This window comes from Apostichopus japonicus, chromosome 7 (genome assembly GCF_037975245.1).
Source record: "Apostichopus japonicus isolate 1M-3 chromosome 7, ASM3797524v1, whole genome shotgun sequence".
Classification (NCBI taxonomy): Eukaryota; Metazoa; Echinodermata; class Holothuroidea; order Aspidochirotida; family Stichopodidae; genus Apostichopus; species Apostichopus japonicus.
The window spans coordinates 26,314,765-26,458,943 of NC_092567.1; the positions used below are offsets into that span (position 1 = coordinate 26,314,765).

General features: G+C 38.2%; 4 protein-coding genes, 5 long non-coding RNA genes and 1 pseudogene across 13 annotated transcripts in view; 6 read left to right on the plus strand and 4 right to left on the minus strand.

Annotated features, from left to right (window-relative positions):
• Positions 1-33,391: 33,391 nt before the first annotated feature.
• Positions 33,392-108,250, plus strand: LOC139969931 (snake venom 5'-nucleotidase-like). Of its 4 annotated transcripts, none has more exons than XM_071975348.1 (9): positions 33,392-33,519; positions 44,808-45,175; positions 45,630-45,843; positions 46,371-46,559; positions 47,099-47,302; positions 47,666-47,917; positions 49,015-49,170; positions 49,446-49,646; positions 50,063-51,685. In XM_071975348.1, the coding sequence occupies exons 2-9, from the start codon at positions 44,837-44,839 to the stop codon at positions 50,224-50,226; spliced, it is 1,719 nt and encodes a 572-aa protein (XP_071831449.1). In that variant the 5' UTR covers positions 33,392-33,519; positions 44,808-44,836; the 3' UTR covers positions 50,227-51,685. The 4 variants fall into 4 exon arrangements, with proteins under 4 accessions (XP_071831449.1, XP_071831452.1, XP_071831447.1 ...); XM_071975346.1 differs by having other exon boundaries at positions 33,420-33,641; XM_071975347.1 differs by lacking the exon at positions 33,392-33,519 and adding an exon at positions 34,575-34,734.
• Positions 53,631-56,063, plus strand: LOC139969927 (uncharacterized). The gene is made up of 2 exons (XR_011793828.1): positions 53,631-54,273; positions 55,146-56,063. It is a non-coding gene; the product is annotated as an uncharacterized lncRNA (long non-coding RNA).
• Positions 55,962-58,830, minus strand: LOC139969926 (uncharacterized). The gene is made up of 3 exons (XR_011793827.1): positions 58,425-58,830; positions 57,523-57,682; positions 55,962-57,095 (listed from the first exon to the last, which is right to left on the minus strand). It is a non-coding gene; the product is annotated as an uncharacterized lncRNA (long non-coding RNA).
• LOC139970191 (uncharacterized) lies at positions 64,582-68,425 on the minus strand. The gene is made up of 3 exons (XM_071975831.1): positions 68,405-68,425; positions 66,786-66,912; positions 64,582-65,603 (listed from the first exon to the last, which is right to left on the minus strand). Exons 1-3 carry the CDS (start codon positions 68,408-68,410, stop codon positions 64,582-64,584), a joined length of 1,155 nt encoding a protein of 384 aa, XP_071831932.1. The 5' UTR covers positions 68,411-68,425.
• Positions 71,388-76,162, plus strand: LOC139969928 (uncharacterized). Its single transcript, XM_071975343.1, has 3 exons — positions 71,388-71,982; positions 74,673-74,773; positions 75,643-76,162. The coding sequence occupies exons 1-3, from the start codon at positions 71,705-71,707 to the stop codon at positions 75,843-75,845; spliced, it is 582 nt and encodes a 193-aa protein (XP_071831444.1). The 5' UTR covers positions 71,388-71,704; the 3' UTR covers positions 75,846-76,162.
• Positions 78,307-82,201, minus strand: LOC139970192 (snake venom 5'-nucleotidase-like; annotated as a pseudogene).
• LOC139969929 (uncharacterized) lies at positions 97,025-106,464 on the plus strand. 2 transcript variants are annotated; one of them, XM_071975345.1, is made up of 3 exons: positions 97,025-97,493; positions 98,264-98,918; positions 103,834-106,464. In XM_071975345.1, exons 2-3 carry the CDS (start codon positions 98,387-98,389, stop codon positions 104,496-104,498), a joined length of 1,197 nt encoding a protein of 398 aa, XP_071831446.1. In that variant the 5' UTR covers positions 97,025-97,493; positions 98,264-98,386; the 3' UTR covers positions 104,499-106,464. The 2 variants fall into 2 exon arrangements, with proteins under 2 accessions (XP_071831446.1, XP_071831445.1); XM_071975344.1 differs by having other exon boundaries at positions 97,025-98,918.
• A 1,167-nt stretch (positions 108,251-109,417) lies between the features above and the next one.
• Positions 109,418-113,784, plus strand: LOC139969948 (uncharacterized). The gene is made up of 2 exons (XR_011793839.1): positions 109,418-109,658; positions 110,457-113,784. It is a non-coding gene; the product is annotated as an uncharacterized lncRNA (long non-coding RNA).
• A 16,826-nt stretch (positions 113,785-130,610) lies between these two features.
• Positions 130,611-134,835, plus strand: LOC139969950 (uncharacterized). Its single transcript, XR_011793840.1, has 2 exons — positions 130,611-131,556; positions 132,685-134,835. It is a non-coding gene; the product is annotated as an uncharacterized lncRNA (long non-coding RNA).
• The window catches only part of LOC139969951 (uncharacterized), an 11,305-nt gene continuing 458 nt past the window's right edge, over positions 133,333-144,179 (minus strand). Inside the window, exon 2 of the long non-coding RNA XR_011793841.1 lies at positions 133,333-133,417. This is a non-coding gene — a long non-coding RNA (uncharacterized lncRNA). The remainder of the gene's footprint in view (positions 133,418-144,179) is intronic.

Genomic DNA, 144,179 nt, shown 5'->3' on the forward strand with positions numbered 1-144,179 from the left:
TTTTGTCAGTTTGCTGTTATTCACAAAAGTTATGAAAATACAGATTCATCACTCAATCGAGAGCATACATACAAGAGCAGAAAACCAGCCTTATAGCCTGATAAGATTGATACTCGTTACCATACTGCATCAGTAGACATAGCATAAAGGAAAACATAATAGCATATACTGCATATCCTACACTAGAACAGCATACTACACCAGCTACAACCAACCGAACTTTAACATTGAAAAGCATAATGCTCCACCATACATAGTATAAAGATGAGCATTCAAAACCACCTGAACAGTAACATTGAAATGCATACTCGAACACGTTTAGTTATATTTAAAAGCATGCTCTAAACCAGATAACCACTACCGAACGGTAACATTGAACAGCAGACTGGAACACCACCGTACCTCATGACGTCACAATTTGACAATCACAAGATTAGATAACAATAAGAAGTCCTGGTGAGGTAAGACACCATTCTTTACAAAGAAGTCCTGTTAGTTTTGCTTGACAACACAGTTCACAGCCTACGTTTGTCTTGAAATGCGACGATATTTCTCAAGCTATGAAAGATCTGTTATGCACAAAATTCCATCTTTAATAAAAGGACATATCTTGTTATAGTGGGAGACACACATGTGCACACATCTAGCACTAATAGGGCTGAGAATCTAGAACACCAAAATGTGATGGCGCTATATTGATCACACGTAGTAATTCACACACATTTCACCTCAAACGTGTTAAATGTTGTAGGCCCAGAAGTAACTTTGGTGTTTCAGACTATTAAAATCCACTGCTAATATTCCATTTTTATTTTCTAGAGATCAATCTTCAAACATACGAGGCTGATAGTATCATTTCAAAACTGGCAGGATCGTGAATCGACTATGACACAGGCCTTGAATAATAGGTTTACTATGCGTTACATATTATGTTCATTACATGTTTTGGTTAAGTGATTAGAATTGATAACACAATGGAATTAACATTTAGGCCTTCAATGAAGAGACAACATGAGCATTTGAGACATTTGGTATAGTTTAAAGGGGAATATCGTGAAAACCAAAACAGCGATAGAAGCATGATACTAGCGATCATATGTTTTGTTTGTTTGATAATTTAAAACATTAAGACAAAGATGATACCTAATCATCCTTTAACTATAAAATGAGTACAACTCATGGAGCGACTATCGTGAGTACACACATTGTACTCAATGAAATTTAGTACAAATACTATGAAACTGTCAATGGCTTGAGAGAATTTGTTTCTATTTGATGATTAAGTTTGCTGTTTCATTGAACTGATGTATTTAGCTATAACAGCTGACTGTTAATGTCATTTCCTTGTTTCATTGCCATTCTTTCCGTTGTTTACATGTCTGCCATACCGTTGTATTCGATCGCATGGATTTGCTTTATTATTAATTTCCTTTACGAATTATCAAATATTTACATATCGAAAACACTATATTCGAAAGTGTGTGCAATCTTATATAGTACATTCACTGGTAATTCGTCTTATTCGTGTATATGATTCCACGAGCAGTACATCCATTTATGTGACATATAGTATAAATGAGTTTTTATGGTTTATTCATTTCTTTGATTTTTGATAAAATGAAAGAAAACAAAAATTACAAAAAAGGGATAAAAAAGTAAAACTATATTTATTTTTTAACATAGCGGAGCACATAGGTAAGACACGTTCATAACAACGATATCCATATACGTGATGAATGCAGAAGGGCCAGGGAATCAGAAAAGTTTAGTAACCAACTAAACTATTGTGTTAAACTTTTTATTTGATGTTTTTCAGATTTTAAGCAATTACTTGTATAGATTTGGTAAATTTTGCGAGTATATTTGATATTGAAATCCCATGTCAATCATTGTAATCTCCATTGGCATAAACATTATTTATGAAGCATTGAAGCAAAAGGAAGTAAGTTTGACTATTCTGAATTTGTCATGTTATTTTATGAAAAAAATATATGTCTTGTTGACGAAATTGAAGAATTGTCATGGTGTAATTATTTACTGCCCAGTAAATCTTCAATTGGTGAAGACATTTAGAGAGATGAGTTTAATGTACAATTATAAATAAACTAATTAACTGACTAACGGTAGACTATATGAAAGAACTGATATTGTCCAGGCACATAATAAAACATTATTGGGTTCGATCATAACTAATCATTCTTAGAGATTCAGAAAATAAATGACGTTTCAATCCAGAAAAAAATCTTCTTAAGATCCATCCAGTTATTTAAGTTGGATGTTGTAAAGTATATCTCGATGAAAATGTATTTCTTAACACTTCAAACCTTTGAATATTTTGTATTTTAGTGCTTACATCCTTTGCCTAAATTGCCCCCCCCCCCTCTCCCACATTGCTTCCAAATTATTATTATTTTTTTTTTTTTTTATCATTTCATTAAATTGTCTTATATAGTCACATGGTGATAAAATGCCATAGGTAAAAGCTTAACTGGCAGTGAAACTACGAAGATGCCTGTTTACATCAAAATTGTTTGTGTATTGTCCGTGCTATAAATGTCAAGGTAACTGATATTGATAAAGAAATCAAAGGAAATTGACCAGAGGGATTTAGAGGTGATGGAGCCAGCGAATTGACGCAAACTGTCAAACGTTATCAACGTAAAGACCGCAGTTTCGTTATGATTTTCTTGCCGACACGTATAAAACGTAAATTGTTTAAAGTAATATGAGCAGGCTTGACGAGAAGGGGTTCAGGAGGGGTCCCTGGGACCAGAGTCTCTTTTATTGCACTGGAAAATATGGAGATGGCGAGAAATTGTGGGTATATAAATGGTGCGAAAGGGGGGGGGGGGACTCGTTGATTTAACTGTCCCCGGGCCCGACCTGCCTCGCGACGCCTACTCATAGTGATGAGCCTAGGGGGGAGGGGTTGTCCAAGGTTCTTGTAGATGTCAAGTAATTGCTAAATATTTTAATCTAGGACTGAACTGAATTGTAAATTGTACACACGTTCCTGCGTGAGAAATTTGTGACGGATTGCTGAAGGTAAACTATTACCATTTTAGTGATCGTTAACTGATCGTTTGATCAGTTTGTACTGTGAATAAGACACAACTGTTAATCAGTATAAACTAGGATGTGTTATAACACCGTAACACAAGTTAGACCTGTCAGCAGATGCTACTGTGTACCCGATGTACATGGCTTGATCAGTTTGTACTGTGAATAAAAGACAACTGTTAATCAGTATAAACTGAAATGTGTTACAACACCGTAACACATGTTACACCTATCAGCAGATACTAATGTGCACCCGATGTACATGGCTTGATCAGTTTGTACTGTGAATAAGAGACAACTGTTAATCAGTATAAACTGAAGTGTGTTGTAACACCGTAATACATGTTAGACCTGTCAGCAGATGCTACTGGTCATAAATGTAACACATGCATGTTAAGAAATTATAACACACGTCAGTTTAACTGATTAACTGGTACACACCTTGACCACTTTTTTAACTGATTAAGCCATGAGAATCGGCTGGTTCGTTTCATGAGAAGGAAGAAAGGGAAAAATTATTCGCCTTTGGGGAAAGTTACAGATAGCCGATCTGTACGCACCCGACTCTTGCTGTTGTGCGTACTCCTGCACTCCACATTGTAAAGTATAGAATACATATCGTTAAGTTCCTATTCCGTTACTCGATCATGTGCAAAGACCAAACACCTCTGAAAATTTATTCAGAATAAATCAAACGATAGTCATGTGACCTCGACGGTCAATATTTTATTACCTAGTAATTTCAAGAATTTATGACATTGGATATTAGTAATTAAAACTGACGTACAACGCATTGTGTTAAAATTACCGGCCTTAGAAATGAAATCAATTATACTTTTATATCGTTAATCTTGATGTCCAGTCACGTGATATCGGGAAATAGGTCAACTTAATTAAGCGATCTTAAAGCTTGCAAATGTCAATTAAACCAATTAAAGAATTAGCCGTGGTATTAATTTCAATTACAAACTTACCCAAAAGGTCCTTTCTCATAAACCCCAGTGCTTGGGTACAAGTATAGGCCTAATGCGTTTAGACGTTTGTATAAGAACAGGTTAAACCCATAGCATGTAGAGGGCTTTAGTACTAGTCGAACAAAGAGATTAGGTAAGTGCAGATAATACGTCAACAAAATACATATTGGAGTCTTTTGTTTTATATAATGCTCTGTAATGTAAAGTACGTTATAATTTTATAAAGTTTGAGGAATAGAGAATACATATCTTCTTGCATACAACAGTAAGAATAAAGCGAGGCCTACGTTTTTAGCTACTTGATTTCAAACTGCCATACCAAATTTGAAAGACAAGAATAAGAATAAGAGACAGAGAGAGAAAAAAATTTAAAAATATGAAAGCTTTCCATTTAAAGCCTTTAGGCAAATACAGTGATTGTCAGACAACGTGTTTCAATGCGAACTTGTTTGCAGAATGTTGTTCGATATTTATTGAAATCTTCAAGTTACAAAATAAATAAATAGGCTACACAAATAAATAAATAGATGGAGATATATTCGATGGGACTGAATGTATTTATTCTTACATTCGCTGTTTATAAGAATTAATCATAAAATCAGCAACTTATATCTTCATCCACATCGTCCGTTCTTTTAATCTTCTTGCTAAGCTCGGATTTACTGCCATTGTATATTTCCAAATGTATAATGAACCTAATGTCACGTGCGCGAACACAGTAACGCCACGTGACACGTCACGTGACGTCATATGTATAGTCTCGCGTGTCATTTACCCAGGCTAGCACAAAGTGAATGTTATATAAGATCAAAACTTAAACTCTGTCAGTACTTTCGTTGCTTTCAGTTGGCGGATGCTGAAGTTTCATTATGTTTGAAGTGTACCTGTATATACACCAGATATAGAAACTTAAAAGAAAATCGGGTTTGCACGGATTTTGTATTACTCATTTCACATATACTGATGTACTACGTATTCAAGACGATTAAAACGGATTTGGTATTGTATTTTTTCAAGTTTGGTTATTTGGTTGAAGAAGCCAAGAAGTTGAAGTTATATAGATTCTTTCGCAAACAACACTTTAAAGCTTTATATGTTGACAAAATCGTACACATGAGACTTGGATTTCTATCCTTCAGCCATTCGTGGTATGTAACTCCTGTCCCGCAATCAGAGTCTGCTAGCCTTTGTTTAGTATGCAAACTTTAAATGTATCTTTTGTAAATGTTGCATAGTATGCATACTTTAGATGTCTCTTTTGTATCTGTCAATTTTATGCATACTTTAGATGTCTCTTTTGTATCTGTTGTATTTTATGCATGCTTTAAATGTCTCTTTTTGTATCTTTGATATCTATTGTATTGTATGCATACTTTAAATGTTTATTTGGATATCTGTTGTATTTTATGCATGCTTTAGATGTCTCTTTTGTATCTGTTGCATAGTATGCATACTTTAGATGTCTCTTTTGCATCTGTTGTATTTTATGCATGCTTTAGATGTCTCTTTTGTATCTGTTGTATAGTATGCATGCTTTAGATGTCTCTTTTGTATCTGTTGTATAGTATGCATACTTTAGATGTCTCTTTTGTATCTGTTGTATTTTATGCATACTTTAGATGTCTCTTTTGCATCTGTTGTATTTTATGCATGCTTTAGATGTCTCTTTTGTATCTGTTGTATAGTATGCATACTTTAGATGTCTCTTTTGTATCTGTTGTATTTTATGCATACTTTAAATGTCTCTTTTTGTATCTTTGATATCTATTGTATTGTATGCATACTTTAAATGTCTTTTTGGATATCTGTTGTATTGTATTCATACTTTAAATGTCTCATATGTATATTTGCCATATGTTGTATTATATGCTTTAAATGTCTCTAATGTATCTTTGTTATATCTGTTTTGTATAGGCAGGCAGAGAGGGAGAGGCGGTGGCTGGAAGCGGACACACAATACGGAATGCAATGATCATGGAGTAACCCTCAGTTCGAGCGTTTTTCTTCGTGTATGTACTTCGTATATATCCCCGTAGGTGTAACATATGGTGAAAGGTGCTGAATACGTATATTCAGTAAGATGTTAAAACCAGCATCCTGTGAATGATATAGATGCCGTGGAAGATTATCAGGATAACATATACAGGTCTAGTACCTGATAAGTTATAACGTATGTATTAAAAAAATCCATTTAAAATGCATTACAAATGTGCATGATCGAGAATATTTTATAGGTTGAGTTCTTAAAACGTTTAAACAATAAACTAATTAATGTATGTATGTCTTCTGTAACCCATTAACGTATCCAGGGTAATGCTGCCATATCCATATATATTCTTTTAACTGAGATCATTCGCTTACATCACCGGTTCATCGAGCAATCGGTACTATACCGGATACCATACCTCCATTGTGATAAGGTATTTGTAACTTTATAACCGCTCTGCACCATATTTTGTCTATGTTGTATGTTCTGTTCTAGAATTTAAAGACCTCGAAGAATTTTAAACGGTCGAACTAGGTCGAATCAATGTTTTCGCACTTCGTATGCTAATTATGAACCCGCAGGTGACGAGAATAGTTTTTCAGAGCCTCCGGGGAAAATTTGTCTGCAATTACAGAACGAGTTTTCGTGGGCTGAATTTCTGATAAGTTTTTATGTCATCCGACAGAAAAATATTCCCCCACCACGCTGATCGCATCTTAATTAAGCTTTGGAAAACACGACAGGCGCGCCATTAGGAAGAAACCCGATTCATTACAGACTTGCCATCGTAACGTAGCATAGGCCTATGTGTTTGTACAAAGCAAACCTACCAGTCTCTCTGTGCTTGTTTTGCTTACTTTACCGGGTGCCAATCAACTTCTTTGAAACCGAAACCGATTAGCGACGATACAACTAGACTAATCAAGAGTTCGGTTAACCAGAAGCTTGACTAAGGAAGATCTTGACTGGTAAAAACTCGAACAAGAGGGCAATCAATGGAGTTGCATTATTTCATAGCCAGCAATCGAGATTCACTAAATTTGACCTTTGACCTTTTGTTGGGGGGGGGGTGGGGGTGTCTGCGAGACACGGGTTCACCCTTGAGTACCTTCCCACCAAGTTTGAGGAAAACAAGCACAGCCGCTTATGAATCGTTTTTGACACAAATTGGGCTAGAAATGTACATTTGAACTTTAACCATGTGACCTTTGACCTCGGTTCCCATGGCAACCACATATTTAGATAGTACTTGGCATTTCCATTGTAAGTGTGAAAGTTTCCTGAAACAAAGGTTCACCCTTTGGTTCCTTCCTACCAAGTTTGACGAAAATTGGCCTTTAGCCTGGAGGAGTTTTTGACACAAAATTGAAAACACACACACCAGGGATATGTTATAACACATACCTGCACACACACGGACACCTCCCTCAGTCATGCACTTCCGGTCACCCTCGGGTACCCCGCCATAGATGACACCCCGAGAGTAGCTAATCATGAAAATTAACCATTACCATGGCAACTGTTGCTATGGCATCTGACATAGCAGTATATGGCCCAATTGGCAAAGGAACTACAATATCTCATCCTCCTTATGGGAGCGATGAGAAAATAACCAACAGCTGGACCAACCAAGAGCTCGTAAAATTAAGAACTTATATAAAATAAAAACTCGACTAATCAGGAGACTGAGTAATCAAGAGTTTGACTAAATAAGAACGTGACTTATCAAAGGTTCGAATAATTAAAAGCTTGAATAATCAGATCTCAAATTCCAACAAATATCAAGATATCATCTAACTAAAGACTTGACTAATCAAAAACTATAGTAATCATAGCTCGAATCATAATTAAGAAATCCACTTGTTAAAAGCTCGACTAATCAATCGCTCGACTAATCAATTGCTCGACTAATCAAAAGCTTGATTCACCAAGAGCTTGCTTATTAAGAGCTTGCTTATCAAGAGCTCGACTCATCAAGAGCTCGACTTATCGTGATCTCGACTTATCAAGAGCTTGCTTATCAAGAGCTCGACTAATAAAAAGCTCGCTCGACTAATAAAGAGCTTGATTCACCAAGAGCTTGCTTATCAAGAGCTTGCTTATCAAGAGCTCGACTAATCAAGAGCTTGACTAATCAAGAGCTCGAATAACCAAGAACTCGACTTATCAAGAGCGTCTCATCAAGAGCGTGACTCATCAAGTGCTTGACTCGTCAAGAGCGTGACTCATCAAGAGCTTGACTTATCAAGAGCTCGACTTATCGAGAGCGTCTCATCAAGAGCGTGACTCATCAAGTGCTTGACTCGTCAAGAGCGTGACTCATCAAGAGCTTGACATATCTAGAGCTCGACTAATAAAAAGCTTGACTTATCAAGACTCGACTAATAAAGAGCTTGACTTATCAAGAGCTCGACTTATCAAGACTCGACTAATAAAGAGCTTGACTCATCAAGAGCTTGACTAATCAAGAGCTCGACTAATCAAAAGCTCGCTCGACTAATAAAGAGCTTGATTCACCAAGAGCTTGCTTATCAAGAGCTCGACTAATCAAGAGCTTGACTAATCAAGAGCTCGTATAATCAAGAGCTCGACTTATCAAGAGCGTCTCATCAAGAGCGTGACTCATCAAGTGCTTGACTCGTCAAGAGCGTGACTCATCAAGAGCGTGACTCATCAAGAGCTTGACTTATCAAGAGCTCGACTAATCAAGAGATCGTCTTACCAAGAGCTCGAGTTCAGATTGGTTGATGGTCGCACTCTGGTCGACAACCTAAAGGATGGTGTTGGTTTCCCGACAAGAAATGTAGGCCGAGTCTCCAGAACACGTACACTTACCGTTCATTCTGTTGTACGACTATACTTGAAAGAATCCAAAGTTATATCTAGTTTTGTCACTTATACATTGAAGTCAAAATAATGACACTATTTTTGGGATCGGTTCTGTACTCAAAGCTTGACATTAAATTTAATTCATAACTGACTGAACAAGCAATATTTGATAGCTGGACATATACCCATCCAGTTATAATCATTGTGTTGCCAATCTAACCGTACTTTTATGACAAATTGGATAGATTTCTGTATGCATTGAGGAAAATAATGGTGATATTTACAAGCTATATGGATTGTCATACCCCTTTAACGAACCAGCAAAGTAAACAACATTGACCATTTGAATTGATTTGACAGCTAATTGACAATTTTGCTCTCAAATTCTCTGAGATTTTGTCAATGTTTATTCGATTCGTGTAATTCGATCGATAAATGTCTTGAACCGTCCTGAATGTTCTTTCGTATATAGTTTCTATTTTCAACTTGATCGTTTATCGTCCCTAGCGGGAGATTTAAAAGGAGATCTTTTCAACTTCAGATTAAAATAATTCGTTCCGCTATAAACTTGAAACTTATATAAGCTTGAATAAGCCCTTCAGACCTGAAGTATATTTATGTTCATTTCACATGTTTTTTTTTTCCGACGTAAAGTTGATGCCAAATCGCATGGCAATGTAGGTCAGTTGCTTGAGTAGTCAAATTGTCATGTCAATAATGAACTTCACGTCGAAAAATTCAAAAATCCAAAATTTGCTCTTTACGAAATATTGTACCCCGACATTTTGTAATAGCTCGCACCTACTCGCCCGATAGCCGTCTAAATAAGTCGTACTGCCCTCGTTATTTCTCCCAGTGTTGTTTCCTAATTCCCCCATGCGGCTGGACAAATATCGAATTGCCTTTTCGTCAAACAGTTCCGATAGAATGATTAACCTGTCATTTATACCTACATAATAAGAGCTACTTTGGTAGAGGTGGTTAAGTTGAAATGGCACCTACATGAGACGATTCTCATCACTGTAATGTTTTGAATTGTTTATGTTGTTGATATTATATTCTCCCAGAAAGATGCAACTTAGTTTCATTGGTTGGATTCCCTGTTACCCGACGGTTTTACAAATGTAATATGATCGCGTTAATTTAACCATGGCGCTATAAACAGAGCTCCATGATTTAACCCACCCTATCTGCATGACAATCATCAACAAGTGGGCAAATTTCTTTATTTTACACCTACTAAGCTCTGCAATCTGATTGGTTAATTAACTGCTGAACATATATGGTGGTGTAATAACCGACGCATTGTTTTAATAACAATTGCGGTATTCTGTAATAACGTATGCAACTCGTAATACATGTTGCATTACAACATATATCAAGTAGACATAAATAATATATGTGTTTGTTAGCTATAATAATCAATTCCTAGTATTGACTACTTTGCTTCCCACTCAGTGATCATAGTAATCAGGTTAATAGTGTCGAGAGCTAGGTCAAGCAGCCCAGACAATTGTGTCTCCGGGTTCCCATTTTAAAGTCTTCACTTTTCCTTTAGTACAGAATGATAATGAGAATGCACGATTCATTATCCTATAATTCCAGTACCCCTATTATTAAGCCTGACCGCCATGCTGTGCCCCTGCCCCCACCCCCTTTCACTCGACCTGAGTACTACAATAAATTATAACTTAAAAGTACATATTCTTCTATCCTGTTAGCTATAATAATCTTCTTGTTAACTCTTCTTGTAGCAATATATTTTACAGATTGACAAACATCTGTACTGTTTGCTAAGATGGCCTCGGCTATAGTCATTATAGGATAGAGGTACCAATGTTAATGCCTCCATGTTTTGAGTAACACAACTTATCCCATTCATAGGAGTCAGTCGGCCCCCTATTTTTGCCGTTAGCTAGATAAATTTATTCCACCCACTCTGCTTTTAACTTTTGAGACACAATGATCACTACAACCTTTTCTCTCTTGTTTTGCTTCGAATGTCCACTTCCTTTTGTGATGTAACTTTGCTTCTCTTCGCCATATTGGGAATGAGGAGTAACAAACACATATCGATTTAATGTCAACGTTGTCCGTAGATAAGAAAAGAATACCGCCCAGACGCGGGTTTGGTTTTGAAATGACGTTCGTTTAATTGATATATATATATAAATATATATATATATATATTTATATATATATATTTATATATATATATTTATATAAATATATATTTATATATATATATTTATAAATATATATTTATATATATATATAAATATATATATATAAATATATATATATATATATATATATATATATATATATATATATATATATATATATATATAAAGATATGCAGATATTTCTTATATTATCCTTATATTATATAGAAATAGATATTTAAACAACAAATAAATAAACGCAACAAATAACTTTTTCTCACTGAATATTTTCATTCTTATATGCTCTAAAAGTGGTTAATGCAATATTAACCGAATTTGACAATGCCATGTCACGTGATACAGCCCATAGCATAATTCATAGACACTCGCTATTCGTACATCTAAATACTTTGAAGTTATCTCGGTTCTAGCATTATGTAGACCTAATTGCAAACTCGTTCTAATATCATCTGACTGATTTCCCTCAAGTATCTCTCTATCCAATTATTTGAACCACTGGAAGCCAACGGCCTCTCGTGAACAACTTTTTTTTCAATTAATCAAAGCTACCACTTCTCCCGGTGCGTATGTAGACGGAATTTTAAACAGGTCGGCCGAAATTTCAAGCGAACGTTTCCTTGTCTTTCTGTATCAAATATATTAGCGTCCTGTACCCCGCGAGGTTTAAAAGGCGCTTACTTTGTAAGGTACACCCTCAAGCAATATTGATAATACTGTAAACATGTTTTTTTGAGTATAATATGAGTCTGTTATTCGTTGTTGGTTTTTTTTAAGGCTGTCAAATCTGGATTGCAACAAGTCTTTACCGGTGTGACGGTGTCCATAAAAAGAACTAAATCTAAGCAAAAAAAAAATCATTTAAGTACAACGAATCATGTAATAAATTGGAGCAAGTATGCAACAATAAATCCCCTTAGGACCAGTTACAATTATTTGCATATGATATGTAGTAACTTATATGTGAAAACTAAACTATCTCGTAAATATGCCAACATTATACTATTAACTGAATATATATATATATATATTTGACGTCATCACCTCATACGTTTGACTGACATATAGCTATGCATTGTCCCCTTATTGCAGAGCAAGTTAACTTATCATAATGTTTAAGAAGTGTCCTGCGTGAAACATTTGGTGACCAGTCTTCCAATCAAGTATAATATAATATTGTATTATGACATCATCAAATTTCAGTCATATTAGAGGCCAATTTAAATATCATCACAGAAACGCCATAAAAACAGGGGTGCTATTTGACGAACATTGTCATTCATAAATTATAATATATTCATCAATATTCCTCTAGTGAGCAACTTTTATATTGTTTTCAACAATTAAAAGTTCTTGAAGTAGGCCTACATATTATAAACCTCCACGGGCGAAGTGTTACACACCATCTTAGATACATATGTTGATGATTAATTAGATAACGAAATGGAATGAAACTATTTCGTTCCATTCTAAACCTACTGTCATTTTTTATGTTATTGTATTAATGAATGCAAACAGGTTATTCAAATGACCTGTACTTTTTTTTATAGGTGGGGTCTATTGACCTCATGTCGGTGTTTCAATAAAAATCCCCGGATGGACACGAGATAAAAGAGCTGCGCGGAATAACAACCCTCTGGTAAGGAAACAATTTTACGATCTTGTTTTCGACTAGGTCTCGCCACTAATTTAGATCGGAAATATCTCTATGTCCTCACATTAACTCCACTTATTAATACACCTTTTGAAGCCACAATATGTCCACATGAGTTTCAAGTTAAACCACAAAAATGCCCCCGTGGCAGTTTATTTTCCGCTGATCATACATGTCGGCGAAGGCAAAGGCAAATGCAACAGTGTAACTATATATTGTGCATTGCTTGATATTAAATGCTAATGATGTGATAGTCAATATGGTTATGTATGCATGCAGTCATTGCTTAAATATATACTGAAATGTCACGTGACACTGTTCTGTGATAGCAGAGTTTTTCTATTCATTAACCATAGAGTCCATTTTGTGTGCCTTTGTCGAGAAATCAAGGAAACAAAAACCAGTGTTTGTTAATATAAGCCGTTTTTGTTGATAAACATACAAAGCTGTGCAACAGAATAAGTCACATGTCCCCCGGCCCCTCGACGTTTGTTTCCCCTCCAGGATTGGATCCCTGGCCCCTCGACGTTTGTTCCCCTCCCAGGATTGGACCCCTGGCCCCTCGACGTTTGTTCCCCCTCCCAGGATTGGACCCCTGGCCCCTCGACGTTTGTGCCCCTCCCAGGATTGGACCCCTGGCCCCTCGACGTTTGTTCCCCCTCCCAGGATTGGACCCGGCCCCTCGATGTTTGTTCCCCTCCCAGGATTGGACCCCTGGCCCCTCGACATTTATCCCCCCCCCCCATGATTGGACCCCCTTTCGCCTCCTCTGGATGTATTCTTAATAGATACCTGTCTTAGTGTCCATTGTCAGTCTCAATTAATAACAAGATTTTCACATAAATGAAACGAGCCGGGAATAATCTTTCTGGTATCACATAGCAAAGTCTAAGCAAAATTGGCAGATCGCTATCCACAAATGCAACTTTGTATAGCAATTTTAGTACTAGGAACCTGCATTGTGTTTCACAAGAGAAAAAATCACAGCTTTCAAAACTGCTATGCAAAATTTGAACACTTAATAATACCCTGACGAGTCCAGGTATGACAGCTATAACAGTATACTATATTACATGAGAGCAAATAAGTAATTCGGAATTTAAAATAACCACCCAAGATTATATATAACCTATAGTACGGTTTAATGATATACAGTTACAGCCAGCTGGTTATGTCGGTGTTACTTTAAATAGCTCCATTCATTAGTCTAGGCATGGAGGTAAAACTGTTTTTACCTCCATGGTCTAAGTAATTTATCCCCCAAAAAAACAACTTTTCAAGCCGAGGTTCAATTTGGTGATCAATGAGCAACCGTCAAGACCGTGTCACGTGATATTAGATAGGACAGTGATCTCGATATAGCGGTTTGGATTCATACCACATTACTGCACTCTGCACATAGACACAACATATAATATGTAGGAATGTTGTCGCTAGTTAATCTTGCAGCTTCACGTTTCATCAGATATTTCCGGGCCCTCGTCGAGTCTTCTTCAATATTTCTCTTCTTGTTAATGAAGAGTAAATTTGACAGCTGCTTTGATAGGAGATCGATTATTTCTTGGTCGATAGGGCCGTACTTGACCACAGAAACACGCTATAAGGATGTCCAGGGTGGAGGACGTACTATAAAAAGAAAGAAAGAAAACAAAAATAGCTAAAAAGAAGATTTTTTTTTAATGTGACTTTTACTACAGACAATTACTACAGAAACGTTCACTGCTGTATGCATATGTTACCCAACAGCTACCTATATGTGTGAACAAACAGAGAGAGAGGTAGTGGGACCATGCAAACAAAAATTACTGTAAAAATAATTACAAGCAACTCCTTTCTCTTCTACCTTCCATCAGCTCTATTGATGAACAAATGCTCTTCACCAGCCCATCTCCCCCTCCCTCACATCTCCTCCCTTATCCTCAGTCAGAAAATGTCAGTCAGAGAGATATCAAATATTAAAGCTGTAGGGCTGTTTTGTCTGAAATAAACAGATATAATTGAATAAATTTCAATATTTTATATTTCAGCAACGAAACAAGATATGAAGCAGGGGTTGTCCCTTGTTTTGTTTCGCTTTTAGACTTATCTTTTCTAAATCTGTGACTTCGTAATCCCTTTAAAAATGTGGCGTGTAATACCGTGCCGGCAAGCTCTGCGTGCAGGTAAGTTGTATTCTATCAAAACCAGGTGGGGATTTTGCACAGTCTAACGTATAGTCAAAACAGAATGTTTTCAGGAAGTCTGCGCCACTCACAGAGGGGAGTAACTACATGACATTCTCTTACTTCCATGTATGGAAGTACATTGCCCTTGTACATTCATGTTTCATTATTGTTACACCTTTAGCAAATTTGCTAGTCAAGACAAAATAATTATCAAGTATGCTCAAACTTCAACAAGAATTTTACTGAAAACCTCATGAAAAACATTTCATATAAATTCTAATATATCTAATAGAACATTTCTAAATGTTTGTGAATAATTAGATATCGTCAGACCCTGCCGGAAACAAACTTGAAGTACGTTTGAAAACTTTGAGCACAATTACATTTAAAGATCTACTTTATTGGCTCCAATTATAGCACGATATAAATAGAAAAGTTTTGTGATTACGCAATTGACCTGCCACGGTCGTAAATCGACCACAAGCTTTACAATTAGCCTGCATAGCTTCCTAACACCATTAGGCTCTTTGTGTAAACACTGTGTGGAAATATCTTCAAGTCTACAGTGTAGTTAATCATACAGCGTTCACACAAAGACCCTCATACAAGAAAAAATAGGTGGCAGGCGATGCAGACTAATTGGTAAAAAGAGGTCATTTTACGACCAAGGCAGGTCGATTACGTAATCCCCTGAAACTTTTCCAAGATAGCGTGTTATAGTTGGGGTCTATACAGCAGACCTTTAAGGCCAATACTGATGACTTTTAAGATTTTGATTTTGATGACTTGCACAATCCAGTCTATAAATATAGGTTAGGTTCAGTATCCACCATTATAAAATGTCATAGTTACCGTAGCCTACTTTAATTATTTTAATGAAAGAAATACGATACCATTCCACATATCAGACACTAGGTTAATTCATAATCAGGCGAATTCCGCTTCACTCTTCGATTAAATAGGAAATTTAGTTCAACTTGATATAACGAATGTAATGAAACCAATAGACTAAGACCGGAAATGACGTAAATGACACGAACTGCCAAATTTGCACCGAAATCAACTTTAATAACTTCAACACAATTGGTAATGGGGATAAAATTCGTTCATACAAAATTGCTTTTCTTGCCAATATATATATATATATATATTCGTCTGAGTTCGAAGGTTGCATAGATGGGTGGCATTGACATCGTATATTTGGAATACCGTGTATCATGATAATCTTATCTTTTTGCAATGTTTCTTTGATTTGTTGGAAAAGAAAGAGATAACACCTATTCAGAAGAGAGATGACATAAATGAAATATGCCGAGTTAGTGAGATGTCAGTGGGTTCCGACTACAATCAGTTTTAAGCCCCGAAATATGCTAGAAAATCAATTAAATTGTCAGTTATATCAACACCTCAAAGAACCACCTTCCAGGTATTCCCCTTGATTGAGATCTTTAATTGTCTAATTTGAAAATCCTATTGGGAATAATTGAAGGGTATTGTCAAATCTGCCGTGTAAAAGTTATTCATTTTTTTAAGCAATTTATAGCACCACTTTTGAAAACTTTTGCAATCTTTTAGCATAATTTGACTGTTAGAAACAACACATGTGATTTAATGTGTATCGGTGATGAGAGAGTGGGTGCTGGTGGGTTGTCTTTCAGTACAAATACGTACAGAAACTCTTTCCCCAATCGACAGTTATGAGGGTTGTTCTACTGCATGACGATTTATTTTAATTTAGGTCAAAAATATCCTTTTTAAGTGACTATAGATTTTTTTTTCTTTAGCCGATCAGGATTTTTCACTGATCAACAAGACTTTGACATGTTACCACACCTTTTCTTCTTTGTGCGTCACATCTGTAAAGTAACTGTTTTCGCGTTACGTTTATTATTTCTCGTGCCGAGTATTAGACGAAATAGTGTGGAACTGACTAAACTAAAACACTTATATAGTTCTGCTTAACAAGTATACCCCTGTGAGGCAACTAAATTTAAGACGCTCAATCGCACTACTTTGTCAGTATTGCTATCCGGTTTACCGGTTTCGATCATTTTGGAATTGTTAAGACAATCTGGATAACCATTTCAGAAAGGAATAAATGTAGATTCTCCCAGTGGGATAAATCCACTCTATCAATAGCTGCAACCATATTCCTTCAACGCAATGTGTCAGGTGGGAATTATTGAGCACGCTTCGTGCGCAGGCGTTTCTGACTGTTTTTTTTTTTTTTTACGTAACGCTATTGTTAGGTATACCGTAGTATATACTCCCGTGCGTCGCTTATGAAAAATCCCACATCCGAAATTTCAGAAAATTCATATTTTGGTTTGTTTACACATGAGCTGACTTTTAGTGATTATGCAGTTTTATATAACATTGTTATATATTATGCAAAGGGAAAACACTCCCGTGAAGAACATATCTACTGTATCTTCACTCAGCTTGAAGCCAATATGTAGGTTTTGATTTGGCAATAAGATTATCGGAATTCGAGCAGAGAAGTAATATTTTCGGCACTTTAATTTTTTTTGTATTTCATGACACCGCTATGGTCGTTCACGGCACCATATAAATATATTTTATAAAGGTGGCCTTTATCTGAAATATACTTATATCATATATATATATATATATATTATCCAGATCCGTATAGATACTTTATGCAATTGAATGCAATCACTTTTATCATTGACGTAAGTGTGTGCCTGTAGCTTTATACATTCCGATGCGCACCACGCTATAACGTCTCAGGTTACACAGTAGGCGGCTAAAACCGACTAGAACGAGTCATGCATGAAAATATTGAATTTCGCGAAAGATAAAACGTATGTTGGCAAAGAAAGCGAATCTCCCACAATAGTTTAAATTTAACAGAAATATGATGGTACTCAAGTAGTTGAATGAGGTTATTTTAAAAATGTCCATTTTAGGAGCAAATATTCGGTTTCACTGAATTACATAATTATGATGTCATGAATTATCTTAAATAGACATTTCACCATCGCAACTATTCTGGTGGTAATTTCACCCTTTTTGAACACTATACTAACTTACATGATGCACTCAGAATGTAACAATGGGCAGTACTGAATTAACTGTACCCTCCATACTCTACGGCAACATTTGTTTGTCCCCCCCCCCTTCTCCCCACACACCCAATGCACTACTCGAAAATGGAAACTTGATGCCCTGAATATATGTTAACTGAAGCCAATTGGCTTTGACGGGCCCTAGTCACCTATCACATCTACTCTCCGATTATCCGACTCTGTCCATGGAAATGCTTCACCCTGAAGTGTCATTAGGTGAACTCACTGCGTTCTGTTTGGAGGGGTGATGTGGAAGGGGAAAACAATGAATCACCTTAAAGCTGCAAAGCATTCCTTGCATTGTTTCGTGGTATACTCTATGGGGAGACAGCAGTTCTTCCAACTCCCCCCTTTCCGACGCCCCCTCCCCCCAGAATGAAAAGAATTTTGACCCTCTTATTCTCGGATACAACCATCTTGAAATCGCAAGATTGAAACACTACTTCAAAGGGCGGCCTAGCCATTCATGATATGCCCATATCTGTTGCTTGTTTATCATGATTCTAGTAGTATATCTTTGTTATCTGATAATTGATTAACTAGTACAATTCTGTAGCCAGGAATTTTGAGCAGGATGGGCAACTAACATCCAGAGGGGCACCAACAATGAGGGGCACAATACCCAAACCAAAACCTGTGAAATTTTTATACACATGATAGTGGGTACAATTGCTTACACGGGCCGGGGAGGGGAGGGGGGTTGGTGATGGCTCCATTCCGGTCTGGCCACGGGCCTGTTTATATGTTGTTTATATGCTGCCCTTGTCTTCCTTGTAGGTAACTTCAAAGGTTAAAAACGTAAATGGCAAATCGCAATAGTATATAATTTATATACAATACGCAATTCCTTTTTTTTTTGTATATATTCTGCTTTAGTTAATTGTACTATTTGGGGGAGGGGAGTGGGGTAGTGGGGAAGGGGAGGGTGTAAAGGGTGGGTGATAATAATCCACATTTATTGGCAAGGGGGATTATTTATAAGCTGTGTAGGTGGGTGGCTTGATGTGAGAATTAGGTGGACCTCCACCCCCTCCCGCCCCACCCACGCACTGCCTAAAATGTCAACAGCCTGAGATTTGACTGTCTTCGGTACCCGAGAGTTTAGAAGGGTACTTATAATGATATTAGCATGATTTCCTTCACTCGTCCTGATGCAGTTGTACTAGTATTCGTCTGTACTCTATCTAGAATAAATACGAGAGGAATCGCGGTGAGAGCCCTGTACTCTTATTCGTAGAGAGGTGAGTTCTACTTAGGTACTCGCACCATAGCACACATACCACGCAGTACCTATATTACATATATACGACAATTGGCTTGTTATATTCCCTTAGACTACGACTTCACGGTCGCAGATGAAGTTTTAAGCACTTCAAGAAGGAAAGAAGCCCATCCCTGTAAGTTGAAAGCAGGTTAAATTCATGTTCGCTAAAGCATGGACGCTCTGTGATTTCTACGACAGTAAGAGGGTAGCGTGCGAATTTTCTGGACTTCCTTGGAAAACAAATAGACAAAAGTAAGAGAAGCCCATCTTTGTTTGCGGACAGCAGGTTAACTTCATGTTGGCTATTAGAGCACGTGTACCTTACACACCACTAATAACAATTCCCCCTGGTAGAGAAGTAGGATTACTTTTAAGTCAAAAAGAGAACCAGACGACTTCTCTGAAACCAACCTAAGCGGAACTAATACCTACACAACTTGGATTTATGCGAGATCATTGCATCTACTTATATCGACCATTATCGTCACGTATTTATAGTTCTTCACTTGTTTAAGTTTGTCCCTATTATTGCACTCTCAAGGTTTACCGGTAAATGAGATGTCCAACAGCGAATTAAAGGTTGCCTTATATCGGTTTTTGAGATGGACTGGATCTAGAGGGATGTAGCGTAAGTGCAAACAAGAAGCACTCGATGATTACAGGGTGCGGGTGGAGGGGGGGGGGGTGGGAGGGGAGGTTGAAGACGTTTCATAAGCAAGTGGCAATTGGGTGGGGTCGGGTAGGGGTGGTGGTGGGGAGGATGAGGTAAGGGATCGATGTTACTCATGTGCAATCATTTCCTCTTGGTGTAAAAAAGAATCTAATAGGGGAGGGGAGGGGGGGGGGTAATGGTATCAGTTAGTGGCTGAGTATGAGGTCATTCATCCCGTATATCTCTTTAACGCAGGACTACTAAGGATAAATTATTTTATGGAATTAAATGAAACCTTCAAAGTTCTTCTTGAGACCGGTGCGTCTAATCAGGTGTGTCTAATATACCAGTGTTCCATTTAGTCTCTTTGTAATGCCACGTGATGATACACTACCCTCCGATACCATCAAATACAATTAAAGATAAAGGAAGAAGTCTACTTATCTGAAAATTATACAAAACGAGGAGACAGAGATTAAAGAAAGCAAAATGAGATGGGGGAAGGGCCATTAAGAAATTCTGTTTTCAGAACAGTTTGTTTTTGGTCCAATTTATAATTTATGAGAAATGATCATTTTCTGTTCCCCGAGCAAACTCGGTATAGTTTCGCCCCTCCACCAATAGACATAGCCAGTAATAACACAATAAGGGGTTACTACCCCCGCCCCGCCTCCCCTTCACCCTTCCTGATCAATACGCTCGTTGTCATCGCTGACAGGCCTAAAAGTGCCTATAATCTTAGTGACTAAAAGTCTCAAGTTTTACCCCAAAATATGCTAGTAAGTCAGATACAGTGGTCACTGATCTCAAACTTTAACCAGGATTTTATTGTCAACCATGTACGAAACACTTTCACTGCCCAGCTCTTAGATAAGAACATTATTTACAGTCATTGATGTCTGGGAAAACTTATAGGGGGAAAATCTTCAGGAAAATACTTGTGCAAACTTCGAAACTTCGTTAAATGCTAGAGTGTGGGGTTATATGTACGGATGGTATTTAAACCCGCCAAATAAATATTGTCCTGACCCAACACAGGGAGACGAACAAAGATAGAAAATAATTGACAAAATGTATTATTGTGATGAAAGCGCTAAAATTAGATTCAATACTATACGTGAAAACGGTTGAACAAACAAACGATAGATTGAGCCGCTTAAAAAGTCTAAAAATAGCAAACATGCTTAACTTCAAACAGATTGAACTACTTTCAGATGTCATCGTTAAAGGATTATCTATTGAAAACGAACAAAATTAACGAAATCCTAAAAATACGAGCTCTTAAATGAAACCTGCTTAAATCGTTAGCCACAGATAAAGTAAATACAAAAGAGCTGTTTATTTGACTATTAATAACAGGCTTTTGGCAGCAGTTACAAAAGAGACTTCTGCTAGGTTCGGCTGTCATTCCGATTTTCTATAAATAGCCTGTAATATTCTGACTGTTCAGTGCATATCACAGGGTTAATTCGAAACTCTATCTTTATTCAAGTTGAGTTCATGAGACGCAGGTTCTTACAGCTGGTACACACGGTTCCGCAAGCGCGATTCCCGGTGCGGGGACTGTACAACCCTCTTTTCGACCTCACACGACATGTCAAAAGTAGTTAATGGCACAGCCGTATGTTAAGATCTAGTTATAGACCTAATTTAGAGTCTAAATATGACTCAGCGGAATGCACCGTGCCTATTTGAAATAACGTCTATGTTCTTCTGGGAAGGGGATATGGGGGTAGGGGGGGTAGGGTAGGGGGGGTAGGGGTGGAGTTCCGGATGATGCCTCTACATAGGAGTCAGCTTCACCGACCATAACGCTAACCCCATCCTTTATGATATATGAATTCGTCCCTGGCGAACCTACCCCCTACCCCATGTCAAGTGAAATGTATCTGATGGCGCCATTGTTAATTTGATGGTATGAACGTTTTGCCAGGTGACATCATAATTAGGATATTTAATCTCATACCCCACCCTTCCTTCTCCAACGGCCAAACAAATTATTAGAAGTTGCAAACAATCTATTGTTGCATTACTAGTCATGCCATGGTCACGTGACGTGAATTTTTGTTTGTCGATCAATCTTTTGACTTGGTCTAAGAAGCTAGTTTTCGTCTACGTCTTTCAGCATTTTATTTTGATAGTTTTTGGTTCCATTTCAAACCTTGTTACTTCAAGCCTATACACTGTCAAAACTATTTAAACACGGTTCTTAACTTTAAATAATTTGTCTAGTAGTTATTGCTCACTTTCAGTGTACATCCTTTGTATACTATAGGCCATGATTAGGCTTCATATTATGTAGACACAAAGTACACAATCTTTTGAAGTGTAGGCTCATTGTTAAAGCCTAACGTGATACGATAAGCGAGCAAGGATGTGACAGATAGCAGTACCCCCAAGAGTGCGTATCAAATGGTTAAATGAGTCGGAACGGTATTCCGTTCTTAAGAAAATGTTTTGTCAACTTTGCGATCACTCTTTAAATGTAAAATAATCCTTTCCATGTCCTCTAATTAATGGTTACATTGAGTCTCACACACAAAGGTTCTCTAACGTTTGAACGCCTTTTGAGCCATGAAACTGTTCACTCGTCGATCGACTGAATCAGACACGCAAAATCAATCAGAAGAAAACAAGTATAAAAAGGAAAGATAAGGCAAGCACCATCTTAATACATCTGTATTTTCATGCCACCTCCCAGGGGAAGCCACCTCCCAGGGAAGCCCCCTCCCAGGGAAGCCACCTCCCAGGGGAAGCCATCTCCCAGGGAAGCCCCCTCCCAGGGAAGCCACCTCCCAGGGAATCCCCCTCCCAGGGAAGCCATCTCCCAGGGGAAGCCATCTCCCAGGGAAGCCCCCTCCCAGGGAAGCCACCTCCCAGGGAAGCCACCACCAAGGGGATTCCCGCATATTTCAAGCAGCTATGATTACCAAACGAGGGTATACAGTACCGCCATCATTTCATGCAGAAACAGTCGAACGCGTTTATATTCGGTCTCAGAGACAAAAATATACGCTACCGTTGAACGCCCTTTGAGCCGTAAAACTGTTGACCCGTCAATCGACTTGAGCAAGAACAAAAAAGGAAGAGAAAAGAAAGAAAAGAGAAAACCTAAATCACTACCTAGACCATATATCTGTATATTAAGAATATCTTACACCTATTAGGCTATGAACCATCAGCTAACATAGCAGAATTTATGGCTTGGTACAATGGTTAATACATACAGTATGCCCGTCCGCACGATAATGTACCTGATACCGCCGTTACAAATGAACTATTGAGAAGAACAATCATATTGTCAGTCTTGTCAAAAGGGTTGGGGAGCACACATGTTTGTATGAAGTAGGGGAGGGGGGGGGGTGGGGAGAGGAGCGGTGTCTCCCCGTGTCCCCAGCCTGACCACGGATGTGGGTATAGCTTCCTGCTTAAAGTAAATCGTAACTTATTTTATGTGGATATTAAACAGCTTGGTTATAGGATGATGCAAATTAATCGAAAACAAAGCAAATGTAACTTCAAGGTAACACGTTGTCAACGTGATAAACATCTTTTACCTTAAACGTATCCTATGCGTTTTTAATTTGTGGACAAAATATAACATATTGCAAGATAGCATAGACATGTGGTATTCAATCGCATACAGCATTTATTTCTGTTCAGTTTTCATTGTAATGAGTCACCATAGGGGTAGGAGGCGGGGGGGGGGGCTGGGGCTTGGGCTGCAGCGCCCCAACGAAATATTATTTTGTGAAAATTCGGGCAATATGCTGAGAATTTTTCGGGCACCTACTGAAAGAAAAATAATTTGCAATGTGTTTTTAACAATGTTTAAACTTATATAATTATTATCATTATTATTGTAACGACTTCCCCAATAATTATAACCAATATGGAAGGGTAATAACACGGCACATGGTTGTATGTTATTGGCATGCGATGTAATAACCGATGCATGCCTATATGATATGTACATTAAAATGTTGAAACGCGCACGGAGCGCGCGAAAAATTGTGGGTATATTTTTCCGACTGGTCGTTACAGCCCCCCCCCCCCCCCAATTAAATTGGGCTCCTACGCCTATGGTAGTGACCTAGCAGTTATTATTCATTTGATGTTTGCATCACCTCGGAGATAAAGAGTAATTATTCCTGGAACGCGACACGTTTTAGGTAATGTAACAGAATCAAAAATAAATCAAAAATAGATGAGAAATAGGTCATAAATATTAGCCCAGCTTAGGTCGTACTGTAGGACATCTACCTTGTATGAAAATATCTGTAACATATAACGAATGACTATACAAATCAACAGCCTTTTACATTAAACAAACTTTGAGCTCCATGTGATGTATCTAACCCAGAATGATAAATCAAAAATGTGAAGACATGAAGGTAATGGTAGAGACCAATCATCTGCTATCGTAATTAGCCGCAATCTGCTAGATATACCTTCAGTTATTCATGTAATGTGGACAAAATATGTATAATTTGTTGATATACTTTGCAATCTTCGTGATTTGATACAACAATAAAGACAATCATGCCCCTGATTATATTTCGTTTCAAATGTTTTCATTTTATTGGGTTTTTTTTAATATTGGTTTTTTAATATTGTTTTTTATGTTTTATTTTTCTGTTGCTGTGTTGTAAGTTCGATCATTTTTACTTAGGTCATCGAGTAAGTATTAATAACCAAAATGCAGTCTCAGTGGACGTCTGGAGACTCGGTGAACTTTGAATGAACCGATTGTTGTTCGTAAGGGACGCCTAACAGGCAATTATTGCATCGCGTGGGTGATTACAATATAAATTGTAACTGGATAATATATATGTCGGGTTGGAATATATGTAAGTTCAATGAAGATCAATAAACTAGATAAGAAAGAAGGCAACCGAATAAATAGATCAAGATTGTGGTGCTCAACATTCTTAAAATATTTCATGGCTGGGACAGGAATGGTGCTCTTATTTTCATGGAGGGGGGGGGGGGAGGGGGTTCAAATGAGATCAGTTCTATAAAATATCATCTGGATACTCGTGCACAAGTTCTACCTTGGGTGAACTCTTAAAGAATTGACAGGTTTTGTAAAGACTAAAATAAAATGTAGAAGAAAATAAAGTTGTTGCTTTCTCGTCTAGGAAACCTGTAGCTACCATCCATTCTTCTGCAACGAGGGCGATTTTATGGGGAAACCAAGAGCTTCTGACGAAATGACAAAATACGGTACCACAAATTCAAGTATTGGTATGATTTTCTCTGCTCATCTCTATCGAATAAAGAATAATACTTTTGTTGCTGATACTTTGATAATGAAAGCAGGAAAATTTATAACTGAATTCAATCAAATTTATTATTAAAAAATAAATAAACCCCAACAACATCGTGACGAGAATTGCCATCAATTACAGTTCATGTTTATAAAATCAACATATCTGGTACTTTTAAACAGCTACGTCCTACGTACATATCTACATGCGGTTGTACAGCTTGAACATGTACAGTAATCGTCCAACTTGTGCTAACGTGTCGAACGCTTTAATGATAGATGTAAATTCACACAATACATATCCTTGACGAACGGCATAGATATTATCTCCAAAATTTATACTGAGGGAACACTGGTATATAACGTGCACCGCCCCTCACCCATTCCACTTTGTATACTGAGGGAACACTGGTAAATTACGACCCCCACCCCCTCACCCATTCCACTTTATATACTGAAGGAACACTGGTACAATACGTCCCTCGCCCCCTCACCCATTCCACTTTGTATACTGAGGGAACACTGGTACATTACGTCCCCACCCCCTCACCCATTCCATGTTGTGTAATGAGGGAACACTGGTACTTTACGTCCCCACCCCCTCACCCATTCCACTTTATATACTGAAGGAACACTGGTACATTACGACCCCACCCCCTCACCCATTCCACTTTATATACTGAGGGAACACTGGTACATTACGTCCCCACCCCCTCACCCATTCCACTTTGTATACTGAGGGAACACTGGTACATTACGACCCCACCCCCTCACCCATTCCACTTTATATACTGAAGGAACACTGGTACAATACGTCCCTCGCCCCCTCACCCATTCCACTTTGTATACTGAGAGAACACTGGTACATTACGTCCCCACCCCCTCACCCATTCCATGTTGTGTAATGAGGGAACACTGGTACTTTACGTCCCCACCCCCTCACCCATTCCACTTTATATACTGAAGGAACACTGGTACATTACGACCCCACCCCCTCACCCATTCCACTTTATATACTGAGGGAACACTGGTACATTACGTCCCCACCCCCTCACCCATTCCACTTTGTATACTGAGGGAACACTGGTACATTACGTCCCCACCCCCTCACCCATTCCATGTTGTGTAATGAGGGAACACTGGTACTTTACGTCCCCACCCCCTCACCCATTCCACTTTATATACTGAAGGAACACTGGTACATTACGACCCCACCCCCTCACCCATTCCACTTTATATACTGAGGGAACACTGGTACATTACGTCCCCACCCCCTCACCCATTCCACTTTATATACTGAGGGAACACTGGTACATTACGATCCCACCCCCTCACCCATTCCACTTTATATACTGAACGAACACTGGTACAATACGTCCCTCGCCCCCTCACCCATTCCACTTTGTATACTGAGGGAACACTGGTACATCACGTCCCCCGCCCCTCACCCATTCCATGTTGTGTAATGAGGGAACACTGGTACATCACGTCCCCCGCCCCTCACCATTTCCATTTTGTATAATGAGGGAACACTGGTAAATCACGTCCCCCGCCTCTCTCCCATTTCCATTTTGTATACTAAGGGAACAATGGTACATTACGTCCCTAGCCCCCTCACCCATTCCACTTGGTATACTGAGGGAACACTGGTACATTACGTCCCCCGCCCCCTCAACCATTTCTCTTTGTATACTGAGGGAACACTGGTACATTACGTCCCCCGCCCCCTCACCCATTTGACTTTGAATACCTAAGGGAACACTGGTACATTACATCCCCCGCCCCTCTCACCCATTTGACTTTGAATACCTAAGGGAACACTGATACATAACGTCTCCAGCCCCCTCACCCATTTGACTTTGAATACCTAAGGGAACACTGGTACATTACGTCCCCGCCCCTCACCCATTTGACTTTGAATACTAAGGGAACACTGGTACATTACGTCCCCCGCCCCTCTCACCCATTTGACTTTGAATACTAAGGGAACACTGGTACATTACGTCCCCTGCCCCCTCACCCATTTGACTTTGAATACCTAAGGGAACACTGGTACATTACGTCCCCCGCCCCTTTCACCCATATCCACTTTTGGTGATTGGAAGAGCTAACGTGAAGATCAATTAAGGTCTTGCCTACATCTCATTTAGTCGGGTCAATATATATTATTAATAATGATAATAATAATAATGATAATAATATACATCCGCACACAAACTATGAAATCAAATTGACGCCCTTGCCTAAATAATTGTTAGACATGAGACACTCACCCTGTAAGAGATCAGCCATCCTGACCTTCAATTATTGAACTATTACTGATAATTGATATTAATGGCAATGACATCGCCTTGACCAAAGCTAGGATGACCAATTTACTTTCTTTCTATACAAGTGGTAAAGAAAACATCCCTTCCATATTGGAAATATAGAGACAACTTCACCTCTGTACGAACCGTGTGTTTACCCCGAAGGCAATGTATCAGGGAAAGTGTAACCGACATTTGACCCTTGAAATAAGTAGGGTATAGGTAGGTTAGGTTGCAGCTCTGTATCAAGCAATGATCTACATATTAACATCTGGAAACTGGGTAGAAGTAGAACAAGTCTCAAAGGGGATGATAGGTGGAGGGAGGATAGGGTGGTTGAAGGGAGGTGATGAAGGTGCAGGGAGAGGGAGGCGAAGTGACGGAGATGAAAATGAGAGGTGCGAGGTGCCACTGGGTCATGCGTGAATAATTATTATTTATATAGATGGTGACTGCGAGAACTAAACATGCAAAGATTAGAAATTGAAAATCATCCCGTCCCCTCGCACCATCAAATATCCCCTACGTTGCCCTGATCACCGTTCACGGAAATATTAACTGTTGGTACAGACTTATATGAAATAAACGATATAATAAGGTATAATAATTCACAGAATATATATATATATATATATATATATATATATATATATATATATATATATATATATATATATATATATATATAATTGAAAGTCGAATCACAGATATTTCATTCAGTTAATCTGCACATCCCAAAAGTACAGCATTTGACATATTCAATGGGAGGGCGGAGAAGAGTTAGAGGGTGAGCGGGGGGGGGGGGAGTGAAAGTTGTGGTATTCTGAATTCGCAATATATATATATATATATATATATATATATATATATATATATATATATATATTAGATAATAAATTTGCTCTGCGCTTCTCTCGGGAATGCTATTTCTTTTCATATCGTGTGGTGGGGCTATTTCGGTCTGGCTTTTAGACATACTAAATATTCCAGTATCCCAGTCACAATTACGTCATTTAAGGACATGTATAGATATGAGATACGTATGTAACCTTATAACTAAAATATAACTAAACCTTATAATTAAAATTTTAAAAGCGCTATAAATGCAAAATGGAAAATGCGTTGTAATAATGTGACAATATAAATAGTATAGAAAGCACGGTTAATGGAATACAGATCTAAATAGAAAGGTTTTGACTAGTTTTTTAAATTCATCTTTATTTTTGGCACACTTAGCTTCCTCCGATAAACTGTTCCATAATGTCGCAGATGAGTAATCGAAACGCCTGTTTCCGTATGTATATAGAAGTTTTAATGACAGGTTTGGTAAGTAAGGACTTGGATTCTGAGCGTATAGAGATCGAGTAGGCTTGTATTTATGTATTCATTCAGAGAGGTAAATAGGGGCTAAACCATTAAGTGATTCATATGTATATAACAGAATCTTATAGTTGAACCTGCAATGAATAGGCAACCAATGTAAGTCTCGTAATACAGGCGTAATATGCTCATGTCTACGAGTGCGACTTACAAGCCGTGCAGCGCGATTCTGAACTTGCTGAAGGCGATCGGTCAGCTTGTGAGGCAGGCCATATTGCAGGGCATTGCAGTAATCCAGTTTTGATGTCACAAGGGCATGGATTAAAGTCTTACACGCATCATCTGAGATATACCTTCTAATTTTGCCAATATTTCGGATCTGCAATAACAGGACTTACAGATAGAGTCAACTTGATTATCCATGGTAAGATTGTGATCAAGATATACACCTAAATTCTTTACTTTAGGAACTGAACATATGGTGTTAGGTCCAATATTTATATACAAGTCTTGAATAGCATTACCCTGAAATTTTGGTGAAAATACAATGAACTCAGTTTTGTCCTGATTAAGTTTCAAACAATTAACCCGCATCCACCTGACTAGTATCTAAAAGGCATGCATGCTTGGAGCTTTAATGATACATCATTTCAGGACTCAAGGGCACCAAAATTCAAATACAATTGCGTATCATCAGCATAACAGTGATGGTTGATGTTATGGCGCTGAATTATTTCTCCAACTGGACGTGTAAACATACACTATCTCAAAGGACCAAGTACATATCCCTGTGGCACCCCAAACCTTAGCTGTTACTCATCAGATATAACATTATCAGTTTGTATACATTGCACTCTGTACCTAAAATAGGACTTAAACCATTTTAATGAGTTTGACGCGATTCCAAAGTATGTTGGAGACGATTAAATAAGATCTCATAAGATCTCATGTTTGAAGGAGTCTGAGCTGAGTATAACGGAATGCAACCTCCAGCACTTCTTTGAGAGCGCCCTCAGTTTCCTTAAGCCACTAAATCAATAAACAAGAGCAGCAACGCTGCAAAAGCTCAGCTAAACTTCTGTTTGAAAAAAATACTTTGATTGGCAGTATTTCTGAGTAGTTTCTCCATAGTTTTTGTGCGAAAATATAAGAAACAGGTGGGATAACGGTGTCATTTCCTTTCCTCCCATCTATTTCTTCCTTGCATTTTGATACTTCATATCAGATAAATAGTTTGTTACAATGTTAGAAAGTTGTAAACATAAAAAAAAAATGTGAAAAGGTAAATGTGCTTTTACTTATTGAAATAAACAGTGCAAAAGTTTGAAAATAAATTTGAGAAGTCAAAAGTCTATAATTACCGCGAAGTTGTGTTCTTGAATACTTAACATGCAGAGCTGTATTTGTAGTATCTGTAACCAGAATGCTTAACTGTATTGAGGTTTGATGAATGGCTTCATAGTAAGAGGGTATTAGCCAATTTTATCATTTTAAGATATCATGAAAATGTTTGGTAACATATTTCTGAAATGGACTGATTCCAGCCGTAGTACTTTTTAAGAAAAAGTCGCCCAAGGAAAGAACCTGGGCACGAAAACCAAACTACCGAACGACTGATCCGCTCTCAACCCCAGTCCCCTTGCATCGGGACTGACTGTGTGATCATCGTCGGGTGTGCATCACCATTCCCCTCGAAAGGGAACACATACTACACATGATCTTAGCCAAAAGGCCGAGAAGCGATTCCAGCCGTAGTAACACTTATTACTGTAGTGTGCATACGAGCCGACTCATGGTCCCCGAAAATTTCCCGATCTTGACATACTCCTGGAACTTTCCTTCCTAGTGGAAACACTCTCATGGACTTACTTTATGCACTAGATCGTTGTACTAATTACCAGGGAGTTGTTATGGAAACTCCCTGTTATTACTAGCTAGGGATAAACTTTGTCCCATTGTAAAAACAAAGAACCAACAGTTTATGCACTTCGTAGTTTTCATGGAAGCATATAATAGAACGGAAACGTAAAAAAAGTATTTCTCTGCTAAATCTGCTAAAATGTCGTGGATATCACGTTTGAATTGTGCTGTATTAAAATCGCCTCACGAAATTTGCAACAATATGATTATAATGAGACCTGCAACTGATAATAATGGACGTTCCACAGAGAAACGTTAAAGAGCGGAAATCTGAATCGGCTCCAACAACATAGATCATTCTCACATATCGTATTCCACACAGATTGTGGAAAAGTTCAAATTGCAAATCTGCCAAGTAGTCCTTTAACAGAGAATGACATCGAACTAGATAGCAAGATTGATAATAAGTAACTAGATGACTTGATCCTGTCTCCCACGGGTGGAATTATTTCCCAACGACGGGAAAAATTCAGATCAAAGACAAATTGCTGCTCACACCAAAAACGCATACTGGTCATGAATACTAAAAAGTTGGAAACAAATTTCATGATCATTAATTACATATGATCTGTGGTCTACATTTCATAAATAACTGAAAACTCTGTGTTTGGATCTCATTTTTTTTTTCCTGAACAGCTTTCGTTCACCATCTTTCAAACGTTATATCTACAACATTTCAGCAGTTTTGGACAAACGCTCTATAGGCATTTTAGCATTTTTTACTCTTTTTTTCAGCAAATGACCTCACCTGACCGCAAATGTATAGTATGATCACATGTATATAAACTTAACTCACACAAATCACTGACGAAATTTCAGCCAAATCGAATGACAAATGACGAAATGGCAGCGATTCAAACACGGTGACATAAAATGACAGAATTTCGGCTGAAAGCATTCAGATGAGCTAACAATTGCAGGATAATCTGTAAATCAAATTTGAACACTTATCACTTATTTGACTAAACCATTAACCTCGGTAGCTTTGTTATAAGACCATCCATTAAAATATGGTGATGTGGTGATAAGGATCGAGTCACAGAGTCTTGACTAAAGCATACACTGGTGTGAACTTCATTCCATGTAAAGGTGATCCAGCCGCTGATCCAGGATTTCTGGAGAGAAGGATCACGTGATGGAAGAATATAAGTATTATGTTCAGCCACTTCTTACACCGAAATAGCAGTACATCACATACAAAGGTACAAAGCATGGAATATCCGCACTGTCAGCCCATCCCAGGGAGTTGTCATGGAAACAACTCCCTGGTCAGCCTTTGTGCTAGAATTGTCTCCACTTTTTTTTAAATTGATGTTGTTTGCTAAAAAAAAAAGAGACAAAAATAAAATAGTTGCAAGTGAGCTCCGTGTCCCTTGCATTCGCCCCTCCCTTATGTAAATATAAACAAAACAGCTGCAGTTGCTATGGTATCACACCTTGAACGTGTCACTGATCTCGGTGTTCATAAAGCTTATCTACGATTAATGCATGCAGTCACCGTGGATCTTTCTTACGGTAATCCCTCCACTTGTGCTGTAGCAGGCACGTATATAGGCCTACTGGCTTCTTTATGCGAAAACAAACAGTTCGATAAAACTTTAACGTTCTACCAGTTATCAATATAAAGAAGGTGCTTATACTCTATGTGAGTTGTTTACACTGTACACACCACGTTTTGAACCTAGTTATAAGGGATGGCTAATATCAGGGGTGCATGGTACCGTATAGTTGCCGATTGCGGTATTTGTCAGGAGTTCGAATCTAGCTTTGGAAATGTGCCTAATTTGTATATAATTGGTGTTGCCGGGTCCAAGCAGATACTGGATAGGCCGCTACAGCAACGTAGAAAACTTCCATCTTATATATTTGTCATTAAGCCTCTGAAGAAGATCCTGCTAGGATCGAAACTTCAGGCCAACTTACTTTTACCATTCTCTTACACAGACCCTCTAGTGGATGAGCAGTTTTCTAACAGTTTTATTTTATTTTATTTTGATCTTATATATTTCGTAAATAGAAATTAAACTTAAATTGATCATACTGAAAAGATAATAATTTGGTAATGCCAAAACCGATGCCTTCTCTCAGTTTGAAGAGTCAAGCATAATTATTATGAGAAGGTAAAAATATAAATTTTAGGCTGAATTTTAGTTATATGTGTGTGCGTGCATATGTGTGTGTAGCGGCGTAATTTGATACCACTACTGTTTTCGTCAATTGATAGCGCCCTCAATTACCCTTGTAGTATCGCTAGTTCGGACTTTACACCACTTCAACTTTCGAATTCGATCGCTCAACACGACGAGCTACCAACTACGTTAATCGCCTATACATTAATCGCCTTATTATTACTTTCGATCGGATAATTCTTATCGAGTTAGTAGGAAACGTTCCTTTCCGATCGCTATCGATTTATTTTAATGGAACCGCATTCCTTTATTTCGTTGTACAAACTTTTCGTATTTTGTGAAGAATATCAATATACTTTAATCATATTATAGATGGATCCTGAATTTTCTATTAAGTTTATTCACAACGGGCCGACGCAGTGGACTGGAGTTTATTATTGCTGTGCTAGACGAACTGGTGACTGATAATTTCGTTTTAAATTTGTAAATTATGTGTAATCTTATGGATCTGCATGAGTGATCCCTGACGGTCTGCTAGTTATCAGTTACCGTACATTTATAAGACAACTTACGTCATATCCATTTGCCTGGGTAAAGGTCAAAGTCCGTGTCTTTTAGTAGCTATACTTCACGGCTTCAACTTGTCACTGCAACTTTATACTTTGTTATAGCGCTCGCGGAATCCTTATGAATGCGGAAAATTTGGTCAAAAAGGGTTAGTAAACAATTTGACTGCTTCTCATATCACTTTTAGAGATTACATCCTATAATTTATATAGAGGCAGACCCACCAACAGCAAGGTAAAAGAATCTAACGGTGGATGTACACATTTAACGGTAAGTAGTAGAGCACGAATGTACAGGCCCATATCGTGGTACTGTTTTGATTGTATTAACTTGTACTCATTGCTTATATTGATGATAACAGAACACTTTTTACTACACACTGTACTCTGCTATAGGGCCTGAATGTGATTATTATAGATACTCTGAACTTCATCAGTAATGTCCCAAGATGATGTAGATAAAGTGAAATAATGGTAACTTTGTAATAACCGACGCAATTTGTAATAACTGTTGTGGCACTTTGTAATAACTGACGCATTGGTAATAAACAGAATAATTTGGAATAAACAGAAAAAGGTTGCGGCATTATGTAATAAGATTTTGGCATTTTGCATTTTTAATAACTGACGCATTGGTAATAAAGGTTCTGGTTATAACTGAGGGAATTTGTAAGAATGAATTCTACATCAGAATCATTCCAGAATAACAAAACCGCATGTGTACGTTATTGAAAGGTGCATCATTTTGTAATACTAGACGCATTTTAATAGGTCGCAATAATTGAGGCAATGTTTCGGAAAGACTTTGCATGCAGGCTCAACATTGAAGATATGATAAATTATTGTAATGGCTTTGGTTTGTGTTTGAGTTACAGCTAGCTAACACAAAAAAGCTTGAACATTCATAGATCTGAATAGTTATAAACTTTAGTGGGGATGGGGGAGGGGGTCACAATTTGTTCATAATCTGGCTCAAACAAGCCACCGTATTAATTGCCATTGTCAAAGGGTGGGACGAACATTGTAAAAGCCAGGAACCACTAAACAGATTCCCTTGTAAAATGGGCTCCGACATCCTGGAAACGAGCTTTATCAGAACATAATATAAATTTCTAGTGTTGCCCTTCTTGGATAGCTTTTTAAGCACTGAATATTATCCGGTGACCGGATGCTTACTCACAGTGTGTAACAGTTATGTTATATATGTTTAGTAAGCGATGACTGATGAATAAAAGTGAACGTTGCATTGTTGCGGAGGTGCACGCACGGGGTGATACTTGGCTCAAAATTAGATGAATATTCCTATACCACACGGACAGACAGCACCGTGCCATATGTTACTGAATAAAGCTGACAAAATAAACGTAAGTGAGAAGTTCTCTTTTACTGTACTTGACATTGAGATGGAGACTCAATAAAACAAGATTCTAATGCCTTAAATAATATCAGAGATGAACAAAATATATTACACAAGTCATTATAAAGCAAAGGAGACAAGGTATAGTGTAAGCAAACGATCGCTTCTCAATGTTTGATCGAGACCGTGTATTTAGTATCTATTCCAATCTGAAGTAACTTAGGATACTTCCCGTGACGTAACACCGACAAGGTGACACGATAACACTTATAACATAAGCGTTTGATGCCAAGCTGAGCTGTCGTGAACAGCTAGAGATATCCAAAAATACGCGATGAACACGAATCAGGTTAACATCGCACTGTCAACGATATTTTATATATATCCCGAAATGTTATTTAAGTATTGGACTGAATCATTGAATAATAATATGCCAATTGTGACGTCACTGTATGGCTTCTGTTCATGCTCATTCAAGGCAGCTATCTTGATACACAAAATGCTTTTTAAAATGTCCATCAAGTACTTTGATTACTATAGGATTTGGATTTATCAGTTCCTGATGACGTCATGGCTCATTTCGATAAGATTCTCGGATGCCAATGTTTCTTTCCTTCCCAGTCTTCATATGACTTGCTGGAAGTTACAGTAGTCAGTAACTTAGCAGATATGCTAGTGAACATTTGTTTGGGGGGATTACTAGCACGCTCCATCATCTACATGACTGGTTGGTGAATGCCAGCTGAACATACACTCTTCATAGCAATTTCAAATTCACAGGCTGGCTACGCAGGAAAAAAATCATACTCAGATTTGCAAAGAATTATTGCGGCGAACAGTTAATTCTGCACACGTAAATAAAATAGATCTCCTTGAGTAGCATTCTTCTTCAAAACAATACGTAAAATTCTCTACTTTGGCTTGTTTTTCTAGAATTGAACAAGTCAGGTAACATTTGAATGCATTTGAGTTAACAACATCCTGCAAAAAGTTGCAAGCAACAAATGTTAATCGTATTTATCCGCAACGATCCGGCGTTATCTGTACTACTTCAGCTCTTGTAAACATATGCACTTGTAACGTTATTATTGTGGCATGGCATTATATAGTATGGCCGTGTATGGCATATATATTACGTGTGTTGGATGATGATAAACCAGGGCCAGGAAATCGACCAAGCGGTGTTTAATAGACCGGAGGGGCTTATATTTGCAATGGCAGACTCATGATAGGCCTACATGTATTCGTTAGATTAATCGTCCATTAGGCATTCGGTGCAAACCACCGTATATTCGTAAAATTTCGCTAACTATAGGACGACGATACAGAAACGTTAACATGTTCTTCAATTTGACCAATCAGCGTTCGAAACAGGCGTAAATTTGACTTACACACTAAATCAAAAAAGTAATGTGGTCTCCATAGGCGTAGAGCCTGCTTTGATTTGGGGGGGGGGGGGCTGTAACGACTTGCCCGAAAAATATAACCAAAATTTTTCTCGCGCTACGCGCGCGTTCAACATCTTAAAGCAGCATTTTGCGTTTGGCCGCCGTTTTCTACTTTTTTTGACATGTCCATCGAGTTTTTTACATATATCAATCACAAAACAGCAAACTAAGATATTAGCCAAGAAAATATCTTGGAGAAAACAAAGTTGAAAGTTGCAAATTTTTCGACTTTTATGCCACCATTTGAAGTAAGATATAAATAGATAAGCTAGTTATGTATGTCGTTATGGCATAGTGGAGTCAGTGCGGTTAAGAAAAATCATAGAAAAGGACGCAAAATGCTGCTTTAATGTGCTATCATATAGGCATTCATCGGTTATTACATCACATGCCGATAACCGATGAATGCCTATATGACATGCACAATAAGATGTTAAATGCGCGCTAAGCGCGCAAAAATTTTGGTTTTATGTTCCCTGTTATTACCCTTCCATATTGGTTATAATTATTGGGGAAGTCGTTACAAAAATAACGATAATAATAATATCAGTTTAACCATTGAAAAACACATTGCAAATTATTCTTCTTTCAGTAGGTGCCCGAAAAATTCTCAGCATATTGCCCGAATTTTCACCCCCCAAAAAATGAAAAACACATTGCAAGTTATTCTTCTTTCAGTAGGTGCCCGAAAAATTCTCAGCATATTGCCCGAATTTAACCCCCCAAAAAATGAAAAACACATTGCAAATTATTCTTCTTTCAGTAGGTGCCCGAAAAATTCTCAGCATATTGCCCGAATTTTCACCCCCCAAAAAATGAAAAACACATTGCAAATTATTCTTCTTTCAGTAGGTGCCCGAAAAATTCTCGGCATATTGCCCGAATTTTCACCCCCCCCCCCAAAAAAAAAATTGAAAAACACATTGCAAACTTTTCTTCTTTCAGTAGGTGCCAGAAAAATTCTCAGCATATTGCCCGAATTTTCACCAAAAGTTTTGGTTGGGGGGCTGCAGCCCCCCAGCCCCCCCGCCTCCTACGCCTATGGTGGTCTCTAATTCTAGATAGAAGTTCTCACTAGCTAAACGCTACCCATCACTGGAGAGCTGACAAGTTGGCCATTCATGGCACCATCAATTTTCCGTATCATGACCGTGCAGATTTTTTTGCTATCCGAGCCTTAAATTTTCGTCACCTGTATACAAACTTTTTTAATCAGTAAACACCTTTTGGACGCTGCTCCCGGGAGGCCTAAAGTAAATGGGTATAAAATTGCCTCAATTGACCCAATGTTTGCACCACAATGCTCTTCAGCATGCTAGCCACAAAAAACCAGATCACGTATAAAAAACCAGATCACGTATAAAAAAGATGTTTTCCTACAGCATTTTGGCACTTTTCCTGAATGATATAGACTCTAATAGGAGTATTCCACCGTGATTTACAGCTTGGTTCTAATGGTTTTGGTCATCATTTCTTCGTTTGTATTGCAGGCACATGCTAGCTAGAGTACAGTTTTATAAACATTACACAATATAGCATAGCTTTGGTCTATGTTAAAGGACCAAACGCAGAACTGGCTTCTCCATGACCGAAATAACTTCAAAAGGGTTGCAGTAACAAAGACCCCTCCATTGAATATGAACAACTAACTTTATCCTCCATAACGCACTACAATGACACGTGTTTGTACACAAGTACAGTTGACCTAGTTGCTATGCGGGGGTGTGTCCATTCTTTGGTACAAAACGTCCAGATGTAAGGTTATTACACTTTTCCAGAATTGTTTCGTACAGAGTGGCGTGTATGGCGGGCCATCAGTCTCAAATCATGGGAGATCGACTTATACCGATTTAAATCGACATATACCAGTTTCCTTCGACTTATACCAGTTTCCAGCAGCTGAAATTGACTTCTACCGATTTAAATCGACATATACCTGTTTCATTCTACATATCGTAAATCGATGATATGTAGAATAAAACTGGTATATGTCGATTTAAATCGATGATATGTAGAATGAAACTGGTATATGTCAATTTAAATCGACATATACCAGTTTCATCTCATATCATCGATTTAGCTCATTAACATATTCCAAATCCCGATTTCGGTGATGATTGACATGTGGAGGTACATCACGTGTAGTCACCTGACAAGGCGGGGGAATAATTCAATAGTTCCAAAATTACGAAGCTAGCAAGGGTGTTCATCATGGTTATGTCAATGGTAATTATGAATAATTACTTGCAAAAAGATTTCGGTGTAACAATAATGCCGAAAAAACTGATATGTCAATGACAGTGGCGGCGGAACCGGGGGGGCTTGGGGGGCTCAGCCCCCCAATAAAAAAGTTGAGGGGGCAAATGCTTGATTAGCCCCCCCAATATTTACCAAGGCTCCGAAACGTACATCTGCCCATTTTTCAATGCATACTTGTCGATCTGTCCGATGCACACGTATACTCTATAGGTGTAATCATTTTAGTAATTGCTGGGGGACCCTCGGCCCGTCGCTTGGCTATAGACCACATTGTCACCCCAACCGCGTCTTCACGCCCCGTGAAAAGTGGAAGCAGTGAGTGTGAGTACCGGTAAGCGTAACACAACTTCGTCTTAGGCCAATCACTTGCCTCATTTCAGCCAGTTCTCCAACATCCCCTTACTTAGTGGCGGATCGAGCGTCCATATATACAGTCAGGGGCGGATGCCCCCCCCCCCCCCTGACGGACTCAAATGGACTGCTGGCGCCCTTTTCAGCTTTTCACTACTTTTTACTTATTCGCGATTTTTGACTATTTTATTGCGCTCTCATATACCTATTGACATTTGTCATATTCTGTTGGTGTATTTTCCGACAAAATGGCGACGACACCTATTTATTCTCCGTTTATCTGCAAATTAGCAAGGCCCCGGAAAGGGTCATTTCCTGCAATCTCGGGAGTATCTTTACTCAAAAATGTTCTGTACGCTCCGCGCCAACCTGTGGTGGCGCTCCGCTTAGATAGTGTCGAAAGCGCCCCTACAGACCATTCTTGCCCCCCCGACAATACCCCTAGCCCCGCCACTGCCCTTACTACACTCAAAAACGTCTTTGCGAGTACACTACGAGTAATAGCTACTCTCTTAAAACACCATCGAATATACAAATTACAATGTTTTTACAGACTTTACGTGCAATCTGAGAAATTGCAGGCTTGAGACCCATATTTTAGGGTCAGGTATTCGCAGCATAAAACACTCGGGAAGTGCCGTTTCCGGCCATCTGGGGGTTTGAAAAAAACCCAAAATTTTCTTGTAAGCTCCGCGCCAACCGATGGTGGCGCTCCGCTTAGATAGTCTCCACACATTAGCCCCCCCAATAATTTTTCCGTTCCGCCGCGCCTGGTCAATGACGTGCAATTATCTCAAAGCAAACTGGGCTTGTCTACTCAAACACGTGGCGCTATAGTATAGGAATACACATGCAACTGAATAGGCCCACAGTACGTACACAGATGCAATTACCTACTCCAGTTACACCATAAACAAAGATGATATTGTTCTGCAGTGAAGCCTACTGTAAGGTTACGATTTAATGTAGCTAAATATATACCCATGGGGTTTAACAATTACATTATTCAAGCTCAAATCATGCATTCCACTGTGCTCGTGTTTCAATTATTCGCCGCCTTGTCAGGTGACTACACGTGATGTATCTCCACATGTCAATCATCACCTAAATCGGGATTTGGAATATGTTAATGAGCTAAATCGATGTCGATTTAAATAGGTATTTGTCAATTTGAGACGCTAGAAACTGGTATAAGTCCACGGAAATTGACTTCTACCGATTTAATTCGACATATCATCGATTTAAACTGGTAGATGTCGATTTAAATGGACATATCATCGTTTATTTTACACATCATCGATTTAAATCGATGATAAGTAAAATAAATCGATGATATGTAGAATGAAACTGGTATATGTAGATTTAAATTGACATATACCAGTTTCATTCTACTTATCATCGATTTAAATCGATGATAAGTAAAATAAATCGACGATATGTAGAATGAAACAGGTATATGTCGATTTAAAACGGTAAAAGTCAATTCCAGCTGCTGGAAACTGGTATATGTCGATTTAAATCGGTATAAAGTCTATCTACCATGATTTGAGACTGATGGCCCGCCATAGGCGTGATCCTGTTTAAATGAATTCAATCAAAATCCATCGAGAGTGTGTTTATGGTCTCTTTATAGGCGAATTCTGTTTGGATTCCAACAAACGTACTTCTTTACAAGCGTCCGCCAAACGTAGGCCTACTAATACGTTGCATACATAACAAAATCCAATCCTCTGAATGTTGCCTCTATTACCCTCAGCTCCATTTACGTCCTCTGACTGTTACCTCTATTACCCCAGCTCCATGAATGTCCTCTGACTGTTGCCTCTATTTCCCCCAGCTCCATGAATGTCCTCTGATTATTACCTCTATTATCCTCAGCTCCATGAATGTCCTCTGATTATTACCTCTATTATCCTCAGCTCCATGAATGTCCTCTGACTGTTGCCTCTATTTCCCCCAGCTCCATGAATGTCCTCTGATTATTACCTCATTATCCTCAGCTCCATGAATGTCCTCTGATTATTACCTCTATTATCCTCAGCTCCATGAATGTCCTCAGACTGTTGCCTCTATTACCCCAGCTCCATGAATGTCCTCTGATTATTACCTTTATTACCCCCAGCTCCATGAATGTCTTCTGACTGTTGCCTCCATTACCCCAGCTCCATGAATGTCTTTTGACTGTTGCCTCTATTAACCCCCAGCTCCATGGATGTCATCTGACTGTTGCCTCTATATTACCCTCAGCTCCATGAATGTCCTCTGACTGTTACCTCTATATTACCCCCCAGCTCCATGAATGTCCTCTGATTATTACCTCTGTTACCCCCAGCTCCATGAATGTCCTCTGACTGTTGCCTCCATTACCCCAGCTCCATGAATGTCTTCTGACTGTTGCCTCCATTACCCCCAGCTCCATGAATGTCTTCTGATTATTACCTCTATTACCCCCAGCTCCATGAATGTCTTCTGACTGTTGCCTCTATTAACCCCAGCTCCATGGATGTCCTCTGATTATTACCTCTACTACCCTCAGCTCAATGAATGTCCTCTGACTGTTGCCTCTATATTATCCTCAGCTCCATGAATGTCCTCTGACTGTTACCTCTATATTACCCCCCAGCTCCATGAATGTCCTCTGATTATTACCTCTGTTACCCCCAGCTCCATGAATGTCCTCTGACTGTTGCCTCCATTACCCCAGCTCCATGAATGTCTTCTGACTGTTGCCTCCATTACCCCCAGCTCCATGAATGTCTTCTGATTATTGCCTCTATTACCCCCAGCTCCATGAATGTCCTCTGATTATTACCTCTATTATCCTCAGCTCCATGAATGTCCTCTGATTATTACCTCTGCTACCCCCAGCTCCATGAATGTCCTCTGACTGTTGCCTCCATTACCCCAGCTCCATGAATTTCTTCTGACTGTTGCCTCTATTAACCCCCAGCTCCATGGATGTCCTCTGATTATTACCTCTACTACCCTCAGCTCAATGAATGTCCTCTGACTGTTGCCTCTATATTATCCTCAGCTCCATGAATGTCCTCTGACTGTTACCTCTATATTACCCCCCAGCTCCATGAATGTCCTCTGATTATTACCTCTGTTACCCCCAGCTCCATGAATGTCCTCTGACTGTTGCCTCCATTACCCCAGCTCCATGAATGTCTTCTGACTGTTGCCTCCATTACCCCCAGCTCCATGAATGTCTTCTGATTATTACCTCTATTAACCCCAGCTCCATGAATGTCCTCTGATTATTACCTCTATTATCCTCAGCTCCATGAATGTCCTCTGATTATTACCTCTGCTACCCCCAGCTCCATGAATGTCCTCTGACTGTTGCCTCCATTACCCCAGCTCCATGAATTTCTTCTGACTGTTGCCTCTATTAACCCCCAGCTCCATGGATGTCCTCTGACTGTTGCCTCTATATTATCCTCAGCTCCATGAATGTCCTTTGACTGTTACCTCTATATTACCCCCCAGCTCCATGAATGTCCTCTGATTATTACCTCTGTTACCCCCAGCTCCATGAATGTCCTCTGATTATTACCTCTATTACCCCCAGCTCCATGAATGTCTTCTGACTGTTGCCTCTATTAACCCCAGCTCCATGGATGTCCTCTGATTATTACCTCTACTACCCTCAGCTCAATGAATGTCCTCTGACTGTTGCCTCTATATTATCCTCAGCTCCATGAATGTCCTCTGACTGTTACCTCTATATTACCCCCCCAGCTCCATGAATGTCCTCTGATTATTACCTCTGTTACCCCCAGCTCCATGAATGTCCTCTGACTGTTGCCTCTATTACCCCCAGCTCCATGAATGTCTTCTGATTATTACCTCTATTACCCCCAGCTAGATGAATGTCTTCTGACTGTTGCCTCTATTAACCCCAGCTCCATGGATGTCCTCTGATTATTACCTCTACTACCCTCAGCTCCATGGATGTCCTCTGACTGTTGCCTCTATATTACCCTCAGCTCCATTAATGTCCTCTGACTGTTGCCTCTATAACCCTCAGCTCCATTTGCGTCCTCTGATTATTACCTCTGCTACCCCCAGCTCCATGAATGTCCTCTGAGTGTTGCCTCTATTACCCTCAGCTTCATGAATGTCCTCTGATTTTTACCTCTATTACCCTCAGCTCCATGAGTGTCCTCTGACGGTTGCCTCTATTACCCCAGCTCCATGAATTCTTCTGTAACAGTTCTCTCTCCAAGAATCTACCATGCGTCGAGATTATGTTTAGTCTCCTCTTGAAGTATGCACATATGAAGTTTCGCCTCAACTGGAATTTTACAGACAAAACGTTCGCACCCCTCCCTCGATTATCCGATAATAGTTTACGGGTGGACAACAGGAGCTGAACCACCTTCTTTGTACTGGGGCAGGGAGGGGTAGTCATACATGGGATTGGAGGGGTGACCCTTCCACTTTGAGGAATGGAGGGAGTTTCGATGCAAAATGGTGCTATAGTTTGCAACTTTTGAAAGAATGTTGAAGAATCTTCATTACGTTATGTATTATATACTTTTTGTAATTTTTGTCTTCCACTGTGCGTGGCGGTGGGGCGGGGGATAAATCCCGCATATGTATACGTGGTTGTGCACCCGCTGGGCAGACACACAACTTGAATCGTGTGATCCAGAGATGATGTTCTTCCGAAACAAGCGAGTTAAATTCACCAAGAAATATTAAATTTAATAGAGAAATCTGCTCAAACTTTGCATCTATATATAAGTGTAGGTCAAACTCTTCCGTTTTAATCGCAAACGTTTAGAGTTTTTAAGACGTGCACTATCACACATTCTGTAAGTGGCTTTGCAAATTATTTCTCATGTCAATGTGAAAGGTTATGTTTCGATAAAATCTAAAAGCATACGTTGATTCAAATGTCAGTCAATGGGTAATTCAGCTTATAACTATTTAAACTATCATAGATAAACAAATGTTATCAACAATACCACCACGAACGGTCAGTTCGTCTCGAATCTCTGTGTGCACGTATAACGTTTTGTTTGTACTGTGTAATGAAATAGCTGTCACAGTAAGTTGACAAGTATATCTTCGTGAGAATGAGCATGCAAACTAGTCACGTGATTGCATTGTTAATGCTCGAAGTACAACAAGGAGAGAGATTTCATAACGATTAAAATTCTACCAATTTTTGGTATATAATTGTTGAAAGAGAAAACAAAATCTGGCCTTAAGTTCACTAGGCTATATTATGAACTGAGGAAACATGCACTTCTATGACTCATTTTATTTTCATGATTCAATTTAATCCTTATAATGTTTTGGCTTAATAACACTGGCGTAAAATGTTTTGCTTCATAAATTAGCTATGACGTTTGTTTTACTTCTTATCGACTTTCTGGTAGTAGTTCCAGTTCCTGTTAAAGCATCCCATCTTATGAACTTTGTACGTTTGATTTTTAAGAGATGGCGCTCGTTCAGAAAACTATACACGCCCAAGGATCTGTTTGTTAGTAATGTCTAACAAAATTTTCATATGCGGAGGCGCACTTATAGCAACACAGAACAAGGAATGATTCCAGCAGCGTACCAAAGCTGTGTTACAATGTTCTAAACAAGAATGTCTTTATCGGCATAGATTACTGTAAGATGGATGAGAAACAAGGTTGAATGGATGGGATGGTAGGGGCTTTGTGAGGCTTGTCGTGTGGGTGTGTGAGTGGGTGGAAGCATGTAGGCCCTACCACAAAATGTTCAATCTTTATGATACAACAGGAGGGTTCATCCCGTTCAACGGACAATCAAAGCTGCATAATATTGTTTGGTCTTATTGAGTCCACTCGAGTTTTAGCTAACAGTATATTTGTTTGCTCGATCTTGAGTCCCTCCTTACCCGAGTAACAAAGTGCCATTTATATCCAAAGGCATAATTATGTGTTTCATTCACACCTAACCATTAAACAGGCATTTAAACTGGATTTTATCGTACTAAATATAATTGTGATTTTTTGTTTGTACTTTTAATTTCAATCAGCTGACGTGTTGGAGTAAATCAAATCAAAGATGACGAGCGCCACCATATTTGTTCACTGCGTACTGTTGGCGATGACGTTATTCACATGTGAATCTTTCGACCTTAGAATAATGCACACAAATGACGTTCACGCGCGGTTCGAACAGTTTAATAAATACGGATCAACATGTTCCGAGGAGGACGCCACCGAAGATAACTGCTTCGGGGGTGTGGCCCGAAGAGTAACGAAGATCAACGAAATTCGAAGTAGCTACGAGAACACTCTTTTGCTCGATGGTGGAGATCAATTTCAAGGAACGCAATGGTTTTATTACTACCAAGGACGGGCAGCGGCTTACTTTATGAACCAAATGAGCTACACAGCTATGGTGAGTTGTTCATATTCAGGGTTCATACGCAGTTATGAAAAAAGAGGTACATATCAATAGAATTGCCTAAGAGGATGAGGTGGGTGGGTTGGGGGGGGGGGTTGACTTGTTGACTCTACCGTTACGATCGATGACTTTAAATACGTCACTTTTAATTGAAGTGACCCGAAAACTAGTGAATGACATCAAAGGATTGCGTAATTAAGAAGGATCCATCTTTAGATAAATGTTACTTCAAAAATCCATATTTATCCCTATTAATTAATCCCTATTTATGACCTAGAGCGATAGCCATATCAACCGAACAATGACTTAACATAATTTCTTATAATTTCCTTGAACAAATTTTCACTGATCAATAGTCTGCGTTAAAGAGGAAAGTAAGATTTGCGTCTTACTGAAGATTAATTGTAAGACCCATATCAAGTTGCTCTTTCTTCTCGTCCATCTGTAGGCATTAGGAAACCATGAATTCGACAATGGTGTAGAAGGACTAATGGATTTTCTGATGAATGTGACATTTCCTGTTCTAAGTTGCAATATCGACGCTTCCGCTGAGCCCACGTTTGAGCCACTTTTTCAGAAAAGTGTCGTTGTGGAGATCGGTGGAGAAAGGATTGGAATCGTGGGTTATACATTTTCAAGAACTTCAGAAATATCTAAGCCAGGTAACTAAACAGAGTATAAGGATCCCGAATCATTTTGAAATGTCTTTTGGGTTCAACCACGGTCTCATGACGATAGGTACCGTAACTTTAGTGTAATGTCTCGAACGTGTCGGCCAAGGCCATCACCACCAAAACAGCCGTGACTACTTATATCATGCTATGTTTGAAGGACTACTTCTTTCGGAATCAAATACTCTTGTTATTTAGAACAATATTATTGTCTTGCGGCATTCATTTCTTGACGACTTCGTAACAAATGATATCATGTCCATATTTATAATATAATATAACTATTTATTCAATTCCTCTTATGTTTTTCGAAAATTAAATATTAAAGTACAGAAATGGTCATTTACATAATGAAAAAAAAAAAACTTTTTTGATAAATGAACTATTTTAATCCATCCTGCTGATATGAGGTAGGACGGTGTGTACTAAACGATTGAAAATTTGACAGCTTTGTCCTGGTAGATTTATGAAATGGAAATAAAAAAAAATAAAAAAATATTGTTTTATATTTCTTTTAGGGAGGAATCTTATTTTTCTGGAGGAAGGTCCAGCTGTCCAAGAAGAAGTTGATAAACTGACTGCTGCAGGGATCAATAAAATCATAGCTCTTGGACATGCTGGATACGCTAAAGATCAAGAGATCGCAAAAACCACCGTCGGTATCGATATTATCGTTGGCGGTCATTCCGACACATTTCTATATACCGGTTTGTATATATGCTACCGTTACGGGTTTAACATATATAAATTCGATCAATCCGATACATTTTCATGTACCGGTTTGATATTTGTATACAGTAGCGGTTTTCTTATTATAAAATTGGTAAAGATTTAACGAGTTAATAACACGATCTGAAAGATATGAGACTTTTCGCAAGAATTCACTTACCTAGTTTTGTGTGCTGAGTCTATATTTAAAGAATAGTCCAGAGGTATTTCATATTTATTGCAAATTACCCGAAAAATGCAAACCAGAACTTCAATATATCGTCTGCTCAAGAACATGACAGCTTACAGAGAGAATGACATTTGAAAATAATAACCTCTAAACACAACATTTTAAACGGTACGAACATGGTTGTGACGTCACAAGATACAATAAAACCAGTCACCAAATAGCTAGACATACACCGTGCAGGTTTAAATACATTAGAATGCTTCATTAATATATGCCCCCCCCCCTTCCAAAAAACAAAAAAAAATCGGCTATTTTTTTTTTAAATTGTAGTTTTTCTTTCATTTCTAGGTACACCACCAACAGATGACCTAGTGAGAGGTCCTTATCCAACCATCGTTAACCCTGACGGTGCACCCAACGATCAGGTATTGATCGTGCAAGATTTCACTTTCGCTAAATACCTCGGTTTTCTGGATGTGACCTTTGACGATGACGGGAAAATAACGGAATTTTCTGGAAATCCGATTCTATTGGACGCCGACATTGAACAAGGCACGTTATAGCATTTAGTCGATCATTTCAACTCAATCCCCGTTTTTCTTTTACAATTTGGAGGTTTTTGACTCTTTAAACCTGGACATTAAGGAGTTGTTTTAATTAGACAATTAAAAGGTCAGAGGGAGGAGAGATGTTACGGGTGTAGCAGTAAAATGCTTCTTGAATTTTTATCATGCTTGATTATTATTTGACTTAGTTCTATAACATATTTGACCAACAGATTATTAGTCTATTTGATGATTCGATTTCGATTCGATAATTAACGTAGAATATACCTATCTTACATCCTCCTGATGAAAACCTATTCCGAATAACGTATATCTTTTCATTTTCTTCATTTCAAATCGTATGATGCAGATCCCGATACCTTGGCAGAAATCAATGAGTTTGCTGTCCCAGTAAATGAGTTCACACAAACGACTGTCGGCGAAACCTATGTCTTACTACAAGGAGACAAAATTACCTGCCGTTCAAAGGAGTGCAACATGGGTAATATGGTCACGGACGCCATGTTGGAAGATCTTGTAATGTTTCAGAGTGAAGAATCTTGGAGTGACGTAGCCATTAGTATTATTAATGGGGGCGGTATTCGAACTTCGGTACCCCCAGGTATGCTTGATTCTAGTCTTGTTCAATACCATTGTAAAAGTAGTATCATTAATAACAAAGGCACCCAAGACAGAGCCCGGTTTACGAAAACCAAACACTTGACCCACTCTAACCCCCCACCCCCACCCACACACCTCAGTCCCATTACATCGATAACCGTATGATCATGAGGATGTTACGTCATTAAAGCATCACGAGCATCATTGGAAGGGGACTATAGATGAAATAGAAACTGCACATGATCAGGTTATAATGTTGTTGGCAAGCTATTTATTAAACGTAGTCTAGTGCGGCCTTCGGAGTAGCTGAGTGCGCCATTACATTCGAAGGATTTGAAAACTTTTGAGTGTCACAGCGAAGTGAAAGCGCGCCCTCGACTACAAATTGCAGAACACAGTATCATCGTTATTAGTTTGGTCATTATATATGGCGTCTAACTAGCAATGCGCAGGGACGGATTCAGGATTTGTAAAAAGAGGGGTGTGGCCCTGGGGTCGTTGAAGCCAACTCCAATGTAAAGGGGGATAGGGTTCACCAGGAGGGAGAGGGGGTGGGGGATGAGGAGGGGTAGGACTGAAAAATACATAACCTCTGGACCCACTGAATGCACGTCTGGTAAATCTTGAACAAGACTATAGGTTGACACTAATTACTCAGTTAAAGCTATCTATATGTAGGTTGTAACAAGCCATGTAATTATACACGCATAATTGGGTCATTGTCAGTCTGAATAATATTTCTAAATGGTTGTAATCATTTGATTACTCCAATTAGCCATGTAATTATCGTTTTAAAACAGAGTAACATTTTTGTTCGAAAATGTAGTGAAATGTTGTAATTAATTGACATTAAATTTAATCATTCCTATTGTGATTTTTCCTAACTGATGTTACAGAGGATATATTTTGATGTACTTAGATTGGCCAATGAAAGGAAAACTGGTGTCGCAGTTCACAGCTATTTCTGTATTTCAATTCGTTTTGAACTTTAGTAACAGTAGTTTGATAAGTAACAAGTTTCCAGAAATCCCCCCCCCCTCCAAATAAATAAAAACAAAACAAAAAACATCGAGTTTCATTCCTTTCTACATCACGCAGGTTCCATCATTGTGGGAGACGTCACAGCTGTACTTCCGTTCCAAGGGACCTTTGACCTTTTCGATTTAGAAGGTCGCTACTTACTTGAAGCACTAGAGAACTCCGTTTACCATTACGGTGATGCATCTCTATCTGGGAGATTCCTACAAATGTCAGGTAATAAATATATCGATATTAGAAACTTGAATTACTTCTGCCTCTTGTAAGTGACGAAACTACTGCTCATCCTGCATAACATATACATTCGCCAAATATCACATTTATTCACATATACACTCATAGCTTTGATACCCCCGCACCCAACAGCAGCCCCCCCCCCCCCCTCCAACACTCCCCAAACAGCACCCTGGTCCCTCCTGAAAAGGATGATAAATAGATATGCCACACATGTTTGTTTTCTTTTTCTTTCTATATGTACTTGTTCTCTGCAGGTATACTTGTGACGTATAACTTGTTTCTTCCACCCGGAAATCGAGTAGTATCCGTTGAAGTTCGATGTACCGAATGTTCAGTCCCTGATTATGAACCACTGGACGTTGAGAAAACTTATAGAATTGTAGCGCCCTCTTTTATTGTTGGCGGCGGGGACGGATACACAATGATAGCTGACAACGTACAGAATCTTGTCACAGGTTAGTATTAGTGGATGCAAATACGTCTTGCTTTGAAAACTCGATCGTTACCACTCCTGCTCTCCCTTCCCTCTTCATCCATACTCATCCTCTTCCTACAAAAAAGGGGTTGGCAAGAGAGTGACGAATATCCCCAAAACACAAGTTGTGCTTTTGTACTTTTTTTTTATTACGAAATGTCACCCAAGGTGGAGCCTGAGTACGAAAAATCAACAAGTTGATTTTCTCCAATCCCAGTCCTTATACTTGCTGTAAATAAGTCAGCTTTTGTGACTGCCACTGTCACAAAAATATTCATAATTAATTAGCAAAAGGTATAGCCTATACAATTTCTTGTTTTCTAGACATTTACTGATTAGAAATGTAAGAAAAAGGAAAATACTATAAACATTCTTTTGGGGTTTGATTTCTTTTAGGAAACCTTGATTCCGGTGTCCTGGCTACGTTCATCAGTAAGCATTCGCCAATTCTTCAAGGCAACGAAAGAAGGATAACTTTTTCATCCGCAGTTAAAACGTCTTCAATTTTAATTTCTCTTCTTGTACCATTGTTTTCACTTCTATTGAATTTCTGCTCTTAGTTATCTCCAATATATTCCTCTAGTCAACAATTAGGTGAAGATATATTTGGATCCAGTTATTTTCACTTTTAATAATTAGACCACTCTTAAGCGACCTTTGAAGTTTGTTTTATGGTTTTAATTTCTTATCAATTAGCAATTTTAATAAAACGGTACTATAGTCATCAAACTTATTTTGCAAGACATAATCATAGTTTTATCCACAAATTGGGCAACTGGGGAAAGCATTCTTTGAAGTCAATTAAAATATATGAGGGTGTGGTGAGGGGGGGGGGGTGGTCAGACGCTCCTATCTCTGAAAGAAAAACAAAACAATCAGGCGTCAAACGTGCAAAGTTAGAATATATGATTTAACTTCTTTAGTCAGAGGAGAATCATGCCTAATTAATATCACTATCGTACTCGATAATGTAATATTGTTAGTTGTATTCCTTATATCAGTGTTTAAGCTCACCATGGGGGTATGAGACAAGACAAGCCAACTGAGGCTAAAATATGGGACCTCCTAGGGGTACTCTGACGCACTGTACCCATTGTTATGCGTGCGTGAATTATACATTATACAATGGAAGCCTGACACACAAGTTAAACATGATTATCCAGTTAGCTTCTTCCTTTAAACTATCGGTACCGCTTTAAATTCGTTAATATCAATGGAGTTTTGCAGTTTGATTTTTTTGAATCCAACAAGCCTATAAATATATAAAATACATATTTATATAGAGAAATGCAAAAACAATATCATTAAACAGAAAAGTATAGACAAACCTTATAAAATAATAACAAATAATACAGAAGCCCCAAAATATTTTAATTTTTAAAATATATAGATATATAAAATATATAAATATACATATAAATATATAATATACAAATATATAACTATTTAAATATATATATATAGTTTATAAGTATATTAAAACATATAGCAGTATAAACAGGATTCTAAAGTAAAATCAAGAGTAAGACAGTGTAAATAAACGTAGAGACTAAATTATTTTAAAGGGTCAAATTAATTTTTTACAAAGGGTGAGATCATTATGATTTAAAAACAACCACCCTGTATTAAACGAGCCATCCTATAAACAAAAGAATTCTTAAAACGTTTTAGGGGTGATTGCTTTATTTCCTAAATTATATTTGGTGTGTCGATAGTATGGCGATTTTAGTCATTCTCTCAAAACCTAAAATGTATTTTAACTGCCTCGAACTTCAAATCCCCTACTGACCATAAACGAGCATAAGCGATTGGATATTTCGTATTTAGCCTCACATCACCGGCCTCAACAAAGACCCATTGGGACCTATCAGTACAATCATATGTAATCCGTTCTTTGCTCCTTAATCCGCTTCCTGTATGTTCATTGTGTCACATTTGGTACTTCTCATTCGACTGCCAAGTATTGCTGACGAAGGTCCCAGGGGGACCGAAAATTCCAATATATTTTCTAAAACTTTATTCCTTATTTGTCAATTATGAGTCATATCTTATTTCTCTGGTTTTCTCTAATAATATTTTCTTTTGGAGTAAACGTGGATTTTCGTTATATTATATATATATATATATATATATATATATATATAAAGTGTATACTCTCAACTCCCTTGGGGTATATCTTAATTGGGAACAAGACATGAATTTGGGCCAAAGTAAACAAAGAAAGAGATCAAATCGTTCATTAATCAACTTCTTTATCAATCCGATGACGTTTCTTGTTTTGTCAGTTGATTTGTGTCATTAATAATGATTTTATAGCATTGCTATAATATGTAAATCAAAGTGACCTAAGTGGTCGAAAACGTCACAACGTAGCATATGTTTTAATGTCCTCCATTGTTAAGGTGTTCTTAAGTGTATACATTCCTTAAATTTGCATGTGATGAACTAATACGGATTTACACAAGCACGACGAAAATATAAATTATACAACTCGAAGAAATTTTTATGCAAATTCGTATTTTGTACACATCGGATTGTCGCTCGGAACACAACGGTAATACATTTAAAGCATGCATATAATACAAATTATACAAAAGATACAAAAATACTTTTAAAGCATGAAATGCAACTGATACCAAAGAATAGATACATAAGAAACATTTAAATCATAAAATACAACAGATACCACGATACAAAGAGACATTTGAAGCATGCATAAAATACAAAAATACCAAAGATTGTTAGATCCAACAAAGATACAAACAGACATTTAAAGCATGAAATACAACAGAAATCACAGATACATAAGAAACATTTAAAGTATACATAAAGTACAACAGATACCAAAGATACAAAAGAGACATTTAAAAAACACAAAAAAAAAAACAAAAAACAACATATACCAAAGGTTCATGAGAAATTTAAAGCATGAAATACAACAGATGCCACTGATACAAAAGAAACATTTAAAGTTTGGAAAAAAAATACAAAAGCTAGCAGATTGACTGCATGACAAGAGTTACAACTGTTCTTTACAAGATGCACACCAGCTTGTGCCCGACGGACCTTAAAGCATTGCTACCACAGCTTATGTAGTTAGAAGAGCTACCCGCTCCACCCTATCAATGCCCTGCCATGCTCTCACAGTACCCGTTTCCAGAACTCTCTCCGCAGGCAGGACCTACATCCACACTGCAGTACATGTCTGGAACAGCCCATCGGACAGCGTAGTTGGTGCTATTTCTCACAATGGCACACATACCTTCAAGAGCAGGGTCCATGAGCATCTTATTAAATGTGCCCAGGGGCGTCAATCCGATTTGAAACGTGGGGGACGGAATCGATTGGAGTATTCCGGCCGTAAGTACTATCTAAGCGGAGCGCCACCATCGGTTGGCGCGCAGCGTACAAGAAAATTTTTCTTCTGGCAGACCCCTCAGATTGCAGGACACGGCACTTCCCGTGCATTATGGCAGAAAGCAACACCCCTAAAATTGATAAAAATTTCCGGCAATTTTTTTATTTTGGGAAATATTCTCGAAGGAAGTGATCGCTATTATTCCTAAGTTTACCAATTCCTCGTCTCCCAGAAGCGCCAAACATTTAAGATATCGAAACATTTTCGTGTTGGCTGATCCATGATCACCGCCCATCAAGGGCGGCGGAAGCACTTTTAATCTGGGGGGGGGGGGGGCACCAACATCAAAGGGCACTTTGCAGCAATTCGATTGGACTGATGCAGCCTTATATTTAGTACCCTTTACAACTCTTATTGTATTATCTTATTTGTGTACACACATCACTCCATCAACGCCCCCCCCCCCCTCTCAAGGAAAATATGCATATTTGCACTGCAATATCCAATGTGCAATTGGGAAACAAGGAACAAGTTTTCTTTTGAGACAAAATGAGGCGAAATCATGCTAATTGCTAATGTAGGAATCTTCCGCATTGGACTTTATTTCTTGTTAAAGCAGCATTTTGCGTTTGTCCAGAATTTTTCCGTGTCTATCGAGTTTTTATCATAATACGATCACAAAAGACAAAACTAAGACTTTCTCATACTTTTTTCCCCACATCGAACGTTAATTAGCAAGTAATTAAGGATATTATATGATTCTGAGAATTGTGTCTCCCAGACACAATCGACATTAGTATTTATCACATGCAGCTCTACAAACCGCCTATTCAAATTCAACCAATCAGTGAAGAGATGTTTATGTATGACTTGGAGCTTAAAATAGACTCAGTCATTGGCATGGCAATCCCTCAGCGTCTTTACCGTGAGTAAAGTGTACACGCACGTAAGCCTACAGTACGTAGTACTTAGCAAAGTATTTAGTGTCGTATAATTGCTACATGCACACAATACTATAACCTGGTGACGAAGTGACAAAAGAATAAAACAACGGAGAAGCGCTCAAATGGGAAATATAAGTTTTTGAAGAACCTAACTTCACCTGAAAAGAGAAAATGGCGGAAAGCCCAGAAGAAAAAGTGTCACGACACCGTGTCCCTTTCGGGAATCAATGGGAAAGATGGAGCGAAGTGAAGAGGAATTTACATCTGAAGAGTGATTCAGAAGTCACTCGACTTCTACTCGACAGGTAAGCAAAGGATAGAATTGTTCGTTACAATTTTTGTTTACATGATTTAACGTTACTTCTCATTATCGGTGAGAGAAACTGAGACCGAACCTCTGCCTCCACTATTATTACTACAGTATCTAGTTTAGCCTATGCCAGTATAGGGGCCTATACTAAGTCTATAGTACTACTAGTACTAGTATAGTGTACTTAGCCTATTATTTACTAGCACAACCAAGGCCAGTTAGGCTAAACGCTCTTACTTTTCTTACTCTTTCTTCACAGTCATAGTCTTATCAAATTGCAACAAGTTTTTGTTCTTGATACAGTGCTAACTAACGTTCACGCCGACGCATAGATACTTTACACTAGACTTTACAAGGCATGGGCTATGATGGCAGTGATTGCGTATGCAGTAGCCGAAATCACGAGGCCTACGTTCTGGCGGTTCCCGTTAGTTTCATGCCCTAAATAATGTTTGTTTCCTCCCCTAAAAACGTTTCTTACCTCTGTACCTCCTCAATCATGGGGAGGAAATTATCGTTTTTCCAGGGAGGAAGCTGATGAAAGCATATTGGCTAGGCTATGTGGAAACTTGGAAAGAATAAATTTAGTAGGCCTAGGGCCTAAGTGGAATAACTGTAGGAATTTCATTTCATTTCTACCTTTCCTACAAATATCTCTTCCCATATAGCCTAGCCAATTTGCCTCCCTTGAAAAATGTTTCTTTGATTGAAATCGTTATTTTCTCTCCTAAATCAAAAATTACAGTTACTTCAGTACCTAACTCTTTCTACGTAGCCTAGCCAAATGTCTTCTTGCTTGAATTCCTCCCCTGAGAAACAGTACTTTCCTCCCTGAGTGATAGTTTATTTTTGTGATTCTACTTTCAGGTTTACAAGAAATTTCTCAAAGTCTGCAGGCAGATGGACCTGTGTTCCTGTTATGGAAAAGAATAGTTACAAGTACATTCCGCAACTGATGAAGGACATATTTAGACGGAGGCTTGATGATGACAATTCTCAACTAGGACGTGTTGTCGTGTTGTTCTTGCTGAGGATGACCCAAGGCACATCTCGGGTACAATTCGCCCGAGCCAACCTCCATCAGTTTTACAGCTTCTTGCAAGCCATCATAGCAGGATGGGACCAAGTTCTACTGTTGTAATGAGTCAAATCTATAGGTCTTCCTTGCATCAGCAAGTGATATCCTTTTTTTTGGGTGGGGGGGGGGTGGGATGGAGTTGTTGCACAGCTTGTTGCAAGCCACCAGAGCAGGATGGGGCCTAGTTCTACTTTGTAATAAGTCAAATCTATTAATCTTCCTCGCTTCAGCAAGTAATATTATTTGTGGGTGGGGGGGGGGGGGGAGGTTGGAGTGATTGAAACCTGCATGTCTCCTACAACTTTCCAGTAATTTAAAAAGTGGTAGGGGTGGGGGGATTTTTTTCTCAAAGTCATCAGTCATGCCAATTGATCTAAACCATAATGCATGTACTAGTTTGGAATCAGGTTTGGACTCGAAGAACTATTCCTTTTTTTTATTTTATTGTTGTAAAGATCAGCAGACTTATTCTAAGCAAATTCATCAATAAAAAAGGAGCACTTAATTGAACTTGTTATGTGTATTGAAGCTTATTAATGTCCATGTTTCAGAATAAATTAGCACATTAAATTGGAAGATTTTGCAGATTGAAGTAAGAACAGCAGTGAGAGAAACTGTGTTTATTCAAAGCCCTGAATGGTAAAGTCAAAGAACACAGACAATTAGAGAAAAACCATGATTACGTCTTTCAAGAAAAAAATGTAAAACTAATAACATGTCTATAATCTTAGATGATAGTGAAAACAAATCTATATTTGGCAAGGAATACAACTGATCAAGAAATACAGAACTGAATACAAGTGAATGATAAAGTCAAGGAAATAGAGACTATCTTTGACCCAAGATAACTTTGACCTATGGAAAACAATAGAAATCAATTACTCTCCAAGGGCTACATATTAAAGCAGCATTTTGCGTCCTTTTCTATGATATTTCTCAACCTCACTGACTCCACTATGTCATAACGACATACATAACTAGTTTATTTATATAAATCTTACTTCAAATGGTGGCATAAAATTCGAAAAAATTTGTAACTTTCAACTTTGTTTTTCTCCTAAATATTTTCCGTTGGGATCCAAATTAACCTCGCCCATAATATGAATATTCAAACACTACGAACGTGCTGCTTTAAAATGTAACAGTTAACCAACTTCTCTTCTTGAGATATGGCATTAGCACCAATGGCCGTAAGCATAACAATGGGATTATCTACCCACCGAGTGTTATCAACATTTGCCATGAAACAAACTTTCTCTTCTTGGGATATGAACTATTGTCCTCAAAATGACCTTCATGATTAACAAAATGTATTACCTACTCACCAAGGGCCACCTATATAGCAAGTTTGAAGTTCAACCAACTTTCACTTCTTGATATTGTTTATAAGGTTTCAAGAATTGAACATTTGTTGACCTAAAATGACCTTTTACCTCCATTAAAAACAATCTACTTACCAAGTGCTATCTACATAGCAAGTTGGGATGTCCAACCAACTAACACTTCTTGAGATACTGTTTTTACACAGATTTCAAAAATTGACCTCAAATGACCTTTGAACTTGATGAAAAACAATAAGGAACAATAAAGACTACCTATATACCAAGTTTGAATTCAAGCAACTTTTTACTTCTTGAGATGTTGTGTGTACATATATCAAAAAAGAGTGCCGGATGGGTTTCAAGCAGTTGCATTACCAGTTGTCGAGGCTGTTGAACATCTACATTACCAACCATTGCCTAAGAAGAAAAGTGAAGAAAAAAGAGTATCATTTATTTTGCTTAAGTAATAATATCATTGCTTTGGATGATAGACAGCACTGATTGATTGTGTCGCTTTGGGTGTTTAATATACATGTGATATAAGAAGATAGACATAAAATATATTGTTTGAACACTACACCAAGTACTACAAAGTGCTCTGTTTTTCAAAACTTGCTTTCAGACAAACAGTATTTTGCTTCCAAAAAGGATTAGCAAATATAACCCTTTGATAATTGATGTCACTTGAAAATAACTATTTTCAGTATGACAATCTAGCCAGCTACTTATGTTGCTAGTATTCTTTAATTGAGCAAGCCATTCTGTTATTACACTGAGTTTAACTGCTTAAAGAATTCACAGCTGTTACTTTGCAGATCCCACAATTTTGCATATTGAAACGTACCCTTACATTTCCCATTCACTCCTGTTGGCGTTCTTCTACCTGCCTCCTAGCTGCAGCTGCTGTTAGCCGGGTTGTCCCGTTGTCTGGTGTTACCCAGGAGCTAACCTCTCCGTCCTCTACTTCTGCCAGCCCTCCTTGGTGTTTCATCACCAGATGGTTGCTAAGAAGGTAGCAAAAGGTTTCAAATTATAAACATGTCTTTGGATCCACTGCTAAAATGTATTGCTCTCATTTACTGGTGACATATGACTAGATGCTATTTATCACTTTCATGGAATGGTTGTACACTTTACTATGAAATTTATACAACAGCAGACATTGCATGTTGCCCTAGGTTTCAGTTTCCCGACCCGTTAGTTCCTCCCCTGAAAATGTTAGTTTCCTCTACTAAAAACGTTACTTTCCTCCCCTACATCAAGGTAGTAAAGTACCGCATTCAGGTTAGGAAACTAATATGCTTGTTGAATGAAACTTAAAAAAAGGGTTACTTACTACACTCACGCATAATCATAAAAATCGCCTAAATCATCAATTGCAATTACTACAGTTTTGCAAAGCACTTGCTACAAAGCACTACTTAAATCTCCACATGGCCTAGCCAGTATGCCTTATTGCATTCCCTTATGAGAAACGTTACTTTCATCTCCTGAAAAACGTTATTTTCTCCCATGTTGTGAGAGGAGGAAGCTAACGTTTTTCAAGAGATCCGGAAAAAAGGCCCCCATTGCGATACACTCATAGCTACATTGCTTTTAGTGCAAAATTCACAGCGTGTACATAACGTTATTCAGGCCTAACCAGTGTAAGTCACCACACACTAATAGGTCTGATTGTACTACAATAACTAGCCTATGTAACACCGAGTAGAGTGATACAATATCGTTCTAGAGAATGTTACGTACCGATCGAGTTCTTGCTGGTTCAATGACTTTCTCTCTTATGTATCCTTGCTACAAAGCTGGTTTTATTTTCGCGGAGCGACGAATTTTCTTGGGTTTTTAGGGCATCGTATGCAATGAGATATGCCGTAAGTGTCCCTTCGCGCAATACGTACATCTCCTCAGCTGATTCTTGTTTACTGTTTACCTTGCTATTCAAAGTACCTTTTCCGTTATACATATTCACGAGGTTCCTTTATGTGGGAGGAGTCTATCGAAGTCAAAGATTCAAAATACGAAAACCAGAAAATGTCATATTTTTGCACTTTTCGGGAATAGTTTGAGTTGAAACTTTACAGTTAGCTTAGTTTACGTCATTGGTATAGTATCGGATATAGTATATAGTATTGGAAAATCTCGAGAATCAACGCAAAATGCTGCTTTTATCTTAACAAATTTGCTTCATTCGAAATAGCTTTGAGTTTGACCCACAGAAATTCACTAAGAGTCAGAGGCGTAGCCAGGATTTGCAAAGTTGTATACGTTAGACTATCTGAGCGGAGCGCCACCATCAGTTGGCGCGGAGCGTACAAGAAAATTTTTGGTTTTACAAACCCCTCAGATGGCCGGAAAAAGGCCCTTCCCGAGTGTTCATTCTGGTTCCCTGGCCTCTTGCTAACTTGAGACACCTCAATTTTTATGTAGAAAATGGGCACATTTTTAACTTGGGGAAAAGTGGGGGCACGTGCCCCCTGTGCCCCCGGTTCCGCCGCCCTTGCCGCCCATGCCAGTGAGAAGTGGTGACTGGGTGAAGAAAAAGCCATGCCGTTTGAAAACATGGGAAGAAAAAGTGAAAGTAGCGAAACCTAAGGTAAACGCGCGATAACGAAGTGATTATTTTCCAGGTTAATTGAGACTGTATCAAACGCGAGCTTAGGACAAACATATTCGAAGGTAATGAATGGCATTAGTAATGGCATTACTAATCCCGATATGTCGTCTTTGAGGTGTGTGGAAAATCCGCAACGACCATCAAAGAGCAATTGAATATTTAGTCTACTTTTCGATTTCGAAAACGCTTTTTTTTTAAATTATGACAAAATTTTATGACACCTTTGATTTTTTTGGGGGGGGGGGGCTGTGCCCCGGGCCCCAATGGGCACGACGCCACTGACCCCAGGGCCTCAGATATAGGCCCATTGCAGGGGTGGGCAACCTTTTGAATGAATGGGCCAGATTTTAGGAGTGAAAGATTGACAGGGCCGCACCTAACCAACGGCCTGCTGCTGATTTCAAACCTTTGATTCCGAGGACGTTCAAGCAATAGGTGTGTGTACTTAATCTGTATTCACAAAACCATAATGTCAATACAGTCCTGTTGATAGTTAATGGTGATAATAGACCAACCTGACATCATCATAGGTGCAGATAAATTCTAAGCAGCTAGCTCGTTTTTGGTGATGATGCAAAATAGATTGATTTTTTTCTTTTCCTTGAGACATCTCACGGGCCGCAAAAAAAATCACTGGCGGGCCGCATGTGGCCCGCAGGTTGCCCACCCCTGGTCTATAGGAACGATGTCCCAAAATTTCCCCGGACATATAGGCGAAGGAAGCTATCCGCCGCGACTGCATGTGAGTTTCTCGACTTTCTGTCCTGGGAGTCATACCACAAAATGGTGCATTTCCTCATACGCCATTATTAATAATTTAAATAACTAACTAATAAGGCACAGCCCATATCCGAGTTCGTATAGCGAGCTTAGTGCAAATTTGGCGCCAGCATGTTAAACCAGGTTGCTAGGTCTACGAGAATACATTTACATGAAATTTGAAAACAAGGATAGCAAGACAAACCACTTTTATTATGTTTTCAGGACCTCACACATGCGCATGTATCGTCAGACTTAGAATAGGTCCCATGTGAGTGGTGGCTAAAGTGATGAAGGCATGAAAATAAATCAGTGGTTGTTCGTTGGAGTCCTCAAGCAAGTTACCTCGGTTGCTAGGTGGATTTGCATCTGGTTATCGGGTGAATTCTGGTCGGAGCGTACTATGTAACAACCATGTACCCAGGGACGTAGCTAAGGCCTGATGATTGGGGGGGGGGGGGTGTAGTGGCTGAAAATCGGTTTTGAAGCCAGAAAATTCCAACTGCTGCTTTGTACCCCCCACCCTCCCGCCACTCGTCAACGACACGGTCAGTGTCAGTCAGAAAACCCAATCTTTCGCGACTGCACTTCTGTTACGAACTTGTTGCGATACATTTGTACCCACTGGCACTCATTTCAAAAACTTATTGGCCCCCCCCCACCCCAACCAAATATTTTTTGTGAAATTCGGGCAATATGCTGATAGCTTTTTTGATAATTTTCGATGTGTTTTTCAGTGGTTATACTGATATTATTATTACCCAACAATTATCACCAATACGGAAGGGTAATAAGACGGAAAATGATTGTATGCTATTTGCATGCGAAGTAAAAACCGATGCATGCCTGTATGATATGCACATGGTCATGCGTGATGCGCGCGTAGCGCGCGAAAAATTTTGGTTATATTTTTCGGGAAAGTCGTTACAACCCCCCTCCCCCCCCCCCAAAAAAAAAACAAAAACAAATTGGGCTCCTACGCCTATGACGGTAGTTCTATTAGGCATTTTTTTGTAGTATTCAAAATCATAAAAAGTTTTGTACGGTGGAGTATAAGAATCGCGAGAAACAATTTCCCAAAGTGGCAAGGAAAACGTGGTAAATATGACAGGTTAAAGGTCAATTTTGACCGAAATTTTTAAATTTTTTTTAGGTCATGCACAATCACAGGGATACATGAAATGGCCTAGATAAACTAAAGTGCGACAGTCGGAAATTCCGACTGTCGCACTCCAATTTTCCAACTAGCGTCAGTTTTACCATGGCTTGGGGTGAGACACACCCGCACCCCCTCTAACGACGTCCCTGCGCGGTGAATATGGAACACGATCACATAGTCAGCCTCTGTTGAGTCATGGTGCTTGGTAGCCTTGTCTTCAAACGCCTCAAAGCACTAAAAGATCTCTCGGCTTCCTTCGAACTGGCGGAGGAGACGAGGAGCAACCGCTAGAGAGCTTCGACTTCCCCAAACATAGCCCGTACCACTGGATTCATCAACTTGAATATTTGTCTATACCCTTCAACCGACGACGAATGGAACTGGCCTCGAAATAAAGGCAGACTAAGCTTAAGATTGTTGGAGAGCTCAGGGTACCAACTCACGAGATCTGGGTGGAATTCTCCATTCAGCAACATTGAGTGATATTTGGGGATATGAATCCTAAGATGTGTAAACCCTCACCAAATAGAGCCACGACACTACTCTTTTTCCAAATGTTTGGGGGGGGGGGGACATTTGATATTGTTTCCCCCATCCATCGAAATGTGGGGGGACGTGTCCCCCCGTCCCCCCTGGATTGACGCCCATGAATATGCCTGATGCCTATATGAACCCTTGACCTCATTAGTAGTTCCTAAGCTGCTGTGAACCACTGATTGGCCCCTTGTGGATTTCTCTTATAGTGCCTCACAGCCTATATCAGGTCTTGACTTATGTCAATCTTCATGGACTATTGTTCACTCTAGTTTTTATAAAAAAAAAACAAAAATAAATCATAAACTGTAATATAATATATGCCTTTAGATGTTATCAAAGTCAGTGAAAAGGAAGCAGCAACTGGGCAATTTAACATATTTGTCAAGATGTAACGAAGCTCGTATAACTCGACAAAATAATATAGAAATGAAAAATTGAGTTTTACTTATACACCAAATCTACAACTCGCATCTCCCTTCAGAACCAACTCGATATATGCCGTCTTTGTGTATGCGTTGCTGTTGCTTCTAGAAGTAACATCAAATGAACAAAAACTGGTACCATGAAACAAATGATGCACTGGACGAAGCGGCCATTATTATTTGTTAGTACTATTATTGTTATTATTATTATAATTATGATTAATCTGCATCCGAAAATTATATTTCGTTTAGACAAAGCTCATAATGTAAATATTTGCAGTGAATAAATTTAAGTAAATAATTCTACATTCATGTTGACAATTGAGTTCAATTAAAGAGAAGGAAACTGCACGAAATGACGTAATATGAACTGAAAAATAAAATAATAATAATAATAATAATAAAAATAATAATAATAATAATAATAATAATAATAATAATAATAATAATAATAATAATAATAATAATATTAATAATAATAATAATAATAATAATAATATTAATAATAATAATAATAATAATAATAATAATAATAATAATAATAATAATAATAATAATAATAATAATAATAATAATAATAATAATAATAATAATAATAATAATAATAATAATAATAATTTATAGTATTTTAATGCAATTCGGGCTAGCTCTATCTCTCAGCATATCTATAAAATGTATTTACATCGTTTACCAAAAGTTCCGACTGCAAGAGAGAAATGGAGTTGCTCCTTTAAAGATCTGACCAAAAAGACTGGGGCAGGTTTTTTTAATTTTCCATACTACACTGTATTAGATGCACAGCTCCAATACTTTCAGTTTAAATTTTTACACCGTATAATTGCAACAAATAATCTATTAGCGTTGATGGGTATAAATGATACAGAGGTTTGTTCCTTCTGTAACAGAGAAACTGAGAATATCGAGCATCTTTTTTGGGACTGTAATTTTACTGGGTCTTTCATATTAGACGTAGAAATCGGTTTTTAAGGCAACAGTTCTTCTTTTCAAAACGAAATATTTTTTTTCGGGTACGGGAATGGATATAGTCACCCATATAATTTTCTTATAATACACATGAAGTATTATATTTATGATTGTAAGCGAAATAAGAACTTACCAAATATTTGCGATTTTTTCTATAAATTTAAGTTTGCAATTTATGTTGAACGTTATATCCATTCAAAATCAAGTAAGTGTAAAAAAGATAAAGTAAGTTATATTCAATTACAACATGCATTTTCTGAATGCCCAGAGTTGTTCCGTTCTTGAAATTTCATTAAAACATCTTCTATGCAAGAATTGAAAAAGGTGATTATAATTATAACAATATGTATATGCTATTTTGTTTTAAAAGAAAATATGCTGAATAAATGAAGGGAAAAATAATAATAATATTAAATATAATAATAATAATAATAAAAATAATAATAATGATAATAATAATAGTAATGATAATAATAACAATGATAATGATGGTAATGATAATAATGATGATAATGATGATAATGATGATGATGGTGATGATGGTGATGATGGTGATAATGGTGATAATGATTAAAATGATGATAATGATGATAATGATGATAATGATGATAATGATGATTATGATGATTATGATGATAATGATGATAATGATGATTATGATGATTATGATGATAATGATGATAATGATGGTAATGATAATAATGATGATAATGATGATAATGATGATGATGGTGATGATGGTGATGATGGTGATAATGGTGATAATGATTAAAATGATGATAATGATGATAATGATGATAATGATGATAATGATGATAATGATGATTATGATGATTATGATGATAATGATGATAATGATGATAATGATGATAATGATGATTATGATGATTATGATGATAATGATGATAATGATGATAATGATGATAATGATAATAATGATGATAATAATGACAATGATGATAAAAAGAAGTAAACATAAGTGAGAAAATAATAATAATAATAACCCACCACATCCTCAGCTTCACCCACGCATAGAAGGAAATGCGTAAACAGGTAATTAGGCTCTATATTGGGTGACTATGCTTAACACTATTATATGTTATTTTAATTTGACTATTGAGAGGAGAGGAGAGGAGGAGAGAGGAGAGCGGAGGAGAGGAGAGGTCAGGGGAGCTCGGTATTCGCATTCCGGACGTATTTGATTGATCAATGAATATGAAAGAGGTATCAATTTAGGGGACAAATATGACAGTAATTAATAGCGGGGTAACACCCAACAGCTTCGTCGCTGCCAGACAAGCCCCACCCCCCCCCCCGCCCTTGCATTGACGAAAACTCACTTTACATATTACTGTAGGTGTTACAGTAACTACATAAATTAAAGAAATGGTTGGTTTTTGTCAGTTCAATTGTGAGTATTAAGCTATATTACTTAACAGTGTGTCGGCAACATTCAAAGGGATAAAATGAAAAAACCCAAAATCCTATTATGTTCCCCACCATACCACCAAGCATTCCAAACAAAATCTCAATCCATGTGCTCTTTGCTGCAGGCCATATTTTTTCTCCCTGTATGCAATCCAGCACCGGAACACTGAAAAGAATAGCACATAACACCAACATTACAGATTGTGCGGTAGCTTTTAGTGCAGCAGAGCGCAAAGCATGTTTCTTGACAATGAAATCAGTTTGTTTGGAATCATGACAACACATCATACTTATTACCACAATCAAATATATCAACTCAGAAATGACCAGACACAACATGCCGACCCAATGATTATTGCTATCGCCAGCAGATTCTATCCCTTCCGAGATAGACATTACAATTGTCACGTGTAAAAATATTGCCACAATCTTACGGATCCAGGCTTGCACTGAAACTTTAAATTGGAACACTTGATTGGAGCGATGCAATCCGGTCTTACAGAAAGATGCAAAATGCTCACAATTATCGGAAAGTGGACAATATCCATAATTTCCTAGGCGCGCTTTAGCTCTCATCAAAACCAACTCGGGTGGATTTTGATTCTCAACTTCCTCGGGATAATAAGCCTTGTACATCGGACTCCAACAGCAGTTTCCACGCAGATCCCATTCCTTTCTTGTTCCTCTGGCAATGCTACTACATGACTGAACGTCAGATGACCACTCTATCACCTTAATAGAATCATATTTGACTTCCTCAACGATGGCATGGTGCCAGTATCCCAGAAATGGTCTCAACCATGCCACGTGATCTCCTGGTTTCAATCCTACAGCCGTTTTGTTTATATTCTTCCACTGAATATAGCTACCAGTATCCGAAACCTGCATACACCAGAAGGACGGTACGATGTGGTGTGCAACATGTTTATATTCATCGGTGGCTAGTTGATTCTTGTTCATGGAATTTGAAAGCCATTCTTCCTTGCAGTGGAGACAGTAATATCCCTTAACGTTTAATCCTTCTGCGGGAAAATGAGTCATTTCATTTATTTACGGTCAAATATGTTCCTTCAATTATGCTTAGTTTTGAATATTTTGCTAACATCAGCTATATCACACCATTTAGGTGTCCCGAACACCTGACAGTATCTTTCAAAAATGCTCACCGTACACAATGATTCCTAAATAGATATGCACTAAATTAGCTACCGAAGTAAAATGTCGGCTTCATTGTAGACATGTTTTCAATATAAGTATAAGATAACCCTAATTCGGTATGATTTGACAAGATGGATAAGCAGCTAAATATCCGAAAACTCAACATGTCAACACATCCGAAACTCAACATGCCGTCTTATTGTAACACATCGTAAAACTCAACATGCCAAGTTATTTTAACACAGTAACGATACATATTGCATGCCCCGCCTGGACCTCCGTATTCAACAGATAGCGGACTTTGTTTAGAAAAAAATCCCTTTAGATAGAGTCTGGGCACGAAATCCACATAACTTGATCCACTATTAACCCCAAACCCGTTGCATAGAGACTGTAACCATGTGAACATGACAATGTTACGTAAAGTGAGTATCACGAGTCTATTGGACAGGGAATACATACTCATGGGCGTAGGAGCCCAACTAGATAAGGGCTGTAACGATCTGCCCGAAAAAAAGTTACCAATATGGAAAAGTGAACTGGTGAGATCCCCCTCACCTTTGAGCATTTTTTTAAAAACAAATTAAGGGTACTTAGATGAATAATGGTGTAATCATTTGAAGTAAATTCATATCGAAGAAATTTCACTTTATAGACTAGTCTGCCAACATATTTCTGTATAAAAGTGCCACCAGATTAGTCTGGCGAGATTAGAACGTTAGACTAATTACATGAGGCTGAGTTCTATAAGGAACTACTGACTCTCATCAAACATGATTATTGCTGCTTATTTTGTTGTTGTTGCTGTGCCCGAAACAACATCAACATATTGCACGAATTTTTACGGTCACTATCTTGTTGTTGGCTGCAGCCCCCCCCCCCCAAACCCTCTCCTCCCCCTCCTACGTCTATGTAGATATAGCAATGTATAACAATATGAAGAGACGGATAACACCTCACTGGTCAGAATTTGGTAAATGATATACTGTGTACCAAATATATATAACACATGATTACATTATATTAACCAAAGACAGAAACCATACCTCCGTATGCTTCGATTTGCATCTTCATACATCCAGTCTTTTTGTGGTGATCTTCAATCAACTTTTTTTTATCATCCTGGAATATACCATAAGTGTATATACTCGTAGGGTTATACTTCATATTGATCTTGGGAAGATTAAACAATATAATTATTCAACATGTGACAGAGAAACGTGACAATTGTTAGCATGTGACAGCGACAATGTGCCAATTGGTAACATTCTAATGTAGGTTGATTTGTTTTGTTCTTTGTCTAAGAGAAATCTACAATATCATAACAATTATACTAGATCCAAGCCCCTTCTGTCACAGCTCTTTATATCCTGCTTTTTGTTTCCCAATTATAAAATTATTCTCCTCTCAATTGATTTAAATAACATGTTTAATGTTTGTTTTCTTCACCGATAGCTCATCTGTCAAGAAACAGCATAAGCATGTTTCTACTCAGCCAAAGTCAATTACGTAATTATAATACTAATATTTTCATCGTGACGTCATCACCACTATCAATATGCACTTTACATAATGTTACACTAGATGTGTGACAAATCATTCTTCAAAACCAGAAACGAAAATGCAAGAAGCCACATCAAGTAATAGAATAGTCACGACAAATACAAAAATTTATTAAGTTAAGGACAGTTAATCAAAATAAATGATTGAGTGATTAAAAGATAAGTTTTCAGTAAATCAACCAAGCAGAGCGTTCCATATGCGTGGTGAAATGTCAAACGTAATGTCGCTATGTAGAAGTATATAAGCAAATCATAAAATATGAAGAAGTAAACAATACTACGATTGTAACAAAATCGGTGTGAAACATCATGTTCTTAACATATATATTCGCGAGCGTTCACGCACAGGTACTTACTTTTATCAATACAAACTAAAAAGACTCTTGCATTACCTGGAGAACTTGAACGGTTATGATCCTAGCTAATGGACGATACCCTAAACATATTGGCCGAGATATAAAAATATCCACAGAAGATTTACAAAGAGGACTGATACGTACAGATTTAATTTGACATCAAAGCCAACGTCGGTGGATATTTCGTCTATGAATATGATAGGTATGCAGTGCTCCTTGAACTTGTAGCTTCACACTAATGACAGGGAATAACGGTTGTTCACCTGGAACACAACCTATAAAACTCATGGTGTTGTTTACTCCAAGGTGGTGTTTGCTCTAAGACTAAGTGTTTACTCTAAGACTCAGACTTTAGCTCCATCTGTTTGTGTATATCTCCTCCAAATATTGATTGCTGATGAATGTATCACCGCCACATTATGAGAGGTAGCACACGCCATATATTTGCCGCAATTCACTTCCAAACTGAATTATCAAATTAGTGTGGTTCCTAAATCCTTGTAGAAGTTGTCCCTAGCTTACCTTGCTTAATACCCTATTGAATAGCTGACACATTGGTCAGTCATGGCCCACCTACAAATGTCCCTATTATGATTTGTAACATTTTACCTTCGAGGCCCAATTTTTTCGTCACTTTTAAACCAGCCTCTTTACTCAAGTAAACAAATGTCCTATACGCTGCACTTTGAAGGCCCAAAGTGGACAGATTGTCTCAATTGGCCATAAGTTTGCATCACGTGTACTTACATTCATGCTTTATAGCATTCAATCTATAAAGCAAAAACAAAACAATCCTTGATAACATTAACTCAGACAGATGTCCTTTGATGTCTTTTGGCACTTTTCCTGAGAACCAACAGGTGGAGTGATGATGGTGCTATTGAGTGTATGTAACCGTTACATCTGCAACAAAGTATATGAAATAAGTTTCGCTGAGAACAGCTTAGTGTGGTGATCACGCAAACTTTTGTTGTGTTGTAACCTTATGATGTGATGGACCTGTATTTGCTAAAAATGAATATGATAATTGTATGGCATAGCATCAGTGTCAACTATCCACCAAGGGGTACAGTTCACCTATATATATATATATATATATATATATCTATATATATATATCTATATCTATATCTATATCTATATCTATATATATATATATATATATATATATATATATATATATATATATATATATATATATATATATATATATATATATATATATATATATATATATATATATATATATATATATATATATATATATATATGAAAGAGCGGATGTTGACATGCTTGGTGTATATGATGAATTGTAGAATATGAGACTTCAACAAGCACAGTAAGAAATTATACAAAGTTGTATGTTCCAATATTTCGCCGGTTAAGGCTTTATCAAGGAATGAGATGCAAACTACCGACTCCGTGTATATAATTAAACACTTTACAACCAATTCCCCTGAGCTGAAACGCACCAGCGAACAAACTGTATTCGGAGCGCACAGACGGACCGGCAAAAGGCGAAAATATTAAATATCCAATTGACGTCCAGCACAGCCATTCATTAAGTTTTGCTGGCTTTAATGGTAAGGGCTTCGATTATTTTTCTTTCACTGATATTGGGTAAGTTGCGATGTAGAATTTGCCAATTGATGTTTTTTCCAGATTTCGGATTTATATTGTGAGTTTGTAAATGAGTCTATATAGTCTGTTTAGTCACACGTAGATGTTCTTTTATTCTCGTTCCAATGGTACACCCCGTTTCGCCGATGTATATTGACGTCAATATACATCGGCGAAACGTGATAATTATTTATGTAACTCAAGTTCTCCAACAAATTAACTTCCTCCTGCACCATGCACGGTCGCAACAGCTCACTTTCCTCTCTATTAATTTTCCCATCGCAAATTATCTTTAACACCCTTCTTAAACCTCCAAAAAACCTCAAACACACATTCCATCTTCTCTCTTTCCACTAGTATCAGTAAGAGATCATGCTCTCCTATTAGATTTCTTTGTTCCTTACCCAAGATATTGTATAGTAATTACTGAACTAATTTAAATTTCCCAAAATCCCCTGTACTGTTGCTATGACCAATCGCCAGCTCATTATTCTGCAGGAAATTTAGTCACCATATGCATGACGCAGTGTGGCGTCGATTGTCTCTTGAATTATCACAGATAAGCTGTGTTGACACAGTAATCCCAAAGATGTTCTTCCTTGTAGAACCGCCTTTCCTTGGTACACCCAGGGAGCTGCTACTCTAACGGCAGCTCCCTTGTACACCCATGGAGCTATAAACTGTTTATAGCTCCATGGTACACCCTGGCGATGCACTTAGACAGTACACATGTTGAAACAGTACACCCTAACGATAACAATAGCCAGTTCACATGTTTAAACAGTACACGTCTGCTAAAAAACATTGGGCAGTACACCTGTTTACACAGTAGCGATAAACGTAGGCCATGTACCAGAGATTAGTATATAAGACAGCAAAAAGTAATCAGTTATGAGAATAAAACACAATATAATAATAAGCTATGCATAAAATTCAGTAAAGCAGCTAATTATTCTAATCATAAAATAAAACTGTAAACAATCACCTGCTGGTTACACTTATTTAATTTTAATTTTTAAGTGGGTACCCGAATCACATGTAAACTAAATCTGCGAAGTAGTTTAGCATTTACGACGCTGAAAGGTCGTAATGGTAGGTTAATGTACTTTGTCTGTCCTTATATCAGTTTGAGTAAAAAAGCGAAACTAAATGTTGACAAATATTTAAAGTACAATAAAAGATAAAACAAAACATACATCATTTATCTTGATAAGGTAATTGTGTCAAAGTCAATTGTCAAATATTTACTTAGTTTAATGACGCATGCATGAATACAATCGAAAATAATACATCAACGCCACGAACTTGTTTTACAAAGCGTGGATGATGGGTTCAATAGCTCATGATCAGTGACGTGAGTAAAGAGGGAGAGGGTAACCTGTGGGTTTCAAGCATTTTCTCTACATCCAGGGGTAGGAGCCAGGGGGGGGGGGTACTGGGGGAACGTCCCCCGCTTTTTTTTGCCAAATTCGCAAATGTGCCCTACTGGCAAATCAAATGTGCCCCTGTGATGAAGAACTGTCTTCATCTATATGTCTAATATAGCCTATATATAGCTTTAACTGAATAATTAGTGTCAACCTATAGTCTTGTTCAAGATTTACCGGACTTGGATTCAATGGCTGTAGAGGTTATATAATTTTCAGTCCTCCCCTCCTTTAAGCTCCCCACCCTTCCCCACCCTCCCTCACCCTTTCAACAACCCTTTCAACTCCACAGAACAAAATAAAGTAGTTATTATCACAACCTTGCGTGTAGACCAAGAACAGATCTACTTTTTTATAAACTAAACTTGACTCAGAATGTATAATTTCTAGTCTAACATTTAAACGAAAATCCTCGTGAACAACCCTCTCCGACCCATTTACACAGGAGTTGGCATCAACCCAGGACACACCCCTCTTTTTACAAATCCTGGATCCGCGCCTGCACATTGCTAGTTAGACGCCGTATATAATGACTACAATAATAACGATGATACCGTGTTATGCAATTTGTATTCGAGGGCGCGCTTTCACTTCGCTGTGACACTACTCAGAAGGTTTCAATTCCTTAGAATGTAATCACGATGGCGCACTCAGATACTCCGAAGGCCGCACTAGACTACGTTTAAAGGCGATATCGCTCGTAGACTTTTTTTTGAGGGCGCTGGCATTTTCGAGGTTTCAGCGAGGTTTAATGGGACCCCGAAAACTCACGTGACCTCGGTGGCAAATTTAGAGCAGTGAATAGCACAGGCAAGCGTATGCGTAACAAGCCTGTACCCATGCACACATAATGTTATAACACAGCATTTCAGATTATTGTACTGTTTACCGCAAAGGATTTTCGTACGCGATAGTTTGTTGTTTTTGTGCCTTTTGAGTAAAGAATACTGTACGATTTTCGTACAAATACATTCGATTAGACTAGAGTATAGTGACAATCATGGAAAAGGGATCAGGGCAAGGAGAATCGGGCGAAAGAAAACGACCTTATCCTGGAACGAGCGTAGGTTCAAGTGGAGGAAAGCCATTGTTGCATGGACCTGACAAAAATAGCAGTGCAAAGGAACAACAGCGACGAAGAGATGCCACGAAGATCGATCTTCTACGTTCCTACGTAAACTGGCAAATGGAGAAAGAACTCTACAAACATGTCCATGATTTGACTTCTGTTAGCAACGCAGATTTCGCAGAACATTTGCTTCAGGATCACACAAAAAGGTAATGATTTGCTAAGCTAGGCTAAAACTGTATAGGGTAATACTAGTACATCTACAGGGTATTGTCCTAGGTAACTGTCAGTATTGCGAAGTACAGAAAACTGCAAAGTTCGGACACCCCTAAGAAATACACAATTTCACCATGATAACCTACAAGCGAAAGCCAATATCACTAAAAGCTAGGAAGCTACAGTTATTTCCTCTCCAAAATGACCCGTGCGCAAGTATGTACGTACATATCTGTCAATAAAATGAAGATAGTTTTTTGGGTATTTTAAGGCAAAGTGGCTATTGTTACGACTAGTCGTAAGAATAATTCCCGACTACGCATGCGCAGTTGCTATTTTCATGACCAGGAGTACTATTTTTACGACGAGGAGAAACAATAATTTCCGGTTAGGGTTAGGGTAAGGGTTAGGATTGAGGTTTAGGGTTATGTTTAGGGTTAGGGTTACCCCTACTACATGCGCAGTTGCTTTATTTACTTTACTGCGCTTGAATTTGCCTTTGTCGTAAGAATAGTTTATAAATAATTGTTACAACTCGTCATAAGAATAGCCACGGCCATTTTAAGGCTTAGGTGTTCGAACTTCGCAGTGTCTATGCTATTGTATTTGTAACATACATGATTTGATGAGCCTAGGCTTTGTAACTAGGCCTATCATTCATTATTTTTCCAATGGACCTAGCGTATGCTAACCTTATCATACTTATCCTAGCACAAAATAGCAGTAAGTTGTATTACTGAGTCATCATCATCACTGTTTGTGAATGCTTGTCATGAGGATACTGTATAGGCCGTGGCTATTCTTACAACTAGTCGTAACAATTATTTATAAACTATTCTTACGACAAAGGCAAATTCAAGTGCAGTAAAGTAAATAAAGCAACTGCGCATGTAGTAGGGGTAACCCTAACCCTAAACATAACCCTAAACCTCAATCCTAACCCTAACCGGAAGTTGTTGTTACTCCTCGTCGTAAAATTAGTACTCCTAATCATAAAAATAGCAACTGCCCATGCGTAGTCGGAAATTATTCTTACAACTAGTCGTAAGAATAGCCACTTTGTACTGTATACAGTTAAAAATTAAAATATCCTTCCTAAAGAAGACTGACAGGGACTGGGGGTCTTTAGTTTCACTCCTCATATTTATGCCATGGAAAGCTGGGCCTTCTCATCACCAAAAAGTAAACTGTTTTTTTGCCTCAACAAATTGATGGAAATATATTTTCTAACCACTAGGCCTAGGTGATCTGTTCATCCCCACCCTCCAGGTTCTAAATTGTTATCAGCTGTCCTTGTTTGAGGAATAATTCTTGTGAATGAGCATTTGAAAGAAAAGCCTCACCTATGCCCAGTCATAATTAACTAGGCATATAACATAGGACTAAGGCCTATAGTATTAGTAATAAGTATCTGAATTTAGTGTTCATAGTAACTGTATTCCCTAATTTTGTAATATACACCAGTGAGGAAGGCCTACTGTGCTGTACAAGTACAACCACATGGACCTGCAATTTTTCCTATAAAAATAATGCATCTACTGTACATAAATAATCTAGAATCACTACTAACTGATTCACATGTTTTACCACCGCTGCGTATGCAACTAGACCTTATGTTTTTCTAAGGTCAGCCACAGCCAGCATATATGCAATCAAGTTTTAATGGTTCATTTGGCCAACAGGGTGTTATACTGTTATCTACTGACTGTCTGTCCAATATTCCAGCAATCATGTGTACATTTCTGTGTTTGGGATTTTTGAAGGAACCCAACTGCTATGCAAGAAATTAGGTAAATTAGCCTCACAAATTGAGGGACCATATTAGTACATATAGCTATACCTTTATAAACCTTTATATAGCCATGCCTGGAGGTAAGAAAGCACCAGTTTTTTTTGTGTAGGCCTGATGCTCATACTTTATGATGCTGTGCTAAGTTATCATATTTTTTATATATAGTCAGTACTATGCTTGTTTTTGTTCAGCTTCTTGTGAATGATCTGATGTTTAGTGTTCAAAAATTATAATATCTATTAAATTTGGTGGCCGAAACTATCTCTTGTGGAGAGTAATCTAGCGTTAAATTAATGGTAGTCTGAAATCAAGCTATTCATGTAAACAGGAATTTTTCACAATGGTGTCATGGAGTAAGCTAGCATCTCAATTCTCACTCATGAAACCAACTGCTCACATAAACAGGAAGTTTACACAGTAGGTAAATAATGAGTGTACATCAAACTTTGATCAAAAGACTGGACATCTTTTAGCGATATGAAACCAATCAGTTCACTAAGACAGGAAGTTTACATAGTAAATTTTACATTGACATGTGAGCTCAAGTTGTTGGGCAAGCAGTTGGGCAACACAAAATTATCCTTACAATTCTTGAAAGGTACCGCGGTTTATGGATATGTTGAAGAAGAGTATGAAAGAATATCTCATCCTTATCTGGGTTTAAATCAATGTGGGTTAACAATATGTTATAATTGAAATCTGCCTAAGTGTTTGTTTGTTACTTTTCTCTTTCATATTTTTTCTTGGGTAGGTATGATAAAAACATGTATGTTTGTAATGATTTGGTCATTACCAGATTCATTACGCATACAATTAAGCTTGGGGTGTACAGTAAAATTACTATTTCAGTTATATGATTTACAGACAATTTTTGTTTGTTTCATTGTATAGGTTTCAAATGCATCTTTTCCGGAAAGATGCTGAAAGTCAAACAGAGGCATTCTCAGCGGCTGTCACCACAGAAAGATCAGTTGACACTCAGAAAGGAGAAGGTAAATTTATATGTTTATCCTTGCATGAATTACAGACTGGAAGAGCAGTGCTAATCTTATCTGATCTGGTGTGATCAGAAAAATAATACAATTTCATTCTCATTAAATTCCAAAAGAAAAGATAAAGATGGTAGCATATTGCTCATCCACTAAAAAGCATACATGTGTATGAGAATTTATAAAAGTAAGTGGGCCTGATATTATCAGGATCTTCTTTAGAGGCAAACTGACTAGTAACAGTAAATTCAAGAGACACAATAGAGCCTGGAACAGAGAGGATATGGTGAACACAAAGAAAGAAGTTAATGGTGTATTGAACAAAAGGAGTCAGTGAAAGCAGAGGTATTTAGATAAACTGTGGAGAACAAAGCGAGGATTAAGTAAGGAGAGAGGGCGAATAAACTATAGCAGAATACAGAGATGGAGCAGGATAAAGTTAGTCATGTCCTTCCTGTATATTGAGCCCATTCAGTTGAATGGTGCTAGGGCACTCCGTCCACTCTCTCTATCTCTGCTGTGGTGTACTGTGTCTGAGATGGTTAGTCTACGAAGTTAGTTACCTGTTGGGACATGTCTTTAATGGTATGATTGGGGAGCTGAAAGTGTTCCCCTACTGGAGTCTCCATTTTCATGGTATTGACTTGTGGCTAGAACTGCTTCTTGAGGGTGGTTTTGGTTTCACCAACATACTTGTAACTTCAATGTCTTCTAAACTCAATGACACCATTTAAATTGAAATATCAGTTTCCATTGCTGCATAAGTGTGATAAGTTCTAAACAAAAGGTACTGTATATTTTTAGTCACAGCCATAGAAGCTATAGCAGGATACTTGCAATCTAGTAACTATTGTTTTATGTAATCTCTACAGATACTCCTGATCCAGTTACTTCAACACCTCTCAAGAAGCCATCTGCCAATGTTCTGTCCAATGTCACCAGTAGGATTAGATATGGAGCAGCATGGGAGAGAAACCTCAGACTATACGAATACACATTGCCACATTTACATGATCCTGAACAAAAGAGATCATACATATGGCAGGGGCAAGCACTTTTCCCAGACTTTTGTTGACAGGTTGTGCGACATTCACAAACGTTGTATTAGCAGCTAATGATACATCTGCATCACCAGATTGAGATAAATTGCTTTCGTCCATTTTGTTCGATAGTAGCTATGACTGTAAATCAGGAGCTTGGCCACCCTCTAAGTCAAGGTGGGCAAGGTTGGGGAAATTCAATCAAGGAGTAACAATCAGAGAATGGCCAGCTTTATATTATTGTATATAGGCCTACACGCACAGCGTGTATAAATATCTGTATCGGTTTATTTATACTGGTGTTCATTTCCGTTGCCAGGAGGGGATATGATTTGAACGTGGGGGAGGGTGTGGGGGGGTGGGGAAGGGGTCCCATTTGAAGTGTCCAAACGATGCTAATCTTTACATCTATCTTCTTGAATCACTGTACTTTCATATCATATCTATCTCTACCCATAGCCTCCATCTCCACATTTTCTTTACTTTCTTCCTCCATCCCTTCATCTGTCTTTCACTCTTTCTTTTTTTACCTCTTTCCTCCCCTCTGTTTACCCTGTATGTTTTAGTTTGCCAACTCCCCCCCCCCCGCATCTCACCCCCAAAAAAGTTCACAAGGTTGACAAGTCTCCCCGTGCTAGTCCCAAGCTATACACCCTTGTTGTGGTGACCATTCAATATACTTGCGGATCAAATGGAAAGCCCCACCCCCACCCCTTATTCCCAGTGTAATGAATCGGCAAATGGAAGATTATTCGGAGTTGTTCGTGATGGTTCAATGATTTTATAGTCAGGCATAGGCCTATATGGTTCCCTTTGTCCTTCATTGCCGTCGAAGTTTGAAATGAATTAATCGTGCTAGGAACTTCCGGGCAATGTTTAATTTTCTGTGGCAAGAAAAAAAGCTTCCCCCCAGTCTCTCCTGGTTGACTATATAGAGCCTGTACGCCTATATGGTCACACAATAGTATAGATAAGTATGATCCATGCAGACAGCTAGTATATATTTTTTTAAATTCAATCCAATTTCAGTTAAAGTTTCTAGTTGTAATTCGAGTCAGTCGAGATGAGGTGCCCCACGGTGGAGCTGGGTAACCCACCCAACCCCGTTGCCGACTTTTTGGCATTTCGTTGGGAGCCGTTCGGAACAAGAAGCAGGAGAGTCAATTCTGGGAGTACAGTACGCTGGAAAGCAATACACTGACGTGATTTAGAAAAAAAAGTTTTTTGCTTTGACGGCCGATGCTCAGCGAGACACTTTTCAATGGAAATAACTATTAGTTTATTGTTCATGTACTTATTCCCTTTTTGCCAATCCTTTCTAAAGTGGGTGGAGCCGCCCCTTATGGCAACGTATTTTCCTTCCCTTTTCCGTTCAAGTTTCGTTATTTTTTAATTCGGGTCAAGGGGTGCAAGGACAGGGTTTACGTGCACCGGTTAGGAGGACGGGGTGCAGCTAGGGCAAGTGCTCTGTGATCGCCTAAAGGGCCCGTTGCCAGGAGTCCAAAAATAATTAAATATACATATTTATCTATATATGGTATATGACATAAAATGCTTTGTCTTACCCTCCTGATATATAACTAAAATTTATATATAAAATACAATGTAAGCTGTGACTCTGTCTATGTATAATTTATACCTATATTGGCTGAAATACCAATTGTTCACACATGACGGACTTGACTTTACGTTTGATACCCAATTTTGTAATCACTTCAGTCAATTTTTTCACTCATTCGCGTTTGTCTTTTTGTGACACCAGTCAGCGTGAATCAGACATAAAGTTCATAACTATTAGTTTCTTGACTTCGACTGCTCACCATGTAGGCCTAAAAGAGTAAAAGCAGGGAACTGCTAGAGCCTAGAGTAGCAGCTCCCTGGTCAAACTATTACGCCTGATGCAAAGCTCGACCGTAACCTATACTGTACAGCCCATTAGTTGTGAAAAGTTCTGAACGTAAAACAAAGCACAGAGTTTTGTATCACACAACACACACGAAAACGCGGCGTAATACCGCATACTACTGACCAGGGAGTTGTTCCATAACAACTCCCTGTACTGCCACAGACAAGAAACTATGCAGGAATTTCGCCAAGGCCACCGTTCAAGTAACCGAACCCGTTTATTGCTTACAAGCCGTAAATACTGGATTGCCGAGAAATTACGAGACAACAGCGACGAACCGGTAGAGGGTAGTATTGATATTATTTTTGAATCGGGTGGTGTGAAGGACAGAATTTACGAGGAAATTACGAGCGATCCCACCTTTAATAAATAGCTTGCCACTAACATTATAACCTGATCATATGCAGTTTCTATTTCATCTATAGTCCCCTTCCAATGATGCTCGTGATGCTTTATTGACGTAACATCCTCATGATCATACGGTTACAGTATCGATGTAATGGGACTGAGGTGTGTGCGAGGGGGAGGGGGTTAGAGTGGGTCAAGTTGTTTGGTTTTCGTACCCAGGTTCTATCTTGGGTCACTTTTTGTTAATGATACTGCTTTTTACAAAGGTCTTGAACAAGACTAGAATCAAGCTTACCTGGGGGTACCGAAGTCCGAATACCGCCCCCATTAATAATACTAATGGCTACGTCACTCCAAGATTCTTCACTCTGAAACATTACAAGATCTTCCAACATGGCGTCCGTGACCATATTACCCATGTTGCACTCCTGTGAACGGCAGGTAATTTTGTCTCCTTGTAGTAAGACATAGGTTTCGCCGACAGTCGTTTGTGTGAACTCATTAACTGGGACAGCAAACTCATTGATTTCTGCCAAGGTATCGGGATCTGTATCATACGATTTTAAATGAAGAAAATGAAAAGATATACGTTATTCGGAATAGGTTTTCATCAGGAGATTGTTAGATAGGGATACTCTACGTTAATTATGTAGATTCATTTCAGTAATTTAATGATATCTTCTTTCTATATTTACGCAGCGTGTAAAAACACCACAAGGTATATGTATATTTTAAGTCTGAGTTTTATCACACATGATGAAGTTCCGCAGACCGCATACATAGTGTTTAGAAAATGTCCTTGTGTACCAGAGAAACTAGGCTGGAGGGATAGATGCAGTCCGAGGGCCGCGGTTTGCCCGTCTGTGGTATAATCGGTTTTCGACTCACGAAATGATTACGAAGCGAATCATCAAATAGACTAATAACCTGTTTTGGTCAAATATGCTACAAGCATGACAAAACTTCAAGAAGCATTTTACTGCTACACTCGTAGCATCTCTTCTCCCTCTGACGTTTTAATTGTCTAATTAAAACAACTCCTTAATGTCCAGGCTGGCGGAGTCAAAAACCTCCAAATTGAAAAAGAAAAACGGAGATTGACTTGAAATGATCGAGTAAATGCTATAACGTGCCTTGTTCAATGTCGACGTGTAATAGAATCGGATTTCCAGAATATTCCGTCATTTTCCCGTCATCGTCAAAGGTCACATCCAGAAAACCAAGGTATTTAGCGAAAGTGAAATCTTGCACGATCAATACCTGATCGTTGGGTGCACCATCGGGGTTAACGATGGTTGGATAAGGACCTCTCACTAGGTCATCTGTTGGTGGTGTACCTAGAAATGAAAGAAACACTACAATTTAAAAAAAAAATACCCGTTTTTTTTTTTTTTTGGAAGGGGGGGGGGCATATATTAATGAAGCATTCTAATGTATGCACGGTATTATGTCTAGCTATTTGGTGACTGGTTTTATTTTAACTTGTATGTTAACATCTTAGTACAATCTCAATAAAGCATACCTACTTTGGTGTATTTGATATGAATATTTGACAATAAATAATCACAAATTCTGACAATATTCTGGTATGTCTTAACACCCCACTTTTGCTATCACGGCCAATAATATTAATATGACCCTCGAAATAAGTTGGGTTGCCTGTAAACTGTCAATCCGTGACGTCAAAACCATGTTCGTATACCGATTAAAATGTTGTGTTTAGAGGTTATAATGTCATTCTCTCTTTAAGCTGTCACGTTCGTGAGCAGACGATATATTGAAGTTCGGTTTTCATTAGTTGGGTAATTTGCAATTAATATGAAATACCTTTGGACTATTCTTTAAATATAGACTCAGCACACAAAACTAGGTAAGTTAATTCTTGCGAAAAGTCTCATATCTTTCAGATCGTGTTATTAAGTCGTTAAATCTTTACCAATTTTATAAAAAACCGCTACTGTATACAAATATCAAACCGGTACATGAAAATGTATCGGATTGATCGAATTTATATATGTTAAACGCGTAACGGTAGCATATATACAAACCGGTATATAGAAATGTGTCGGAATGACCGCCAACGATAATATCGATACCGACGGTGGTTTTTGCGATCTCTTGATCTTTAGCGTATCCAGCATGTCCAAGAGCTATGATTTTATTGATTCCTGCAGCAGTCAGTTTATCAACTTCTTCTTGGACAGCTGGAACTTGCTCCAAAAAAATAAGATTCCTCCTTAAAAAAAATAAAAAATAATACATATTTCCATTTCATAAATCTATCTGGCCAAAGCTGTCAAATTTTCAATCTTTCAGTGGCACACTGGGCTACCTCATATCAGCAGGAATGATTATTAATGTTCATTTATCGTAAAAGTTCTTTTTTCATTATGTAAATGACCATTTATTTAAAAAAATATATACATATTTCCATTTCATAAATCTATCTGGCCAAGGCTGTCAAATTTTCAATCTTTTAGTGACACACTGGGCTACCTCATATCAGCAGGAAGGATTATTAAAGTTCATTTATCGTAAAAGTTTTTTTTCATTATGTAAATGACTATTCATTTTTCGAATAACATAAGAGGAATTGAATAAATACTTATATTACATTATTAATTATAGACAACATATTATTTGTTACAACGTCGTCAAGAAATTGATGCCGCAAGACAATAATATTGTTCTAAATTACAAGAGTATTTTATTCTGAAAGAAATAGTCCTTAAAAGATTGCATAGTATGAGTAGTCACGGCTATATTGTTGGTGATGGCCTTGGCCAAGACGTTCGGGACCTTACATTATAGTTAGACCGTGGTTGTACCCTTAAGACATTTCAAAATGATAAGGGATCCTTACTCTGTTTAGTTACCTGGCTTAGATATTTCTGAAGTTCTTGAAAATGTATAACCCTCGATTCCAATCCTTGCTCCGCCGATCTCCACAACGACACTTTTCTGAATGAGTGGCTCAAACGTGGGCTCCGCAGAAGCGTCGATATTGCAACTTAGAACAGGAAATGTCACATTCATCAGAAAATCCATTAGTCCTTCTACACCATTGTCGAATTCATGGTTTCCTAATGCCTACAGATGGACGAGAAGAAAGAGCAACTTGATATGGGTCTTACAATTAATCTTCAGTAAGACGCAAATCTTACTTTCCTCTTTAACGCAGACTATTGATCAGTGAAAATTTGTTCAAGGAAATTATAAGAAATTATGTTAAGTCATTGTTCGGTTGATATGGCTATCGTTCTAGGTCATAAATAGGGATTAATAAACAGGGGTATTTAGAGTCATCGATCGTAACGGTAGGGTAAACAAGTCAACCCCCCCCCCAACCGACCCATCTTACCCTCTTAGGCAATTCTGTTGATATGTACCTCTTGTTTTCATAACTGCGTATGAACCTGAATAGGACCAACTCACCATTGTTGTGTAGTTCATTTGGTTCATAAAGTAAGCCGCTGCCCGCCCTTGGTAGTAATAAAACCATTGCGTTCCTTGAAATTGATCTCCACCATTAAAAAAAGTAGTTACTTCGAATTTCGTTGATCTTCGTGACTCTTCGGGCCACACCCAGGGGCGTCGGAAGCTATTAGGGATTGGTACGGCAGATCAGAGTGTGGCCATCTATCATTATTATCGGGGGGACGTTTGGTAGGTCACACTATGCTACGCGCCACCATGGTTGGCGCGTATCGTATTGGAGAAAATTTTGAAAAAAATGCCTCTCAGATTGCAGGAAATGGCACTTCCCGAGCTTGAAAACAAGACCCCTGCCATGCCAGAGTAGTCACATTTAGCCTACTTGCCGTCATATTTATTGAAAATTATCGAAAAATATAGTACCTCCCACATTCATTTTGGTTCTTTACTTTTTGCCATTTTTTTCTTACTCTTAGTCCTACTTTTTTTTTTTTTGCGCCGTGAATATTGGTCCGGCGGCTCCGGCGGCTCCGACGCCCCTGCACCCCCGAAACAGTTACCTTCGGTGGTGTCCTTTTCGGAGCATGTTGATCCGTATTTATTAAACTGTTCGAACCGCGCGTGAACATCATTTGTGTGCATTATTCTAAGGCCGAAAGATTCACATGTGAATAACGTCATCGCCAACAGTACGCAGTGAACAAAAATTGTGGTGGCGCTCGTCATGTTGAATTTGATTTCATCCAACTCGTCCGCTGATTGAAATCAAAACTGGCAAAAAATCCAAAATAAATTGAATAAGATAACATCCAGTATACATGACTCATCCTCACCAACCCCCACCTCCTCACCCCCTTTAGAGACTTTTGGAATAGTTCAACCAAACTTTAAAAAATCTTATAAAGCTGTAGCTGGAGTAATAAACATTTTAGATGGAAGCTATTATGGGTGGCATCATTTGTGTTGTTATCGCGCATGCAAGATTGTAACAGCTATTGTTGTACGTAATCTGCACAGAGACAGGGTTTACATGTGAAGACTAAATGGTAATTTGTGAAGTTAACACATAGTTATGCCTTAGGATATAACTAGCAGTTTGCATTCGGGTAAGGAGGGACTGAAGACTGAAGATAAAATATGCTGTTAGCTAAACCTAGAGTGTATGGACCAACAAAATTATGAAACTTTGACCGTCGGTTAAAACGGGGCTGAATCTGTATAATATCATAAGAATCGAACATTTTTTAGGTACATGGCTCCACTCACACGACAAGCCTCACAAAGCCCCTTCCATCCCACCCATTCACCCTTGTTTCTCATCCATCTTACATTAATTTATGCCATTAAGACATTCTTGATTAGAACATTGTAACACAGCTTAAATGCTCTGCTGGAATCTTCTCTTTGTTGCTATAAGTTGTGCTTCCGCAGTTGAAAATACAGTTCTAACAAACAGTACAACTGTATACAAACACATGTCATTGTAGTGCGTGGTGAAGGTCAAAATTAGTCAGTTGTTCATATTCAATGGAGGGGACTTTGTTACCTGTACGGCTCGAACAGGTATGCCACTCTGACCATGCACCGTTACTGCAAACCTTTTGGAGTTATTTCAGTCACGAACAAGCCAGTTCTGCGTTTGGTCATTAACGTAGACCAAAGCTTGACTATATTGTGTAATGTTTATGAACATTACCCTAGCTAGCATACACCTGCAATGTAAACGAAGAAATGATGAATAAAACCATCACAACCATAAGCTGTCAATCAGGAGTCACGCCTGTTTCGGACGTGAGAGAGAATACACTGGACACTGGACACTGATTTGTGAAATTGCAGAACATGTTACCGTTTACTGTATTTTTACGAACAAACGGTGCTTTGCACCGAAGGCCTAATGGACGATTAATCTAACGAATACGTGTTAGCCTATAGTGTATCATTGCAAATATAACACACTCCGGCCAATGAAAACCGCTCATTCGATTGCATTCGACTGCTTTATCATCATCCAAAACAAGTATATGCCATACACGGTAATCATTTATAATGTCATGCCACAATAAGAACGTTACAAGTGTCTATGATGCAAGAGCTGAAGTATAACAGATAACGCCGAGTCGTTGCGGATAAATACTGTTAAAATTAGTTGCTTGCAAATTTCTTGCAGGATATTGTTAACTCTAATGCGTTCAAATGTTACCTGTCTTGTTCAATTCGAGAATAACGAACCGAGGTAGAGAAGTTTGCGTATTGGTTTGAAGATGTAGGCTGAACTGTTCGCCGCCACAATTCTGTGCAAATCTGAGTCTGGATTTTTTCCTGCGTAGCCAACCTGTGAATTTGAGATTGTTATGAAGAATGTATGTTCAGCTAGCATTCACCAGCCAGCCAGTCATGCAGATCATGGACCGGGTTAGTAATCTCAATATTGTAGCGCGCATGCGCACTACAAAAATAGACAAATCCGCGAGCGTGTATAGTTTTCTGGATGAACGCCATCTAACTAAAATCGTCCCATTCACGTTCATAGGATGGGATGCTTTAGTAGGAACTGGAATTAGTACCAGAAAGTCAAGGAAGTTAACGAAGTTAAGGAAAGTACTTGCCTTTTTCTTTTTATGAGGCAGAATGGTTAACGCCAGTCTGATTGAACCATATTATTAAACCTTCAATAATATAAGGATTAAGTTTAGTATATATATATATATATATATATATATATATATAGCCTTACAATACAAACAAGACGTTAAACGTGCACAAATAGAATCATTAAAACAAAATGCGTCATAGAAGTTTTTACTCAGTTCATAGGTTCATATAGCCTAGTGAACTAAAAGCCAGCTTTTGTTTTATCTCCAACCATTATTTACCCAAACATATGTAGCATTTCAAAATTTGTAAACCCTTTTCTCCATCTTGTTGTACTCCGAGCATTGCATGACAATGTGATCACGTGACCATTGTACATTCTCATTCTCACGAAGATATATTTGTCAAACTGTGACAGCTATATAGCCTTACAGTACAAACAAGACGTTATACGTGCACAAATAGAAATTCAAAAAGGAACTGACGGTTCGTGGTGGTATTGTTGATAAAATATGTTTAAATATCTTTACGGTATAGGTTAATAAGTTAAAACTAAATTACCCATTAACTGATATTTGAATCAACAATAACCGAATTTCACACACATGCCAAAGTTAGATTAAAAATCCATATAAAATAGCCGTTATCTATAAAATATATCTAAAATCTAAAATCTATCTAAGTAGTAAATAAATATATAGTATATGCACATAGATTACTTTAAGAGTGCATGTGATCTTACGTAGGGAAACCGCTCTGCGAATAGTCACTATGATAATATCACTCAATTTTTCCTAATGTCATTTTCGATCCTTTTTTTTCTTCATAAAATGTACGTTTACTATTTGGTAAATGCTGAGTAAAAATATCAGTAAATACTGGCAAGTTGAAATGACTCGACATAACATGATTGAACTTTTTCGCGAAACTAAATATTCCAGTTTCCATGCTATGAATACTTGCAAAATGTGATTCGGCTGTGTAAATACGAACTTTGATTGTTGATTTCAACTTTATTTCATATGAAAATAACCTGAAAGTTACTCACCTTTGGTAAAATATGTATTTTGTTCTAAGATCATATCGGTATATCTATCAAATTGAAAAAATTGGATGAATGAACTTGTTCTCGTGCGCACAATTTGGCCATTTCAACAAAAGAACGGTGATAGCCATTGTGATGTCATAGCATACATTTGCGTGTGCGGTCTGTCATGTGATTGTCATATGACAGTTATGCTACTCTGCGATTGGTGTATTCGGCTAAATCCTACCGTTCAAAAAGAGAGTTTCCAAGTGCTTTAGTGCAAAAAATAGTACCAAAATTACTGAATGAATAAAAAATGTGTGCACATTTTTTGTGGAGAGTAATTTTGAGTTGCCTCTCTGACTGGACTATGGAACTGCAAGAAAAACGACTTTGCCCCACGTTCTATAGCGGCTATTACCGTCTGTGACAAACTATAGGTGTGCATAACGTTAATAATCGAATATATGTCGTCATATGTTGGTACGTACAAACTGCAGTCAAGCTATACTTCAAATATATACAACGGTATAGGTACACTGTGCACAGTGATTTGCTTTGAGACGACAAGGCGCTGACAATGCGTGATCTGCTTCAATTTGTGACATGACACGTGGTGCGTTGTACATGGCAGAGATCAATCAATTTCCTCTTTATAATTTCCTAACGAACATCGTTTAGTAGGAACACGTAGTGTACAAGTGGATGTTAGTAAAAGCCCTTAGTGGCTTGACAAATAGATCAATCCTAGAACGAAAAAAAAGTAAACGTGCAGGGCCAGTAATAATACTCATACTAATAACCCCACCACCTCCTCCTCACCCACGAGTAAAAGGAAACGTGTAAAAAAGTAATTGGTTTATACATATGTATGTTCAGGCGTAGCCAATAAATAACTTGCACTACACTACTACTACTACTACGTGGAACATAGGCCCAGGCTCCATCTTGGGTGACTTTGTTTAACAATATTATATGTGATTTTAATTTGACTCTTTTGTTAATATATATGTGATTTAAATTTGACTATTTTTTTAATATATATATATTGACAGATATACTGTGTGTTAATGGGTAGGGGGTGGCGAGAAGTGAAGGTGGCGAGGGCGGATGGGTGGGAGGGAGGGAGGGATGAGGGAGCTGAGGAGGGCGAGGAGAGGAGAGGATGAAGGAGGCAAAGAAAAAGGTAAGAGGAGGTCAGGAGTGGGAAGGCGAGGAGAATACAAGGGACTCAGCTGGAGGCGGGGAGCGGGGTACGGGAGTGCGATGTTTTGTTAGAGAATCAAGACTCGGTGATGGAACAAGTCTTTCTTCGAAATCACGTGAAATATTTATGGTGCAGCTATGGTCCCTGTGGCATACTTTAATTACACAATTAAATGTATAATCCAAGAATAGGAAACGCTACGTGACATGACTTGACGGTGTCTTTGATTTGAACAAACCTCATTCCAACCAGACAAGTCAGTACGCAATTTATGGATTAATTGATATTAAAAAGATTTCCAATTTTGGGTATATAGGACAGTACTTTCTTTATTGGCAATAGCGATTTATCACCCAGCAGCTTCGTCGCTGCCCAACAACACTCTCCACCTGCCCTTGCATTGGCGACAATTTGCTTTACATGTTTCTGTAGGTGTTTAAAATACTTCGGTAACTATATAAAGTAAAGAAATGGTTGGTTATTATTCTGTGATTATAATTGTGATTATTAGGCATTATCACTAAACAGTGTTTGGGCAACATGGATAGTGATCAAAATCATTAATTGCAGAAAACCCCGCAACTCTTGAATCTTAGAGATTATGACCCTAATAATCATTATACAATAACAATTATTGATATAACTGCAGGATCAAAAGTTCCTCAACAAATTAACTTCCTCCTGCACCAGGCTCGGTCCCAACAACTCACTCTCTGTTAATTTCCCTTATGCAAACTATCTCCAACACCCTTCTTAAACCTCCACAAAACCTCCAACACAAATTCTATCTTCCTCTCTACACGAGGTATCAGGAACATACTATGCTTTCCTATTTGATCACTTTGTTTCTAACCGCGAGCTATCCATGAGTTATAATTATTTAACTTAATTTATCAAATTTCCCACAATCCCCTGCACTGTTGCTTTGATTAATGACCAGCTCATAACCATGCAGGAAATGTGGTCACCATACTACATGCTGCAGTGTCCTTCCTTGTAGAACCTCCCTTTCTTGTTACACCTAGCTGTAAACTTAGCCAGTGCACATTAAGTACATCCTAGCGATACTACCTAGCCAGTATTCACGTTGAAACAGTACACCCTAGCCATTAACCTGGTCAGTATACATGTTCACACCCTAGCGATAAACTAAAGCCATGTACCAGAGATTAGTATATAAGACAGTTAAGTAATCAGTTAAGGGAAAACACAATAATATTATAATCCATGCATGAAATACGGTAAAGCAACCTTTTAATATAATGTAAAACTGTAAACAGGCAACTGCTGGTTACGCTTAGTTTAATTTTTATTTATTAAGTTGATAACAAATCACATTGATACTGAACTTGCGGAATAAAATAGCATTTACCTCGCCAAGAAGTCGTAATGGTAGGTTATTGGTTGCGCCTATATATATGAGTTTAAGAGGCAAAGTGAATTAAACGCTGGCAATATTTCCAAGTACAATAAAATAAAATAAAAAGCATACATCATGTATCTTGCTATGGTTATTCTTTATCGCCACAGTCAATTGTCAAATATTTACTTAGTATAATGACGCATAAATGAATACAATCGAAATAATATTTTAGTATGTCAAAGCCTCAAATTTCCAAACCATGAATTATACAAACATGGATGATGGATTGATAGCTGATGATCAGTGACGTGCATAAAGGGAGAGAGGGTAGCCTGGAGGTATCAAACATTGCCCCTACATCTACCGTCAGTCAGGTAATAGTCACATTCAGGAAAAACTAGACTAATCCCCTCCCCCCACCAAGGACACCTAAGGGGGTAGAAATTCCGATTGCTAAAAAAATGTATCTTTCTCATCAAACATGTTTAATAAAAAAAACTCTCGAATACTAGGTCTTCTATAATGATTGCAGTCATTTATTTTTTGTCAATCTGTTCTTCGTTAGCGAGTTTGGATAACAGTCTAAGCATCACGTGGGACTACACCAGTTTTACACCAAAAAGCAAAATGTTTGCAGTTATACCGGATTAGCAGGTAGTGTTCCTGACCTCTAACATTGCGATTCCTTGCGCGAGTAATGACCTCATTGGGTTCAGAGGCATTGTCATGGTGTACCTTGAACAGGGGCTTCTTGAAAGGTATAGTATGTTCGATAACACCGTCTTGATAAGTAAATCTTATAACCGTCATTCTGTTGCTCGTGTTGTCGACTTCCGTGACTATCATGTGACATCGTGGATGAAAAATCCATCGATATAGAACCACGTGATCACCAGGAGCCAATTCTCGAATATGCTCTACCCTTGTGTCCTGATGCCGGGCAACCCTTCTTGCTATGCGGTGGAACATGATTGAAACGGTAGAAATGTTCCTTTCTTTAAAAAACAAACGAAATGAAATGAGGATAACTGAAGCCAGTTCTTTTTTCTTTCTTTTTTTTGTCTTTGCTTTTTGTATTAATGATTCTCACAATGAGACAAACCATTTAACAAGATTTAATTGACTGAAACAAGTGGATTCCGTTGAATTATACAGTTTTAAAAGACTGGTGAAATTACGTCGATATGTAAGTTATACCAGAATTGTTCAAAATCGAGATCTTCATATGAGTATTTTTCATTTTTATTAGTCTTTATAACAGTGCTTCTCTTCTGATAAATAGTAGAATAACAGAATAGTAGAATAATAGTAGAATAGATCTGTCAATGCATCTCAGAACTTTAGCTTTCAAGGATGATTGATTGAAATTGTGATTTCCTGAGATTTCCTGTTCGATATCATTGATATTTCATATAGGATATAGTACTGACAATTAAAGGTATGCTTAAATCTAGAACAACATGCAGCATTCTTACCTGCTGGTAACTGTTGATCAACGATGGAATAGTGTTGATAAAAAAAATAATGTCATTCAAACACCGTGTTTGGTCCTGTTAGTTCGTTCTCCAAACTGTGTATTGAAACAGTACTGTTCACGCTACCACATCATATTTTATTAAAAAGTAACTATATATGCAATAAGTTTACGGTATCAACAATATCAGATCAAAGGTTGATGTATGGTAGCCTGAAAGATTAGTCGTTTATCATGATAAGACTTTTTTATGTTACCGTGGTCAAAACAATCCTGTCCTTCCCCGGGTGTGTGATAATCCTATAGTGTGTCATATTCATTGAGAAAAATGTCATTTGTGGCAATAGAATAGTACCCGTACCCTTTTTTCATTTAGTATACTGAAAGGTACCCGTTAGAAAGTGCCCTTTTGTCGAGAAGAAAATCAATACTGGAGTTTGTGGTTTAAATTGCACATATTATCTATTTTTTCTGATATATTGTTTAACATTTTGACTCACTGCAAATATATATACATAGCCTATGGTACATCATACAACTTTTAATTGTTTAAGAAATTTTAGAAATGTAGCAATCACCCCTAAATTGAGAATCACACGTTGTTAGAATTCTTTTGTTTATAGGGTATCCCTTTTTTATAAAGGGTGTTTTTTTTTAAATAATAATAAATTACCTTTTTCATATATATATATTTTTTCTCCATTCATCTTTCAAATCTTTCAAATGAACAATAGATTTCAAACTTTAATTCGAATTTTCTTAAAGTTATAGAAACGATTACATTTACGTCATAACAAAAAGACAGTATTTATTCTCAGAAACAATACAAAGAAACAAACAGGATTAATGGAAAAGAAATTTGCATATATCCCGAAATAAAAAAATAAATAAATAAAGATATATATTTTTTGGAGAAAGTAACTCATACATTCAATCATTCAACATGTCTTTTAAGTGTGTACTCAGCATCCATTATTTGCTTTGTTCAGTATGTAATATTCTACATGTAGATAATATTTGAGCTTGTAGTAGATTGCAATATCATCTGGCAGCTTATCATTAAATTTATTGGATGTTTATCTTCGTCGATATGGCTAAACTTAACGTGATCATATAGTTTATATCAAAGTTAGTCTTCAGGCGTAGGATATAAGACTCTTACCAGAAGGTTTTAGCAAAATGACATTCCAAAAACAAAAGCTTTAGTGTTTCATTTTCTTTCTGGAAAAAATGTACATATAGCGAGATATTCTTAACAATGATCTGATAATAATAAAAAAAAAACATGTTGGTACTTAGTATTCTATGCATTAAACGACACTGAAAGTAATGTGTGTTCGTATCTCGTACAGCCAGATAAGGTAACGCAACAATTCTTTCCCAATCATACACCTTGCTATCGATTTCATGCCATTTCTGGATTGCTGTTGGTTGTTGTGATCTTCTCTCTATTAGATACTTTTAACATACTTTGTCACTTTGGGTGACGTAATAGCATTTACAAGGCGTTGCTCATTGCCATTTGGGTTGCGAGCGTGATTTACAATTTCTGGGATTGGAATCGCCGACAAAATATCGAAGTAAAAAGTAAAGGGAAATGATCCAGAACAAAATTAGTACAAAAACCATCATAACCGATGGCATTTCCAGTTTTGCCGAAAAAGTCACGCACTCGGAAGGCACCTTTGCGTTTGAGAACAGCTGGGAAAAGGAGCATATCATCAATTTTGGAGAAGGAATTATTCAATACAAACTGGTAACCGTATGTATTTGGGGGTCTGTAGTTAAAATCCGACCACGGGTAACGCACACATCACGAATACAATTATTTGAGATAATAATGTCATTTTTATCAAAGTTGCATTTAAATAAAAAATCCTTTTCCATACCTCTTTATTCCTTCGTCAAATAAAACTTTCAATAAACCTTAATTTTCATCAAGATACAGTTTAACCCACTTACACTTTAAACTTGTTGCAAAAGACCTTACGTCAATCATACAGAGAAATCCTTTGCATTTATCTTTAACCAAAACGTTTCTCTTCACTTTGTCGGTTTTTCTAACACCAAATGGAACCAAAAAGAAGACTACTTTAAAGAATTGTGTACTCGGATTTGTTAAAACGGTAAATATATAGACAAGTTGTGAAATAAGGAATGTTTTAATGAGAACAATTTTCCCGATGGGCGTAAGATCGCTGGAAGACCAGAGATTAATAACAATTTATCTAATACGAGACAGTTTGGGAACATAGTTCAACTTATAGAAGTCTTCTTGGTGATGAGCAAAAACAACCTAAATAATTGACAGGTTCGTCTCTAATAACAACCTTTAAATTGCAAAAATATTGTGGTGTGGTTGAGAACAAAGGTCCAAGGGGGAAAGGCAAGATTTTCCCCAAGTTTACTTTTAAACCGGAAACTTTACTAAACTCCTCAAGTATTTTCAATGTTTCGGAAATATGCTTTATCAGTTGGAAGTCTGACCTCAATATATGACCGTTACTAGCAAATTTTCGAGCACAGCTACTTGACCCGGAAGTAATTGTTTCGCGCAAATCCGGTTCTACGGACTTCGGTTCGCTACTTCCATGTATGGATGTAATCGGTAAAATTCGCAAACATCCCAATGTCATTCGGGTTTACGAGTATCGTAGCTCGATAAAGGATACTTTAGAGACTCAAATACGATCATTTCCGGAAAGAAACGAAGATTTTACCAATAGAACAGTGCATTTTCTTATCGACGACCAACGCAAAAACATAAAGGTAAGTCAAATCGAGTCGACGTCTATCGTTATGTGACTTTCGCGTCTTAGACAACTTTTAACCGTAAAAATAGCATTTTTGTAATATATAAGCTTGAATCTTACTCATATTTTTCAGAAAAGTTGTAACTCCCCCGAAAAATGTGATTTTTTGGTCAACGAAAATGGTGCTCCTATGTGGTTTTGGTTGCCCCTAATACATGTGTCCTAACGTACATAATACACATATACACGAAAGCACCGTATCCTATAACGTGCAGCCTAGCGCTATATGTCGACTATGATGTAGCTAGTGCTAGATTTGCAACGTCTCGTATTTTTCGTAATCTTTCTATTCGGCATAGATTCCCTTCATTTTTTGCGTTAATATGGAAAAATCAGGGAGTTGATAAGTCACGGTACTACTTATGGCTACTAAATAGTTAAAATTTAAAAATTCGAGTGCATAGCGGACAGTAATATTACTGTACTAGTACAAGCCTAGGCTAGCCTATAGGCCTAGTACTTTTGTATTTACTAAAGTAATATACTACGACAAGTTTTTACTACAGGTAGGCCCTAGCCTAGTTTTAGTAATACTAGAATACCTGCATAGTTTAGTCCAATTTTAATAACGGACTAAGGCTTATAACCTTTAGTTCTTAGCCTACGCCTTCTTGTCCTTGTGTAATAATTCTAAGGGGCCTGTTCTTGAAAAGATTTTGACTGCATAAGATACAATTTAGTATTATTATTATTATACAAAAATTATTAGTAGTACTAGTAGACTGCCTTTGTACTATGTATAAGTTAAGATCATGGCTTATTATGAGTTTTATTAAAGCTGGACTGGGTGAAAATTTCCTCCATCCTGGGATCGGGATCCATTTCAATATCACTTTGTTACAAGTGTTCAAGACCGTTATTAGATCCATGACTTAAGTCTAGGCCCAATTCCCTATGCTTAATATGTAGTTACAGTAGGTAGAGCAAGATACGTAACACAGAAATAAAACTAGCTTGCTTTATACTGCTTACACTTTATACTTATTGCTATTACAGTTAGACCTACTGTTGGTACTTGAGAACAATTGCACCTCATAGAGCCATGTAGTTGTACATAGCTACTTATAATTCCAGGTGACTTAAACAATATCAGGGATCATTTTGTGACAACATGTTTTGCTGTTAACGAGAGTTTACGATCTTTTTATTGTTAAGTTGTTTTCTATGATAGGTACAGTAGTAGAAGTACTTAGTCATTCATGTACAGTCTTCCCTATGTGTGTGTGTGTGTCACACACAGATTTCTCTAAGGTGCTTTCCCATGTATATATGACCAAAAAAAAGTTATTCCCAAAAAGAAGAAAAGTTTCATTCACTATTTAATTTGTTTTGTTATGTATAATGACTAACATTGCAAAATGCAGTTCCACTGGTATTAAGTATTAGCCCAGAGAACTTCCAGAGTTTATTACATCCTCATGTTTATTATCCTCATATCTGAAGTCTTCATGTAAGAGTTTATTTATAGAAATCTGTTAATAAATGTAGTCTCACATTCTATTTAATACTATATATCTTTAAGTTCCTAGCTCTGTTATATGTACCCGTAGTAAGAAGGAATGCAGCCTGTGGATCAGTTAAGTGCCTGTTGTTACAACTCTGCTCCAAACTATTGTTTGCTAATCAGGTTGTATTATTAGTTTGCTACCTTTAAGCAATTTTGTTTTCTATATATATGTAATTTACATTTTTCCTCAGTTTCTGTTATACTCTTATAGAAAGAACAAGTTGTGTGCAGCAACAGGCTGTAATATACTCAGCAGTCTCATGCTTATTCTCTAGCTAACTCGAACAGGTTATTGGCCCAGACACATACACTGGAAGTTAACTGTGTAGAATAGATTGTTGTTTGGAATTTATGTGCTGATTTTGGAACCATTTCTTGGGAAATGTCGGTACTTAAATTGGTTAATTTAGTCGTGAAAACTGACCAATATGGCTGGAACAACAGAAGATATGACGTGGACAATTAACAAAATGGATGGCTCGAGCTGGCTGACATGGAATTTCCAGATGAGACATTTGTTTCTTGCAAAAGGCCTGTGGGCTATGAGGATGGCTCAGGAAAGTTGGGGGTTACTGTATGTGAGAAGTAGAAGAGTGCAAACTTGAAAAAGACACAACTGGCATTTTTCACCATTGTGCTTGCAATAGCATCTAGTCAGCTGGAATTAATTACAACAAGTAACAAACCAAGTGATGCTTAGGATGCCTTGCGTACTCTGTTCGAAAAGGATTCTCTAACCAACAAAATTCAGCTCAAGAAAAAGTACCTCAGAACTGAAATGGCAGAGGGCAAGTCAGTTGGAAATAATTTGAATTATACGAAAGGAATTATGGATCGTTGGGCTGCTATTGGTGCTCCTATTTCTGAAGAAGACCAGGTTGTTAAAGTTATATGTCAAGTTTGGACTTATTTATTTACTTTCTACTCTTACCTTTTACTTTTATATATTTGTCTTTTAATTTTAATCTTATGCTATATGTCACAGGTATATCTCACCATTTCAAAGTTACAAAACTATCCATCCTGCCACCTGAACTGTTGTTGCTATGTCATGCCTTCACTATGCCACCTTGAAATACCCCTTGCACTTGACATTGTGTGTGATTTTTTTTCAGACAATATTATTGTATGAAGTCTTCACAGTATGAAGTGTGTTTCATTTCAAGAAGTATTCAAATTTTGTTAAGCTATTCCTTCCATTTGAACAAAGTATTTCACTTTGAAGTGATCGAAGTAATTTATATTTCATGCCCATATTTTCACAGGACATTAAAACATGTTCTTTCATGGAGAGTGTCACACCAAATGTTTTTGTTTTCTTTTTTCTGTTGTTTAAAGTGCCTTATTGTTACAGTTATAAAATCAATAAAAGACCAGGCAACTCTATTTCCACTGTTGACTAATGTTCTACTATGCATGTGCAAAAGAAGAAAAAAATAGCCCTACTCAAAATATTTGGTCAGAGTATCCATAGAACATAATGTATCCAAACACGTCCTGTGTACTGAAAGTCCGCTTTTAATTAAAGTCCCCATATGTGGCAAAACCACCTCATCCCTCCAAAATACCCTAACTCTTCCCAAAGCTGGTGAACACCACACCCATCCCAAAGCTGGGAAACTCAAAACCCTTCCCCAAATCTGCTAAGCACCACATTCCCTCCCCCAAAACCCGTAAAAACACCACACCCGTCCCCTAAACAACACACCCCTACCCAAGCCACAGTACTTAACTCCAATATTGACAAGTGGTTATGTAGTGTGATACATGAACCAAACAAGGATTGGTATTGACTGGAAAACTGTTAACTGATATTTATTGATGAATATAAGCAACAGATGAGTACCCAGCTTTGCAGAATCTCACTGAGTAAGGGCTACTGTGGAATTATGGTAAGTGGGTAAGTATAAATCATTTGGTATTGTAGGTATAAATCATTCGGAATTGTTGGAAGTTCCTTAGAAAACAACTAGAAATAAGGTTTGGCCTAGGCCATGTTACCTTTGTATATTCGACATGTGGTATGACCCCTTCAGTTTTGACAACAGACTCGGGGAAAATTTGTGTTACCTTAATAGTTACCACCATTAATTTAGCTAGAAAGGAAACATCATCTCCCTTGCCCCCTCCCCATTTTGTCTCTCTTACCCCTCCCATACGCAGCTCTCAGTAATTTTACATTTTACCTAATCATATATTAGAATTTGGGACAAAATTTCTTCCAAACCTTAGCACAACTTAAATTACGCCACAAAACCTAACATTCCTAATAGACCGTACACTAAAGGAATGGGTTCCACTACATTGAAAACGATTTGAGTGAAGTCTTGTCGGTAGTAGCCCATAGCATGCAAACGGCTTGGCGAAAGTCTACCTAATTTCAAAATGGCGGCGACAGCAACAAAATCGCCGAGTCGAGGTAATCGTTTTGTGACTGGCCGTCTTAGACAACCATTTCACCTAATCTTTACAGCATCATGTAGGAGAGTACAAGATCCACAAATGGGAGAACTTTTTTGCTGTAACTCTCTTTCGTTGGTTCGTTTTGACCTATTTTGTGTCAGTTAGGAATACATGTGTGAGGACGAAGTTGGATTGCAATCGTTGTTTCATAGGTTTTCGTTGATTTTTTCTCGGGTTTCTTTGCCCTACCATACATTGGAATTACTTTTAATCCATTCTGTGAGGTTCCGGTAAGTTGTAAACTATCAATGTCTGTAAATTCTGTGAGTGAAACGTAGGACCGACTTTACGTAAAATGCGGGCAAATTCAAATTTAATGATATGCGTGATCGTTGATCATTCTTCGAGGTCACGGGGTCAGACTCCCAACTGTTATTGAGCCATTAGTCATGAACACCGTGTCATCACCATATGTCATACCTGTAAAGCAGAATTTGCAATAACGATACCATGAATGTTATGACTTGACTTAATAAAGAGCAGTAAATATCTCAGAGCAAGTGATGAATAGATAAGGGCTAAGAGGGCACCCTTGACGGACACCCCCGGCGACTCTAAAATACTCGGAAAGATATCCTATACAAGATGAGACATTACTGTTAAGAGGTCTGACCCACGATCTGAAATCATTGTCAAAGTTAAAATAAGTAAGGGTATGTTGAATAAATTCCCAATCGAGTCGGTCGAATGCCCTCTAGTAATCCAAGAAAATAAGTGCCCCGGAATATCATTTCATCACATTAATTGATAAGATCTAAGATTAATGTAATATTTCACCTATAAAACGTCCTTTAAGTAATTCGGATGGTTTCATTACTACTAACGACGGGCAGCGGCTTACTTTATGAACTAAATTAACTACACAGCAATGGTGAGTTGGACCTAATTAGGATTGCTAAAGGGGTGGGGTGGGGGGGGGGTGAGTTCTGACACTTGTGGTTAACTTGTTGACTCTACCGTTACGATCGATGAATCTAAATACGTCACTTGTAATTGACGTCACCCGAAAACTCGTGAATGGCATCAAAGGATTGCGTAATTAAGAATGATCCATCAAATATAACTTTAAAAATCCATATTGATCCTGTTACAAAAATAGGTGACATTTTTGTTTAATCATAATTATATTGTAGTGCTTAATAAGCTACCGTAGATTACGGCTGTTAAGCGTCATGGCGATGAGTGCACATGAAGGCCTCGTGGGCCGGAAGTTGAGCTTCCGCTACTATTGTTTAACTTTGTTCAGTAACTTCCTGACACGTGCTGTGTGAAAGTTACGGCCAGCCTGCACTGATACGCAGGGTTAAGACAGACCTGTTTTTGCAGCCGAAGAGAAAGGATCTTTATCAAAGTGGTCGTTATATATATAGATTAGAATTAGAATCGTCAAGTTGTGATTGAACTTTTGTCGTTTGTATAGTCAGTCAATTTCTCTGTGTTCGATTTGGGTAAACCAACTGTTAGTTAGCCCTAATAACTTTATATTCTGGAGTCGTTGTGCACCGTCGCCGTAGAAGTTTTGCCGTGAATCTAACAGGGCCTAGAGTAAGTACCAGTAATCAACCTATATATATATAAATCGGTCGTATAGAGACCAGACGTTGAACACCTAAATTAACGGTGACATTAATCAGGCAGAGTGTAACTCGACATCTGTCTGGCTGGGGGTTAAATTATTCCGTATCAAGGGGGAAATTACATTTATTTCTGCTGGTATTCGGGACCTAACGGGAGGGCCTCTTTCATTTTTACGGAACCACATATTTTAGCTGCTGTTATATTCTAGATGTAGGGACCATCTTTCCACCCCATACCCGCGGAATTGTCGGTAATTCGCCTAACAGCGGAACACAGGGCTATTCCGCCTACCCGCGGAATTGACGGCATTCCGCCTAACAGCGGAACAGAGGGTATTCCGCCTAACAGCGGAACAGAGGGTATTCCGCCTACCCGCGGAATTGACGGTATTCCGCCTAACAGCGGAACAGAGGGTATTCCGCCTACCCGCGGAATTGAGTGGATTCCGCCGAACAACGGAAAGGAGGCTCGTTCCGCCTATTTTTTGGAATATACTATTATACTGGTTTCTGGCGGAATTAGGAATATTCCGCAGGTCATATACTGGGACTCTACACCTGACTAGTTGTCATTAGGGTCCTACATTGTGTTGCATTGATGTTCCTTCATATATATGCTTAATAAATGTATTCAGATGTTCATTTAATGCCCGTAGCATGAAACTGAAAGCAAGTCGTGTTGTAAATAGATTGTTTATACCTACGACCTTGTGTGCCTGAGTATTTATTTCAGAACAGAACTCCGTTCCAGTGATCCCAGACTCCAGTCGAGACCTGATCTCACACCACGGACGAGGTAGCGTTACATTGGTGGCAGCGGTGGGATAAACGTGCCTTGCAGTTGTGTGTGAGGTTGGAGAGATGCCAGGAACTAATCCTTTCAACGACTCTGTGAGCAGTGATCGAGGCTGGATCCTGCAAGATGAAGTCCGCTCTGAGGGAAGCTCTGTGGGTTCAGCAGCTGAGGGAAGGCAACGAGGAATTCAGCTTATGCAGTTCGACGATATACCCAGCTCTGTGCAGATGGGGGGAGGCCACAACCCAACCGAACGAGGGCCGAATAGACTGGTCGAGGAAGGACGACTGTTTACGGATGGGACACCCCAGGACATCCGACGTAGGGATACTTCCGACCTAGGAGGTGCAAGGGTGGAGAGACTACTAAACGAGAGGGATGTATTCACCGACGGAACTACCCGGGCACCGCAAAGCAACAGTGGCAACGAATACGGACACAGGATTACTGATGACAATGGATCCCAGCGGTACTTCCATAGTAGAGGTGACGGTAGAGCAAACGCAGCTCCAACACGGCACAGCCGTAATCCGTTTTACGAAGCCCCGATGCCAGTTTCTGACCGTGTGGTGGTCGAAGAGTCCAAACAAATGCCGGGTAAGTACCAAGTGCCGGTAAGTACTTTTCCTCCAAATTCCTACTGGAACGCGCCCCGGATACCAAGTGGCTCTAACCAACGTGTCCAAGTACCAACCTACGATGGCACTTCCCCTCTGAAGGACTATTTAGTGCAGTTCGAACTGATCGCCGAACTTAACGGATGGGATGAATTCACCCAGGCACTACAGCTGGCTGCTAGTCTGCGAGGCCCGGCGAATGCTGTGTTGGCAGATTTGGAGCCCAGAAGAAGGAGGGAATTCGGTTTGCTGGTCGATGCCTTGGAACACCGTTTTGGACGTAGGAACCAGACGGAACTTTTCAAGGCGATGCTACGGAATAGGAGCAGGCAACCAAGCGAGACCCTACCGGAAATGGCGCACGATATCAAACGACTATTAAGCCGTGCTTATCCCGACGCGTCATTGGAAATGAAGGAGACGCTGGCGAAAGACTTCTTCATTGATGCTCTCGGCGACAGTGATGTGAAGTGGAAAGTCTATCAGGCTCGCCCAATGGACTTGGATGACGCTTTGACAGTTGCGGTAGAGCTTGAAGCATTTGGTCTGGCAGAGTCAAAGAAATTGAACCGAAAACTTGGCGTTCGGACAATTGGCGAAAGACAGGACACTAAATCTGGGTCCGGGGAAATAAAAGATCTCACAGAGACGATATCAGCCGCCCTAGCGAAAGGATTTGAGGAGCTAACCGAGCGCCTGACGAAGATGCAGAAACCAACAAAAGTCTGGCAAGGTGACAAGAAGAAACCAAATGATGGCAAGTGCTGGGGGTGTGGTGAATTAGGACACTATCGTCGTGACTGTCCCCACGAGCAGGAGGGAAAGACTACCACTGGGGAGAATATTAAACAGGGAAACGAACATTAGCCAGTTTCGTTGGGCAGAGGCTGGCTGGAAGATCTGACGTGCCCGATGTACGAATAAGTGGGAAGGCCTGGTCAACGGGAGGGAAGGGACTCTATGTGAGGGGAAATCTTGCAGGTGTTCCTCTAGATTTTCTAGTGGACACTGGAGCTGATATCACCATAGTACGCCCGGAGATCTACCAGAAGCTGTCTGGATCGAACAGGCCTGAACTTGAAGAGGTTTTCGTTGAGATGAGAGTAGCGGACGGCAGACCGTTAGTCTTCCAAGGCAAGGGGATGTTTCAACTTGAGATCAATGGGCTAAAGGTCGAACACGAAGTATGGGTGGCAAGCATTGACACAGATGGTCTCTTGGGATACGAGTTCTTGCAGAAGTTTCGCTGTACAATTGACGCTGGCCTGGGTCGGCTGACCATAGGGTCGCGACATGAAACAGAAACCAAGGAGGAGTTTGGCTGTTTTAGGGTTGCTGTGGCGGAAACCTGCGTGGTAGCGGCCGGCAGCGAGAAAATTGTGACAGGAAGACCTGTAGAAGAGCATCGTTACAAGGGCGCGGGAGTCATCGAAGCTGACGAGAAATTCACGAAGCGACATGAGGTGATGTTAGCCAATGTAGTAGTGGATTCTTCAAACGATGTGATGCCACTAAGAGTGTTCAATCCAAGTGAAAGGCCGATAACTATTTACCAAGGAACTATGGTGGGTTCGTGTTATGCGGTAAACGTACTTGGAGGGGAAGACAACATTGGGCTAGATTGCCATGACGCGAAGAGAGATGGGGACGTCGAGAATTCGCCATCGGGAGCTGACTTTGGGGAATTGGCAGAACACGTGCAGGATCTCGCTAAGAGGAGTTGCAATGGCTTAGACGTTATGCAGCGTAGGAGAGTCACCAAACTTCTGAAGGATTTCGCTGACGTGTTTGCCAAGTCTCCAGATGATCTCGGACGAACTACTTTAGCAAAGCACCGTATAGACACCGGGGGTGCTAAACCCGTTCGACAGGCGGCCAGACGACTCCCACCTACTAGGAAAGAGGAAGCGACTACCGAAGTGAAACGGATGTTACGTCAAGATATTATAGAACCATCCTCAAGCTCATGGTCATCCCCTGTTGTTTTGGTCAAGAAGGGTGATGGCAGCACCAGGTTTTGTGTGGATTATCGAAGGCTTAACGAGGTCACGACGAAAGATTCGTTTCCACTTCCAAGGATAGATGACTCCTTAGATACACTGGCTGGCTCGAAGTGGTTTTCGACACTGGATCTTGCAAGTGGATACTGGCAGGTCGAAGTCCACGAAGACGACCGGTACAAGACAGCATTTGTTACCCATGGAGGGTTGTATCAATTCAAAGTTTTACCCTTTGGACTATGCAACGCCCCCGCGACCTTTGAGAGGTTGATGGAGAGGGTGTTAAGGGGGTTACAATGGCAAACCTGTCTCCTATACCTGGATGATATCATTGTGTATGGAAATTCGTTTGATAAAGCTGTAAACAGACTTTCTGAAGTATTAACGAGATTACGAGAAGCCGGGTTAAAGCTTTCGGCGAAGAAATGTCATTTGTTCCGAACCCAAGTAACCTACCTGGGTCACATTGTCTCGCAGGATGGAATATCTCCCGATCCTAGAAAAATCGAATCCGTAACTGAATGGCCAACCCCCTCATCAGTGAAACACGTACGTAGCTTCGTGGGACTATGTTCTTATTACAGACGGTTTATCCGAGGCTTTGCCGAGATCTGTTCTCCACTTCACAAATTGACCGAGAAGGATAAGAAGTTTGCATGGACCGAGGAATGCGAGAGAGCTTTCCGAACGTTGAAACGTTCACTCACCACTGCCCCAGTACTGGGTTACCCTGACGAGACCGGTTTGTTCATTCTGGATACTGACGCCTGCGATGTTGGAATCGGAGGGGTTCTTTCGCAACGCTTGGAAGGAAGCTCGGAAGAAACCGTTGTAGCTTATTTCAGCAAGACCTTGTCAAAGTCCGAAAGACGTTACTGTGTTACCCGGAAGGAGCTACTTGCTGTTGTCTCCTCGGTGAAACATTTCCACCACTATCTGTATGGTAGAAAATTCCTGATTCGAACCGACCACGGAGCGTTACGTTGGTTGACGAACTTTCGTAACCCCGAAGGTCAGGTTGCCAGGTGGCTAGAAGTCCTGTTGACCTACGACTTCGACATACGACATCGACCGGGCAAGCAACACGGGAACGCTGATGCGTTGTCAAGGCGTCCTTGCGGAGATTGCAAACATTGTGAACGAGCCGAGGCCAAGGAAGCTGAGCAGGACGACGATTATCGCATCGTAGGTTGCAATTTAGAGAAGGTATATATTTCTCCTTTTCCGGGAGTGGACGGAGACCCTAAGCTGGTAGTGGAAAACAGTGCGTCAACAAGACAGAGGAGCGATTTGGAGACAGCTCCACCGGAGGTCCAGAGCGTGAAGAAGGCAGAACAGGCCCCGGAGGACACACCTGAGGAGGGAGCGAATCTGGACTCTGGGGGACGAGGCCAAAAGCCCGCTTGGTTTCACAGATGGTCCGATGTCGAGTTGAGAGAGATGCAAATAGCTGACAAGGACATAGGGCCTATCCTACTGTGGAAGGAGGTGCAGGACTCAAGACCTGATTGGGCACAGATTACTGCTGGTAGTCCTACACTGAAGAATTATTGGAACCAGTGGGACCGGCTGGATCTTAAGGAAGGTGTGCTTTATCGGCGATTTGAGTCTAGTGACGGCATGTCAGTACTTCTCCAGTTGGTGGCACCAAGAAGAATCCAAGAGGAAATTCTATATAGTACACATAACCACAGACTCTCAGGTCACCTGATGACGAAGAAGACAATTGAGAGGATCCGGGATACTTTCTATTGGAGCGGCTACCGGCGCCATGTCGAGAAGTGGTGCCGAAGCTGTGATGTCTGCGCTGCACGGAAGGGTCCGAACAAGAAGTTAAAGTCCGAACTACAGACCTACGGAACCGGACATACTCTACAACGCTGTGCTATGGATATTTTGGGACCTCTTCCAAAGTCAAGCGGAGGGAATCGTTACGTACTTATCGTTTCGGACTACTTCACCAAGTGGACTGAGGCATATGCGATGGCCAACATGGAAGCAGAGACAGTTGCCACTTTACTAGTAGAAGAATTTATATGCCGTTTTGGGGTTCCAGAAGAGCTACACACCGACCAGGGTCGTCAATTCGAATCGGAACTGTTCCAGCATATGTGCAGAATGCTTGACATCGGGAAGACGCGAACAACACCATTTCATCCTCAGTCAGATGGAATGGTGGAGAGATTTAACCGTACCTTGGAAGCCATGCTTTCTACCGTTGTATCCAGAAACCAAAAGGACTGGGATACCTGGCTTCCCTACACAATGATGGCTTACCGGTCAGCGCAACATGAGAGTACGGGATTCTCTCCAGCAGAACTAATGTTTGGTCGTTCCATTGGTTTGCCCCTTGTAACCCAGCCCCCAGATGATGGATCAAATGATGCAGTAAAGTCCCCTTCTAAGTACGCCTTAGGGTTGGAGAACAAACTCCAAGAAACCCATGCGCTGGCTCGTGATAAGTTAAAGATTTCAAGGGAAAAGCAAAAGAAATACCACGATCGTACCGCATCTATGTCCTTTCTTGAGCCTGGGGATATAATATGGTTAAGGAACACCACTCGGGAGGTTGGGCTTTCACCCAAACTGCAAAGACGTTGGGATGGGCCTGGTCGAGTCCTTAAACGCATCTCTGATGTCGTTTATAGGATACAAATGAGTTCTAGAGGTAAACCTCGGGTTGTCCACCGTGATCGGTTAAAGGAATATGTAGGTGAGGACCCTCCCCTTTGGTTATTGCAGCCGATCAAAGATCAACCGAAACCTAAGATGGTGGGAACCCTGGTAGAACTGGGTCGATAAATCACAATGGGACTGGACAGCGGGGAAAGTTAATTTCATGTTTTCATTTCATACTTCTGAATCGCTAACGATGCATCCTTATTGTTCTTGCAGAAATGTCCGAACAGTACGAAACTGAGTACAGATGCAAGGTTTGCAGAAAACTCTACGTTAACATTCCTGACCTTGAGCGACATGTGCAGGACAAGCACAGGAGTAAGCGGCACAAGTGCCTCCATTGCGATTATGGCAGCAACAAAAAAATAGACGTGGAGCGACACACACAGAGCAGACATCCACTGAGGGATGACGAGGGGAGGGGAGGCAAGAGGGCAAAGTCAGCAGAAGACGTCTCTTCGAAGGCAAAGGAAGGGGCTAAGACTGGGGGTTCCTCATCGACCTCGGACACCTCGGTTCCCGGACACAGCCGGAGGGAGAAAGAGCCTGCCGAGTCACGGTCACCCCCTAGGCCATGCCGCCGTCTTCAGGGATTACCGGTCCTGGACGAACTGCTGGGATCTCCAGTAACGGACCTGGATGGGGAAGTCGCTCTGGACCGACCACCTCCAACACCCCGTGTCACCCCTGGGAGACCGACGGAGGCGTCTGACCCGACCGCGCGGGAAATCGTGCGACAGGCGAGACGGGACGCCAATATCCAGGAAGGCGAGGAAGTGAATACCGAACCGAGCTTACGGGAGCGCGTGTCCACAGTGGTGCTGCCCGATGGGAGAATATTCGTTACGATAGAGAAGTTTGGTCCCTCCTCCGGCAATTAATCTACATATTGTTTTTATAATGTTTTTTTGTTTTGGTTACTGTGTGGGTCGACCGTCGGGGACAGTGACAGCTCTCTGGTTGATGTCACCTCGGTGAATCCCAGATCTGTCCAATCGTCGTGGATCACTCACATAATTTTGCACGATTTAACCTAGGTATATGTGTTAGGCTTGGGATATAAAAAAAAATAAAAATAAAAAAAAATAAAATAAAAAAATGTTTTATCTGGTTGAGTTCACTTCGGTGGGTCCCAGACCTACTTCAAGTCGTTTCATTCATTGGTAGTATTGTTTTTAAGTGTTTTGATATTGTTGTATTCAAGATAGCCTGTCTATGGTATATTAGTGTTTGCAACCGCAGGATTGTTCAATTGTAGTTGTATTCCACATCACACCCTGGGTGTATTAGAGTGGTTTGATGAAGTATATATATCTTTTTGTAAATATATAATTTTTTTTAGTAGAGTGGTGGATGGCGGAATTGGGGGTATTCCGCTCAGGCGGAAGCGGAATTCGGGAAAATCCGCTCTCTGCGTTAAGGGAGCAAGGTTTCAAGTTCTGATAGATATGGCCAACCGGATGGCCTGGGATGATTATTCTAAAGTTGCATTCTATGTTGCTTGACATTGCTTCATGTTTTATTATTATTGTTATTATGAATATACCGGATATGTATTACGTGTACAAGTGCACTTCATGTTTAATGTCGGTACATAATTTTGTTCACTATTATTCAGTTTTATTGTAATGCGGGGACGCATTTGTAACTAGGTAGGGGAGAGTGTTACAAAAATAGGTGACATTTTTGTTTAATCATAATTATATTGTAGTGCTTAATAAGCTACCGTAGATTACGGCTGTTAAGCGTCATGGCGATGAGTGCACATGAAGGCCTCGTGGGCCGGAAGTTGAGCTTCCGCTACTATTGTTTAACTTTGTTCAGTAACTTCCTGACACGTGCTGTGTGAAAGTTACGGCCAGCCTGCACTGATACGCAGGGTTAAGACAGACCTGTTTTTGCAGCCGAAGAGAAAGGATCTTTATCAAAGTGGTCGTTATATATATAGATTAGAATTAGAATCGTCAAGTTGTGATTGAACTTTTGTCGTTTGTATAGTCAGTCAATTTCTCTGTGTTCGATTTGGGTAAACCAACTGTTAGTTAGCCCTAATAACTTTATATTCTGGAGTCGTTGTGCACCGTCGCCGTAGAAGTTTTGCCGTGAATCTAACAGGGCCTAGAGTAAGTACCAGTAATCAACCTATATATATATAAATCGGTCGTATAGAGACCAGACGTTGAACACCTAAATTAACGGTGACATTAATCAGGCAGAGTGTAACTCGACATCTGTCTGGCTGGGGGTTAAATTATTCCGTATCAAGGGGGAAATTACATTTATTTCTGCTGGTATTCGGGACCTAACGGGAGGGCCTCTTTCATTTTTACGGAACCACATATTTTAGCTGCTGTTATATTCTAGATGTAGGGACCATCTTTCCACCCCATACCCGCGGAATTGTCGGTAATTCGCCTAACAGCGGAACACAGGGCTATTCCGCCTACCCGCGGAATTGACGGCATTCCGCCTAACAGCGGAACAGAGGGTATTCCGCCTAACAGCGGAACAGAGGGTATTCCGCCTACCCGCGGAATTGACGGTATTCCGCCTAACAGCGGAACAGAGGGTATTCCGCCTACCCGCGGAATTGAGTGGATTCCGCCGAACAACGGAAAGGAGGCTCGTTCCGCCTATTTTTTGGAATATACTATTATACTGGTTTCTGGCGGAATTAGGAATATTCCGCAGGTCATATACTGGGACTCTACACCTGACTAGTTGTCATTAGGGTCCTACATTGTGTTGCATTGATGTTCCTTCATATATATGCTTAATAAATGTATTCAGATGTTCATTTAATGCCCGTAGCATGAAACTGAAAGCAAGTCGTGTTGTAAATAGATTGTTTATACCTACGACCTTGTGTGCCTGAGTATTTATTTCAGAACAGAACTCCGTTCCAGTGATCCCAGACTCCAGTCGAGACCTGATCTCACACCACGGACGAGGTAGCGTTACAATCCCTTTTCATTAATCCCTATTTATGACCTAGAACGAAAGCCATATCAACCGAACATGTCTTAACCTATTTTCTTATACTTTCTTCATACTTTCTTCATACTTCATACTTTCACACTTTCTAATACTTTCTTATAAGTTCTTCAACAATTTTTTTTACTGATCAATAGTCTGCGTTAAAAATGAGGATGTTACTCCAGAAGAGCATCACGAGTTTATTGGAAGGGGAATAGATGACAATAAATACTGTACATGATCAGGTTATTATGTTGGTGCAAGCTATTTATTAAACGTAGGCTAGTGCGGCCTTCGGTTATATCTGAGGTCGCCATTACAGTCTAAGGATTTGAAACCTTTTGATTGTCACAGCGAAGTGAAAGCGCGCACTCGACTACAAATTGCATAAGACGGTATCATCGTTATTAGTGTGGTCATTATATACGGCTTCTAATTATAGCAAGGCGCAGGGGCGGATCCAGGATTTGAAAAAGAGGGGTGTGGCCCTGGGGTCGTTGAAGCAAACTCCAATGTAAAGGGGGAGAGGGTCGTTAACCAGGAGGGGGGGGGGGGTGGGTGGGGCAGGAGGAGGGGGTAGGACTGAAAAATATATAACCTCTGGACCCACTGAATGCACGTCTGGTAAATCTTAAACAAGACTATAGGTTGACACTAATTATTCAGTTAAAGCTATATATGTAGGTTGTAACAAGCCATGTAATTATACACGCAAAATTGGGTCATTCTCAGTCTGATTAAGATTTTTAAGTGGTTGTTATCATTTGATTACTCCAATTAGCAATCTAATAACCGTTTTAAAACAGAGTATTGTTTTTGTTCGAAAATTTAGTGAAATGTTTTGAATTAATTGACATTGAATTTAATCATTCCTATTGTGATTTTTCTGAAAGAAAACCGGTGTCGCAGTTCACAGCTATTTCTTCAAGTGTTTCAATTCATTTTGAACTTTAGTAACAGTAGTTTGTTAGTTACAAGTGCCCGGATATCCCCCCCCCCCTAAAATAAAAAGAACAAAGAACATTGAGTTTCATTACTTTCTACGTCACGCAGGTTCCATCATTGTGGGTGACGTCACAGCTGTACTTCCGTTCCAAGGGACCTTTGGCCTTTTCGATTTAGAAGGTCGCTACTTACTTGAAGCACTAGAGAACTCCGTTTACCATTACGGTGATGCATCTCTATCTGGGAGATTCCTACAAATGTCAGGTAATAAATATATCGAGATTTTAAGCCAACTTTTACTTAGAAACTTGTATTACTTCTGCCTTTTGTCAGTGACGTAACTAATGTTCATCCTGCAAGACATATACAATGATATTTCGCTAAAGATCAAATTTATTCACATATACACTCATAACTATGGTACCCCTGCATCCCAACAGCAGACTCCCCCCTCCCCCTCCAACACTTCCCCAAACAGCACCCTGGTCCCCCCTGAAAAGGATGAAAAATAGGGATGACAAACATGTTTGTTTTCTTTTTCTTTCTGTATGTACTTATTCTCTGTAGGTATACTTGTGACGTATAACTTGTTTCTTCACCCGGAAATCGAGTAGTATCCGCTGAAGTTCGATGTACCGAGTGTTCAGTCCCTGATTATGAACCACTGGACGTTGAGAAAACTTATAGAATTGTAGCGCCCTCTTTTATTGTTGGTGGCGGGGACGGATACACAATGATAGCTGACAATGTACAGAATCTTGTCACAGGTTAGTGTTAGTCGATGCAAATACGTCTAGCTTTGAAAACTCGATCGTTACCACTTCTCCTCTCCCTTCCCTTTTCATCCATACTCATCCTCTTCCTACAAAAGAGGGGGTGGCAAGAGAGTGACGAATATCCCCAAAACACAAGTTGTGCTTTTGTACTTTTTTGTATTATACGAAATGTCACCTAAGGTGGAGCCTGAGTACGAAAAATCAACAAGTTGATTTTCTTCAATGCCAGTCCTTATACTTGCTGTAATTAAGTCAGCTTTTGTGACTGCCACTATCACAAAAACGTTCATAATTAGCATAAGGTATAGCCTATACAATTTCTTGTTTTATAGACATTTACTGATTAGAAAAATGAAAATACTATAAAAATTGTTTTGGGGGTTTGATTTCTTTTAGGAAACCTTGATTCCGGTGTCCTGGCTACGTTCATCAGTAAGCATTCGCCAATTCTTCAAGGAATATATATATATATATATATATATATATATTAGAAAAGATAAGGACAACATTTAATGCCTTTAAATCCAAGAGTGATTAAAATCACGTTAGTCTACCGTAAGCCACAGACTGCTCAAAGTGCTTGAAACCGGAAAGGAAAGCCGTATCCCTATTGAGACCATGACAGTGTGAACGTACTTTAAGGATCAATTCGACTTCCTTCAAGTTTCTTTTATTATGGTTAGACAAATTACCCAGGATAATGGCGAACTTAAGACAGACGATATTGTGTTGTGGAAGATTAAAATGTTCAGCCACTGGAAAACTGGTTTTGTTGAGTCTGATTGTGCTTTTGTGATTATTAAGTCGTAAACGATATATATATATATATATATATATATATATATATATATATATATATATATATATATATATATATATATATATATATATATATATATATATATATATATATATTTATATATTTATATATTGATTATTCTTGCAGGCTATAATTTTATAATAATGGTAGTTTTGGGAACATGGCCCAAGGAGCAGTGAAACAAGTTATTTTGATTTTGATTCTTTTCTAAACATACGGGAACTTTCTAACGGGTTCCTTTTCAGTACTAAATTAAAGAAAGCTACTCTTTCATTGCCACAAATGTCTTATCATGATAAAGGACTAATCTTAAGGCGTTAATAATCAACCTTTGATCTGATCATATTGTTGACACTGTATTCTTATTGCATGTTACTTCTTTGTAAATATTGATGTAGTAGCGTGAACAGTACTGTTACAATATACAGTTGTGTGAACGAACTAACAGAACCAAAAGCTGTGTCTGAATTTCATTATATTTTTTTTGTCAACACGGCTATTCCATAATTGATCAACATTTGAAGGTAAGTATGCTTTGACTTTTAGCATAGCTTTTATCGTCAGTACTATTTCCTACAGGAAAACTCAATTATATCGAACAAGAAATCTCAATGATATCGAGCAGGAAATCTCAGAAAAATTACAATTCTACCTCTTTAACGGTTGATATCGATATTTTGGATAAAATGTGAGGTATTTCAATCAATCATCTTTGAAAAGCTAAACTTCTGCGATGTATATGATATCATTCTTCTCCTATTTATCAAAAGAGTAGCACTGCTATATAGACTTACAAAAATAGAATATTACTTTAATGAAGTTCTCGATTTTACACATATCTGGTAAAACTTTTATTTCGATGTAAGATTAAACGTCTTCTAAAACTGTATAATTCAACGGAATCCAGTTGTTTCAGTCAATTATATGAAAACAATCTTTGTGTAGGCTATATACTCGTACTGGTCTTGAAGCCTCCTCATAGACAATGTCTCCTTCATCGATATTAAGGAACTTTAAGGAAAAGGACAAACAGACTTGTAACTTGTAAAAGCTGCTTCTTTGAATTACTGTATATACATACGCTAGCTATTTCCTCATATGTTGCCGTTAAGCATAGGCAGGATAGGACGATATCCTATCATAAAAGGGTATACGTGCTCAGAGCATAATCCAAGTCATTAAACAGCTTACATAGTTCTTGCTTGTGTCGATAGTGTACAATGATATGTCTCATTTTGAGAATCATAATACAAAAAGCAAACAAAATAAGGAAAAGAATTGGCTTCAGTAATCCTCATTTCATTTATTTTTTATTTTTAAAGAAAGGATAATTTCTACGTATTCAATCATGTACCACCGCATAGTTAGAATGGCTGCCCGACATCAGGACAAGAGGGTACAGAATATTCGAGACTTGGCTCCTGGTGATCACGTGGTTCTATATCGATGGATTTTTCATCCACGATGTCACATGATAGTCACGGAAATCGACGAAAACAACAACAAAATGACGGTTATAAGATTTACTTATCAAGACGGTGTTATCGAACATACCATACCTTTCAAGACACCCGTGTTCAAGGTTATCCATGAATATCCCCAATATGGTCCTGATGAGGTCATTTCTCGCGCAAGGGATCACAATATGCCAAGTCAGGTATACGACCTGCTACATTTTAACTGCAAGCATTTCGCTTTTTGGTGTAAAACTGGTGTAATCCCACGTGAAGTTTAGACTGTTATCCAAACTCACTAAAGAAGAAAAGCCTGACAAAATAAATGAATGCAATCATTATAGAATTGTTAGTATTCGGTAGGTTTAGATTAAGCATCTTTGATGAGAAGTGTATTTTTTAGTTAAACCAATCGGTGGCCTGGCTTGTGCAGCTGGAGGGGGAGGGGTTATCACCAGATTGAACTTGCTACTCCCCACTGACGGTGGATGTAGTGGCAATGTCTGATATACCTCCAGGTATCCCTCTACCCTTTACTCGATAACGTCACTGATCATGAGCTATAAAACCCATCATCCATGTTTTGTTTAGCAAATTTGTGGCGGTGGTAAACTAATGTATTATTTTCGTCTTTATACTAAGTAAATATTTGACAATTGACTGTGATGTTCAATATCTGTATCATAGACGATGTATGCTTTTTTTTTTATTTGCAAGCATTTAGTTTCACTTTGCCACTCAAACTGATATAAGGGCAGCCAAAGTCCGATAACCTACCATTACGCCGTCGGACTTTTTTTGTGACGTGAATGCCATACTATTATGTAGGTTTACTTTCAATGTGATTTGGAATCCACATAAATATACTTAAAATATGTGTAACCAACAGGTGCTTGTTGACAGTTTTATTTTATATTTTGGAGTACTTTGTTGCTTCAATGTATTTATATACGGATTATTATATCATTGTTTAACTGCTTACTTTACTGTCTTATAAACCAATCTCTGATACATGACATTAGATTATGGCTAGGCTGTACTGTGTGAACATGTGTACATGCCTATAGGGTTATCGCTAGGGTGTACTGTGTGAACATGTGTACATGCCTATAGGGTTATCGCTAGGGTGTACTGTGTGAACATGTGTACTGGATAGGTTTATCGTTAGGTTGTGCTGTGTGAACATGTGCACATGCCTAGCCGCCAAGATTTATCGCTAGGGTGTATTGTGTCAACATGTGTACTGGCTAGGTTTATCGCCAGGGTGTTCTGTGTGAACATGTGTACTAGTTAGGGTTATCGCTAAGGTGTACTACTTGTGTACTGGCTAGGTTTATACAGGGCCGGATTTAGACATGTGGAGGCCCGTGGGCAACCTTCAGTGGTGGAGGCCCCCCCTCCAGTGATCGCCGTCCTGGGGGAGGTGTGTAAGGGGAAGGGTATTGGATTTTTTCCCAATAATTAAGGGTTCTTGGATGCGAAATGGTGCAGAATTTTTTATTTCTGAAGTAAATTTTGTGATTTCTGAAGAATTTTCATTACGGTGTGTAGGCCTGTTTGAAATAGGAGGCTAGTATTTTCGTCGACGCCCGGGCGCTTTATTTCTATTTTTCAGGACGGTTGTGGGCAATTTGGGTTTTCTGGAAACTGCAAAATGTTTTCAAAATCAAGGTTAGGGTTAGAATATCAGGTCAGGGTCCATTATAAGGGGATGTGGAGCATTTTCTTTCATAATCCGACTTCAAAAATGACTAAAGTTATCTAGAAATTGGGTTCTGGAGAAAGGGGGTGTTGTCACATTTCCAAGAATTTGATCGGCCTGCATATGCTAATTATCCCAGAAAACTGAAAAAAAAACTCACACCCCGGGCCTAAACTTGCTTTTAGCTGGACTGGACTAACATGATTCATGACGAACCTGTTAATGCCAATTGCCAACTGCCCAGACGCGCACGGGCCTGTGTATGTGTGTGTAGAGGGGGTGAGAAGACAGTTGTTTCATCATTGCACATGAAAAGAATCAATTAGCAATACCTGTCTGAAATCTAGCGGGAGGTGATGACAGGCGCACTGTCAGGGTGTGCTGAAATGTTTCGACCAAAACCATTAACCTAGTTCTAAAGAAAATAGACGTTGAGATTGATGACTTTGGATATTAGGCCAATCATGTTTGTCTGCCGACGTGTGATTTGCAATAACGGGAAAACAACCACTGAGCTGTTTCTACCATTCACAAAGAGATACAATTAAAATTGAACATGACTTCAAGCGTATGCATGGCGTAAGCCGCGCGCAATATGATTTTGATTGATGATATTTGTCAGCCTACACTTAATTTTTTTTCTTCAAATTTCCCCTTATATATATTTTTTCATGAAGTAGGCCTATGTGGAGGCCCCTTGTTGTGGAGGCCCGTGGGCAGCTGCCCACGTTGCCCATTGGTAAATCCGGCCCTGGGTTTATAGCTAGGGTGTACTGCACGTGTACTGGCTAGGTTTATCGCTAGGGTGTTCTATACATGTTTACTGGCTCGGTTTATCACTATTAGGGTATACTAAAGAAAGGAGGTTCTACAAGGAAGAACACTGCAGCATGCAGTATGGTGATTACGTCTCCTACACATTTATGAGGTGGAAATTGGTCATGGCAACAGTGCAGGGGATTGTGGGAAATTTGACCAATTAAGTTAAGTATTTATTTTTTTGCAATATCTTGGGAGTTCTAATAGGAGAGCTTTGTCTGTTACTGATAAACTCGTGGAGAGAGGAAGGTGAAATTGGCGGTCGCTGTTTAATACCTTATATTGGAACAAACAAACAGGATATTGCCCCCACCGCTTACTCAGAAGTCTATTGGAGCGCCAGCCCGTACCCACAAATAAAAATTATTATCCATCTTGGAGAATTGCAGAATACCCCGCAACTCACTCACTCAGGAACGACAATACATTGTCGATTATAGGTACTTCCGGTCATAACCTGTGAGATCCAAGAGTTGCGGGGTATTCTGCAATTAGGCAAATGTGATTTCATTTGTGAGGTGGCCACCATATTATTGTGTTTAATATATATTATTTAAGTTTGGATAATCTAATGTTATGTTGTATCTCATGCTGTTGGCCGAGAGTTGGAAATTCATTGTATTTTGTTTATTAATATCCTGTAAAATGTTCATATTATAATTTCCTTTCCTTAAAGTTGGTGTGTTTGTATTCTTTTCGGGTATCTTCATGTGTTGCCAATCAAATTCAACCCCACGGTCCAACATTTTAACAGACCTTTTCCTGTAAAGCAAGTCATTTGCGTGCTTTACCCATTAAACTTAATAAGCGGCTGTGTTCTGCCTTAGCAGATCAACTTCTTTAAAAGTTAAAGCCGGCTCCATCATAAATTTATGATTATAGTTTTGTGCGAGAAGACATATGACCAGTAGTTGTAAGTTGACGAGGTCACCAGTTTCTATCCTCACCACCAATTCCAATTCAGCACAAACACTTAGTCTGTAAATACTTTAAAATGTTCACTTTCATAGCACGAAAGATCGCAAACAGTTGCTAAGAGCCTATACATTATGAGTATCCCATTCACTACTCGAACCCCTAATAATAATAATAATAATAATAATAATAATAATAATAATAATAATAATAATAATAATAATAATAATAATAATAATAATAATAATAATAATAATAATAATAATAATAATAATAATAATAATAATAATACATTTATATAGCGCTTAATACAGCGTTTAAAAGCGCTTAACAAAGTAGGAAAGAGACAAAGGAAACCAAGGAATAAAACTAGGAATCAAACAGAAATGTTTTAAGTTGTCTCTTGAAAATACAAAGGGAGGGAGAGTCACGAACGTGAAATGGGAGCTCGTTCTAAAGATAAGGCACAGCGACAGAAAAGGCAAGATCACCATAACAAGTGCGGGTACGTGGACCAGGAGTAAATTGCAAATGCGCATGATAGGAAGAGCGAAGCAAAACTGTAGTTGACCGACGGAAAGGAGTAAGAAGGTCAGTGATATATTGAGGGGCGATCCCGTTGATCGCTTTGTAGGTGAGAAACAGGATCTTAAACTGGATGCGCTGAGAGACGGTAAGCCAATGCAAATGATCGGAGTACAGGAGTGATGTGATCAAACGTTTTAGTGAGTGAGAATATTATTGTACAGCTGTGCCCACAACTGTGCATGGTACTAATATTATAAGGTATCATCTCCCATGTACCTTGTTTCCGTGTCGCATGTACACCTAGACGATTCTCCAATGTCCAATGACTTTGTAGAAGTAGCTAATATTGATAAATTAGGCGAAATGTACCCCTTTGTGGATAGTTGACACTGATGCCATGTCATACAATTATCATATTCATTTTTAGCAAGCACAGGTTCGTCACATCATAAGGTAACAACAAAACCAAACTTTTCGTGATTAAAGCCTACTTATTAGTTTTGTAGCCTTAGTTGGGTGAGTACCTAAATTTTAGTTCCGATTTTATCTGTGACATTGCCGTCGTCACCAGTCGTACTAAAGATTGTATTTTCTGGTGTAAAACATTTTTTCTACAATATACCACAATGTGGAGTCATTTCACAGTTAAATGAGGTTATTTTTGGCCTGCTAAAAATGAGACCCTAAAAGTGTTGCTAGGGTCTTTTACTTTTATTCTATCGTATACACCGCACGAAGCGATCAGTGCTTAGGCTTCGCAATCGCACTAACAAAGCTACTGAGTACACAGCATTTGTCAGTAGCCTAGCCTATGTATATTAACTTGTTATAGCAGTAATACGTACACAAAACTATCCTACATCTTACAGGTGTGCATACGCACAGGGTAAATAATGAATATGATTTGGAGTAGGCCCAGGAGTGCGTGTGCCAACATAGTGTGTTGGTAAGTTACTAAGCCTAGTCATAGGGTACCAATTTAGAATTAGTGACACACTCCATAATATTACTAGTTATTACCTAAAGTAACCTATTTCTCTTATCCCAAAATTAAATCTGTCTGCTCACAGCCTCCTTGCTTATTTAGTAGTTAGGTGTCCCTGATTCTAAATGCTCCTAGCATAGTATTGTGTTCCTTCTTCTAAATTAGAGCCAAGTTGAGATCTAGAACTTAAGCAGTTGTATGAAGTTTTTGAAGTCGTAGCCTACACACAAACTTTCTTGAGGCCTACAATTTACAAAAGTACTATAGTACAAGCAATAGCCTAACTAATTCCTATACCAGGCTCCACCATTTCAGACATGTTTTTCTAATCTAAGAAGGCTACACCTAGGAGTAGGCATATAAGTGGGTAAATTTCTAAAGGCCAGCCATTAGCCATTAGCCTCCTGTAGGCTGTAGGAAAAGGTTCTTCTTAAAAATTCTGAGAGTGGTTAGATGTACAGGACTTGGAATCTGGTAATCAAAATGGGTCTCGAGAACTTCAGACCAGAGAACCTATATGTCACTTGCATAATGTTATTGTTGCCTTTGTTGGGGTGCCTGCTTTATTGGGCCTGCCACATGATACACTTTTACTTATTTTTCTTTCCACAGTATGAGTAGAAGCAAAGAGTCCATTATTAAGTCTACAGGTAGTGTATGGAAACCACAATGGATTGCTTACATACACTCAAAAAAATGAAGTGTTGAAAAGTAATCGATAAGTGTCATATCAAACACTTCAGCCTAGCTCGTACAGGGACAACACCCTCCTTGCTAATTTTACACTTTCCGAGTGTTGAAAATCTAACACCTCGCTGGTGTTGAATTTATCAACTATTGCAGGTGTCATTGTCACACCCAGTCCCCTAAATTTAGCTCTTCAAAGGTGTTTATTACTCAGTTGATGGGAGAGCTGTAGTAACACCACATGTCTGGCTATTCTTACACTTTTTGCGTGTTGAATATAGCCAACACCTTACTGATGTTCAATTGACACTTGCAGGTGAAATTGCAAACCCCAAATCCCATAAATATAACACTTACACTCAAAAAACGTGATACACAAGTTAAGTAAAATTATACTTAATTTTCATGTGAAATAAGAACACTAAAACATTTAAGTAAAAATTACTTAACTGCTGGTTTGTACAGTTTTACATGTTTATTATGTAACACAAATACAATACTGTTATGTAAATTTTGCCAGAGAAGTTTACATAGCACCCATTTAGTAAATATTTTATACAGGTTTTAGGTTAATTATTACCTAGTAATTAGGTAAACAATATATGGATGCATGTTTGAATCGCTCACAGCAGAGAGGTACATTTAAGAGAGAGCAAAAAGCAATGACAACACAAACAATTCAGAATGTGCGATTTTCAGCAATTAAACACCCTACTACCTTCCTATTCCAGAGGTCCATATATTATATCCCATTAAATGTAAAATAAACAATTTAGGCTATAAAAGTACTGTCTTGTGGAATGAAGTCAACTTAAAAGTGCCAACATTTTCAATTGCTACAGTTCAGTTACTTGGTCTTTATTGTTTGCGCATACCTTTTGGTATTCCAGATTAAACACAAAGAAACAATTCTTCCCAAAGTCAATTTCAAATCATGCAACAACTTTAGAGAAATTCTGATCCATGGGATGAGAAAACATGGAGTGCTGTGTATGATGACTGCTACACTACAGTGACTATGTATTTGTTGTTGGCAAATGCCTTTTGGTATTCCAGATTAAACACAAGAAACAACTCTTCCCAAAGTCAATTTCAAATAGGCAACAACTTTAGATATATATGCTGATCCGTGGGATGAGAAAACGTAGAGTGCTGTCTCTGATGAATGCTACACTGCAGTTACTTTGTCTTTGTTGTTGGCTCGTGCCTTTGGTGTTCCAAATTAAACACAAAGAAACAACTCTTCCCAAAGACAATTCCAAATAAGCAACAACTTTACATTCATTCTGATCCGTGAGATGAGGAAACGTGGAGTGCTGTCTATGACAACTGCAGTTACTTTGTCTTTTTTGCTGGCACGGTAAGCATAAAAATCTCGAATCTGGTTGCACTTCACACCACCAGGCAACTGGTTGACAACTTTTTGGAAAAATTCCCAGGCACCGAAACTTGCAATTTGGTATAATTCAGATTTAACACGTAGAATGATATGAAGCAACATCAATGGCTTCATAAATGTCCTCTGGGGTAGGGCATGTCTCTCGATGATCACAAATGACTGCTGAGGATGTATTTTGCTTCCTCCAAGAAGTAACACATATTGCTGAGGTCTTTCTGAAATCTTTTGCAAATAGAATTCCAAGTTGATGCTACCTAAGTAACAAAGAAAAGAAAAGAAAATTCCCATCATAATGTAGTTGTGTTAAAACATTCTTGGAGCATAAGCAGTTATTTACATGTACAGTACCCCTCATAAAACATTGACATTCCTAAAGAAAATGCACACAATTTAATCAGTTGTGGTTGTCTTCTTCAAGCACATTTGAAACTAGAAAGCCAGATGGCCTATAGTGATTCCTTGTCAAAACAGGAACTTGCATTAAACTTTCATCAGACAATGTAGGCAACTTTTACAACCAATGCATCATGTTAACAATGCTTAAAACAATGCTCACTCCCATTGTATGCAATTGTGTAGATGGCTATGAACTATAACAGCTAGATCACTTCCATAATATCGCTAAATTATAGTTGGGCCTAGGTCTAAAAGTATCACCGATCCACATCAGCTTCGGCCTACTTGCTACAACTTACAAGCTAAAATGGCAATTAGTGGTAATTATATATTGCATTACATGAATATATGTTTATCCCTTATTAAACATAGTACCAGCGTAACTATAGGCCCATGCCCGATGCTATTAAAAATGCATTGCCTTGAAATAGCCTAAGTATATCCTACTAGGCTAGTACTACTACTATTTAAAAAAGTGACTCGCAGGGTATACGAAGTTACGGTTAACGCCCAAAAGGAATAGAATGCACTAGGTTACATAAAAGGCCTAGACCAAAGTCCTCCGTCCGTCCGTAGGCAATTCCGTTTAATTTTACTTGTATGTAGGTTACACAGATTCGTTGACAATTATGAGTTGACTATGACAAACAGCACCTAGCCTATTATATTAACTTATCGTATGACTTTAACGTTAGGTCTACGTAACGCAAGCGATTCAAATGCATTCGTCTACCCAACTTAGTCGTGGGTCTCTAAGCATATCTCGTTCTTTTCACGTTCACTTACATAATATCAAAACATACCTCCGAATTTTTCAATCAATTCTTCCAGGCCCCAGTCTCCTATAACGTCATTTTCCATGCCATTGTAGCTCGTTATCGCACACTGAATACGTAACGTTATGTGGCTTGCACGTATATATGGCCGTGGTTACTATAGTACATTTAGTAACGGTAAATGTCAGTGGTTTAAACACTTAACTTGCACTAAGAATCCAGCTGATGGGAGGTTTGACCAATCGGAATGCTCGAACTGAAAGTACACTTTCTGCAGGTGTAAAAAATACACGCTACTTGAATTATGTAACCCTACTCAGGGTCAGAGTAACCCTTCAGGTGTAGGGTGAACGGTTACACCTGGAAAGTGTTCAAATTCAACACTCCATTTTTTTGCGTGTACTTACAACACATATCAACCTCTTCCAACCTTTAGTCAACATTTTATGAAATTTTGTATGAAATTCTAGCACAATTTGCTTTCATGATGACCACCGTTGTCAACATTCAGTCTGTTTGCTGATTGCTGTTTGCTCATTGTTTATCATAAAAGGCTGAACAGGCTGGCACTAGCTGGTGATTATTTCAGCAATGTCAATTTTCATTGCTGATTTCTGGCTCCATAATTTTCACCACTAAATTCAAAGTGACAGAATTCAGAAAAGTAACACTTTTTTCAGTTTCCGATTTTTAGTGTTTGTATACATGTTCTAAATACTGTAGCTCGTCGCCAGCCTGTCAGATTGTTGTGGCTCTTATACATGTATATGCTTCTCACTGTTTGCCTTGTATTGGCCATATCAATAATAATACGTTATCGTCACTACAGCATCAAGTCTTTCACGTCACCACTTGCCTTCTAATCAGTCACAGGCTTAATTCATTGTTCTTTTTCTTTGTGAAAGTGTGTTGTTTTATTGATGTAACATTGTTGTACTGTTTGTTTGTGATTTGTCGCTCCTCACATTACAAGTACAGTTTTTCTGTCATGTTTTCATGTTTCCGTCCAATGCTGTGGTATAAAAGCTTCCACTGTAATGTTAGCATCCTATTTGCATCTTATTTTGGAGACCAAAACATGTTTTCTTGGTAAAGAGAATTTGTTTAAGTATTCACCTTTTTCTTTTTTTTGAAGCAAGTAACCTAAAATTTCCACTTCTTACTACTGGTTGAAGATTGCCCAATACAGGAACAAAACAAGGAATATTTGATTTTCCACACAACAAGTAACTGCATGCAGAGTCTTCACTCATTTTTTTTGTAGATGGGGTAGGTTGAAGGAGAGTTGAGATGGTTATGTTAAAACGTGTGTAGTATAACTCGCAGGCTTGAACACTGTGAACACTCTGCTTCCATGGAAAGTCCTATGCGTGTATTCTGTTTGAAGAAAAGTTCTTTTTTTAAATTCATTTTTGCATTTATATATCTTGATTCATTGAAAGATATTTTCAAAATATTATAGTAATGGGTAATGGGAATTTAACTGCCTCAAGACAAGTTACCAGTGGTTCTTCTCCTAATGACTTGCAAACTTGTTTCATATCTTTTGCACAATAATTTGTATGTTAGTCTTTGCGAAAGTGGTCATATCCATTTATTACTTAAAAGTTGAGTTTTTGGCCTTTTTCTATAATTTGCCTACATACTGGTAGCTTTCCTGTACCTTTGCTTATAAAGAGATCAAAATTCTATATTTATCAAAACCTTTATATATGCATAAAGTCACTGCACATCTTGTATTGCGGATATGTTCAGTTTTTTTCACTTATAATAACCAAACATAATGCAACATGAAATACTCTTGCCTGGTGGGTGCAATCGCATCCCATGGATGCTTTTTTAAAACTTTGGTTTACCCTTGCCAAAGAGGACGACTTGCTCTCTTGCAAATCCTCCTGTAAGTACTGTAGAATTATGTCTGTAATCATTGTATCACTTGATTCTATGCTTTCTAGCAGTAGTACTATAATTTTACTTTTGTCAGTTTCAAAGAGTTCACATAAGTATACCATTTCATTTAAAAGATATTTCTGTTTCCTTTTTTGTTCATTGGAGATAGAACTACATAGAGCAGCCATATTACTTTTATCAAAGTGGTCACACTTATGTGCTTGTGTTCATGCACAAGTCTCTTAGCTTTGGTTCCCTTTTGGTCATTACTTGTACAATTGAACAGCCATAAATTTTTATCAGTGTCAAAGTGGTCACCGAAAACATATGCTTTCTTTCATTTTTATTATCAATAAAACAAACATATTTCATTTTTCAGCATGAAAAGTGGATGATTTAATTGTCATCAAAATATTCTATCAATGAATGAAAATGTTGAAAAGGAATTCAATCTTGTATTTTTTGCTTTGATGGTGTGATTCATTGTCAGCCTATGATTAAATAGATAAGCAACCAGGTGTTAAAAAAATGAAACGTTCCCCATGGTGGATCGGGGGTGGGGGCGTTGATATGCTTGTATACTACAGAATAAACTACTTAAGCATTCCCATGAAATAAATTCATAAAGGCTATTGACTGCTTAACTTGGGGTATTGTGCCCACGAGCCTCACCTTAGTGTGCCCATCTGACCCACCACCCGTCTCCACTTCCCACCTCCCCTGCCATAGCTTTCGACATGCGTGTATACTCTTTACCCCCACTAAGAGTTTATTTAATTTGAAATTGCATTTAACATTCTCTCTACTCATCCCTACCTACATCAGGAGAAATGCGCCAATATAAAACGATAGAATGCATTGTTTACACAAACGATCAAACCACGAGAGGAATTTTCAGCTGAAATACTGCGATAACATCAAGTCGAAATTCAATATGGCCGCCAGACACGCTAACGAAACGCATAATCTGCTTCTTTACGAACTGTGAATAGTCGTCTTAAGATGTTTGCCGTTCTGAATGCGACAAAATCAGAAAGGAATTTCACTTAACGTAATATTCTGGTCATTTCGAGTTGTTTTCAGGCTAAATCCTGTTTAAGGAATGATTCCCAAGCATCCTCCTGCAAGATCGTGGAACTGCTATGGAATTTCTTGGCCTAACTATTCCGGCAATATTTACGAAATTTCAACATAACATTCCACCTATATGCATTAAATATTTTTTGTTTGTACGCGCATGTGTCTTTTGTTGGCATTATGAAACATATTTGGCAATAAATGGTAATCGGAGAGCTCTATGCGTGCAGCCTTACCCGATCGACGTCATTCAAACGTAATGATATTCGAAATCGGTAAAAACAATCGAAAGTCACGTGGGCAGATTTCCGGCTGTGTATAAGGTACTGATATGGTAAGTTGCATATTTACTTCCATTGTTAATATTGCTGTGGTTGCTGAACAGTACTGTTACAATACACAGATGTGAGAACGAACTCACAGGGCCAAAAGCGGTGTTTGAATTACATTAAAAATATTTCAACACTACTATTCCATCGTTGATCAACATTTACAAGAAGGTAAGTATGCTTATGTTGTTCTAGATTTAAGCATACCTTCTCAAATCTCAATGACATCCTACTGTAAATCTCAGGTAATCTCAATTCTTCCCCTTTAACGATTACTATCGATATTCGTGATAAAATGTGAGGTATTTCAATCAATCATCTTTGAAAAGCTAAACTTCTGCAATGTATATGACAGAATTATTCTCCTATTTATCAAAAGAGTAGCACTGCTTTATAGACTTATACAAATGGAATATTACTCAAATGAAGCTCTCTATTTTGCACAAATCTTGTACAACTTTTATTTCGATGTAAGATTAACCGTCTTCTAAAACTGTATAATTTAACGGAATCCAGTTGTTTCAGTCAATCATATGAAAACAATGTTTGTGTAGGCTATATACTCGTACTGGTCTTGAAGCCTCCTCATAGAAAATGTCTCATTCATCCATTTTAAAGGCATTGAAAACTCGCCTCAAACAGCTGGCCGCCATCTTTAAAAAGCTAACTTTTCGTTGCTTGCAAGTGAAGTTTTCTGCTTGTCGCCAAAAAATGCAGAGAGTAATGAAACGTGATACCCTGTTATCTTTAGCTGGAGGTGAGATGTCCATCGCTGTAGCGTTTGTACAATGTGCTGTGGGTATTGACCGCAGCTGTTTGTACTGACTGTACACTAGTGTCTAATTACCGACGGTAGCAAGCTGTGTGTGTATTTTCTGGGATCGATGGTGGTGTCTAAAATTTCTGTTACACCTCCTTCGAAACTAGGTCAGATTACCGTCATTAGACGTTTCTTTTAGCGCGAGTCTTCACACCCTTTAAGGAACTTTTAGGGAAAGAAAACAAACAGACTTGTAACTTGTAAATCGCCTGCTTCTTTGAATTACTGTATAAACATACGCTGACTATTTCCTACTAAGTTGCCGTTAAGCATAGACAGGATAGGACGATATCCTATTATGAAAGGGTACACGTGCTCAGAGCAGAATCGAAGTCATTAAACAGCTTACATAGTTCTTGCTTGTGTCGATATTGTACAATGGTTTGTCTCATTGTGAGAATAATTCAAACAAAAAGCAAAGAAAAAAAAAAAAGAATTGGCTTCGGTAATCCTCATTTCATTTCGTTTTTATTTTTAAGGAAAGGATAATTTCTACCTATTCAGTCATGTACCACCGCATAGTAAGAATGGCTGTCCGACATCAGGACTCAACGGTAGAGTATATTCGAGACTTGGCTCCTGGTGATCACGTGGTTCTATATCGATGGTTTCTGCATCCACGATGTCACATGATAGTCACGGAAATCGACGAAAACAGCAACAAATTGACGGTTATAAGATTTACTTATCAAGACGGTGTTATCGAACATACCATACCTTTCAAGACACCCGTGTTCAAGGTACACCATGACAATGCCTTTGATCCTGATGAGGTCATTACTCGCGCAAGGGATCGCAATATGCCAAGTCAGGGATACGACCTGCTAAAGTTTAACTGCAAACATTTCGCTTTTTGGTGTAAAACTGGTGTAATCCCACGTGAAGCTTAGACTGTTATCCAAACTCGCTTAATGAAAAGCTTGATACCTCCAGGCTACCCTCCACCCCTTTACTCACGTCACTGATCATGATCTATACAACCCATCATCTATGTTTTGTTTAGCAAATTTGTGGCGTTGGTAAACTAATGTATTATTCTCGATTGTATTAATGAAATCTGTCTTTATTATAAGAAAATATTTGACAATTGACTGTGATGTTCAAGAATAACTTGATCAAGATAGAAAAATTTGATTGTACTTGAAAATATTTGCCAGCAGTTAGTTTCACTTTGCCACTCAAACTGATATAAGGGCAGCCAAAGTCCGATAACCTACCATTACGCCGTCGGACTTTTTTTGTGACGTGAATGCTATACTATTCTGCAGGTTTACTTTCAATGTGATTTAGTATCCACATAAATATACTTAAAATATGTGTAACCAACAGGGGCTTGTTGACAGTTTCATTGTATATTTTACCCTATTTGCTGCTTGAATGTATTTATATACGGATTATTATATTATTGTTTATTCCCTTAACTGCTTAATTTACTGTCTTATATACTACTCTATGATACATGACTTTAGTTTATCGCCAGGGTGTAGTGTTTCAACATGTGTACTGGCTAGGTTTATCGCTATGGTGTACTGTTTCAACATGTGTACTGGTAGTATGTTTATCGCTAGAGTGTACTATACATGTGTACTGGCTCGGTTTATCACTGTAAGGGTGTACTAAGGAAAGGAGGTTCTACAAGGAAGAACACTGCAGCATGCAGTATGGTGATTACGTCTCCTACACATTTATGTGGTGAACATTGGTCATAGCAACAGTGCAGGGGATTGTGGGAAATTTGATCAATTAAGTTAAGTATTTATTTATGCAATATCTTGGGTTCGGAACAAAGAGATCTAATAGGAGAGCTTTGTCTGTTACTGATATATTCGTGGAGCTGGAAGGTGAATTTGGGTTGGAGGTTTTGTGGGGGGTTTGGAAGATAGTTGGAAGCTGTTTGGGTGGGGGGGGGGGGGGTTAATATAGAGAAATTGAGCTGCTGGAACCGAGCCTGGTGTAGGAGGAAGTTTATTTGTTTGAAGAACTTTTGATCCTGATATACATTAATAATTATCACATATTCCATACAGCGATATTTATGTTTGCATAATTTGTCTCTTGGAACTGTATTTCCAAACAACTCTATATATCTACCTATGATATTACTTCAACGTTCCCTACATCAACCAAACCCTTGGTACTTTTAATGATTGTTATATCGCATTACTGTATTCCCTGATCTAGAGAATCGGGGGGGGGGGGGGTTGCGGTCGCTGTTTTATACCTTATATTGGAACAAACAAACAGGATATTGCCCCCATCGCTTACCCAGAAGTCTATTGGAGTGCCAGCCGTACCTACAAATAAAAATTATTATCCATCTTGGAGAATTGCAGAATACCCCGCAACTCACTCACTCAGGAACGACAATGCATTGTCGATTATAGGTACTTCCGGTCATAACCTGTGAGATCCAATAGTTGCGGGGTATTCTGCAATTAGGCAAATATGATTTCATTTTTGAGGCGGCCACCATATTATTGTGTTTAATATATATTATTTAAGTTTGGATAATCTAATGTTATGCCGTATCTCATGCTGTTGGCCGAGAGTTGGAAATTCATTGTATTTTGTTTATTAATATCCTGTAAAATGTTCGTATTATAATTTTCTTTCCTTAAAGTTGATGTGTTTGTATTCTTTTCGGGTATGTTCATATGTTGCCAATCAAATTCAACCCCACGGTCCCACATTTTAACAGATCTTTCCCTGTAAAGCAAGTCATTTGCGTGTTTTACCCATTAAAATTAATCAGCGGCTGTGTTCTGCCTTAGCAGATCAACTTCTTTAAAAGTTAAAGCCAGCTTCATCATACATTTATGGTTACAGTTTTGTGCGAGAAGAGATATGACAAGTAGTTGTAAGTTGACGAGGTCACCAGTTTCTATCCTCACCACCAATTCCAATTCAGCACAAACACTTAGTCTGTAAATTCTTTAAAATGTTCACTTTCACAGAACGAAAGATCGCAAATAGTTGCTAAGAGCCTATACATTATGAGCATCAAAATTCACTACTCGAACTAGTAATAATAATAATAATAATAATAATAATAATAATAATAATAATAATAATAATAATAATAATAATAATAATAATAATAATAATAATAATAACAATAACAATAACAATAACAATAACAATAACAATAATAATAATAATAATAATAATAATAATAATAATAATAATAATAATAATAATAATAATAATAATAATAATAATAATAATAATAATAATAATAATAATAATAATAATAATAATAATAATAATAATAATAATAATAATAATAATAATAATAATAATAATAATAATAATAATAATAATAATAATAATAATAATAATAATAATAATAAAACATTTATATTGCGCTTAATACAGCGTTTCAAAGCGCTTAACAAAGTAGGAAAGAGACAAAGGAAACCAAGGGAAAAAAAAATCTAGGAATCAAACAGAAATGTTTTAAGTTGTCTCTTGAAAATACAAAGGGAGGGAGAGTCACGGACGTGAAATGGGAGTTTGTTCCAAAGAGAAGGCGCAGCGACAGAAAAGGCAAGATCACCATAACGAGTTCGGCTACGTGGACCAGGAGTTAATAGCAAAGGCGCATGATAGGAAGAGCGAAGCGATACTGTAGTTGACCGACGCAAAGGAGTAAGAAGGCCAGTGACATATTGAGGGGCAAGCCCGTTGGTCGCTTTGTAGGTGAGAAGTAGGATCTAAAACTGGATGCGCTGAGAGACGGGAAGCCAATGTAAATAAACGGAGTACAGGAGTGATGTGATCAAACTTTTAAGTTAGTGCGACTGTCATTTATCGGCATGAGTTTCGTGCGTTCCATTTTTTTGCCATCCATTCAGAACACATAGTTGTCTTCACCATGTGAATTCAGTTATTAACATATCCTCTGAGTAGCACAGAGAATTCTGCCCCTTAAGTCCCTGTACCTATTGATCAAGGACTCAATCATGACTGACAAATGTACATCCGTACCCACAACTGTGCACGTTACTAATGATATACGGTATCATCTCCCATGTGCCTTGTTTCCATGTCGCATGTACACCTAGACGATATTCCAATGTCCAATGACTTTGCAGAAGTAGCTAATATTGATAAATTAGGTGAAATGTACCCCTTTGTGGATAGTTGACACTGATGCCATGTCATACAATTATCATATTCATTTTTAGCAACCACAGGTTCGTCACATCATAAGGTAACAACAAAACCAAACTTTTCGTGATCAACACACTAAGTTGTTCTCGACGACCCTTATTTGATAAATGTTATTACAGATGTAACTATTTACAATGAGTAAAGCTATTTGCAGCCTACTAATTAGTTTTGTATCCTTATGGCATATTTGATACCCCTATGAGTAGAGTTATTCACAGCCTACATATTTGATACCCATATGAGTAGAGTTATTGACAGCCTATACTTATTAGTTTTATAGCCTTATGGCATATTTGATACCCCTATGAGTAGAGTTATTTACCAGTCGGAGATCTGACATCAAGAAAAAAAAACCCCGTTATTGCGCAATGATTCACAGTTAAATGAGGTTATTTTTGGCCTGCTAAAAATGAGACCCTAAACGTGTTGCTAGGCTCTTTTACTTTTATTCTATTGTATACACCACACGAAGCGATCAGTGCTTAGGCTTCGCAATCACACTATTAAAGCTACTGAGTACACAGTATTTGTCAGTAGCCTAGCCTATGTATATTAACTTGTTTTAGTAGTAGTTTTAACACAAAACTGTCCTACAGGAGTGCATAAGCACAGGGTAAATTATGAATATGATTTGGATTAGGCCCAGGAGTGCGTGTGCCTACATAGTGTGTTGGTAAGTTACTAAGCCTAATAGGGTACCAATCTAGAATTAGTGACACACTCCCTCATATTACTAGTTATTACCTACAGTAACCTATTTCTCTTATCTCAAAATTAAATCTGTCTGCCCACAGCCCCCTTGCTTATTTTTTAGTTAGGTATCCCTGATTCTAAATGCTCCTAGCATAGTTCTGTGTTCCTTCTTCTAAATTAGAGCCAAGTTGAGATCTAGAACTTTAGCACTTGTATGATGTTTTTGAAGTCGTACTCACAAACTTTCTTGAGGCCTACAATTTACAAAAGTACTAGTACAAGCAATAGCCTAACTTATTCATATACCAGGCTCTATCATTTCAGACATGTTTTTCTAATCTACGTAGGCTACACCTAGGAGTAGGCATATAAGTTGGTAACTTTCTAAAGGCCAGCCATTAGCCTCCTGTAGGCTGTAGGAAAAGGTTCTTCTAAAATTCTGAGAGTGGTTAGATGTACAGGACTTGGAATCTGATCATCAAAATGGGTCTTGAGAACTTGCAGACTAGAGAACCTATATATGTCACTTGCATACTGTTATTGTTGCCTTTGTTGGGCTGCCTGCTTTATTGGGCCTGCCACATGATACACTTTTATTTATTTTTCTTTCCACAGTATGAGCAGAAGCAGAGAGTCTACTAGTAAGTTTACAGGTAGTGTATGGAAACCACAATGGATTGCCTACATACTTATAACACATATCAACCTCTTCCAACCTTTAGTCAACATTTTATGAAATTTTGTATGAAATTCTAGCACAATTTGCTTTCATGATGACCACCGTTGTCAAGCATTCAGGCTGTTTGCTGATTGCTGTTTGCTCATTGTTTATCATAGAAGGCTGAACAGGCTGGCACTAGCTGGTGATTATTTCAGCAATGTCAATTTTCATTGCTGATTTCTGGCTCCATAATTTTCACCACTAAATTCAAAGTGACAGAATTCAGAAAAGTAATACTTTTTTCAGTTTCCCATTTTTTGTGTTTGTATACATGTACTAAATACTGTAGCTCTTCGCCAGCCTGCCAGATTTTAATGGCTCTTATACATGTATATGCTTCTCACTGTTTGCCTTGTATTGGCCATATCAATAATAATACGTTATCGTCACTACAGTATCTAGTCTTTCACGTCACCACTTGCCTTATAATCAGTCACAGGCTTAATTCATTGTTCTTTTTGTTTGTGAGAGTGTGTTGTTTAATTGATGTAACATTGTTGTACTGTTTGTTTGTGATTTGTCCCTCCTCACATTACAAGTACAGTTTTTCTGTCATGTTTTCATGTTTCCGTCCAATGCTGTGGTATAAAAGCTTCCACTGTAATGTTAGCATCCTATTTGCATCTTATTTTGGAGACCAAAACATGTTTCCTTGGTAAAGAGAATTTGTTTAAGTATTCCCCTTTTTTCTTTTTTTGAAACAAGTAACCTAAAATTTCCACTTCTTAGTACTGGTTGAAGATTGCCCAATACAGGAAGAAAGCAAGGAATATTTGATTTTCCACACAACAAGTAACTGCATGCAGAGTCTTCACTCATTTTTTGTTTTTGTAGATGGGGTGGGTTGAAGGAGAGTTGAGATGGATATGTTAAAACGTGTGTAGTATAACTCGCAGGCTTGAACACTGTGAACACTGCTTCCATGGAAAGTCCTATGCGTGTATTCTGTTTGAAGAAAAGTTTTTCTTTTTTTTAAATTCATTTTTGCATTTATATATCTTGATTCCTTGAAAGATATTTTCAAAATATTATAGTAATGGGTAATGGGAATTTAACTGCCTCAAGACAAGTTACCATTGGTTCTTCTCCTAATGACTTGCAAAATTGTTTCATATTGTTTGCACAATAATTTGTATGTTAGTCTTTGCGAAAGTGGTCATATCCATTTATTATTTAAAAGTTGAGTTTTTGGCCATTTTCTATAATTTGCCTACATACTGGTAGCTTTCCTGTACCTTTGCTTATAAAGAGATCAAAATTCTATATTTATCAAAACCTTTATATATGCATAAAGTCACTGCACATCTTGTGTTGCGAATCTGTTCAGTTTTTTCACTTATAATAACCAAACATAATGCAACATGAAATACTCTTGCCTGGTGGGTGCAATCGCATCCTATAGATGTTTTTTGTAAACTTTGGTTTACCCTTGCCAAAGAGGACGCCTTGCTCTCTTGCAAATCCTCCTGTAAGTACTGTAGAATTATGTCTGTAATCATTGTATCACTTGATTCTATGCTTTCTAGCAGTAGTACTATTATTTTACTTTTGTCAGTTTCAAAGAGTTCACATAATTATACCATTTCATTTAAAAGATATATTTCTGTTTCCTTTTTTGTTCATTCGATATAGAACTACATAGAGCAGCCATATTACTTTTATCAAAGTGGTCACACTTATGTGCTTGTGTTCATGCACAAGTCTGTTAGCTTTGGTTCCCTTTTTGTCATTACTTGTACAATTGAACAGCTATATATTTTTATCAGTGCCAAAGTGGTCACCGAAAACATATGCTTTCTTTCATTTTTATTATAAATAAAACAAACATATTTCATTTTTCAGTATGAAAAGTGGATGATTTAATTGTCATCAAAATATTCTATCAATGAATAAAAATGTTGAAAAGGAATTAAATCTTGTATTTTTTGCTTTGATTGGTGTGATTCATTGTCAGCCTATGATTTAATAGATAAGCAACCAGGTGTTAAAAAATGAAACGTTCCCCGTGGATCGGGGGTGGGGGAGTTGATATGCTTGTATACTACAGAAAAACTACTTAAGCATTCCCATGAAATAAATTCATAAAGGCTATTGACTGCTTAACTTGGGGTATTGTGCCCACGAGCCTCACCTAAGTGTGCCCATCTGACCCACCACCCGTCTCCACTCCCACCTCTCCTGCCATAGGTTTCGACATGCATGTATACTCTTGAAGAAATCAACGCTCGTTTACCCCCACTTAAAGGTGATGTGATTTGAAATTGCATTTTACATTCTATCTACTCATCCCTACCTACATCAGGAGAAACGCGCCAATATAAAACGATAGAATGTATTGTTTACACATACGATCAAACCACGAGAGAAAATGTTCAGCTGAAACACTGCGATAACATTAGGTCAGAAATTCAATATGGCCGCCAGACAGGCTATCGAAACGCATAATCTGCTTCTTTACGAACTGTGAATAGCCGTCTTAAGATGTTTGCCGTTCTGAATGCGACAAAATCAGAAAGGAATTTCACTTAACGTAATATCCTGGTCATTTTCGAGTTGTTTTCAGGCTTAATCCTGTTTTAGGAATGATTTCCAAGCATCCTCCGGCAAGATCGTGGAACCGCTATCGAATTTTCTTGGCTTAATTATTCCGGCAATATTAACGAAATTTCAACATCACATTCCACCTATATGCATTAAATATTGTTTGTTTCTACGCGCATGTGTCGTTTTTGGCATCATGAAACATTTTTAGCAATATATGGTAATCGGAGAGCTCTATGCGTGCAGCCTTACCCGACTGAGGTCATTCAAACGTAATGATATGCAAAATCGGTAAAAACAATCGAAAGTCACGTGGGCAGATCTCCGACTGTGTATAAGGAACTGATACTGTAAGTTCCATATTTACTTCCATTGTTAATATTGCTGTGGTAGCGTGAACAGTACTGTTACAATACACAGATGTGAGAACGAACTAACAGGGCCAAAAGCGGTGTTTGAATTACATTAAAAATATTTCAACACTACTATTCCATCGTTGATCAACATTTACAAGAAGGTAAGTATGCTTATGTTGTTCTAGATTTAAGCATACCTTCTCAAATCTCAATGACATCCTACGGTAAATCTCAGGTAATCTCAATTCTTCCCTTTTAACGATTACTATCGATATTCGTGATAAAATGTGAGGTATTTCAATCAATCATCTTTGAAAAGCTAAACTTCTGCAATGTATATGACAGAATTATTCTCCTATTTATCAGAAGAGTAGCACTGCTTTATAGACTTATACAAATGGAATATTACTCAAATGAAGCTCTCTATTTTGCACAAATCTTGTACAACCTTTATTTCGATGTAAGATTAACCGTCTTCTAAAACTGTATAATTTAACGGAATCCAGTTGTTTCAGTCAATCATATGAAAACAATATTTGTGTAGACTATATAATCGTACTGGTCTTGAAGCCTCCTCATAGAAAATGTCTCATTCATCCATTTTAAAGGCATTGAAAACTCGCCTCAAACAGCTGGCCGCCATCTTTAAAAAGTTAACTTTTCGTTGCTTGCAAGTGAAGTTTTCTCCTTGTCGCCAAAAAAATGCAGAGAGTAATGAAACGTGATACCCTGTTATCTTTAGCTGGAGGTGAGATGTCCATCGCTGTAGCGTTTGTACAATGTGCTGTGGGTATTGACCGCAGCTGTATGTACTGACTGTACACTAGTGTCTAATTACCGACGGTAGCAAGCTGTGTGTGTATTTTCTGGGATCGATGGTGGTGTCTAAAATTTCTGTTACACCTCCTTCGAAACTAGGTCAGATTACCGTCATTAGACGTTTCTTTTAGCGCGAGTCTTCACACCCTTTAAGGAACTTTTAGGGAAAGAAAACAAACAGACTTGTAACTTGTAAATCGCCTGCTTCTTTGAATTACTGTATAAACATACGCTGGCTATTTCCTACTAAGTTGCCGTTAAGCATAGACAGGATAGGACGATATCCTATCATGAAAGGGTACACGTGCTCAGAGCAGAATCGAAGTCATTAAACAGCTTACATACTTCTTGCTTGTGTCGATATTGTACAATGGTTTGTCTCATTGTGAGAATCTTTGAAACAAAAAGCAAAGAAAAAAAAAAAGAATTGGCTTCGGTAATCCTCATTTCATTTATTTTTATTTTTAAAGAAAGGATAATTTCTACCTATTCAATCATGTACCACCGCATAGTAAGAATGGCTGTCCGACATCAGGACTCAACGGTAGAGTATATTCGAGACTTTGCTCCTGGTGATCACGTGGTTCTATATCGATGGTTTCTGCATCCACGATGTCACATGATAGTCACGGAAATCGACGAAAACAGCAACAAAATGACGGTTATAAGATTTACTTATCAAGACGGTGTTATCGAACATACCATACCTTTCAAGACACCCGTGTTCAAGGTACACCATGACAATGCCTTTGATCCTGCTGAGGTCATTACTCGCGCAAGGGATCACAATATGCCAAGTCAGGGATACGACCTGCTAAAGTTTAACTGCAAACATTTCGCTTTTTGGTGTAAAACTGGTGTAATCCCACGTGAAGCTTAGACTGTTATCCAAACTCGCTTAATGAAAAGCTTGATACCTCCAGGCTACCCTCCACCCCTTTACTCACGTCACTGATCATGATCTATACAACCCATCATCTATGTTTTGTTTAGCAAATTTGTGGCGTTGGTAAACTAATGTATTATTCTCGATTGTATTAATGAAATCTGTCTTTATTATAAGAAAATATTTGACAATTGACTGTGATGTTCAAGAATAACTTGATCAAGATAGAAAAATTTGATTGTACTTGAAAATATTTGCCAGCAGTTAGTTTCACTTTGCCACTCAAACTGATATAAGGGCAGCCAAAGTCCGATAACCTACCATTACGCCGTCGGACTTTTTTTGTGACGTGAATGCTATACTATTCTGCAGGTTTACTTTCAATGTGATTTAGTATCCACATAAATATACTTAAAATATGTGTAACCAACAGGGGCTTGTTGACAGTTTCATTGTATATTTTACCCTATTTGCTGCTTGAATGTATTTATATACGGATTATTATATTATTGTTTATTCCCTTAACTGCTTAATTTACTGTCTTATATACTACTCTATGATACATGACTTTAGTTTATCGCTAGGGTGTAGTGTTTCAACATGTGTACTGGCTAGGTTTATCGCTATGGTGTACTGTTTCAACATGTGTACTGGTAGTATGCTTATCGCTATAGTGTACTATACACGTGTACTGGCTCGGCTTATCACTGACTACTAGGGTGTACTTAGGAAAGGGGGTTCTACAAGGAAGAACACTGCGGCATGCAGTATGGTGATTACGTCTCCTACACATTTATGTGGTGAACATTGGTCATAGCAACAGTGCAGGGGATTATGGGAAAATTGATCAATTAAGTTAAGTATTTATTTATGCAATATCTTGCGTTCGGAACAAAGAGATCTAATATGAGAGCTTTGTCTGTTACTGATATATTCGTGGAGAGAGGAAGGTGAAATTGGGTTGGAGGTTTTGTGGGGGGGGGGGGCTTGGAAGATAGTTGGAAGCTGTTTGGGTGGGGGGGGGAGGGTTAATATAGAGAAATTGAGCTGCTGGAACCGAGCCTGGTGCAGGAGGAAGTTTATTTGTTTGAAGAACTTTTGATCCTGATATACATTAATAATTATCACATATTCCATACAGCGATATTTATGTTTGCATAATTTGTCTCTTGGAACTGTATTAACAACTCTAAATATATACCTATGATATTACTTCAACGTTCCCTAAATCAACCAAACCCTTGGTACTTTTAATGATTGTTATATCGCATTACTGTATTCCCTGATCTAGAGAATCGGGGGGGGGGGGGGGGAGGTTGCGGTCGCTGTTTTATACCTTATATTGGAACAAACAAACAGGATATTGCCCCCATCGCTTACCCAGAAGTCTATTGGAGTGCCAGCCCGTACCTACAAAGAAAAATTATTATCCATCTTGGAGAATTGCAGAACACCCCGCAACTCACTCACTCAGGAACGACAATACATTGTCGATTATAGGTACTTCCGGTCATAACCTGTGAGATCCAATAGTTGCGGGGTATTCTGCAATTATGCAAATATGATTTAATTTTTGAGGTGGCCACCATATTACTGTGTCTAATATATATTATTAAAGTTTGGATAATCTTATGTTATGCCGTATCTCATGCTGTTGGCCGAGAGTTGGAAATTCATTGTATTTTGTTTATTAATATCCTGTAAAATGTTCATATGATAATTTCCTTTCCTTAAAGTTGATGTGTTTGTATTCTTTTCGGGTATGTTCATGTGTTGTCAATCAAATTCAACTCCACGGTCCCACGTTTTAACAGACCTTTCCCTGTAAAGGAAGTCATTAGTGCGTTGCATTTAGCATATCAGCTTCTTTAAAAGTGCAAGTCGGCTTCATCATCAATTTATGGTTACAGTTTTGTGTGAGAAGAGATATGACTAGTAGTTGTAAGTTGACGAGGTAACTACTTTCTATCCTCACCACCAATTCCAATTCAGCACAAACACTTAGTCTGTAAATTCTTTAAAATGTTCAATTTCATAGCACGAAAGATCGCAAATAGTTGCTAAGAGCCTATACATTATGAGCATCCCAATTCACTACTTGAACCCCTAATAATAAAAATAATAGTAAAATACATTTATATAGCGCTTAATACAGCGTTTCAAAGCGCTTAACAAAGTAGGAAAGAGACAAAGGAAACCAAGGAATAAAAAACTAGGAATCAAAGAGATATGTTTTAAGTTGTCTCTCGAAAATACAAAGGGAGGGAGAGTCACGAACGTGAAATGACAGTTCGTTCATAAGCGAAGGCACAGCGACAGAAAAGGCACGATCGTCATAACGAGTGCGGGTACGTGGACCAGGAGTTAATTGCAAATGTGCATGATTGGAAGAGCGAAGCATAACTGTGGTTGACCGACGCAAAGGAGTAAGAAGGTCAGTGATATACTGAGGGGCAAGCCCGTTGGTCGCTTTGTAGGTGAGAAGTAGGATCTAAAACTGGATGCGCTGAGGGGATGCGCTGACGGGAAGCCAGTGCAAATGAACGGAGAACAGGAATGGTGTGATCAAACTTTTTAGTGAGTGACACTATTATTTATCGGCATGGGTTTTTGCCATCCATTCAGAACACATAGTTGTCTTCACCATGTGAATTCAGTTATAAACATATATTCTGAGTAGCACAGAGAATTCTGACCCTTAAGTCACTGTACCTATTGATCACGGACTCAATCATGACTGACACATGTACAGCCGTACCCACAACTGTGCATGATACTAATATTATAAGGTATCATCCCCATGTGCCTTGTTTCCGTGTCGCATGTACACATAGACGATATTCCAATGTCCAATGACTTTGCAGAAGTAGCTAATATTGATAAATTAGGTGAAATGTACCCCTTTGTGGATAGTTGACACTGATGCCATGTCATACAATTATCATATTCATTTTTAGCAACCATAGGTTCGTCACATCATAAGGTAACAACAAAACCAAACTTTTCGTGATCACCACACTAAGTTGTGCTCAGCGACACATATTTGATATATGTTATTACAGAAGTAACTATGTACTATGAATAGAGTTATTTACAGCCTACTCATTAGTTGTGTAGCCTTATGGCATATTTTATACCCCTATGAGTAGAGTTAATGACAGCCTACTTATTAGTTTTGTAGCCTGATGGCATATTTGATACCCCTATGAATAGAGTTATTCACAGCCTACTTATTAGTTTTGTAGCCTTATGGCATATTTTATACCCCTATATGAGTAGAGTTAATCGCAGCCTACTTATTTGTTTTGTAGCCTTATGGCATATTTTATACCCCTATGAGTAGAGTTATTCACAGCCTACTTATTAGTTTTGTAGCCTTATGGCATATGGTATACCCCTATATGAGTAAAGTTATTTACAGCCTACTTATTAGTTATGTAGCCTTATGGCATATTTGATACCCCTATGAATAGAGTTATTCACAACTTACTTATTAGTTATGTAGCCTTATGGCATATTTGATACCCCTATAAGAGTAGAGTTATTTAGCAGTCGGAGATCTGACCTCAAGAAAAAAAAAAACCGTTATTGCAAAATTATTAGCCACGAGAAGTTTAACCGGAAGTAGTTAAAATACTCTCTTCCGGATTGCGAAGCTGCGCGAATCCAATCGACACCACATAAGGACATTGATGGAATTATGCATATTCATTTATTTTGGAAGCGTTAGCTTTCTTCATGTGTGAATTAAAACATTCCTTGACCGAGAATATCCGAGTTTTGACGAACCTAAGCTGCTTGGGTACGGTTGCCGACGAATAAATGAACGTTACCTGCGAGAAAGAGTGAGGTGAGTACCTAAATTTTAACTCCGAATTTATCTGTCACATTGCGTCTTAAGTCACCAGTCTTACCAAAGAATGTATTTTCTGGTATAAAACATTTTTTCTACAATGTACCACAATGTGGAGTCATTTCACAGTTAAATGAGGTTATTTTTGGCCTGCTCAAAATGAGACCCTAGACGTATTGCTAGGGTCTTTTATTTTTATTCTACCGTATACACTACACGAAGCGATTACTGCTTAGGCTTCGCAATCGCACTAACAAAGCTACTGAGTACACAGTATTTGTCAGTAGCCTAGCCTATGTATATTAACTTGTTATAGTAGTAGTTTTAACACAAAACTCTCCTACAGGAGTGCATAAGCACAGGGTAAATTATGAATATGATTTGGATTAGGCCCAGGAGTGCGTGTGCCTACATAGTGTGTTGGTAAGTTACTAAGCCTAATAGGTTACCAATCTAGAATTAGTGACACACTCCCTCATATTACTAGTTATTACCTACAGTAACCTACTTCTCTTATCCCAAAATTAAATCTGTCTGCTCACAGCCTCCTTGCTTATTTATTAGTTAGGTATCCCTGATTCTAAATGCTCCTAGCATAGTTCTGTGTCCCTTCTTCTAAATTAGAGCCAAGTTGAGATCTAGAACTTTAGCACTTGTTTGATGTTTTGGAAGTCGTACTTACAAACTTTCTTGAGGCTTACAATTTACAAGCAATAGCCTAACTTATTACCAGGCTCTACCATTTCAGACATGTTTTTCTAATCTAAGTAGGTGACACCTAGGAGTAGGCATATAAGTTGGTAACTCTCTTAAGGCCAGCCATTAGCCATTAGCCTCCTGTAGGCTGTAGGAAAAGGTTCTTCTAAAAATTCTGAGAGTGGGTTAGATGTACAGGACTTGGAATCTGGTAATGAAAATGGGTCTTGAGAACTTGCAGACTAGAGAACCTTTGTCACTTGCAAACTGGTAGTGTTGCCTTTGTTGGGTTGCCTGCTTTATTGGGCCTGCCACATGCTAAACTTTTACTTATTTTTCTTTCCACAGTATAAGCTGAAGCAAAGAGTCTACTAGTAAGTTTACAGGTAGTGTATGGAAACCACAATGGATTGCTTACATACTTATAACACATATCAACCTCTTCCAACCTTTAGTCAACATTTTATGAAATTTTGTATGAAATTTTAGCACAATTTGTTTTCATGATGACCACCGTTGTCAATCAGTCAGGCTGTTTGCTGATTGCTTTAAGAAATCTTTCTTTAAAATAATCAATCCTGTATGGAGGCAGCTCATTGTTTATCATGAAAGGCTGAGCAGGCTGGTACTAGCTGGTGATTATTTCAGCAATGTCAGTTTTCATTGCTGATTTCTGGCTCCATAATTTTCACCACTAAATTCAAAGTGACAGAATTCAGAAAAGTAACACTTTTTTCAGTTTCCGATTTTTTGTGTTTGTATACATGTACTAAATACTGTAGCTCTTCGCCAGCCTGTCAGATTTTTGTGGCTCTTATACATGTATATGCTTCTCACTGTTTGCCTTGTCATTGGCCATATCAATAATAATACTTTATCGTCACTCCAGTATCAAGTCTTTCACGTCACCACTTGCCTTCTTTTCAGTCACAGGCTGTTCTTTTTGTTTGTGAAAGTGTGTTGTTTTGTTGATGTAACATTGTTGATCTGTTTGTTTGTGATATGTATCTCCTCACATTACAAGTACAGTTTTCATGTCTGTCACATGTTTCGGTCCAATGTTGTGGTATAAAAAGCTTCCACTGTAATGTAAGCATCTCGCAAATGCTTGAATCTTGTCTATTTGATTACTGCATCTTATTTCGGAGACCAAAACATGTTTCCTTGGTAAAGAGAATTTGTTTTAGTATTCGCTTTTGTTCTCTTTTGAAGCAAGAAACCTAAAATTTCCACTTTTTAGTACTGGTTAAAGATTGCCCAGTTCAGGAAGAAAGCAATGAATATTTGATTTCCACACAACAAGTAACTGCATGCAGAGTCTTCACTCTGTTTTTTTTTTCATAGAGGGGGTGGGTAGAAGGAGAGTTGAGATGGATATGTTAAAACATGTGTAGTATAACTTTCAGTTTTGAACACTGTGAACTCTTCCATGGAAAGTCCTATCCATAAATGATTAGGTATTCTGTTTGAAGAAAAGTTTTTTATTTTTTAATTCATTTTTGTATTTATATATCTTGTATTCATTGAAAGATATTGTCAAATGAAAGAACAATGTGTTTGACAAAGTAAGGTTTTATTATTGTTATAGTAATGGGTATATACATTAAGAAGCAGTGTATTTAACTGCCTCAAGACAAGTTACCGTTGGTTCTACTTCTAATGACTTGCAAAGATGTTCCATATCTTTTGCACAACACCTTTTATGTTATGTCTTTGCAAAAGTGGTCACACCCATTTATTATTAAATACTTGAGTTTTTGGCCATTTTCTAAAACTTGGCTTTAAACTGGTAATAGTATTCCTGTACCTTTGCTTTAAAAGAGATCCACATTTTATATTTATCAAAACATTTATATATGCATACAGTCACTGCACATCTTGTGTTGCGGAAATGTTAACTAATTTCACTTATAATAATCATACATAATGCAACATGAAATACTCTTGCCTGGTGGGTGCAATCGCATCCTATAGATGCTTTTTTAAAACTTTGGTTTACCCTTGCCAAAGAGGACGCCTTGCTCTCTTTCAAGTCCTGTTAGTACTGTAGTACTATAGAATTATGTTTGTAATCATTGTATCACTTTGATTCTATGCTTTCTAGCAGTAGCACTATTATTTTACTTTTGTCAGTTTCAAAGAGTTCACATAATTATACCATTTCATTTAAAAAAATAATCTGTTTCCTTGTTCATTCGATTTACAGTACTGTACCTAGAGCAGCCATTTTACTTTTATCAAAGTGGTCACACTTATGTGCTTGTGTTCATGCACAAGTCTCTTAGGTTTGGTTCTCTTTTGGTCATTACTTGTACAATTGAACAGCTAGCTATAAATTTGTATCAGTGTCAAAGTGGTCACCGAAAACATATGCTTTCTTTCATTTTTATTATAAATAGAACAAATGTATTACATTTTTCAATATAAAAAGTGGATACAAATTATATACTCATTTGTTTTCATAATAATCAGTACAACTATATTCCTTTCACATTACTTAAATGATCATTTTGCTCATAAGTTGTAGAGCCAGGTTACCTTGATTATGATTATATTTGTATTTGCCGAGTGTGCTTTTCTACCTCTGCATTCATTACCTTGACAGCTATTGAACTTTATGGCCAAGTATTAATCAAATGTTACATTTTATTATACTGCTATAGAAGTCCGATCTATTCTATGTTTAGGCCTACTTATCATATACTTTCATACCACAAATCGCCAACCAATATTTCTAAGTGACAAATTCCCTGCATATAATTTAAGATCTTGATATTAACATATAATTGTCTGTCATTTTTGTCACTGCCATTTGCCAATTTTGTCACCCATGTTTTCTAACCTGCCTATATAGATGTCTACCTCATTAAATAGTCAAACTGATACAAGATAATAAACTTCATGTCCTTCCTCACTAAATGTTATCTTCTACCTCCTAAGCATGGTTTGGCTTTCATAGCAATTGCACCAGAAATGGTGTGCCTTACATAAAAAAAAATGTGCTAAGTTGCTTTGCAAGTTAATTATTATTTCATTATCTATCTTTTAAAGTTTTAATATGATATAGCTTTATGTAGTGGCATAGTTTTTGTTACAGATTCTGTTGTAAGTACACATTTTGCAACAGCACAGCAGTTTTGTGGAATTCTATGATTTGTAGACTTCTGTATTTGCAAACGAAACTTGTGTGCACACATCTTGCCTTGTGATGCTTATGCTTGTATAAAATATCTCACTCATAGGTTATTTTCTGCTTCTAAGTGATGCTGGATTATACCACTAATGTTTCTTGACACATTCCGAATTCCTGCAAGGCAGTAGTAATGACTGGAGTCACTCCTTAGACCATCACTCATTTAGTATTGAGAAAAAACACATAACTGCTCATCATTCTCACATTTGGGTAGCGCTGTGTGGTTCATATGCTGCAGTAAACACCTCACATGCACTAAAAACCAAGCTCAAAATCTAACAGTACCCAGGTCCTTTGCCCTATTAAGGATTGCTGCACTGCACTTCAGTCGTAATGAGTGGAGTCTGATAACTTAACAAAATTGGCAACATTACTTCTTATATTCTGCATGTGTGAAGGTATTGCTGAAGTGTAACCTTGCATGTAGTTTGAGCCTTTTTCAAAACAACAGCCAGTCTCTCTTGGCCTATTCAGATATGCTACTATAAAGTGGTATAGAGTAAGGTCTTTGGTGAGTGTTTAATTGTTAAATTTGTGAATGCGAGACAGTTTATTTACTTCCTTTGATTTGCTTTTACCACTGTTTCCGCTTGCTTGATGTCATATGAAAAATCTTTGCTATAACCGGCTTCATGTTTCTTTGTTTCGATATGACCTTTCATGTACTTAAACTTGTGCGAATATTCTCCTTGTTTGTATTAATATCATTTTTTAATTGCCATCAACATATTCTATCAATGAATAAAAATGTTGAAAAGGAATTCAAACTTGTATTTTTTTCTTGGATTGGTGTGAGTCATTGTCAGCCTATGATTTAATAGATAAGCAACCAGGTGTTAAAAAAAATGAAACGTTTCCCATGGTGGATCGGGGGTGGGGGAGTTGATATGCTTGTATACTACAGAAAAAACTACTTAAGCATTCCCATGAAATAAATTCATTAAGGCTATTGACTGCTTAACTTGGGGTATTGTGCCCACGAGTCTCACTTAGGTGTGCCCAAATGACCCACCACCCGTCTCCACTTCCCACCTCTCCTGCCATAGCTTTCGACATGCATGTATACTATGGAAGAAATCAACGCCCGTTTACCCCCACTTAAAGTTGATGTGATTTGAAATTGCATTTAACATTCTATCTACTCATCCCTACCTACATTAGGAGAAACGCGCCGATATAAAACGATAGAATGTATTGTTTACACATGCGATCAAACCATGAGAGAAAATGTTCAGCTGAAACACTGCGATAACATTAGGTCGAAATTCAATATGGCCGCCAGACAGGCTAACGAAACGCATAATCTGCTTCTTTACGAACTGTGAATAGCCGTCTTAAGATGTTTGCCGTTCTGAATGCGACAAAATCAGAAAGGAATTACTTTACGTAATATTCTGGTACATTTCGAGTTGTTTTCAAGCTTAATCCTGTTTTAGGAATGATTTCTAAGCATCCTCCGTCAAGATCGTGGAACCGCTATCGAATTTTCTTGGCCTAATTTCTCCGACAATATTTACGAAATTTCAACATAACATTTCACCTATGCATTAAATATTGTTTGTTTCTACGCGCATATGTCTTTTGTTGGCACTATGAGTCATATTTGGCAATATTTGGTCATTGGAAAGCTCTATGCGTACAGCCTTACCCGACCGAGTAATTCAAACGTAAAAATATGCAAAGTCAGTAAAAACAATCGAAAGTCACGGGCAGATATCCGACTGTGTATAAGGTAATACTGTTAAGTTGCATATTTACTTCCATTGTTAATATTGCTGTGGTTGCTGAACAGTACTGTTACAATACACAGTTGTGAGAACGAACGACCAAAAGCGGTTAAAATATTTCAACACTACTATTCCATCGATCAACATTAACCAGAAGGTAAGTATGCTTATGTTGTTCTAGATTTAAGCATACCTTCTCAAATCTCAATCACATCCTACAGAAAATCTCAATGATATCCTACAGTAAATCTCAGGTAATCTAAATTCTTCCTCTTTAACGGTTAGTAACGATATTCGTGATAAAATGTGAGGTATTTCAATCAATCATCTTTGAAAAGCTTAACTTCTGCGATGTATAAGACAGAATTATTCTCCTATTTATCAGAAGAGTAGCACTGCTATATAGACTTATACAAATAGAATATTACTCAAATGAAGTTCTCGATTTTGCATTAATCTGGTACAACTTTTATTTTGATGGAAGATTAACCGTCTGTATAATTTAAAGGAATCCAGTTGTTTCAGTCAATGATATGAATAAATCTTTGTGTCGGCTATTTACTCGTGCTGGTTTTGAAGCCTCGTCATAGACAATGTCTCCTTCATCCATTTTAAAGGCAATGAAGACTCGCCCCAAACAGCGTGCCACCATCTTTAAAAATAGTTAACTCTCCGTTGCTTGCAAGTGAAGTTTTCTGCTTGTCGCTACAAAATGCAGAGAGTAATGAAACGTGATATCTTGTTATCTTTAGCTGGACCTGAGATGTCCATCGCTGTATCGTTTGTACACTGTGCTGTGGGTATCGGACGCAGCTGTATGTACTGACTGTACACTAGTGTCTAATTACCGACGGTAGCAAGCTGTGTGTGTTTATTTTCTGGGATCGATGGTAGTTTCTAACACTCCTGTTACACTTTATTCGAAACCAGGTCAGATTACCGGCATTAGACTTTTCATTTTGCGCGAGTCTTCACACCCTTTAAGGAACTTTTAGGGGAAAAACAGACTTGTAACTTGTTAAATCGCCTGCTTCTTTGAATTACTGTATATACATACACTGATTTTTTCCTCCTGTGTTGCTGTTAAGCATAGACAGGATAGGACGTTATCCTATCATGAAAGGGTACACGTGCTCAGAGCATAATCCAAGTCATTAAACAGCTTACATAGTTCTTGCTTGTGTCGATAGTGTACAATGATTTGTCTCATTGTGAGAATCATTAATGCAAAAAGCAAAGAAAAAGAAAAAGAATTGGCTTCGGTAATCCTCATTTCATTTCGTTTTTATTTTTAAGGAAAGGATAATTTCTACCTATTCAATCATGTACCACCGCATAGTAAGAATGGCTGTCCGACATCAGGACAAAAGGGTAGAGAATATTCGAGACCTGGCCCCTGGTGATCACGTGGTTCTATATAGATGGATTTGTCATCCACGATGTCACATGATTGTCACGGAAATCGACGAAACGAGCAACAAAATGACGGTTATAAGATTTACTTATCAAGACGGTGTTATCGAACATACCATACCTTTCAAGACACCCGTGTTCAAAGTTATCCATGAAGATCCCAAATATGGTCCTGATGAGGTCATTACTCGCGCAAG

Bases quoted from the DNA above. Each gene is read 5' to 3' on its own strand.
- LOC139969931 (XM_071975348.1), top strand. From the start codon at position 44,837: ATGACGAGCGCCACCATATTTGTTCACTGCGTACTGTTGGCGATGACG. The intron at 45,844-46,370 runs GTAACTAAACAG...TATTTCTTTTAG, and splicing joins TTCAGAAATATCTAAGCCAG to GGAGGAATCTTATTTTTCTG. The intron at 49,647-50,062 runs GTTAGTATTAGT...GATTTCTTTTAG, and splicing joins CGTACAGAATCTTGTCACAG to GAAACCTTGATTCCGGTGTC.
- LOC139970191 (XM_071975831.1), bottom strand. The intron at 65,604-66,785 runs GTATGGTTTCTG...ATTTTCCCGCAG, and splicing joins GCAAATCGAAGCATACGGAG to AAGGATTAAACGTTAAGGGA.
- LOC139969928 (XM_071975343.1), top strand. From the start codon at position 71,705: ATGGAAAAGGGATCAGGGCAAGGAGAATCGGGCGAAAGAAAACGACCT. The intron at 71,983-74,672 runs GTAATGATTTGC...TTCATTGTATAG, and splicing joins CTTCAGGATCACACAAAAAG to GTTTCAAATGCATCTTTTCC. The intron at 74,774-75,642 runs GTAAATTTATAT...TAATCTCTACAG, and splicing joins TGACACTCAGAAAGGAGAAG to ATACTCCTGATCCAGTTACT.
- LOC139969929 (XM_071975344.1), top strand. From the start codon at position 98,387: ATGCCAGGAACTAATCCTTTCAACGACTCTGTGAGCAGTGATCGAGGC. The intron at 98,919-103,833 runs GTAAGTACCAAG...TTGTTCTTGCAG, and splicing joins AGAGTCCAAACAAATGCCGG to AAATGTCCGAACAGTACGAA.